This window comes from Hakea prostrata, chromosome 5, assembly GCF_041222555.1.
Source record: "Hakea prostrata isolate BN-2017 chromosome 5, UWA_Hpros_2, whole genome shotgun sequence".
In the NCBI taxonomy this organism is placed as follows: domain Eukaryota; kingdom Viridiplantae; phylum Streptophyta; class Magnoliopsida; order Proteales; family Proteaceae; genus Hakea; species Hakea prostrata.
This window is the reverse complement of record NC_142604.1, coordinates 52,461,774-52,585,158: the sequence shown is the minus strand read 5'-3', so window position 1 is coordinate 52,585,158 and position 123,385 is coordinate 52,461,774. Positions and strand designations below refer to the sequence as shown.

The window sequence follows — 123,385 nt, the reverse complement described above, 5'->3', positions numbered from 1 at the left end:
AGAAATCTGAAAACTCATATAAACCAAATCATCTAAAGTCCAGAAGGATGCTTACTATGCAAAACTTGAGAATTGGGCCTAGACTGCGGCTGACATGAATAACCTTGATTTATAATGATTGCATTGCAGCTGGTTGGATCTGTTGTTGTGGGGAGGCATGCCTACTGTTGAGGCTGCTCAAGTTGTGGATGCCCGTGGAAACCATAATTGGCATCTCAAATAGATTGTATCACATCCACCCAGCCGGTACCCTATCTGGCATATCCGAATGTGTGATCCATAGTCCACAAGATCCAGTAGTTAGTAAAATCAACATCCCACATTCACAACAATATAATCAAGAACAAGACTAAATCAAGGTTAACAATATTATTCAAATGAATCAAAGTAAAGTAACGAGATAATCATCAGAGTGCGGAAATGATACCAATAGATATATAAAATCAAATGTAGAGTGAGGTGGAATTTCACTCCACAAGTACAGCGGAATATAGATCGAAAGTCAAAGGAGATTACAACTGATTCTAAAGACAAGAAAGAAAGATATAATCTAACTAAGCTAAGTCTATTCTAATTTGTAAAGAACGTCTTCATAAACATAGACTTCATCGATTACGCTCAGACGCTCCCACTCCACAGTAGGGCTAATCTTGGTAACAAGAGAGACCACTCGAGGAATCCTCAATGTAATCTTCATAGTTGCCAACACCTTGCGTATGGTACGCTTCTTCATCTTGCGCTTCTTCATATTGCGCTTCATAGTCATCAAAGCTTGCAGAATAATCTAACAAAAAAATGTTGTACAAAAAGAGTGAGTTCAAAAGAAACTCAAAGGCAAGACCAAGCATAATAACATGATAACATAAACAAAGATAATGTATATGTACAAAAAGACTGTTGCCTGTAGTCCTATAGGTAGACATGCTTTAAGTCATAACACCATACTTCTTTGGGAAGGTCAATCACTCCCCCTCAGCCATCTTACCATCTTGGGTCTGCCGGTGGTAATTGGGTCTTGCATCCTTCTTGGACATTTTTTGGTTAGGGGTTTAGGTCACATCTCTCTCACATCACCATTGGTCTAAGTATTAGCGCATGTCAGGGTAAAGCCTAGCCCAATGCAAGTCTTCTACTTAGTTACATCAACTCAGATCCAGATACGTCCATTCCTCGCCCCTGGCGATCCTTTCCGGTATCCTTCACACTAGAGTCAGCATAGTCCCAGACTACGGACTCATCAACCCTATAGGTCATCCACATATAATAAACGGGAAGCTCTCATGTCTTCTCACGGGTTGGTTACCGATCTTGAAAGCCCATGAGCCCAAGTCTATCCATATGCAACTCTACCCATACATGGCCCCCACAATGTGATTCATGTCCCCTCACAGGTTGGTTACCGGTCTTGAGCGCCCATAAATCCCCATTGCTACAGCGGGTCGTTCGGTCTCAATACCCTTCCGAATTGGGTCTGATATAACAGGGAAAATATCTTAGCCAAACACTGCTAGACAAGTCCTAGGTATGAAAACCAATAATTTGGAAAAGTGTCAAAGGGCAACATTGGAAATATCCCATACTACTCCCAATGAGGTCCAAGGACAGAAACGTCAAAAAGACATTCCCCAATCCCAAATCATACCTAAACAATCACAATCATAATTCAGTCATATCATCCACGACAGATATCTCATCATATGAAAGAGTATATAATAAGACAAGATTAAATGAATAAGCAACATACATGAATAAATATTCATACATGATCCAAGTACATAAAGTAAATAAGGAAATAAGTTCCTACTGTACTTACAGCATTCATATCATAATAGAAACTAACATAACAGTAGCAAATCTAAGTAGTTCCCAAATTAGAAACTAAATCTATGCAATCTATGTTAATATAGTAACAACTTTCCTTACCTTAAATAGATTCGACTATATTCCGGACGGACAAGAGGATGAATCCAAAGTTAGCAAACAAACCCTAGAATAGCATCACACAATCATTAGGAAGTAGTCCTAAAAAAATAAACATCAATCGAATCGAATCGGACGAAGAAATCAGATTCTATTCTTGTGGGTTGATTGGCTGGGTGACTAAGTCAGTCGACCCAGGCAGTTTGCCCAAGAGCAAATCCGAATCCAAGAATAGAATCTTGATCCAAAACCTATGCTACACAATCCGGAATGCGACGAAACTTGGAGAGAATGTCTAACATAGTAGTCTAAGACTAAAAATCATAATTTAGACATCAAACAACCATTAAAACCATTACTTACTAATTTGAAATCATAGTTTCTATTTTGGTAAAAATCATGGTTTTCATTGGAAACATGCTATGAACGAAAGAGATGAACTAGAGATGATAAGATCTCATTCTAGTACAAGAACATAGTAAATCAGAGGTATGAATAATCATAGAGAAGCATCTATAATGCTAGAATAAATCAAAATAGGAATATGATCATAGTTTAAGAAGAAATCATAAAAATCATATAAAGAATGAATGAGATGATCATGGCACAAGAGAATGAAAAGAGATTGTAATGATATGACTACAAGGTTGCAGCATCTTCATCATAATCTTAGTTCAAAGATGAGAGTGATCATGGAAAGAATGAATTAAGAACACAAAAGATTGAATAGTAACCTTTGATTGAAGAATAAGAGAGAGAATTAGCAAGGTTGTAAGATTAGATCTTTTTCTACACTTTTGGAGGCTTGGAGATGGTTTCCCTTCGTTCTCTAAGTGCTTTGGAGGCTAGGGATACTAAAATCACGAAGTCATGGGGTATATATAGCAACATAACCTAAACAGAAGATTCTGCTCGAGTTCAGCATCTCTGGGTCGATTGGCTAGGTAGCTCTGCCCATCGACCCAAGCGATTGACCAGCAGAATGAAAGAAATCCAAAGACAGGGATTTGAGGGTCTTCCACTACTCGGAATCAAACGAAACTTTAAACACATATTCTATAACTTACCTAGCATGAAAAAATGGCTTTAAATCATATCCCACCAAGCTCTATGGTCATCAACTAATCTTCTCTTCATCAAGGCGTAGTCTCTTCTCTATATCCAACAATGTCTTCAAGTATGGGGCATCATCTTCAATCTCCATAGGTTCGAGGTCGAACACTATGTCTTCTACCAATATGGCCCATAGTTGACTATCACTTCTACTTCGGGTCTTTGGACCTACAGACAAAGAGTATCTGGGTCAAGGTTAGGGCCGGGTTTCACAGATTGTCTAGCTTTGTTCATACGACACCATTATGGTTTCCACGAGAAAACTACTGTCATTGAAAAGTTTGAAAGGGAAGAAAAAAAAATCTCAAAACCTTAGCTCTAATACCATGAAAGGATGCAAAGAAAACTCTAATTTTGATAAGTAGATTGCTTACCTTGATGGGTAAGTTTTATGTATTTATAAATAAACATGGTTGTTGTACAAGATTCGTTTACAATATTCAAATTTGAATTCAAATTTAAAAACTTGAATTCAAAAATCAAATTCAAACCATAACAGATCCGTTATGGTCTTTTAGTCTAGAATTCATTGCACAAATACATAGAGTCATCCAATCATATAAAATCTCCAACTCTCAATTCCATGGACAGTGCCTAGGTGGATCGAATTCCATTTGACTGTGTTGTGCCTGTCTCCAATGATCTGCCAACAAACTCACATACTGATCCAATCTCATACGATACTGATAGTTCTCCAGATAATCATCAAATGTAGATCTATAACGGTCATCTTCCGCCTCCAACAGAACTCCCATTTGAGGGAAGTGAGAATAGGGCCAAGGAAGGTGTTGTATGCATGATGATGCTGATCGTGCCAATGACTGTGAAGTTATGGACCCCTCAATAGACATTGGCCTCCTAGTAAGTATTGCCCTGGCAATTGCCCGAATAAGAAGTACTAGAGAGGATACTCATATCCATATTCTTACCATACTGTCCATGTGAAGGAGGGATACCATAAATACCGATAGGCCAATAACCTAATGTAGAGCCTACAAACTCATCCAAGCTCAGGGACCCCATCGCTCCTATTAAGTTGCCTGCCGGATCTAAAAGATTAACATAAGAACCATAGGTGTCACATCCACCCAGTTGGTACCCTACCTCGCATACTCGAGTGTGTGATCCACAGCCCCGAAGATTAGTATCGAGGAAATCAACCTCTCACATTCACAATAATATAATAAAAAACAGGACTAAATCAAGGTTATCAATAATAATTAATAAATCAAAGTAAAGTAACAAAATAACATCAGAGTGTGGAAATGATACCAATATATATATATATATATATAATCAAAATGTAGAGTGAGGCGGAATCTCACTCCACGAATACAACGGAATGTAGTTCAAAAGTCAAAAGAAGATTACAACCGGTTCCAAAAGAAAAGAAGGAAAGAAGTAATCAAACTAAGGTAGAGTCTATTCTACTTTATAAAGAACGTCTTCATAAACATAGACTTTAGAAATTAAGTTCGGACACTCCCACTGTCACATCTATCCAGCCGGTACCCTACCTGACATACCCGGGTATGTGATCCACAGCCCCAAAGATCAAGTATTGAGCAACCATGCCTCCCACATATGCGATAACACAATCATGAATAATAATTTAATCAAGGTCAAAGCATATAAACAATGAAATCATGATAGGATAGGAAATAATATAATCAGAGTGCAGAATTAAATGATACCAAAGTATAATCCAAAAGAAGAGGGTGAGCGGAAATCACTCCCTCAGTAACAGCGGAAAGTATATCAAAATCAAAGTTAAGGTTTACAGATCCAAGTCTTCAAAAGAGACAAAACAATATAAAAGTCTACATAATCGTTTCCTCAGTCTTATACAAAATATCTTCATAGGGATAAACGTATGAGACCAAGCACGACCGCTCCCACACCATAGTCGAAGTAATCCTGGTACAAAGTGAAATCACCCTCAGAATCCTCACTGTAATCTTCATGGTAGCTAGTACCTTGAGGGTAGTGTGCCTCATCTGGGTTCGTCTCTGGGTAGGCGCCATCGTATCCTTCTGTACCTGTAGAGTAGTCTAACAAAACAATTGCATAGAAATGAATGAGTTCGAAAGAACTCAGCAAGACAGTTATTCCATAATACATAAGTCACATGATACAAGGCATATCATAATGCAAGATGATATGAAACAAATGATGCAAATATAATTATAACTCTACATATGCTAGTCTCTATGGTAGACATGCTTTAAGTCTTAGCACCATACTTCTCTGGGTGTGTCTCAAATCACTCTTCCCTCAACCATCTCGGTATCTTGGGTTCTCCGATGGTAATTGGGTCCTGCATCTCTCAAGACAATCCATGGTTGGGTTTAAGTCACCGCTCTCTCACATCACCATTGGTATAAGTATTGGCGCGTGTCATGGTAAAGCCTAGCTCAATGCAAGTCATCTACTTAGTCGTATCATGTCAGATCCGGATACTTCCCCTATGGCTACAACCAACTCAGTTCGGTATCCTTCACACTAGAGTCTCGTATCCTATGGCTACAACCAATGAACCAACTTGGACTACGGACTCATCAACCCTATTGATCATCCACAAATAGTAAATGGGAAGCTCTCACGTCCTCTCACGGGTTGCTTACCGGTCTTGAGCGCCCGTGAGCCCAAGTCTAGCTATTTGTAACCCTACCAATAAATGGCCTCAATGAGTATCCGTAATGTGATTTATGTCCTCTCACGGGTTGATTACCGGTCTTGAGCACCCATCAAACCACACTACTACCAAGGGTCGTTCGGTCTCAATACCCTTCCGATTCAGGTTTGATACAACAAGGACATCCTAGCCAACACCTCTATACCAGTCCTATATATGACATCCAATAATCTGGGAAAGCGTCGATGGGCATCTTTGGAAACATCCCATACTATTCCCTCCGATGTCCAAGGACATAAATGTCAAAAGGACATTCCCCAATCCTGAATTATACTTATTCGATCACATTCTCAATTTCACCATATCATACATACATGATACTTCATCATATTGAAAGATAAGTCATAACATCACATGATCAATCATATATGACATTGACAAGAAATAATAATCATCATAAGCAAGAGTATGTAAACATATTACTACTGTTATAAAGTATGTACAACAGTCATATGATGTCCAAATACAACAAAGAAGCTAAGCCTACTAAGTTGTCAACATCAATGTAATAACCAGATAGTCTATGTGTCACATCCACCCAGCCGGTATCCTATCTGGCATACCCGGGATGTGATCCACAGCCCGAAGATCCAGATCGAGCGGCCATGCCTCCCACATACACGATAACATAATCATGAACAATATAATCAATGTATAAAGAAATAATAGATAGATCAAATGAATAAGACAAGATAGATAATCAGAGTGCGGAAACATTTAAGTATCAACTTCAAAGTGATAACATCTCAAAGAGAAGGAATGATCAGAAGTCACTCCTTCACAAATAGCGGAAGCAGTAGTAAATCAAGTTTAGTTACAAACAGTATCATAATCAAATCCATAAAAACTGGAGAGAGAAGATTCCAATGATTAAAGTCATCCAGAGAAATGGGGCCTACACATAGGTTTCCTCTATCCTAATGATGTCCTCTTCAAAAGTATGGATAAAGTAAACCCAACGTGGCCGCTCCCTCACTAATGTGGGGCTAACCCTGGTACGCACTATAATCCTCCTCGGTATAGCAATCCTGACTCTCCGCGTAGCCATCACCCGAAGGGTAGTATGCGGGATCATAGCTCGGGTCATAGGACGTGCCATCCAGTTCGTCAGTACTGCAGGGAAAATCTAACAAATTGCACAAAAAGGAATGAGTTCAAAAGAACTCAGGAAGGCAAGTCGTTTCATAATACACAGTCCATTCGATACAATTCACCATACGATGCGATGTGATATGAGGCAAAATGAAATATGATTCTATATTAAGTATGCTGGTCTCTAAGGTAGACATGCTTTAAGCCGTAGCACCATACTCCTTTGGGTCATCATTCACACCCCCTCAATCATAAGATATCTTGGGTCTGCCCGGGGAAGTTCGGTAAAGTCATCTCATAAACCATGGTTGGGGAATCAGTCACCGCTCTCTCACATCACCGTTTGGTATAAGTACAGGCGCATGTCACAGTAAAGCCTAGCCCAATGCAAGTCATCTACTCAGTCATATCATGTCAGATCCAGATACGTCCATTCCTCGCCCCCGGCGATCCTTTTCGGTATCCTTCACACTAGAGTCAGCGTAATCCTGGATCACGGACTCATCAACCCTATTGGTCATCCACATATAGTAAACGGGAAGCTCTCACGTCCTCTCACGGGTTGGTTACCGGTCTTGAGTGCCCGTGAGCCCAGGTCTATCCATATGTAACCCTACCAATAAATGGCCCCTTTTGGGTATCCGCAATATAGTTCAAGCCCTCTCACGGAGTGGATACCAGTCTTGAGTACTCTCGCTCATATTCTACCACGGGTCGTTCGGTCTCAATACCCTTCCGAATCGGGTCTGATACGACAAGGAAAATATCCTAACCATACACCTAGACAACCCTATATATGTCATCCAATGACCCGGGAAAGTGTCGATAGGCACCATCGGAGAACATCCCATACTATTCCTTCCGATGCCCAAGGACAGAAGTGTCGAAAGGACACCTCTCAATCCCAAGTCATACGTAGTCAATCACAATCTCAATCTCATCATATTATAGTAAATCAATGATTCGTCATATTAACAATTACATATCATAACATGATTGATCATACATGAATCATAAAGTAAGACTGAACATGATATTCTAAATGATACATACATTCTATTACTGATAAGGAAATACATAACAATCATGTATAGTAAAGGATTTCTCATATGATCATAACCAATAAGTTCTCATAATGTAAGCATGTTGGTATAATTAACATACTTAAGTTAACGACTGTCCTTACCTTAATCAAGTTGTAATTAAATTCAAGGATCACCAAGAATGGTTCCAAAGTCAGTGTTGTTACCCTAGATAACACACAAGCAACATCAGAGAAGAAACCATTCAAATCGGGGTTCAAACGGATCAATTCGGCTGAGTACAGGGCATTAACAACTCTTGGTTGACTGGCTTGGTCGACTGTCACTCGACCAAGAAGTCGACCAAGACTTGTTAACTTCTGGGCAGTAATGGAAACGTGCTCAGAAGCTGCCCTTCCACTGCTCCGATTGACATGAAATTTGGAGGGCATGCTTATAACAGTAAGAGGATATTACACACCAATTTTCATGATGATCCAACGGTTCAATCAAAAATGCCCAATTCGAAATATTAGGTTCTATATGGTAATCCTCAAGAATCAAAATGGAATTTATAGAAATTGTAAAGGATGGTAGGAATCAATCAAATAAAGGATAAAAATTGAGTTAGAGTCTTAATTTCAATATAGTCTAAGCTTAACATGCATCTACATATCAGATTGAATCAAAATAGATTAATATTGAAGAGGATCAAAGTGATGAAGTGAAATTAATCTTAATTGAATCATAGCATATCATGAGTGAAGATGATTAAGGAATTGAAGAGGGGAAACTCATGGTTGAGTGTTTGCAAGATTGCAGCACTTCAGCCATGGTCTCAAGATTATCAAATGATAGGAAAATGAATAGATTAGAAGAGGATAGAAAGAATCATACCTTGGATTGATGATTAACACATACACCAATGATTAGAGTCAAAGATCTTCCCAAACTTCAAAGAATAGCCCAAGAGAGTGTCCAACCTCGAGCTCTGAAGTGCCAATGATTAGGTTAGGTCCTCATTCACGAGTTCCAAAAAGGTAGGGGCAAAATGGGAAGAGATTTCATGAATATTCGAATTTCATGACTCTTGGTCTACTGTCAGTCGACTGGCTGGTCGACTGTCAGTCGACAAAGCACTCGACCAAGCTATGACAGCAACTTCAGGAGTGGATTTGGAAGGCTATACAGGGTCAAATTGAGCGGGGTTTTCTCCTACAAGTCAATCAACAAGTCTAGTTTTAGAAAATACATTCGGAATGATCACGGGGTTCCGGGAAGTGATTCAACTAATTCAATCTTCATCGATGCGTAGATTTTTACTCATCACTGATAAGGTGCACAATAGAGGGGCATCGTTGTCAATGTCCATAGGCTCAGCATCAAGCATCAAATCATCCACTAAGAGGGCCCACAGGTCTCTTCTACCACCACTTCGGGTCTTCGGACCTGCAACAGTATAAAATCCGGGCAGGGTCAAGGTAAGGATAAGGCCGGATTTTACACTATGTTATATGGTGATAACCGTCCTTACCTTTAGTCGCGATGATGATAATCCAATAGTCACAAGAGGATGATCCAAAGATGGTATCCCTAGACAAACATAGATGAAATATTAGAGAAGAAATTGGGAAAATCGTAGGTCGAACGAATCAAATCGGCGAAGTACACGGTTCAGCAACCAATTGGTGGACTGACCCAGTTGACCAAGCAGTCGACCAAGTGAACAGTGCGGGGCTGAATAGTGAATTTTGATCCGAAACTTAGCTTCCGGGGCTCGGATCGATCCGAAACTTGGAGGGATTGATAGTAACAGTATAAGAACACTATTTAGCAAGTAATTAGCATAATCTAATGGTCTAATTAGGAATCCCCAAATTGAAACCCTAAATTCTATATACAAGTATCATAGCTTTCAATTGAAATCAAATGAAATTGCAAGGGGAATTGAGGAATCAGCTAGGGAAAGTGTTAAGCAATGGATTACAATCAAATACTAGCCTAAGATCTGACCTAGCATGCTTCATACTTCAGTTTAGGACAAGAATACAAGATGTTAAGAAGAGAATCATGGAAATGCATATACAAGAATCAAAATGAGAGCATATCATAGGTTGAAAAGAATGAACAATTGAAGTGTTGCATTAGAGAGAGCATAGCATATACAAGAATCAAAATGAGCTTATGCATTAGCAAAGAATGAACACTTGATGTCACATCCCGCCCAAATACACCCAGCCTATACCCTATCTGGGTTACCCGGGGGAGTGATCCACAGCCCAAAAGATCAAGTTTAGGAACGATCATATCCATTTAGCACAATAACATAATCAAAAGCAAAAACAAATCATTGTATTCTAATAAGTTAATAGTAAAAGTCAAGAAAGGATCACAGAAGGATCACTAAAGAATATCAGAGTGCGGAATAACAAGATACCAAATCAAAAGACAGCTGTAGAGTATAGCGGAAATATACCCCACAACATATGCGGAAGGTAGATCGAAATCTAAAGCAAGCTCTAAGCTAATACAAGTAAAATAAAAGTCTAGAAGAAACAAAGAATCTAATCCACATCTTCAGTCGGCTCTTCTTCTTCTTCAGTCTTCATCTTCTTCACTTTAGGGTCATGCTCTTGAAGCTTCAGATCAGCATCTAGCACACGATCCCATTGACGAATAAGATGATGCCGGCTGCCATCAATAGGAGCCATCAATGCAGCCCAAATCTTGGCTGCCTTGCTGTTCATTACCTTGTCCAAGGACATCCGGAGCTGTACCATGTAAGGAAAGGTTCTCTGTGCTGGTGCATGGGTTCTCTTTCGTACCTGCAATGTCATCTAAAAACAAGTCCCCCGAAGGGTAAGCTCAAAAGAACTTAGCAAGTAATCCAAACACAATAAGCATCTTCACATGCATTCACAAACAAACATATATGAAATGATATGAAACAATATATAAGCATCTTCACATGCATTCACAAACAAACATATATGAAATGATATGAAACAATATATGCAAATATGCTTCTAACTCTATATATGTATGCTGGTCTCTATTGGCAGACATGCTTTAAGTCATAGCACCATACTTCTTTGGGTAGGTCTCATCTCACAACGCCGGTTGGCAAAGGGTGGTCCTTCATCCATCTTGGACAATCCATGGCTGGGGGTTAAGTCACCGCTCTCTCACATAACCGTTTGGTCTAAGTATTGGCGCATGTCAAGGTAAAGCCTAGCCCAATGCAAGTCTTCTACTTAGTCATATCAACTCAGATCCAGATACGTCCATTCCTCGCCCCTGGCGATCCTTTCCGGTATCCTTCACACTAGAGTCAGCATAGTCCCAGACTACGGACTCATCAACCCTATAGGTCATCCACATATAGTAAACGGGAAGCTCTCATGTCCTCTCACGGGTTGGTTACCTGTCTTAAGCGCCCATGAGCCCAAGTCTATCCATATGCAACCCTACCCATAAATTGCCCCCACAATGTGATTCATGTCCCCTCACGGGTTGGTTACCGGTCTTGAGCGCCCATGAATCCCCATTGCTACCACGGGTCGTTCGGTCTCAATACCCTTCCGAATCGGGTTTGATATAACAGGGAATATCCTAGCCAAACACTGCTAGACAAGTCCTAGGTATGACAACCAATAATCCAGGAAAGTGTCAAAGGGCAATATTGGAAATATCCCATACTATTCCCAATGATGTCCAAGGACAGAAATGTCAAAAGGACATTCCCCAATCCCAAATCATACCTAAATAATCACAATCATAATTCAGTCATATCATCCAGGACAGATATCTCATCAAATAGAAGAGTATAATAAGACAAGATTAAATGAATAAGAAACATACATGAATAAGTATTCATTCATGATCAAGTACATAAAGTAAATAAGGAAATAAGATCCTACTGTACTTACAACATTCATATCATAATGGGAACTAACAGAACAGTAGCTAAATCATGCATTCATGTCATAATACATAAAGACATGTAAATAGGCATATTGTGAGTTGGAATACTCACCTCGTAATCTGAACTTATAGTCTTCAAATAAGAGATTAGAGAACAGATCCAAAATCACCTAAACAAGCTTGACAAAACATGTATAGGTCATAAGAAATGATTCCAAAAGATTGGAGTCGAAACGGATGAAAAACAGAGTTGCTGTTCTTGCGGGTTGATTGGCTGGGTTGAGTGCTCCAGTCGACCCAGGCAATCTGCCCAAGAGCAAATCTGGAAATAAAAAGAGAATCTTGATCCGAAACCTATGCTACACAAACCGGAATGCAACGAAACTTGGAGGGAATGTCTAACACAGTAGTCTAAGACTAAAAAGCATAATTTAGACATCAAACCACCATCAAAACCATTACTTACTAATTTAGAATCATAGTTTCTATTTTGGAAAACAAGACTTTCTAATTTGGAAAACGACATGGTTTTCATTGAAAACAAGCTATGAATGAAAGAGATGAACTAGAGATGATGAGACCTCATTCTAGTATATGAACACAGTAAATCAAGAGTAAGAATGATCATAGAGATGCATCTAATATGCTAGAAGAAATCAAAATAAGAACATGATCATAGTTTAAGAAGAAATCATGAAAATCATGTAGAGAATGAATATGAAATCATAGCATATAGAATGAGAAGAGATTGTAGAAGATATGATTGCAGAGATGCTATATCTTCCTCGTAATCTCAGATCAGAGAAGAGAATGATCATAGTAAGAATGAATCAATAGCATAATAGATTGAATACTAACCTTTGATTGAAGAACAAGAGAGAGAAAGCTTGAGAGTTGAATGTAGATCTTCTTCTACACCAAAGGAGGCTTGGAGATGAGTTTCCTTCGTTCTCTAGGTGTTTTGGAGGCTAGGGATACTAAAAACACGAAGTTATGAGGTATATATAGCAATAAGGACCTAAACAGAAGATTCTGCTCGAATTCTGTTTACTTGGGTCGAGTGGGTGGGTAGCATGGCCCAGTCGACCCAGGCACTCGACCCAGGCTGACAGCATAGCCAAAAACAGGGATTTGAGGGCTTTTCTATTATCGGAATCAAACGAAACTTTCTACACAACAACTATAACTTACCTAGCATAGGAAAATGGCTTTAAATCATATCTAACCATGCTCTAAGGTCATCAACCAATCTTCTCTTCATCAAGGTGCATTCTCTTTTCTAAATCAACCAAGCTCTTCAGGTAGGGAATTCCATCATCAATTTCCTATGTGTTTTCGAATCTACACTAAGGGAGAGGTCCGACTTGACTTCCTAGGACCTTCTAAACATATTAACACCATACTCAATGTAAAATCCAGCTTTTACCTAACCTTGACCCGACCTGGTCATTGTTATGTTGTAGGTCCAAAGACCCGAAGTGGTGGTAGGAGGGACTTATGGGCCCTACTGGTTGATGACGTAATGTCGGGATTCCAGTTTATGGACATTGATGATGCTGCTCCTTCCTTGAGCACATTACCAGTGCTAAGTTAGAATCTGCGCACTGATGAAGAGCGAGACAGTTGAAATAGCAAACGGACTCCTGTGCATAATCCGAAGGTACTCCCTGAAACTAGACCTCTTGAGTGAACTGTAGGAGAAAACCCCATGCAATTTGACCTTGTATAGCCCTCCAAGTCCGCACCTAAAGTTGCTGAACTATTCTGTAAAATTTCTGCAGAGATTGTTTTGGTCAATACTATTGGTCAATACCATCGACCAAAGGTATCGACCAACAAGTCTGCTGAGCCCAGATTTAAAGATTCTTGGAATATTCTTTTCTATTTATTTATTCCTCGAGACTGGAGCCCTATTCTCGCGTTTTTAACATCTGGGAACGTGAGAGAGCCTCCCAAGAACTCCTCCTTGGTAGTGGTGAAGCATCTTCTTCATCAATCATTGCCAACCACTCATTCCTACTTTCTTGTTCCACTTTAAAGGTATGACTCTCTCTCCTAATCACTTTCTCACTCATCTTTTCTCTATTTTACTGTTGGGACCATGGCCAAGGTGCTGCAACCTTGCATACACCTTGCCATGAACCTTCTAAACCCCATACAATGATGTTTTCACCGATATGACTATGATTGATTCACCTCATGATCATTGACTACACATTTCCATGATTTATTGCTTACCAACTTGCTTTATTTACCAAAACTGAGATGAAGCTCATGATTAACCTAATCTATACCTTGCATATGTGCTCCATGTTACTTCTAAACGATTCCCTACCTAATCCCCCATGTTTTCCCCTAATTTGCATTGAGATATAGCCAATGCCATGATCTACAACTCTTAACCTTAATATGTCAATTTGGGGATTTCCAAATGGACCATTGGATTATGAAAGTTTCTTGATAATTAGTGTTCCCATGTTGTGCTTAGACTATCCTCCAAGTTTCATGTCAATCCGAGACCCGGAAGACCAAATCGGGCAAGAATCCGAAAAGCCACTTGCTTGTCCTGGAATTGATTTGGTCGATACTATTGGTCGATACTATCGACCAAATGTATCGACCAATAGAGTTGCTTTTCGGCAACTTTTGCCCGATTCCGATTCGTTTGATCTCCGATTGTTCCGATTTCTTCTCTAACCTTTCATATATGCTTGTTTAGGACTTTAAGACTATTTGGGCCACTGCTTGTGATCTTGGACCATTCTCTTCTCCGATTCAAGGTAAGGATAGTTATCGATGTAATTACCTAGGATATGGAAATCTTGACTTGGTATTCCTAACCTAGTAAATATAGCTTCTATTTCATATTCTTATCGTGTTAGACTTGCTACATATGTCTTTTAACAGTAGCTTTGTGTTTACATTATATTACTCCAATGTTTTATCATGTTTATCAATTTCAATATATGATGACTTATGTCAATGTCATGAATTGAATGTTTATTATGACGTTGTATCTTGTGAACTGATATGATGAACTTGGGCATGTGATTGCTTAAGTATAACTTGGGATTGAGGGGTACCCTATCGGGTGCTTCTGTCCTTGGACATCGGAGGGAATAGTATGGGATGTTCTCCGAAGGTGTCCATTGACGCTTTCCGGGTTATTGAATGACATGCATAGGATTTGTCTAGATGTATGGCTAGGATGTCCCTATCATATCAGACCCGATTCGGAAGGGCATTGAGACCGAATAACCCGTGGTAGTAGTGTGGATTTGTGGGCGCTCAAGACCGGTATCCACTCCGTGAGAGGACATAAATTGCATTACGGTTACCCGAAAGGGGCCATTTATTGGTAGGGTTACAAATGGCTAGACTTGGGCTCACGGGCACTCAAGACCGGTGAAATGATCCGTGAGAGGGACGTGAGAGCTTCCCATTTACCATTTGTGGATGACCAATAGGGTTGATGAGTCCGGTGAGTAATATCCGTGACTCTAGTGTGAAGGATACCGGAAAGGATCCCGAGAGGGGAGGAATGGAAGTATCCGGAACTGGCATGATATGATTAAGTAGATGACTTGCATTGGGCTAGGCTATACCCTGACATGCGCCAATACTTAGACCAAACGGTGATGTGAGAGAGCGGTGACCGAAACCCCAACCATGGATTTGTCCGAGAGGGATGCAGGACCCAATTCCCCCGGTGATGAGTGACTCGAGACTACCTAAAGAAGTATGGTGCTATGACTTAAAGCATGTCTACCATAGATGACCAGCATACTTAGAATAAAGTCATATTGCATTATATGCCTCATATCATCTCGCATCATTTTATGATTATCTTGTGGTTTATGTGTGGTGGGATAACTTCCTTGCTGAGTTCTTTTGAACTCATTCCTTTTCTCATTGCAATATTTTGTTAGGCTATTCTACGTGTGATTACTCGATGGCACCCTCCCGAGGCGGACCCAGATACCTCATACTACCATCCGGAGGCTGGCTACGTTGAAGACTTCGGTGACCATAGCGAAGAAGATTACCAGGCGTACCAGGGTTAGCCCCGGAGTTGTATGGGAGCAGTCATGTTGGGTCTCCATGGTCCTCAACTTTGAAGAAGATATATTTATTATGGAGGAGACTTATGAGTAGTTACCCCTTCTTTTGTGACAGTATACTTAGAAGAATTGTAATAACTTTAACTTACCTTTATAACTTGAGACTTGTACTTAACTAAATTTTGACCTCACTTCCGTTTGGTGAAGGAGTGGATTCCGCCCACTGCCTTCTTAATTTATCTGATTTGATATTTATTTCCGCACTCTGATTATGTCTGACACCTTATTTCTGAATTCCATGATCATTCATTGTTAGTTTATGATTATTATCTATTCATGATTGTATTATCGTCGATGTGGATTATGTGGTCCCTGAACTATGGATCTTCGGGGCTGTGGATCACATCCCGGGTATGCCAGATAGGGTACTGGCTGGGTGGATGTGACACTCAAGGTCCAACTTCAAGGTCAAACATCAAACAACTTTTTGTTCATCCAAAACAAATAGGGTGTCTAATTTAGGTTTTGGGCTGGATTTCACATTCTCCCCCCCTTATAATAATTTCGTCCTCGAAATTGGGAGAGTACTAGGCTTCTAAAGAGATGGTGGTACTTCGCTTCTAACTGGACTTCCTTCTCTTAAAATCTACGGGAAAACAAATAACGATAAGACTTTTGTAAGAAAACAGGGGAGTAAATCTAACATGCTTTGAAATCAAATCGAAAGTATGATCATGGCTTCATGAAGATTTAACAAGGATCATGGCGAAGATCAATATGAAGATAATAAAACCTTAAGAATGAAAGGAGATTGCAGAAGAGATGGTTGCAAGGATGCAGCATCTTCTTCGTAATCTCAATCACAAAGAATAAATCATAGCAAGAGTAGATCAATGCAACACAAGAGAAATTACTAATCTTTGATTGAAGAATAGGAGATGAAATGTTTGAAGTCTTGAAACAATTAGAAGGAATAACAATTCATGGAGATCACATTTGGTTTCTCTTTGAAATCATCATGTGGAGAATTCACAAGTTTATAGAGTGTATGGAGATCCACTCTAGAATAGCAGGGATAGAAGGATCAGTCATGGGAATGATTTAAGATCACCCTCCTATCAAAGGGAATGGGAGGCACAAGGAGAAATCGTAGAGGAAATAGATTAGCTTTGGGGTAAACCTCTACTAAACAAAACTAGGCAACTCATACGACAAAGAATAAATCGAACAATGTATATGGTATGTATACATTTGGCACAACTGCAAGGTTAGGATTAGGTGGGATTTCACACTTGAAGTGGTGGTTGCAAGGTTGCAACACCAACTCCAAGGTTACAACAGCAAGAAGAAGAAGAGAATAGAGTAGAATAGAGAGCAAGAGAGAGAAATCATACCTTGTAGATGATAATGGAGACAAGAGGCAATGATTAAATGCAATATTCCTTCACCACTACCAAGAGAGTGCCTTGGGAAGCTCTCCCCTCGTTTTCAGCAAGCTAAATGAGTAAAATTTGGTTCTAGACACAAGGCTCACTTAAGTAGGGAAGAAAAATATCCAAAAAGCATCAAATTCTTGGATTTGGGAATCCTTTGGTCGACTGGCTTGGTCAACTGGCCCAGTCAACCAAGCAATGACAGTAGCTTGGTTCAGGGAATTGAAGTGGGTTTTCTTCTACAAGTCAATCAACAAGTCTAGATTTGAGAAATACCTTCGAAACAAGATCGGAAGCGCATCAGTACTTCAACTAAGCTTCCCCTCTTCTAGGTGCAGTTTCTCACCGAACACTGACAATGCATCCAAGTAAGGGGCATCACTGTCAATATCCATGGGTTCGAAATCATACACCAAGTCTTCAACTAAGAGGGCCCACAAATCTCTCCTTCCTCCACTCCGGGTCTTCAGACCTACAAACATCAAGGTTTTCGGGTCAGGGTTAGGGTTAGGATAGGGCTGGGTTTCACATTCTCCCCCCCTTAAAAGAAATTTCGTCCTTGAAATTGAAAGCATACCTATGCTTCCAAAAAGATGAGGAAACTTCTCCTTTATGTCTTCTTCTTTCTCCCATGAAGCTTCTTCAGGGGTATGATTCTTTCACCAAATCTTTACCAAAGGAATGTTACGATTCCGCAACTATTTGTCCTTTTTGTCTAGGATTTCGGTTGGCTCTTCATCATAAGAAAGATCAGCACTAAGTCCTTCAGGTGCTTGCTGTAGTATGTGTTCCGGGTTCTCTATGTACTTCCGAAGCATCAAAACATGAAATACATTATGAACTCTAGCAAGAGATGGGGGCAAGGCCAAACGGTATGCGATAGGTCCAACCTTCTCCAGAATCTTGAAAGGTCCAATGAAACGAGGGCTAAGCTTTCCTTTCACATTGAGTCTCATCACACCCTTCATAGGTGATACCTTGAGGAAAACTTTCTCTTCAATCTGAAATTGTAAATCGGTCCTTCTCTTATCTGCATAGGATTTCTGTCTAGACTGAGCAGACTTGATCCTTTCTCTAATCATATCAACCATCGCACTTGTAGCTTCAATCATTTCTGGACCCAAGACTCTTCTTTCACCGATCTAAGTCCAATACAAAGGTGTCCTACAAGTGTTACCATACAAAGCCTTGAATGGAGCCATGCCTATTGCCGCTTGATAATTGTTGTTATAGGCAAACTCAACCAAAGCTAAGTGTTCATCCCAATTTGCCACCCATATCCACAACACAAGATCTAAGCATATCTTCCAAGATTTGAATTGTCCACTCAGATTGTCCATCAGACTGTGGATGATGAGCTGTGCTCAGATTCAATTGGGTTCCCAAGGCTTTCTGCAAACTATTCCAAAACCTTGAGGTGAACCTAGGATCACGATCAGAAACAATACTCACCGGCACTCCGTGCATACGAACTACATTGTCCACATAAAGCCTAGCTAGGTTATCCAAAGTATGAGTGATCTTCATAGGAATGAAATTGGCTGATTTGGTCAACCAATCAACGATTACCCATATAGTGTCATTACCTTTACTTGTCCGAGGCAAGCTAGTCACGAAGTTCATAGAAATATCTTTTCACCTCCAACTAGGAACAAGAAGGGGCTGAAGTTGTAACAACCCCCGTTTTTCTAACCTGGAATCCGTATTGCAGGTCTGAGAACCCGAAGGTCTAATCGGATCAAATTGTGGAGTGTCCGAATGGAAGTCCATGATCCATATCTAGAACCCATGGATCTGGATTCTCTTGTTGAAGAACCTGCCTTACTGGGAAGTTGGATCTCTGGTAGAAGGCAAGTGGTGTTTAGAGATGTCCGGAATGAAGGTAAGACCTCTTCCATGTGTTGGTTAGGGCTAGGTTGTGTTTGGATTTCAATCCCCCTGAGCAAAGCACCCTTGTATAGCAATATACTTGAGGGCGGTTGCTAGTGGCGGTTGATTAAACCAAGCGACCGCTCGGTTCTGCTTGCGGGAAAATGCCCTATTTTGCCCCCTGTTCCTTATAAATAGCATCCCTCACCCTATTAACGCATTATTATGTTCGGGATTGCTATTTTGGGCGATTAGGCGGCAGTGGAAACGTGCTAGAAGGTGGGCAAAGTGCTGTTAATGATCTGGAACCTTTTTCCTTCTATTCTTGGTGATTCTGATTAAGGTAATGAATCTCCATATGCAATTCTCTTCTTTTTAACCTCTAATTGATATGAACCCATCCCCATTTTGTTAGTGGTTAACCAATTGATTAGTTGTAGCTCTCTTTCCAATGTTCTTGATGAGATCCTATCCAGAAACGAATCCCTGCATTTGTTAATGGATGGATCTAATCAAGGGGGAATGATTTGGGTAATAAATCTTTGTTAATTTTAGGGTTTCTTGTTACCCCTTTGTTCTAGACCTATTAAGATTGAAATTCGGACTAAGATCATCCCAAAACGGATTGAAATCGGATGATCAAAAGTCTAATTTTCGGAGTTGGAAACTGTCTGAAACAGGGGCGGTCTCTTGTGGAGGTCGCTTAACCTAAGCGTCCGGCACTAGCAACCGGCTGGTTTCCAGGGACTATGTAGGTTTGATTTTGGATTTGTTTTGACTCTTGACTCTTATACATTCTTGTAACCCTGCATATAGGTGTCCTCTGTTTCTTCTTAAAGTTTTATAATTGTGTTTGGATTGCAATTTAAAGGACTTCTACTAAATTACAGGTAAGGACATGCATTCTTATTTATATGCAATTACATATACATGATGATTCAGCTGTTTTATTTACTATTCTTTGATCATGTAACTTGCTATAATTGTATAAAGCATGTGAATTTTATTGTATACTTGTTGTTTGTGGTGTTCCTTGATGTACTTCATCTTTTATGATATTGCACAACTATTCATGGTATGATAAAGAGTGATGTAGTGTAGTTGTGATGGAAAGGGTATTCCATTGGGATATCTTGGCTAGAGATATCAGAGGGCTGTGGTATGGGACACATGCTCATTGATGCCTCTAGCACTATCATGATTACTGGATGACATACCTAGGAGAGTCTAGAATTGCATGGCTAGGTACCCCACATTCTATTACCCTTTCGGCAGGGGAATTGAAGCCGGGTGACCTGTGACAATGGTGACATGACTCTGTTTCATCCTACAGTGGTAACTAGTCCCGTGCGAAGACTCAGTGGTCCACTGTTGGTCATGCAATGGTAGGGTTGCATATGTTAGGGTTGGGCTCATGGACGTCCAAGGAGCGGACTGGGTGTCGTGAGGAGTCATGAGAGCATCCGCCCCAATAATATGTGGATGACCATAGGGTTAAGGAGTGGAGTTCAACAACGGTAGCCAGTCCGTGAGGGTTCTCATTCCTAGGTTGCGAAGGATACTGAACCAAGTTGGTTGGTGCCATACGGGAACTATCTGGACTTCATATAGTATGTTAACATTATGACTTGCATTGGATTAGAAACCCCGACATGCGCCAATACTCATTGCCAATGGTCGTGGTGAGAGAGTGTTGACTTATCCCCAGCCATGGTTTGAGAGCCAGGTGTGGACTTACCCCTTTGCTCAGGATCCCTACAGAGGTAACCAATCCTTGCCGGATCAGAGTGACTAGACCTACCTAGAGGAGGGCTGGTGTATATCTTAAAGCATGTCAGCTATTAGAGACTTGCATAGTTAGATCTTATAAGCATTCATATTCTGCATATCATCCATATCATTTCATGTATGCATTCGTGGATTGTATTGACATATATATGAGAATTGTCTGTTCCTTACTGAGTTCGTCAGAACTCATTCCTTTCATTGTATATATTATATGAGTTGTACAGATGATGGCACAACGTTGGAAGTTGGAGATGATTCGTATGAAAGAGCCTTCTCGTATGAAGCTGATGTGGCACAGACAGTGGTTCATGAACTTGCATAGCACGAAGCCTCCTGAAGATGCTTGGTGTGCGCTTATAGCACCCATTGATGGCTGACGGAGGCAGATTGCCAGGATTTTGATGATCGTATGGAGAAAGATTGGAGGACCCCCTTTGTCACACCCCGCCCGCCAGGCCCGGTTACCCGCCCGACGACCCGTGGGTGCGATCCGTCACAGGATCCATGGTTTTAGTCTATCAATAATAATAAATACAAATACCTGTAATCAAGAGCAAGAATAGTGCAATAATTAATAAACAGGTTCGAGTCCAAATACTCCGATAAATATCCAGAAATAATCAAAGGAAGAATCAAGAATCAATTGTAATATGGTTCGCGGAGCAAAATAAATACTAGATAATCTTCATCTTCAAGAGGCTTCATGCTCTGCAGTCCATGTACCCTGTCTGTCTCATCGCTTCAAGCGAAGGCTCTTTCATACGAATCATCTCCAACTTCCGACATTGTGCAACCATCCGTACGGTTTATATAATACATACATGAAAGGAATGAGTTCCACGAACTCTAAGGATAAGCAATTCTCATATATTGTCAATACAATCCACGAATGCCGGATGAAATGATATGGATGGTATGCGAAATATGAATGCTACTAAGATCTAACTATGCAAGTCTCTAATGGCTGACATGCTTTAAGATATACACCAGCCCTCCTTTGGGTAAGTCTCATCACTCGATCCGGCAAGGACCGGTTACCTCCGTAGGGATCCCGGGCAGGGGTAAGTCCACACCGGCTCTCAAACCATGGGGGGGTTAAGTCAACACTCTCTCACCACGACCATTGGCAATGAGTGCTGGCGCATGTCGGGGTTTCTAATCCAATGCAGGTCATAATGGTAACATACTATATGAAGTCCGGATACTTCCCCTATGGCACCAACCAACTCGGTTCGGATCCTTCGCAACCTAGGAGTGTGAATCCTCACGGACTGGCTACCTCTGTTGGACTCCACTCCTTAACCCTATGGTCATCCACATATTATTGGGGCGGATGCTCTCATGACTCCTCGCGACACCCGGTCCGCTCCTTGGACGTCCATGAGCCCAACCCTAACATATGCAACCCTACCATTACATGACCAATAGTGGACCACGAGTCTCCGCACGGACTGGTTACCGCTGTTGGATGAAACATAGTCACGTCACCATTGTCACGGGTCACCCGCTTCAATTCCCCTGCCGAAAGGGTAATAGCTGTGGGGTACCTAGCCATGCAATTCTAGACTCCCTAAGTATGTCATCAAGTAATCATGATAGTCTGAGGCATCGCGCATGTGTCCCATTCCCACCTTCGATATCCCAAGCCAAGATATCCCAATGGAATACCCCTTCCATCACAATCACACTACAATCACTCTTTATCATACCATGAACGTTGTGCAATATCATGAAAGATGAAGTACATCAGAATACCACAAACAGCAAGTGTACAATAAGATTCACATACTTTATACAATTCACAAGTTACATGATCAAAGAATAGTAAATAGAACAACAGAATCATCATGTATATGTAATTGCATATAAATAAGAATGCATGTCCTTACCTGTAATTTAGTAGAGTCCTCCAACTTGCAATCCAAAAACTATTATAAGACTTTTATTTGAAACAGAGAACACCTAGGCATAGGGTTACAAGAATGTATAAGAGTCGAGTCAAAACAATTCAAAAATCAAACCTACCGTTCTTGAAACCCCGTTGCTTGTGCGTTGCTTGTTCACCTCCCCACCCCTGTTCCAGTTTCCAACTCCGGAATCGCTTTTTATCATCCGTTTCAATCCGTTTTGGGATGATCTTAGTCCAATTTCAAGCTTAATAGGTCTAGAACAAGGGGGTAACAAGAAACCCTAAAATTAACAAGATTTATTACCCAAATCATTCCCCTTGATGGGATCCATCCATTAAACAAATGCGGGATTCGTTTCGATCTCATCAAGGCATTGAGGGATACACAAATCAATTGGGTAACCACCAACAAAAAGGATGGGTTCAATCATTGGGTTAAGTAGTGAATTCATTACCTTAATGAATCACCAGATAGAAATGTTTCATATCATTACCTTCACCATCCCCTTCCCTCCGCCTTCCCCATAGCATCCCCTTTCGTTATGCGGTGCTTTTTCCCTCTTTTCCCCCCCTCCCTCCTTTTTATCCCCCACTAGTACCCCCCCAGTATATTCTTACTCTTTGCTCTGGGGTTGGACCGTACAACCTAACCCATGAGCTGGGGAGATCATAGTCCATCAATCTATGGTTTTACGTTGGTTTCTCTCTTGCTCTGAGGTTTGATCCGAGAGAGGATTTTTATCGATCATCTGGAATCTGTTTATGTTAACACATTACCCATTTTCCCCCTGGTTCGTTTCTCATTCTTGGTTGGTTTCTCTTTAGCTGTTAGATCTGTGATATCTAGATCTCATATAGTCTGTGATTTCGGATGCATCATCTTTTCCTAATCTCACAGACACAGATATTGATCCTATTGTTAACTGGATCTAACATTGTGTCGTTTGGTTAACACAAATATCACCCGGGAGACATCACATCTTTGGTTTCCACTACATGGGTTTCTTTTTACCTCTCATGGTTTTCCTCTCTGGGTTACCCTATTAATTCTCCACCCCAGTGATGGATCTCTTTATTTCTGATGGATTGGGTCTACTATGAATTTCTCATTGTAACTTCATCTACATTGATTTACTCATCCTTTCCCCCTGGAGATTTCCCCTTGCATTTACATCTTTGGGGTCCTTTAGGGGTTCCTTTTCCGAAACGGATCAACTCCTCATCAGGGACACGGGAGGTCTGGTTTTGGCCTTCCCCACTTTGGTGGATTGGGAGTATCATTAGCTTTGTGGATCTATTCGATCTCCCATTCTTTCAGATCATGTGTTGGGGATTCCTCTGGGTTGTTGAGGGCATTGATCCAACATTTTGGAACCTGTCGTGCTTGATCTTTCTTGGCCGGGGTTTGGATCTTCCCACGTTCTCCCAGCTTGAACTTGAGGTGAAACACATGTTCCCCCTTTTATGCACAAGGTTCGGTTACTGGTTTCCCCCCCCCCCCCGGTTGTTGTTCCAGGAAGTTCAAGGTCGATCCCACACTATCAAGGGTTTAGAAACTAATGGGAATAGTTTACCACGAAATTAAAAGAAATAAAGCTTTTGAAAACCTTCAAACAGATATTTACCAATGCCACTGCTTGGACAACTTGTTCAAATAGGATTTAATGGGCCTAACTTCAATATTTTTGGATGGGCTTCTTTCAATACATCGTACTACTTACCTAGTATGGAGGGTGTCTTCAAACCAGGTCCAACTAAGCTTTGGTCCATCAACCAAGTTCTTCTTCACAAATAAATAGTTCAACACCAAATCGTAAGGTTTCCATAAGAAACCCATCATCAATATCCATGGGTTTTGGGTCAAACACCATATCTTTTACGAGATGGCCCACAAGACATCTTCCTAAGATTTTCAAAGATAGAAAACTGAATCACGGTCAAACTTCAAAGTCAACATTAAACAAAACCCGACTTCCCCAAAACATTCGGGTTTCCGCTGTTGGCGGTGTCCCCCTTTACTTGCTAATTTAGAAAACCAATTTTTAGATTTAGGAAAGAAAACCGGAAAGAGGATTATTTATTTTATTTGTTTTGCTTCCACTGAACTCAATATTACATTTGATTCTTGATTCTTGATTCTTTCTTGGATATTTATTGGAGTATTTGGACTCCTGTAACCTTTTTATTAATTATTACACTTATTCTTGCTCTTGATTGTCTATACTTGTGTTTATTATTATTGATGGGTAAGACGGTGGATCCTGTGATGGTTCACTCCCACGGGTTGTCGGGCGGATAACCGAGACCGGCGGGTGGGGTGTGACAGAAGTAATTCAGACGGGGGTTGACGAACGGCTTTCACACACTGGCAAGTCTCACACTTGGCAACAAAATCTTCCACATCAGCTTTCAAACCAATCCACCAAAAATGTTCCCTTAAGTCCTTGTACATCTTGGTACTTCCAGGGTGTACTGTAAAGATTGACTGGTGTGCTTCCTTCAATATTTCCTTCTTAATATCTTCAATAGCTGGCACACAAAGTCTACCTCTAAACAATAAAGCACCATCCATAGACATACTAAAATCAGGGTCCAATTCGAGATTCGAAGAAATCTTCTCTTTCAACTCTTGATCGGAACCTTGCAGCGCAACAATTCTATCTCTAAGGGTGGATCTCGCTGTCATGGCAGAAAGAACAAAATCCAAACCTTCAGAAACAACTTCCAAACCAAAACCCGCAATCGAAGACAACAAAGGTTGACTCAAAGCATTCAAGTCCAATAGTTCTTTTGATTTTTCCTGCTAAGCGCATCAGCAACAACATTAGCCTTACCAGGGTGATACTAGATGTCACAGTCATAATCAGAGACCAATTCTAACCATCTTCTTTGTCTCATATTCAATTCCTTCTAGGTAAAGAAGTACTTCAAACTCTTATGATCTGTGAAAATAACGATTTTCTCACCATACAGGTAATGTCTCCAAATCTTCAAAGCAAAGACAACAGCCTCAATCTCTAAATCATGAGTGGGGTAGTTCCGCTCATAATTCTTCAATTTTCGAGAGGCATAGGCCACTACTTTACCATGTTGCATCAACATGCAACCCAAATTAATCTTAGAAGCATCAATGTAGACTGTCAAACCACCGGAACTATCAGGTATAGTCAAAACCGGAACACTTGTCAATCTAACTTTCAACTCTTCGAAATTCTTCTCACAAGCTTCGGTCCACACAAAATTCTCTTCCTTTCTAGTTAGTTTAGTCATAGGAGCAGCCAACCTAGAAAAGTTCTCAATAAACCTTCTGTAGTATCCCGCCAATCCAGGAAAACTTCTTATCTTAGTCACAGTCTTCGGTCTTTCCCAATCGGCAACAGCTTACACCTTTTCAGGATCAACACGAATACCTTCGGCTGAAACCACATGGCCGAGAAATACTACCCTTGAGAGCCAAAAGTCACACTTGCTAAACTTAGCATAGAGCTTCTTTTCTCTCAACCTTTGCAACGTAACATTTTGGTGTTTCACATGCTCTTCTTCATTCTTCGAATAGATCAAGATGTCATCAATGAAGAGGATCACAAACTTATCAACCACATCATGAAATACTCGGTTCAGATCCATGAACACAGCCGGAGTATTAGTTAAACCAAAAGGCATAACTCTAAACTCATAATGTTCATATCTTGTTCTAAACGCTGTCTTGAAGATATCACTTGACTTCACTTCAACTGATGATATCCAGACCTCAAATCAATCTTCGAGAACACGGCTGCACCTTTCAACTGATCGAAGAGATCATCAATCCGCAGCAGCGGATATCTATTCTTGACGGTCAACTTATTCGACTCCCGGTAATCAATGCATAGACGCATGCTACCGTCCTTCTTCTTCACAAACAAGCTTGGAGCTCCCCAAGGTGATACACTAGGCTGTACAAAACCTCTCACTAAGAGCTCATTCAGTTGTGTTTGCAACTCTTCTAACTCAGTAAGTGCCATTCTATACGGAGCTTTAGATACCGGAGCAGCTCCAGGAGTTAAGTCAATTTAAAAAACAACTTCTCTATCAGGGGGCAGTCCTGACAGATCATCTGGAAACACATCCGCAAAGCCACACACAACCTTGACTTCTTCAAGCTTCTTCCCTTCCTTGACCTTGCTTCCAGGTGAAGCACTTTCCACTAATGCATAGACCTACATCAATGCGGTCAAAGTCTCCTTACTAATCCTTCCCTTCTCACCTTGGCACTCAAAAACTGAATTCCCATTCATTTGGAACTGAACTCTCTTCGAAGAACACAAGATTACAGCATTGTGGGATGTCAGCCAATCAATTCCCAAAATTACATCAAAATCCTTCATATCGAACATGTGAAACCCAGCCCTGACCCTAATCCGGAAACTTTGTTATTTGTAGGTCCAGTGACCCGAAGTAAGGCAAGAAGTCATCTTTGGGTCATTTCTGTTGAAGACTTGATGGCTGGATTGGAATCCATGAGTGTTGATGCCAGTGTTCCAATGGTGGAAACTGCACCCTGATGAAGATTGGATTAGTTGATGGTCTTGGAGTGGTTTGTGTATTGATTCAAAGGCATTTCTAACTCCTAGGTATGTCACTCTAACCATACTTGCATCATATGACTTATGTTTTATGGAATGACTGCCTTGCTGAGTTCTTTTGAACTCACTCCTTTTTGCAACATATTTTGTTAAACTTTTCTGCAGGTACTACTATTGTTGACTGTGACAGTCAACTCTCTGAAGACCAAGTTGGTGACTCATACCACACTTGTTGCGGTGAACACGTTGATAAAGACTAGCAGTCCGAGACTGATATTTGTCAGGAGCAGATTCAGCCTGGCTTAGTTTCTTATGATTTTGTTATTTAGGAAACATTGTATAAGCTAGAAGAAACTGTAAATTAGTTGCTTACCTTTTCTTTCCCTTCTTTTGAGAACCGGTTGTAACCTTTACTTTTATTCGATCTACCTTCAGTTATTGTTGTAGAGTGGGTTTCCGCCTCCTTCCACATTTCAATATTTTATTTTATTGGTATCTTTTCCGCACTCTGATGTTCTTGTGATTCTTCTAATATTCCTTCCTTGACTTTTATTATTAAATTACTTGAAAACTATGAATTGTTCTTGCTTTGATTAAGTTATTGTGCTAAGTGGTTATGATCGTTCCTAAACTTGATCTTTTGGGCTGTGGATCACTCCACCGGGTATTCCAAATAGGGTATCCCCTGGGTGGATGTGACAGTTCAAGACCGGTAACCAACCCGTGAGTGCGTCCCGTTTACCATATGTGGATAACCAATAGTGTGAAACCCAGCCCTAACCTTGACCCGGAAACCTTGTTATTTGTAGGTCCAGTGACCCGAAGTAAAGTAAGAAGTCAGCTTTGGGCCATCCCAGTGGAGGACTTGGTGTCTGGCTTTGAATCCATGAGAGTTGATGATGAGGTTCTATTTATGGAAACTGAATCTTGATGAAGATCGGATTAGATGGACTTGGAGTGCTCTCTATCATGGTTTGAAGGCATTTCTACCTATTAGGTAAGTCACTTGATATGTGTGCAAAACCCCTTTAGGATTGGATTTGATCTGGGTCTTCAATTCCCTGTTTAGGAGTTGCTGAACTGATTGGTCGACTGGACCAATCGACCAATCCACTCGACCAATGGGTTCTGTCTTTGGCAATTAGGTCTTGCTTGCTCTATTTAAGTCCAATCTCGAGTCTACTTCGTATTTTTTGCCTCCAAACTCTTTGGAACGAACCAAAGACCTCTGCAAGTCATCTCCCTTGCATCCTTGGTGTTTATCTTGACGGATCTTCGTCAAAACTCTTCCTCTTGCATCAAAGGTATGTCTACACTCTCTTCTTCTCCTCCATCTCTGTTTCTCTTTCCTTTTTGAGTTGAGACAGTAGAGGAGATGTTGCATTCTCTGTTGCAAACATCTCTGGACTTGTCTCTCATGATCTTCCTAAGGATTAATGGCTAATGCAATGATCTTAACCATGATCATTGCAAGCTTTTGAAGGAATCATGATCAAATCATGATCTTGTCTTTGTTCATCTTTTGATTTAAATTCTGATCTTCTTAGATCTACTATATTGATCATGTTAGTAGTCAATTGCTGTGTTTTCTTTACATGATCCATGATCTATCAATCTCTAGTTGTTTCTCTTCTACCATACCATGCTTTCTTCATGAATCATGATAGTTACATCTATGGTAGGTTTTGTTTCCTTATTTAGATTTATGCTCTTAGGTCTATTTTCTTGAAGATCTAAGTATGCCTTCCATGATATCTTTATCTGAATCAATGATTCATTCTCCTATTGTTCTTGTCTATGATTTCTATCTTGAATTCTTCAAGAACCATGATTGATCTAATTATGGTAACTTTTTGTTTCCTAATTTGTATCTTGAAGACTTGATTCGATTAGTGCTTTGAGGTCCCCTGTATGTTAGGATACTACTAATGTAGTTTACCCCTTGTTTAGTACCCTTTTGAACCACCAAATTCGGATCTTATATCTTAAAACTCTGATTTTGTAGGCTACTGTCTTCATTGGTCGACTGATTGGTCGACTGGGGCAGTAGACCAATCCAATCGACCAATGAGTACAACAACTCCAGATTTGGTCTGTTTTGGATGTTTTGATATCTTTTCTGTTAGGGATCTTTCCTAATATGTTGTATACACTTGTTTAGGACCTTCTTCTCAAGTTTGTCAAGATCTTACTTGATTTCTTAGGATTCCTTTGCAAGTTATAAAAGGTAAGGATGGTTACTTCTTTAACAACATAAATTGCATATCTTAGTTTCTATATTTGAATCTTGTTAATTTATTTCTTTAATTAGATTCTTATAATGTTATACTACTGTGGTACTGTCTTGATATCAGTAGCATTACTTATTTATATTGAATTGACTCATGTATGATTTACTTACCAGTTATATACAAGTTGATTGTAATTATTGATTTCTTTCCATATATGAAGTTACCATATATGTGATGTTATGAATTGGTGCTTGTGTATGCTTAAGTATGGTTTGGAAAGGAGAGGTGTCCTTTTGACACTTCTGTCCTTGGACTACTACGGGAATATTATGGGATGTTTCCGGAGATGCCCTCTGGACACCTTCCTAAACTGTTGGATGACATATTTAGGACTGTCTAGTAGTGTTTGGCTAGGATGTCCCGTTATGTCAGACCCTAATCGGAGGGGTATTGAGACCGAACAACCCGTGGTAGCAATGGGGATTCATGGGCGCTCAAGACCGGTAACCAACCCGTGAGAGGATAGGAATCACATTGTGGGGTCATTTATTGGTAGGGTTGCATATGGATAGACTTGGGCTCACGGGAGCTCAAGACCGGTAACCAACCCGTGAGAGGACGTGAGAGCTTCCTTTTTACCATATGTGGATGACCAATAGGGTTGATGAGTCCGTAGTCAGGGACTATGAGGACTCTAGTGTGAAGGATACCGGAAAGGATCGTCAGGGACGAGGAATGGACGTATCTGGATCTGACTTGATGTAACTAAGTAGAAGACTTGCATTTGGCTAGGCTTTACCCTGACATGCGCCGGTACTTAGACCAATGGTTATGTGAGAGAGTGGTGACCTATACCCCAGCCATGGAATGTCCCGAGGGATGCCAGACCCATTACCAACTGATGATGAGTGAATGAGACTTTCCTAAAGAAGTACGATGCTATGACTTAAAGCATGTCTGCCAATAGAGACCAACATATATAGAGTTAGATTCATACATTCATTGTTTGTCTCATACCATATTGCATTTATGTTTGTTTTGTAATCCTGCCATTTATGTTATTATGGATTTAACTGCCTTACTGAGTTTCTTTGAAACTCATTCCTTTATTGTACAATGTTTGTTAGACTATTCTACAGGCTCTGAATATCATGACTGCTCGTATGAAGAAGCGCAAGGAGAACAGGCAAATCTCCAGGAAGGTGATTGCGGTTACGACAATTACACTGAAGATCCCGCGAGTGGTTATGCTCCGTACGATGCTTAGTCCGATCATAGAGTGGAAGCGCCCTTGTGCCATTTATGAGATTTATACTTATAGAGATATTGTCTATAAGATTGAGAACAACTTAGTTACCTATTGTACCTGCTATTGGGATTAGATTCTATCCTGTTTATTCTCTTTTAGAACTACTTTTCCGCTGGTTGTAGAGTGGGATTTCGCCTCACTTTACTTATCTGATTTAGACAATACGATTATATTTAGTACTCTGATTTATATATGATTCATTCTTTCCTTATTTGGATCTATGGTTTATCTTTCGCACATCGATTATTATTGTTCATGATTATGTTATTGTTTATGTGGGAGGTTGATTACTCGATACCTGATCTTCGGGCTGTGGATCACACTCTCGGGTATGCCAGTTAGGGTACCGGCTGGGAGGATGTGACAAATAGAGTTAAGGAGTCCGTAGTCCGGGACTATGAGGACTCTAGTGTGAAGGATACCGGAAAGGATCCTGAGAGGGGAGGAATGGACGTATCTGGAGCTGAGTTGATATGACTGAGTAGATGACTTGCATTGGGCTAGGCTTAACCCTGACATGCGCCAGTACTTAGACCAATGGTGATGTGAGAGAGCGGTGACTTAACCCCCAACCGTGGAATGTCCTAAGGGATGACGGACCCACTACCAATCGGAGCCGAGTGACTGAGACTTACCCAGAGAAGTATGGTGCTATGACTTAAAGCATGTCTGCCAATAGAGACCAACATACGTAGAGTTTAGATGCATACATATATTATATGTTTCATATTACATTGCATCTTGTTATGTTCTACTGCATGATATTTATGTTGTTATGAGTTAACTTGCCTAGTTGAGTTCATCCGAACTCACTCCTTTTTGTGCAATCTTTTTGTTAGATCATTCTATAGGTATTGACTATTATGAAGGACAATACGATGAAGCACAAGCCGATGAAGCGTACTACACGCAAGGTACTAGCAACAATGAAGATCACACTGATGATCCCTCGAGCGATCAAGTTGCGTACTACGATTAAACATAACCTAGAATGGGAACATCTGTGTTGGATTGATGAAGTCCATTACTTTGAAGATGTTATCTATATAATAGAAAACTCATAGTTCTGTTTGATTTTCTTTCCTTACTTTTCTTTAGAAACAGTTGTAATTCTTTTTAGACTTACGTGCTACATTTCGTTGTAACTGTGGAGTGAGATTCCACCTCACTCCACTTCTTTTTGATGTGCTTACATCTGGTATCATTTCCGCACTCTGATTATACTGATATTCATTTCCTGATTTGATCTTTTGTTTATAATATTATACTTGAGTTTATTTGTTCATGATTATGTTATTGCATATGTGGGAGGATGGTTTCCTCGATACTTGATCTTTGGGGCTGTGGATCACACACCCGGGTATGCCAGTTAGGGTACCGATTGGGGGGATGTGACATTGATGCTTGGAGAGGAGGAGTGATGCATCCAAAATCTGCTCAGCCCTTAGATCTCCTTGGAGTGACCTGCAAAACGAAAGCGTCAGATGTGGCCCGACCTCTGGGGTCGGGAGTCCACCTCCGAAAGCTAAGTCAGTCGATGAACTTAATCACAAAAGGCTCTACTAGACGCACAGAGCTAAGGAATGAATAACTAAAATATGATCTAGATCGTAAGCATATGAGTGTTTACGTCCAAAGGTGTGTGTATGGATCTGGTGTCCCCCCTTACCTCGTAGGTAAGTAAGGTTTATATAGAGTGTACCTTCAATCTTCTTCGTTGGATACATTTGAGCCTTCTTCGGATAGTCGTTGGATTCTAACAGTTAGATTCGTTGAGCGATAGGCTTCTACTAGTTTGAACTAGTAGAGGACTCCTGAGATAACCTCACGATTATCTGATGGTTATCCCTTCAATAGCGATAAGTGACAGCCGCCAAGTTGAGTCTGCCATCATTAGGGTAATTAACCTAATCCATTAGTCGGATTAGGGCGTGCCTGTGGCTGATTTAGTTTTCTTCCTCAGCAAGCTATCTCCTGGACCCGGCTCGCTTGGAAGTGAGTCGATTCCCTCCGTCTCGACCGGGGTCGAGGGTCAAACCGAGTATGAACCTGGTTTGATCATATTTCCTCCATATCATGAGCCCCCCAGACCAAGCGTTCGGTCGACCTCGAGGGCTTGATTTTTAACTGGGTTCTTCGTCAGGCAATAGTCTCTGCGTATCCCACTAAATGTCATATCACATTTAATGCGGTGGTTACTTTTCCTCGAGTGTTGTGAGGGCAATGCCACACGTCTTATTGCAGTCGACTAATCGTGGCTCACGTAACCCAAGTGACGGTTTCCAACGCCTGTTTTGGATTCGTGAGTTCAAACTTTCAAACCGACTCTAAACCTCGATCGTTGATGCTGAATCAATCTCGATCGTTCACGTCTTCGAACACTCATGCGGGTGCTTAAAAGCGGTTCGCTGTCTTCGTAGGTTTCATTCTTCTTGTCTGGAATTTTGAAACTTCGTCGTTTGCTTCGCGCCTTCTCGTTCTCAAGCTCTTGCCTCACTGAATCAGTAAGTTTACTAATCCCTTTGCAAAGTTAAACTCCCTGTCTCCAGTTTTTTTTGTACCTTACTGAAGCTTTAGTAATGGAGGATAATAGGGTTTCTTCTTCCCGGTGCCCAAGCATCAGTAATAGTAGTGGTAACAAGGCCTTTGCTTCCCTTCCTTTTGAGCAGTCGGATAGTGATAATAAAACCCTAACTGCTCTCTGGCGTGAAATCGCTGAAGTTACCCATAAAAGATTAGAAAGAAAGGCTGAGACTTCTTCTGCCTTTCCTGAGTCTGGACCATCCAAGACTCCTAGGGTGACCGCAGAGTCTTCTGGGTAGTCAAAACAAACTTCCAGGTCTAATGGTGGACCTGGTTCTGTTCCCTCCTCTTACAAGGAGAAAACCCTTCTTTCGGCCATCCAGGGTTTTGATTTTCCTCCTTCTTATCATCTTAGGGTTCCTAACCCTGATGAGAGGGTTGATTCGACCCTTTCGGGCTAATTTTCCCTATACATAGATGCACTGGAAAGCGGAGTTCGCTTTCCCTTTTTCAATCCTTTGTTTGCAGCCATCCTGAATCACTGGGACATTTGCCCTGGAATGCTCCTTCCCAATAGCTGGCGTCTTATCGTCGGCTTCTTGGGTTTATGCTTTGAACTTGGCCTTACGCCTTCTCTTGCTCTTTTTGTGCACTTTCATCTTCTTTCTATTTCCCATCCTCCTGGTTGGGTTGTGCTCTCCAAGCGTAATAAGACTGAGCTTGACTGGAGGGGCAGCATTCTCGCCAAAGGAACTTGCCCTTCCAATCACAAAGGATGGCGCAAATGATACTTTTTCTGTCGAGCGCCTTAGTCAGATCTCAACTTCCTGATCTTCTGGAAATAGTATACTTCATACTCTGAAAGTAACCGGGTCCTTCCCTTATCCAAAGAAGACGAGATGGCCGTCAAGAAGATCAAATCAATTCCATGGTATCAGGAGATACATGGACTTGAGGTGGAGTACAACTCCATCCTTCAGTATTGGGGATTGGCTCATTGTGAGCTTCTTAACCATCATCCTTCAATTTTCTAAGAGTGATATGTCTTTTTGCAATTCTGATTATTGTTTTTCTTTGCAGTGCCACCAAGAATGAACCCTGAGCATCTTCGAGCAAAGGCTTCCAGGGCCGTTGTAACAGCTGAGCAACGGTCGCCCCGAGCCTTAACTGCCGAACAAGAGGTTTCTGTTCCCTCTCCCGACCCTTCTTACAAGGGTATCAGGAACTTAAAGCCCGTGGTTGACGCTTCGGGAAAAGGGAAAAAACCAATGGTGGAGAGGCCAAATATCTCCTCCGCCGCTCGAACCAAAAGGAAGCACGATACAGTTGATGTTTCCTCCCATAAAAAATCCAAAAATACTGAAGATGATGAGGAGGTCTTCATGCCTCAGTGGACACTGAAGCAGACAGATAGGGTGACACAGGACCCTGAGAAAGCCGCAGAATGGAGTTCCCTCAGTCTTCTGCTTGCTGACCATCAGGACTTTGAAGCCCTAAACGATGATACTCTTGTTAGTCAGTCCACCAGGGTACCGGCCTTCCGATCTTTCATTGATTGTTTTTCATAATCTCTTATGATTTCTTTTGATAATCTCCTCATCCCCAGGAATGCTGTGTTGAGCTCTTATTAACACATGGAAGCATTGAGCCTGGTTGATTGTAATGGCTCCTTGCTGCAGACCTGTGAAGAGATTTTGGCGAAGGCCAATTTTGAAATAGACCGGATGACGGCAGTAGCCAAGGAGCTGCAGATGAAGCATGATGAGGAGATGAGCTCCTTAAAAAAGGCCCTCAACTCTTCAAAGGCTCGCACTGTTGTTGCCGAGCGCGAGGCTAAGAAGCAGAAAGCAGCTACCACGTTGTTCGGTGATAGACTTGAGCTTAAGTCCATAGAGAACGAAAGTATACTGAAGATGCCAGTCCCTAGCAAACCCGAGCATATCAAGCCGAAGCTTCGAAAGGATTGTGTTCGGAAGTACCTGAACAACGTTCCTTTCGCTAACCTGCTGGGCGCCTTCAACATTCAAGCTTACCGCTTGGGGTAGAATGACGTTTGGGAAAAGATCCTCGGATCTATCCCTTCCTTTGATACAACTCCCTTTCGTGAGGTGTGTCACAGAGAGGTCTTCGGGAAGCTTAAGTTGGACTTCCCTAACTGGGCTTTGGAAGAGGATGATCCTTTTCCATCTGACCCGAAATATGAGGAATATGTTGTTGACGAACCACCCCTCCAAGAAGAAAAATCACAGGCTGCCGCTGAAAAGGACCCTGATAATGACAATCCTGAGGAAGGCTCTCCAAAGGACCCCGATAATGACGATCCTGAGATAGGCTCTCCTGTGCAGGACTCTTTGGGCGATAATGAGGGAGAAGCATAGGGAGTTATTCTTTCTCTCTCTTTTTTTGTAAAGATTGATCCTCCTCATTAATGAAAAAAGACTTTTTCAATGATTGCCTCAATATTTCCTCATCTTCTATCCGAAAGCTTGTCTTGGAAATCAAATATAAATGATAAAACTTATCACTTAACTTCGTATACCTTTAACATATCATGAAGAGACGTTCGGGAAAAATGCTTTAGCCTCTATTCCCCATTGCTCCTTCATTTATTGCAAAGTCCACACGTTTCCCTTCATTTATTGCGAAGTCCAAATGTTTCCCTGCCTTTGTATACCATTCACTTCTTTCAATGAATTGGTAATACAACCATTATTTAAATGGTGGCGCGACGGTTGGAGGTATTCTCGTATCAGGTGCATATTTCCACATGGCTTCCTTATGACCGTTGATCTTGCTTGTTGAGGAATTCGAAGCGTTTATTTGATCTGGACCTTTGGTTGCCTTTGGCTCTCAACCGTCGCCTCACTACCTGAGGCTATTTAAGTCCTTCAAGGGTACTTTCCATCTATCCTACTATCTACCATAGAACAAAATTCCATCGAAACTTGCAAAATTTCCACCGAAATTTCCCATTTTGAAAAATGCAAAACGAAACTCATGAGGACCGAAAAAAAGTCCTCAGTTTCGATCGAAACTGTTGAAATTTTGTCGAAACTTGTCGAAACTTGTCGAAACCTTGAAACCTGTCGAAACTTGGTTCAACCCAATTGGACCAGCTGGTTCATGAGGAAAAAAAAATTCCCAAATTTCGTGGAAACTTGGGAAATTTCATGGAAACCTAGGGAATTTCGGGGAAACTTGGGACTTTTTCCTGTAAATTTTGTAGTTTTCCCAAATTTTCAATTTTTTTGTTTATTTCATGTTTCCCCAAATACCCACGACAAATACCCCCTCCATTAGGACTTCCCTATCCAAAGTGTGTATTCCCTCAAGTTGGTTATCTTAAGCATATTGATAACCAGACTCATAAATTTACAGTTGTTGATTAACTTGACAACCATAGGCATAAAATGTAATGGGATGTCTATGTTCGTTGGTTGGAGGAGAGGATGTTACAGGCATAGTACTACTTAGCTCACAGGATGAATCCACTCTTGGCACTCCTCTTAACACTAAGTTGTATTTTCCTTTTATTGTCAACTATTTTGAGGTTAGAATTATATATTGAATGTTATGTGCTTAAGTAGTTAAGTTTATAATGTACTTTTTGGACAACTCTACATTGATGTGAATGACATATCTACATTGATTTTTTTAGCAAAATACAACAAATGTATTCTTTATACTCTAATTAGCTTAAATACAGGATCCCACCCCAAAATACTCTCTAAAACCTGTCGAAACTTGATGTCGAACTTGTACGGAAAAGTCCTCGGTTTCCTCGAAATTTCCCAAGTTTCCACCTAAGTTTCCCATTTTCACCCGGTCGAAACTTGAGTTTCCCTCGAATTTTTTACCATGCTATCTACAAGTTAGATTTGCAAAACGACATTCCGTCTTCTTGCTCTGCATCCGTATTCCTCGTACTCCAACAATATTTTCTATCAGCTTCTGAACAAGTGAGTTATTTTTGCTTTGTCTATCACAAATCTCCTCTCCTTCCCCCTGAGTGAACTCCATAATAGTAATATTTGGGGTTTACTTGATGGGTATTTTGAGTAGTTCATATCGACCAGAGAACTAGGGTTTTCCCTTTTTCCTTATGTTGTTGGATTTTTGTACTGATACGGCTTTTCCTGTGATTGCAGTGCCTCCCAAAATCGATCCGAACTTTATTAGGGCAAAGTCCTGCAAGAAAACTGTTCCAGCATCGACGGAGGTTTTGGCCAATGAAGTGATTTCATCCAGTGAATCCTCTAAGCGTAAGGAGACTGCTGTTGGTGAATCTTCAAGTCAGATTCCCACAGTTTCTATTGATGCCTCTCCTATGCTCCCTCCGCCTGAAGAGATCGCTCGGTCTTCCCAGGAAGATCTTGATCACTCCGTTGCTGATGGTGTTGCTGATGCCCCTGTCGAAGAGATCATTCGGGCCTCTCCGAAGGAGACTCTTCGGACATCGAGGGCAACTATGTTGGCATCTGATGAATGCGCGGCCCCAGCAGGTGCTGATCTATTTCCAACTCTAGAGCTTGTTTGGCATCCTCTTCCTCTCCTTCTTTGGAGCCGGAGGATTTTGCCACTAGGAAGCGTCGTCGGTTGGTGGAGGATGCAACTCACCCTTCTCTTGATGTAGCTCATCCTTCTCCTCCTTCGAGGAGGTTTGAATTAGTGTCAAACGAGTTTGACAAAGCGTTGAAGTGGTGCACTGCTACTCAAATGTCTAGCCAGAGCAGAGTTCTTTCCAAACTTCCAGACGACGACTTTATGAAGTCACTGGTGATGTAAGTTTTTCTTCATTTTCCTTTTGGTGCTGAAGATTATTCTTTTGCTCCTGACTAACTCGGAAGTCGTTTGCAGGAGTCTCAATGGGAACTTCCACAACCAAGTGGAAGCAGCCTCTAGACTCGATGGCCGAGTAATGAAGTTTCCAGGCTTCGGGAAGACTCTGAAGCCAAAGACGCTGAGATTGCTCGCCTTAGGAAATTAGCTTGGGAGGTTGCAGGAGAAAAGAACTCTGTGATTGAGCATCTCCGTTTAGACTTGGATGATGCCAGGGAGAAGATCCGGCGACTGAGCGAGAAGCGGGAAAGTCAGGGGCTAAAGGATCTGAAGCGTTACCTCAAAGGCAAGCTGTCATTCCTTTGCCCGAATCCCTTCCAACTGACGTTCGCAGAGCCTGCATCTTCAAATATTTACACAGTAAGCCCTTTGTTGACATGCTGAATGCTTATAACTTGTAGGCGTACTGGGATGGCGAGAACGAAGTATGGGAATCAATACTAAGGAAAGATCCTCATTTTGATACGACTCCCTACAGCACTGTTTGTCATCCTGAAGTGTTTGCCAATCTGGGTCTTCCTTTCCCTGACTGGACCAAGGATAAGATCGACCCTCCGCCTTCGGATCCGGATATTATGCATTATCTCAAGGATTCTCCTGTTTATTCTCCCCTGGAAGGATTCAGTTATGAAGAACTCACCCTAAATGCCAGTTTGATCGAGTACCATACTTCTTCTGGTCAAGCTGGACAAAGAGTATGAAATTGCGGAGGATTTTGTACATACTGAAATGCTTTTGTAATCCCCGTTCCTCCTCTACTTCTTCTTGAATCCGTGTTGCTGCTTGACTCTTGTGTTTGTTCTGGCAAAGCTGTTCTGATCTTGTTTGATTTCTTATTGATCACCGATGATGACTTTCTTTTTTGACCGAACGAAGATTGCAACCCAACTCTTGTAATCTCATGTGTATGTTTGATGTAAAGGTTGGCCCCTTCCGGTCTTTTGAAGAAATAAGAAATTAACTTCATCCTAAACTTTGCCAGTCACTTGAGTCGTTGTTGCACTAGGTCTTAGTTGTTCAGAACAATGCCTTTACTTAAAGATTTCCGGAGAAATACAATAAGTCTGAGAAGGAACTCACTCGGGTTTTAAACCGATGCCTTTACTTAAGGATTTCCGGAGAAATACAATAAGTCTGAGAAGGAACTCACTCGGGTTTTAAACCGATGCCTTTACTTAAGGATTTTCGGTATTTAGAGAAGGAACTCACTCAGGTTTTAAACCGATGCCTTTACTTAAGGATTTCCGGAGAAATACAATAAGTCTGAGAAGGAACTCACTCGGGTTTTAAACCGATGCCTTTACTTAAGGATTTCCGGAAAAATACAATAAGTCTGAGAAGGAACTCACTCGGGTTTTAAACTGATGCCTTTACTTAAGGATATTTCGAAAATTCAATAAGTCTGAGAAGGAACTCACTCGGGTTTTAAACCGATGCCTTGTGGAAGGAACTCACTCGGATTTTCATCCGATGCCTTGACTTAAGAAATTCCGAAAAAATTCAATAAGTGTTGAAGGACCCACACGGATTTTCATCCGATGCCTTGTAGTTGGATCTGTTCTTGAGTGTGGTGTATGATGCCCCCCAATCAAAAGATAATTGTTGAAAGCCAATAATTGCATTGATTGAGATGAAATTGGTTACATCACGAACAAAATTGAAATCATCAAGGATAAAATTTCTTGAGATGCCTGGCATTCCACTATCGATCCAACTCTTTCTGGGTGGTGATGTTCTTCAGCTTGTAAGCGCTCCTGAACCGACTGGTTTTACAACCATATAAGGTCCTTCCCAGGAAGGGTCCAATTTTCTTTGATGGCATGGATCTGAAGCTAAGGTATTTCTCAACACCAAATCTCTTGCTAAATACCGACGATTCTTTACTCGGGTATTGTAGTGTGACGCTATCCTCCGTTGATAATGTTGAGTTCATGCTATTGCCTTTGCCCAAACTTCGTCCAACAAATCAAGACTATCAAGCAGTCCTTGCTCGTTCGCTTTTTCTTCGAACTCTTTGTCCCGCAATGTTCCCGCCATTATCTCCACAGGTGCCAATGCTTAGGACCCATAGGCTAACCCAAATGGAGTTTCTCCTATGGGTGTTCAAACCATAGTTCGGTAGGCCCACAGTACATTATGCAGCTCTTCGACCCATAGGGCTTTATCAGCCTCAAGTCTTCTCTTTATCCCCTCAAGCAGCGTTCGGTTAGTAACCTCTACCTGTTCATTGCTCTGGGGGTATGCCACTGATGACATACGATGCTCGATCATGTAAGTTCCACAAAATTGCTCAAATTGTGGACAATCAAATTGAGTGCCGTGATCAGTGATGATTATCTTTGGAATCCCAAAGCGATATATGATCGATTCAAGCACAAATTTCTCCACTTTTTTCTCAGTGATTGTTGCCAGGGCATTGGCCTCAACCCATTTTATGAAGTAATCAATTGCTACTATCAGATATTCCCGTCCGCCTGACGCCTTGGTGAATTTGCCCATGATATCAATTCCCCACATCGCAAAAGGAATGGGATCTAGAATTGAAGTCATGGCTTCCGCTGGGCACTTTGATATTGTAGCATGAATCTGACAATTACTACACCGACTAACATACTCCATAGCAGCCTGTTGGATATTAGGCCAATATAACCCAAGTCTTAGAATCTTGTGTGCTAGGGCTCGCCCGCCCATATGAGCCCCACAAATTCCTTCATGTACTTCGGCTAGAGCCGACTCCGCTCCTTCGGGACCCAAACACCTTAGAAGGGGTCCAGAATAAGATCTCCTGTACAACCTTCCATTTTGCATAATGAATCTCGCTGATCGTATCTTGACCAATCTGGCCTCTTTCGGATCTTCTAGTAGTTTATCATCTCTCAGATATTCAACTATTGGATCCATCCAGCAACGCTCTGCTTCAATATAAGAAATTTCTTTCTCATAATAACTTGGAAATGTTATCTCTTCAATGTAGACCGACGGGTCTAAATTTTTTTCTTTGGCATTGGCTAATTGAAATAGCTCATCTGCCACTGTGTTTACTATCCTTGGAATCTGACATACCTTCAAATTCCTGAATTCTTTTTGAAATGCCTGCACAATCTCTTGGTACTTCTGCAAGCGAGGTTCTTTTATACCATATTCCCCCTGAACTTGGTTGACAATAAGTTGAGAGTCACTATAAATAGTTACATCTGCAATTGCCAATGCTTTTGACAACCTAAGTCCAGCTATCAGGGCTTCATATTCTGCCTCATTATTGCTTGCTTCGAACGCAAATCTCAGTGCATACCGAATGACAAATCCCGCTGGACTTTTCAAAAGAATTCCAGCTCCTGCTCCGTCCTTATTGCTCGAACCGTCCACATATACTTCCCAAATGGTTGGTATAATGGGATCTTCAACAATGTTTTCCATTGGTGCAGTAGTCTCTACTACAAAATCGGGTAACGCCTGAGCTTTGATTGCCGTTCTGGGCTTAAAGCTTACTTGGAGCTCACTAAGTTCAACCGACCAGACCACCATTCTTCCAGATAAATTAGGTTTATGAAGAACTTTACTAAGAGGGAAAGTTGTAAATACCTCTACTGAGTGAGTCTGAAAGTAGGGACGTAGCTTCCTGGCTGCTGTCATGAGAGCTAAAGCATGCCTCTCAATCTGCGAATATCGTGTCTCCGCATCAAGTAACACGTGGCTAACATAATAAATCGGCCACTGCTTCTATCCTTCTCCTGAACAAGTACTGCACTGACCGCTGAAAGGGATGCTGCTAAATATAGCTGTAAGATTTCTCCCTTCTCTGGTCGGGACAAAAGCGGTGGCTTTCCCAGTGTTTCCTTCAATTCCTCGAAAGCCTTCTGGCACTCTTCAATCCAATTCGCTTCCTTGCTGCCCCTCAGATCTTTGAGTGCTTTGAAAAATGGTAGACACTTTTCTCCAGATTTTGAGATGAAACGATTTAGAACAGCAATTCTCCCTGTTAAGCACTGTACATCCCGAATAGTTTTTGGAGCCTCCATGTCAATTAGAGCCTTTATTTTTGCTAGATTAGCCTCAATACCCGTCTGTGATACCATGAAGCCTAAAATTTGCCTGAAGACACTCCAAAGGCGCACTTTTCTGGATTCAGCTTCATTTGATACTTTCGCAGTACTGAGAATACTTCTATTAAATTTGCGATATGATTTGCTCTTGTAATGCTCTTTACCAACATGTCGTCAACATAAGCCTCAACATTCTTTCCGATTAGGTCTTTGAATATCTTGTTGACGACCCTCTGATATGTAGCTCTTGCATTCTTCAGGCCAAACGGCATGACTTTGTAAAAGAAACTTTCACAATCAGTCATGAAAGCCATATACTTTTCATCCTCCTTATTCATGAGGATCTGGTTATACCCCGAGTATGCATCCATGAAACTCAAAGTTTCATATCCTGCAGTCGCATCTATCAAGAGGTCAATCCGTGGCAACGGATAGCAATCTTTAGGGCAAGCCTTGTTGAGGTCAGTGTAGTCTGTACACATCCTCCACTTCCCATTCGACTTTTTGACCAGATTGGGCATTCAATTGGTTCTATGAAACCAGAACTCTTCAGTTTTTCGACTTCACCCCGAACGGCTTCGTACTTTTCAATGGAGAAATTTCTCCTTTTCTGGATAACTGGTTTCACCTTTGGATCTATCCAGAGTTTATGCTCTGCGACAGTCCGATCGATTCCTAGCATGTCTTCGGCAGACCATGCGAATACGTCACTATTTTGTTGAAGAGAAAACTTTAACTCTTCTTTGAACTCCTCCAGCTGCTTAGATCCGATATAGGTAATCCTTTCTGTATTATCTGTGAACAACTGGATTTGCTCCATCTTTTCTACCGGTTCGGACCTTTGCATTTCTGCTTCTTCCCGATCATCTCGAACTTCTATCGGTAGGGCAGTCACTTTCCTCGGGCCCTCCTTGTCCTTCAAATAGGCAACATAACATTGCCGAGAGATCCTCTGGTCAGATGAAACTTGACCAATTCCCATCTCAGTCGGGAATTTTATCTTCAGGTGCTTCGTTGAAACAATAACACCTAACTTGGACAAAGATGGCCGTCCGAGGATAACATTGTAAGCTGGAAGTTCCCGAACCACCAAAAAATTGATTCGGACGGTAGTCTCCTTGGGAAAACTCCCAATAGATAAGTCCAATTGGACAGATCCCTCTACTATTGCAGACGATCCTGCAAAGCCATATAAATGTGTGGATGATGGCTCCATCAAGTCTTCATCCACCTTAAGCTTTTGATACACTTCATAAGATATTAGGTCAGCTACAGACCCTGTATCAACTAAAACTCTATGTACTTCCCGGCGCGCAACCTCTACCTTGATGACTATGGCATCATCATGAGGTAAACAAACGCCTCTTTCATCTTCTTCGCCAAAGGTGATGGAATCTTCACCATTTGGCCTCTTATGCTTCTGCGTCTCTCCGGTCCCAACAAATTTAGATTTTGCCTTCAACCTCCAAAGTGATTCGGGTTCTGGGCCTCCGAAAATTGTAAGGATCGGTGACCGAGTAGCATCAATCACCTCCTTACCTTTTTTAGACTTCGGAGCCTCCCTCGGTCGTTCTGAACTAACCGAACGATCCCTTTTGGGGCTAGCTTCACGCGGCTCCTCTCTTCTCTTATTAACAAAATTGGACAAATGTCCCTGAGATATCAATCTCTCAATTATGCCTTTAAATGACGACAGTCATTAGTATAATGACCGTAATCCTTGTGGAAACGACAATATTTTTCTCGATCCTGCTGCTCTCCAGGCTTTAAAGGAATTTTTGGTGGCCACTTCAAAATATTTCGCTTCTTAATGATATTCAAAATATCAGCCCGAGGAGTATTTAATGGAGTATACTCACTTTTACTAGGAGATCTCTGCCGCCATGCCTGAGGCTTTCCAACTCGATCTCGAACATTCTGCTTGGTCTCAGGAGCCTTTTGTTCTTTGGTGGAGGCTTTATTGTCTCCCTGGCGCACATCTAAGATCTCCATGACTTCAGCCTGCTTTTGGCATCTCTGTACCAACTTAGCATAAGTTGTAGGCATATCCTGTAGTAATAACTCCAGGAGTCTTCGGTTAGTGAGTCTAGTGAATAGAGCAGTTTTAGCTACTTGCTCATCCAGATTCTCTATCTCCATTGTAACTCTATTGAATCTTTTCATATATTCTCTAATTGATTCGCTCTTTCCTTGTCTGATGGTAAACAAGGTTTCCTCCGTCTTCTTGACCTGGATTCCACTCTGGAATCGCCTTATGAATTTGCGTGCCAACTCATCAAAATTTACGATCCTTCCGGATGGGAGGTTCGAAAACCACTTTTGCGCTGCTCCGGTTAAAGATGAACCAAAAACCTGCAGAGAATTTCATCAGAATTACCTGCAACTGCCATAGTCTGCTGATAATAGCCGATGTGGGCCGTAGGATCTCTGGAGCCATCGAATGTAGAAAAAGTTGGCAAGCGAAAATTGTGAGGAAACTGATATCCCGCAATTGGCTCGGCAAAAGGGGTCTTTCGAATAACTGAATAAATATCATTAGTTATCCTTCCTTTAGCCAATTGTCCTAGTTTCTGATTAATATTGGCCAGTTCCTGACCAATATGAGTCGAATGATCTTCTGCAACACGATCACGACCTCGAACAACACGATCGTCACGAGCTACTCGATCATCACGAACGGCCCGCTCGTAACGAACATTCCGCTCATCGCGAATTGCTCGATCATCACAAACGGCTCGTCTAACAGTTGGTGAGTGAGTCTTCACTCCTGTATCCAACCTTGTATTTGAATCGGTTGTACTTTCCTGTGGTCTGTCAAACCGATCGTCCCGCCTAGGTAGATCGTCGACTCTCCTAGGCCCTCGGTCACCTTCGCGAAAGTTCTGACCGATATTCCGATCTTCAGTCAATCTTTGATCCCGGGCTAATACACACCTCCCTGTATCGCGATGATCAGGTTCTTGTGGTAATACCACTCGTCTGGTTAGCACGCGGAGTGCTTGACTTACCACCAAAAGTTGGATCTTTACTTGATTCAATTGATCCTGGAATGTCTCTGGAGGATCGTGTCCTCCTTGACCACCATCTACTTCAAGAGGTGGTAAACTTCCCTGGGGAATATCTAGATTATTTTCTCCAAGAATTTGGACACCAGTATCGCGTTGTGCAGCGGCTGCTGCTGATCTAGTCACCATAGCTTTCCAAATCATTCCCACAGACGGCGCCAAATGATGCGTCCAAAATCTGCTCAGCCCTTAGATCTCCTTGAAGTGACCTGCAAAACGAAAGCGTCAGATGTGGCCCGACCGCTGGGGTCGGGAGTCCACCTCCGAAGGCTAAGTCAATCGATGAACTTAATCACAAATGGCTCTGCTAGACGCACAGAGCTAAGGAATGAATAACTGGAATATGATCTAGATCGTAAGCATATGAGTGTTTACATCCAAAGGTGTGTGTATGGATCTGGTGTCCCCCCTTACCTCGTAGGTAAGTAAGGTTTATATAGAGTGTACCTTCCAATCTTCTTCGTTGGATGCATTTGAGCCTTCTTCGGATAGTCGTTGGATTCTAACAGTTAGATCCGTTGAGCGATAGACTTCTACTAGTTTGAACTAGTAGAGGACTCCTGAGATAACCTCACGGTTATCCGATGGTTATCCCTTCAATAGCGATAAGTGACAGCCGCCAAGTTGAGTCTGCCATCATTAGGGTAATTAACCTAATCCATTAGTCGGATTAGGGCGTGCCTGTGGCTGATTTAGTTTTCTTCCTCAGCAAGCTATCTCCTGGACCCGGCTCGCTCGGAAGCGAGTCGATTCCCTCCGTCTCGACCGGGGTCGAGGGTCAACCGAGTATGAACCTGGTTCGATCATATTTCCTCCATATCAAGGAGAAACCAAGAAGAATCTTGGATTCCATCCACACAAACACACATCAAACTCGGATCATCGCGGAATCATTGAGAAAGGTGAGTGTTTTTCAACCTCTCTTCTCTAAACCTAGGTTTATGATGTTTTATTCATAATAAATGATAGATTTCGGTAGTTGGGTATAATGAATGCTTGCAATTATTTCTATTCAAGTTTCCCTTTAGTTTGGAAGTTGTTTATGCTATTCGCTACAAATGATTTCGCATTTTGCCTCTCAAAGACGCCCGTAGGCACTCGCGAGAGACAAATTTGGGGCTTTTTTATTGAGACCAAATCGGGGCGAATTGCTAATATTTTTACCCTATTACTGTTAATTAGAATTTCGCAAAGTCTCGTTTCGATTCGAAGTATTCAACTTCGAATCGGAGGTGAAATATGGATTTTTGCTGAAATGAGGTTGTGAATGCCGGGTTTGAGACTATTTAACAAATTGGGTTCAGGAATCATGATTATGGACCTCTTTTGAGACCCAATTGGTTCCAAAATTAATATCTACTTCTCTTATGTGATTAGGACTATTCTGAGTATAATCATCAACTCTTGAGTGTGAAATTTGGGACTTTGGAGAACGAAACCCAAATCTAAAGGTGTGGAATAAACTAACATGTCGAGGCAGAACGTAACCCTTCTTCTTCTCAGATGGCTTATCAAAAGTTCCATAAATCGAATCCAACTTCTCAAAAGCTGATTTCGTCAAAACAATGAATCGGCCAAGATGACCACTAGGAGCGAGCTTGAGCAGATTAAGCCTCTCAATGTTAGCAACCTCAACTCCAGGAATATTCTGGAAAGCCTTAACAATCTTGGAACCTTTAATCCCATAAACAATCAAAGGACCTTTCCAAGAAATCTACTATGGTTCCTCATCTTACCCTTTCCAGGACGAATGGCATGGCTGTCCTTAGTTTTCTGAGCATCAGGGAAAGCACCCACCTGCTCGAGGATCTTGATAGCATTGGATGTCTTCTCGATGGCCTCAGCAGAGTCACCAACGACAAGAGGAATCTCAGGAACATTTTTGATACGGTGACCACGGGCGAGAACAATAGAAGGAACAGCAGAAGCGGCTAGGGCAGAAGCGATTGCGAAACACTTCTAGTTGACATTGATTTTCCGGTGCAACGGTGCCAGATCGTGGTGGGAGCAAACATGCAACCACCATGACACATGTTACCGAAAGCACCCTGACCTGCACGGTGAGTACCATGATGAGCACATTTATGTGTGAAATCTTAGGGCATAAAGCATGCATTTTACACACTTAGAGTGGAGCTACCTTGGGTTTTATGTTGTTTTTGCTGATTTTAGGACTTTTCAATATTTAAGCAAATATTTGGAGTTTTTGGTATGAATCATGCAATTTTACATGTCAAGAGGTCCATTCAAATTCTCAAATGCGAAAATGGGCCTGATCTGGAGCATGATGGGCTAGAGATTGATTATGGGCCCACTCCGAAATATTTAAGAGATAAAGAAGGCAAATTTGATCTACGGCTGAGATTATAAATTATCAATCAAATCTACAGAGATATTATTGAGAGAGTCCAAATGGAGAAAAGAGTCCTTGCATATTTCAATATCTTATTTCCTATTTGTGATTTGGTCAAAGAAAGAAAAAGAATTATATTTAGAGAAGGAAGAGGCAAAAATCTCGTTTTTGAATGTCTTTGTCCAGTTTCGATCAAGCCCTTCATCGAACAATCATCAGTGTCCAATCGTGCTGATTTTTGGAGGAGAGCTTCATGACTTCTTAAACCTCAAATCCAACGGTGGAATTGTGCATCTGATCTCTCTAAGTTGGTCCGATTAGTACGTCAAAACCCTAATTAGCTAAGTCAGATAAGAACCCTGAGTTTGATTCAAATTCTGTCAAGATTCATATCCCATGTAAACTCTATAAAAGGAGAGCATACTCCATCAAAGGAATGTGTTTTAGAGCTTAGTAGAAGCACTCTTTCTTCTCTATTCAGTTTATTTAGGCTTTCTCTAGTTTTCTTTGCTTGCATTTGTGAGATTTAAATTTCTAGATTGAATGTTTAAGTTTAATTTTTCTATGTAATGCAATTCAAGTTCAAGTTTCAAGTTTTAAGATTCGTTTATCTCTGGGTCTAGCAATTGCAGATCTAGATCATTCTAGATCTAGATCTGGTTGTTAGGGTTGGTTGAGATTCAAATTGTTTGTTCAATTCGCAAGTAATTAACATTCTTCAATAATCTTCTCTCCTCCCTCCATTCCCGCTTCTATCTACCCCTCCATATTCTTAATTTAGGATTTTTTTTCAGCATTTATTTATTGTTCTCCCTTCCCCTGGGTCCTTGATCAGAGATGCCTACAGTCGTGCCTCTCTTTGATTAAGGTTTCCCTTTCCTTTTATTACTCTGTTATTTACTTTCTGCAATTTATTTATTGTTCTCCCTTCCCCTAGGTCCTTGATCAGAGATGCCTACAGTCGTGCCTCTCTTTGGTTAAGGTTTCCCTTTCCTTTTATTACTTTGATTATTTATTTACTGCAATTTCTTTTTCTCTAATATCTGTTCCCCCGATCGGTGGACTGTAAGCCACGGCAAAGGGTCTACGGTCAAAGTCATTATTATTATATTTCTCTTCCCTAGATCCAGAGCTGACACTCGGATCACTTCCCTTTTATTTTTATTTATTTTTCGCATTTTTTTCTGCCTTTATTAATTATGCGTTGATTATGTTTGCTTTAATTTTCATTTCAATTCGATCGCATTAGATGTATGGATTAGGACCGTTCGTTTAGTTTAATTAAGTAATTAGCAAATTTTAATCATTGCACTCTCGCATTATCATTAAGAAGTTAATTCTAAAGTGGCATATCTCCTTGAGATCGACCAATTAGCTACACGATACCGTGCGCCTTGCGGTTACTTTTAATTTCACAAACAAGTACCACCGCTGGGAACACGAGGAATACGTGAAACAGCACGACCGGTACCCCAGGACTCGGCAGAGGTTTGATGGTCGGCCTTCTTGCTGATGGCGTAAGGTTGGTGGCTATTCTTGGAGATATTGGCGTGGACGAAGTTGACAATGTCAGGACGGATTGAAGCTTTCATGACATCAAGGAGAGGAAGGTTGTTGCCACCGTCGGTGGCCATGTCGCCTTCTAATGGCTGGACGTTGACGAGAGGTCTAGCGGCGGCGACCATTGGTGGTGAACGGAGGTTGAGGAACACAGAGGATGGAAAGGAGAAGGCAAAAGAGGGTAAGAGTGATCTACGGTGTATTATGAAATATATATGGAACGCACAAACCCTCCTAGGGTTTTCAGGTTTATATTTTATCATTTGGCATTGAAGAGAGAGAAAAAAATCAACATGACCAATGTGTCCCTGAGATACTGTAATGGCTAATATACCCCTAATTTTATATCTTATTTTCAAATTTTGACCAAACTCATAAACCATCAATAAGAAAAATCTTCGGGGCCCACCCTTAAGTTACCTAAACCCTCGTAGGGGGGAAATATATTAATGACATCACCCTGGTTAGGAAATCAAAGTTAAAGTGCTCCGCAAGGAAGTTCAATTTTTTATAAAAATAAAAATACCCTTGAATGAAAAACCATGTACTCAACTTGTCTTCCTCTAGGGGTGTAAGTTTGGCCTTGACTTGCCCTAAGCCCAAATAGGGCTTGGGCTCAAGATTTTGGATTTAAGGATGGTTTAAGGTTAAAATATTAAAGGCCAAGGGCGGCCATGAAATTACTCTTTGGCCAGTCGAACTTATCCAGAACTGTTCCTGATTTTTTGCCCTAATTTTGACATTGATTCTGGCCTTAATCCTAGTCCTAATTTTGTCCATGATGCTTGATCTCAATGAATTAAGAACAAAAATAAAGAAAGGGCCAATCAAAGCCAAGGTCAGGGCCAGGGCCTATAGAGTCAATCAGGAGTAGGCACACGCAGCCAATCAGGGCCAAGAACAATACCAAGTATAGGGCCAATTAGAGTTAGGGCTAGGGACAGGATCAAGTAAGGCCAATAAAGAGGGGAATAGACTTATATTAAAATATATATGGCTAGGCTTGGGATTGCAAAAGCTCGGCCTGTTGTAGCGCTATCTTCATCTTCCTCCCCTTTGCCATCTTCTTTCCTTAGAATTAGGAAGTAATATTGAAAATGGATAAATAAAAATTAACTGAGATTAATGATGGTAGTAATGGGAAGTCTAATTGACAAATTGAATAACTCAAGGAATGTCATTAGTGTTAGGGGGACTCAAGGGGTTGTGTTGACAGTTCCTTTTAATTTTTGAGACGACACAATCCAAGCAAGTGACCATGGGCATATGAGAGGTTGTTTGGCAATGATTCTTAGTGTTTATTGTCATAATGAACGAGAAACAATTTTTGGTGTGTGTGTGCCTAATTCTCATTTTTTTTGTCTGAGGTTCATCCGGGCGCGCACCTTGATTACATCCTCAGAGGGAGTTTTGTTGTCCGCAAGGATCGAACCCATGATCTCTCCACTGAGAAGTATAGATCTTACCACTCTACCAACCCTGCATTAGGGGTGCAAGTTTGGCCCTGACCAGCCTTAAGCCCGCCCTAAGCCCAAATAGGGCTTGGGCTAAAGATTTTGGCCCTAAGGGCGGGTTAGGGCCAAAATATTCTGGCCTTGAACTAGGGCCAAGGGCGGGCCTGGGATTACTCTTTGGCCAGCCCAGCCCATCCCGACCTTGATCTTGGCCCTGATTCTAGCCCTGATTCTGGCTCTAATTTTGACCCTGATTTTGGCCCTAATTTTAACCCTGATCTTGGCCCTGATTCTGACCCTGATTCTGACCCTAATCTTGGCCCTGATTTTGGCTATGATTTTGACCCTGATCTTGGCCCTGATCTTGGCCTTGATCTGGGCCCATGATTTTGGCCCTGATTTGAGTCTGGACCCTCCACCCATATGGAGAGGAATTAATTATAATCCACATGGGTAAATATTTGACACCTGTCAAATTTGAAAAACATGATCATGTTTTGTAAAAAAATTAATAAAAATAAATTATATTTTCATTACTAATGTAGTAAGCATCTACCTGATTTTGGCCCGATTCTGACCCTAATTTTGGCTCTAGTCTTAATGTTAATTTGACCCTAATCATGTATTGGATTTTTACCCTAATCTTCACATTAGCATTGATATAACTATAAGTCTCGACTTTGACCTTCAGTCATTTTGATAATATTAGACTATGAGTTCACTTTTTATATTATTTTTAAGATAATTTTTATTTTTCAAATTAAGTCATTTTTAGTTCCAAAAGATCATTGATTTGTTTTTTTTTGGACTAAGGTGAGATAATATATTATAAATAATAAAAGCTAGTATATAGAGAATTAATATCTAACAAATCTACACCCCAACTTCTTATCATGAATATTGACATCTTTCTTTTGCCTCCAATGTGATATTTCAGAGAAGAAAAAAAAACTTATTAAGGACAAATAGCTATGTTTGTAACTAAATATAATTTTCTTTAACTACGAAAAAAATATCAATACTAAATTATCGTTGATTTACTTGTTAACAAAGTTTTGATTTTTTTATTATTATTATTATTATTTTTTTTGTTTAAGGATATCAATGTGAGGGGTTTTCAATTTCTATCACCAAAGTAATGGGAGAGGTTTTCAATTTCCATCATCAAAGCAATGAGAGACTTTCAAAGATCAATATAGAATTATGTAGTATGAATTTATTTATACTTTATCATTTTGTATGAGCTTGAATCATCTTATATTTCTATGAATTTTATTTTCAGTTTACTTATGAAGTTATGATACTTTTATTTTTATTATTATTATTATTTTTTATGAATTTACATTTGTTATTTTAGGTCCAAGAATATGACCAATTAAGGCTAGGGCCAAGATAGGGTCAATCGGGCTAGGGACAAGGCTAATTAGGGTCAGGGCTAATTAGGGCCAGGGACAAGGTCAATCAGGACTAATCAGGGCCAATCAAGGCTAAGGACAGGGCCAATTAGGGCTAATCAGAGTTAGGGCCAGGGCCAAGGCCAATTAAGGCCAACCCATCCCGACCCAGCCCAATTAGGGCCAATTAGGACGGGAATGGGCTTGGCTTGACCCTGTAGGGCTTAGGGCCAGGGAGAATAATCATTGGCCCTGAACTAGGGTCAGAGCGAGAATGGGCTTAGATTAGAACATATAGGACTAGGCTTGGGATTGCAAAAGCCCAGCCCAGCCCAGCCCAGTTGCAGCCCTACCCTGCATTGACCTAATTCTCATTTTTTGCTATTGAAATAAGAACAGAATGAACGCTTGCCTTTCGCAAAATGGGCAGGCTTCTTTTCAAAATATTTGGAAATAATACAAAACAATTGAAGAACGAGTACATTGCCAAATAAACAAATCCAACATTACCAATATTGAGAATATAGAAGCCCTTTGTTTGGCCTACTTATACTTTCGAAATCAAATAGCAAAAGTGGAACGATTTAAAGTATTGCACCTTCATGGGCAATGTAAAATTCATGTAATCCATATCTGCAGGCTGGATAATAGTAATTAAACAATCAAATAAATCCATCAAAGCAAACCCAGAATGTTGACAAGTCATCTTTCCTGTCAACAATGCAAGCAAAATCATGAATTATTCATGATCCTGCATGTAGTGAAGAAAACAAAGTACCTTGGAAACAATGATAGGGCGTTGTCTATATTTTCAAATCTTGTAGGTAACCAACACTGTTGAAGTAGGTAGGTTCGATTCAGCTTATCATTCATGAAGTTAACATTGAGAGCAAGAAGAACGTTTCTTTTGATACAATTTTAAAATTTCAGATTGTAGATCTCAAGTACCAGTTGTGTAAGACATGGTTGTCACAGGCAGGGGGGGTTGTGCTCTAGGGTTTCGTATATATGTTTGTATGTATATGAACTAGTAAAAATTCACCTGCATATGCACAAGGCACAAGGTTTATGTCGCTATTGACCCTAATAATGTCAAACTTTATGATAACTCTTGTGTTATGCTCTTTAGATCTTATGTTAATAAAAAGAACTGTACAAAATGATCTTCATTGAATTATTAACGTCTTTTATTATTAGTTGTTTTATTCTTAAATACATATGCAGTTGATGAAAGCATGCTCACAAGTTTCTTCACAATCAAGCACGTTTTTCAAGTGATTTATTATTTTTAACTCAAATTTTTGTTGCCAAATTCCGGTTTTGGAGGTAGAGTTGGGTGTCAGATTTTGATTTGATTGATCACCTAGATTGCATGTTATTGCAATTTGCAACACAGCTTATCTACAATATGTTTTGTGATAGGAGAATGGAAATGCGGTTGCTTTCGCAATAATTCGTGTACCTTCTATTTTGTGGTTAATTAGATAACTAATGTTTTTCATTAAAAAAGGAAAGAAAAAAAAATTACTAACTGTCGATCCTAACTATGATTTTGGCAATTTGCAAATGGGCAGTAAAGAAGCGGTAGAATGGTTGAGTTGACTTTAGATTTATTCTGTCAACTGGATTTTTGTTCGAGTACATGTCATACATGGGTAAATAAATTCTGAATTATGGGAGAAATGAATATAATATAAATCTGGCTAGATCACAATTTTAATTAAAAAAATTTTATGATAATTCTTTATTTTTTATTGCAATAAGAAAGAGACTATCAAGTTGATGTTTGTACATTTACACACAACTATTTATCTGTCTTAATGAAAAATGGTTGTATCTCTGCAAAGAATAAAAAACAAATTAAAAGATCTTACTTCTACACACCTAAAATAAATAACTCTTACTACCGTAAATGATGTATCATCCATAATGATGATGATCATCATCATCATCATCATCAGATGGTAAGGACTCAAGGACTTGGAAACTCTTCAATTTTATCGCCGACGCTAAACCAGTAACAAATATTATGGCCATTCTTTCAGAACGGAAGTTGAACCTTAAATGTAAGTTGCAATTGCTGATTCCAACATAACCTGATATCAACCTCCCACAGTTTCTAGGGACTAGCAGAAATATCAAAAAGGTAAAACATATGTAGTCAAATGAAAAAGGGCTCTTGATATTGATATGACCTGTAGCTAAAACAGAAACTACTTAAATGATAAAATAGAAAAAACAACGTTGACAGTCATGAAAAATTTAGGGCTTCAGGATGAACTTTAAATTAAGTCATCTTCAAAATTGCTCAGTACCAAGAAGAATTTTGATGGTCAAGTAATTACTTCAATTCTCCATCGCAATTCCACGTTCGAAATTTCGGCTTGCTTCTTCAACTATCTCCAGTTCTTGCAACAACTTGTTTAGCTTAGCCATGTTATCTTCACGTATGCGTACAGGGACTTTCTCATAACCAGAAGCATTCATTTGTTGTGCCAAATTTTCCTTTTGCCTGAATGTACAAATTTGACAAATCAGAGGTCAAAAAGATGAAATTTGGCAAGAAATATATATGAAAGAACTTAAAGATTCAGTTCATTTTTTTCATCTCAATTATTCCATAACGTATGAGTGAAATGTTTAATATATTGAATACCAAATATGTGTGCTCTCTGTGTTGTGTAGTGTCATTGCAACACTACAGAAAAGCAATAACAAGACATTTAGCAAAACAGTTCAAAAGGAAGACAAACCATAAAATTGTGATCAAGGCAATTATTTCCAAGATGAGTTCAACATGTACAATAATTATATGTTGGGATCAGCAATGTAACAAAGACTACCTTAGGATCTACAATTCAACATATGGCGAAGTTCTGCAACAGATATATCTATATGCCATGTAATAACTTTGTTTCATCAATACATGCATTAACTCCTCAAGCATCTCGAAATCAATTGCTATAACCAAGGACCAGATACATCGAAGAATACTTGGCATCCGAACCTAAAAATATAAATGGAGATTGAAATTTTAATGCACAAGATGGGATTCTCATTGGGATAAAGTTGGCTGGGCAGTGAAATTATCATGCTAAGAGTTTCCTAATTCACATAAAACTGACAGAGTGGATCATATGAAAAAGTTAGTGACTCCTTTTGTGAGAGTTTGTTTTTGGTCTTTGAAGTCCAGATTACTGATTTGTGGGTGTTTCATGTCCAAGAGCTGTTTTCCTGTTGGTTATAGTGGAGCAGGAGTTCTAGTGTTGGGTGCTTAAAGTCCCCACTGTAATTATTGGTTATGGAATCAGCCTTCGGAACCAGATGTGCCCAACAGGACTGCTGCCTTCAGAAGACCACTATCAGGTAAGGAGAAGATCTAGCACTCAATCCCCCCATTTTTTTCCCTCTAATTTTTTGTTTTCTTAGTCCAGGAAATTCCACTGAGCTGACCTAACATTTAAATTAAAACCTAAATTCCTGTAATTTTAACCATCAGTTTATGTTCAAACTTCATTCCCATCTTTCTTGCAAACACCCCCCCCCCCCCCCCTTAAATAAATAAATAAATAAATAAACCCTCTTCTTTATTTCTCTTCCGTTAAATCTGATCCTGGCAGCAACCCATTCCCTCCAGCAAAACCCAAGTTACAGGCTTCCTTAACTGTAAAGACAGCAACTCCATAATCAAGAAAGTGGATCAAAATCCATCCACACGTTGAATCCTCCAAATGTCAGAACATCCCCATATACCCTACTCTAGTTGATATGCAAGTTTCATCCAAATTCAGTCAGTCGATTCTTGGAAATCTACAGCTAGTTTTTCTGTCCCTACACCCTAAAACTCTACATGTTTCTATCATGGTTTGAGGTATCATGAAATTTCAGTTGAAAATTGAAGTCTCGAGACAAGCTAGGCTGCAAAATCTGAAGAATTTAAAATCTCGGTTCGAGTTCCTCTATAAATGCACTCTCTCATCAAGTAGAGACAAGATCTCGCAGTCTCGATTCAACTCCTCTCGGTTCGTCTCGACCCCAACTCTTCCCCTACTTGCTGCTGCTTGCTTTTTCACCGAATTTTTTTGTCAGAAAACTACCAGCTCTTCACCTATATTGCATCAACATCCTAGTTGGCTCATCAACAAAAATTAATCAACAATATTCAAAGGATTTTCAAGCCATTCTTTAAGGAAAATGAGTTTTCTTCCCCAATTTCATTTGTTTTCAGATAATATGTTAGACTCGGCGTTTGAGTGTGGATTAAATGTATGCTGAATGTCTTTGCTTGATCTACAATTTCATGGGAAAATATTATTCTCTAGTATTAATTTGATTTTTTAATTTTATAAATTAAAGAAATATATTGTGTAAGAAATTAAAATTAAAAGAAAATGAAAAATATTTATATTTTGAAAATGATTGTAATACCATTGGAAGAGGCTACAATCTCATGTAGTCAGCCATTTTTTTTCTTCATGATTGTTGCTATTTATTTTTTTATTTCAGAGTTAATAAATTCAATTAAAATATTAAACAAAAACTATTTTCATATGGAAAATTATCTGTTTTTTAAATGACTCTTGGATACTATGCTGCCACTCCTCATGTGGAGGATGCTATTCTTGACAACTTGGAGTCAACTAAATGACGTAGAGGATCTAGGGCCAAGATGCGAAATTTCTCCAAAACTAGGGGTTCTGATACCCAGAAAAACTACCAAAACCCTGAAATTTCAGCAATATTTCATGGAAATTTTGCCGAAATGTTGGAATCTTTTATTCAGATTCGACCTTTATATAACAAGGGTAAAGACTACTGCGAAATTTTAGTGAGATTTCGGAAAATTTCGGAGAAACTTTCAACCTTTCAATTTCGCTTGTGGTTTCGTTTCACCATATGTCGAGAACCAGAAATTTCAGCAAGTTTTGCTGAAATTTCATACTATGCCTACAGCAAACCCTATACCCTCTAAACTCCCAACTTCCCATCCCCAATCCACCCCTCCCCTTCCCAATAGCATTGCACCTACCCCTACCCACTAGTCCTACTTTTAGTTTCATCAAAAGACCTTCATCCATTAGGTTTTAAAATTTTCTGCATTTCATCTTTAAACTCTAGAGCCCTTTAACTCCCAAATTTCTCAACCTAACTTCAAACCCTTTTAGGATTATCATCTCCCATCCCTATTCTACCTTCCCCTAACCCTAGTCAACTTCTGATAAGCCCCTTGTATCTAGGGAAGGAAACGATTGAAAGATTTGAAGAGTCCTATTGCATTCAGATAACTTTTTAGGATTAGATTTGAAGAGTCATATTACATTCAGGTTACTTTTTAGGATTAGATTTGAAGAGTCCTATTCGAATTGGGATGATTCTTTTGATTAATATTGTAGGAACGTAATTGATATAAATAGGGGGAAGGAAGAGTAGAAGAAAAGGTTTTTGAATTATTGGGGAAGTGTAGGTGAGAGCTATTGCTCTTGGGTAGCCGTAGGATTCACCTACTGCTAGTAGTGTGTATTGTTTCTTATTCAACTTTTATTCAAAGATTATTATCATCTTCTTGAGTTATTCCATCTTTGTTAAGTTGCCTCATTCGGGTACTTAACAAATTGGCATCAGGGCCAAACGACTCCATGGTAATGGTAAAAAGCAGAATGGAACAGAGGGTAGAGGAATTAGAAACCATGGTTAACGAGATTCAAGGTCAGGTAGGGGCCTTAGCATATCAGATTGAAAAAGGGGAAAAAGCCAATGATGAGTTCTAGAGAGGAACTGCGATTTCTGTTCTCAAAAGGGAAATCAGCCGATACCCTAACAGCAACGACGCCTGAGGAAACGCCAGATGAGAGAATGGGTGAAACAGAAAAATCGAGGGAATTCTTTCCTAGGCATCTTGATATGCCAATTTTTTTTGGAGACGACCCTATGGGATGGATCGCACACGCCGAAAGATATTTCGATTTGAACAAATTAAGTGATGGAGCGAAACTTCGAACCGCAACTTTGTGTTTTGAGGGAGTTGCGTCAGGGTGGATACGTTTTCGCGAGTTGCACCAACCATTACTATCATGGAAGAATTTGAAAGAGGAGTTGATCCAGCGTTTTAGTTCCGCACAGATGAAGACTCCACAAGAAGCATTGATCACCCATAAGCAGGTTGGGTCGTTCACTACTTACCGCGATGGATTTGAGGCGCTTACGGCAGCTGCCGACGCTGTAGAAGAAGAGTGGTTGAAGGGTGTGTTTTTGGCAGGGTTGAATGAGGACGTTAGGGCAGAGGTAAGGGTATTTGGACCCACTAAATTGGGCCAAATAATGGATCTGGCCCAGGCAGTAGAAGCAAAAAACATGGCTGGAAAATTCAAACAGAAACCTGATTGGGCCAGCCCACTCCACTGACCCAAAATTCAGCCCAGCGATATGTTCAATTGGGCCAAACTAGCATTAACTCAAAAGGTCCAACACTAAACCCAGGAACCGGAACCAACCAGGCGTTCAATACCCCGGTTCGACCAACCCAAAAAGACCCAACGTCTTCTTCCTCTTCCCATCGTTCTGCAACACCGGCAACGACAGGTTCTTACGGACGATCGAGGTGGCTTTCTAAGGAGGAAATCAAGGAAAAAATGGACAAGGGTGTTTGCTTCCAGGTGCGATGCTCCTTATACCAAAGGTCATTGTTGCCCTTTGAAGCAACTGAGGGTGCTGCTACTCCACAATGCCAATGAACAGGATGTTGCAACCACGACAGAAATGACCGGCGATAGCCCTGGACTTGACGAAATCGACCCTCTGGTCGAAACGGAACTTTCCATATTTTCACCTTGAGGACAAGGTGAAACTGTTGGAGGGGAGTATTGATAAGCCCCTTGTATCTAGGGAAGGAAACGATTGGAACAAATCCCTAAAATCTAGGGAAGGAAACGATTGGAAGATTTGAAGAGTCCTATTGCATTCAGATTACTTTTTAGGATTAGATTTGAAGAGTCATATTTCAGATTACTTTTTAGGATTAGATTTGAAGAGCCTTTTTCGAATTGGGATGATTCTGTTGATTAATACTGTAGGAACGTAATTGATATAAATAGGGGAAGAAAGAGTAGAAGAAACGGTTTTTGAATTATTGGGGAAGTTTAGGTGAGAGCTATTGCTCTTGGGTAGCCGTAGGATTCACCTACTGCTAGTAGTGTGTATTGTTTCTTATTCAACTTTTATTCAAAGGCCATTATTATTATCATCTTCTTGAGTTATTCCATCTTTGTTAAATGTTGCCTCATTCGGGTACTTAACAACTTCACTAAGAGTCCTAACCCAAGTAGGATACTTCAGACCAATCCCAAAGCCCCTAGGACTACCCTGAAATTATAAAAACAATAACCACAGCCCCTTCTCTAGCCTAAGTGAAACCCTAAACCCAATTCTTTAAACCCCAACTTCAATTTTCAGTTCTGAAATAGCATAACAGCAGCAGCCGAAATCTAAACCTCTTTAACTCAACCATAAAACCCATCCTAACCCTAAACCTAAATTCCAGATCTGAAACTCAAAATGCAGCACTGCTTTGAATCTAAACTTTAGGGTTTTGAAACCCTAAGCCTGGGCAAAACCTTCTAGGCATAACAAACTAACTTGAAACCTTCAAGGCACTTAAAGAAGACTGCTGGATCCGAAGAGAGAGGATACTGGAATAAGCCCAATTCTAAGGTACTATCCCAATAACTAAACCCTAGAATTTGGTTCACATCAAACCTGGGCCCTAAAACCCACCAAGATAGGCCCTCAAGTTCACTCAAGTTGAGCAGGAATATTGTACCAGATCTCAGTTTTTTGGCTTGGCTGAGATCTGGCTCCAGAGCAAGATCTCAAATGTATGGTCTCAAGAAACCCATTTCCTAATACTAAATTGGCCCCAAATTCTGACACACCTCTCTTTAAAACACCCGATTCCTCCAAAATGGCCACACCCGTCACACCCTGGGAGGGGGGGCCCCCCCCCCTTTTTTTTTCCTTTTATGTTTGACCTAATTCCTCTCTCTTTAAATGTGAAATACCACTCTTTGGCCCCCTCCAAAAATTAAAAATAAAAATTTAAGATAAAGATGATGGGTATAAATGTCATCCTAAGACAACATCCTGTAAGGAATAAAAGGTTAAATATAATTAAAAACTAACTCACGATCCATGAATTCCTATGAGATTTCCCAAGTAATGCCATTTTTTTTTTTTTTTTTATTTCTTTTTTTTTTTTTTTTTTTTTTTTTTTTTTTTTCCCACGTCTCACAAAATATTGGAGTAGTTAGAAACTTTGGAATCTAAATTTCTCCACATCGTATTTTTTTTTTTTTTTCTTTTTTTTTTTTTTTTTTTTTTTTTTTTTTTGCCCCTATTAATAATATATTCTAAGATGGGACCTAAGGGTCCCACAACATTGGCCCCGGGATCGTGGGCCCACAGGCGCACAACATCGGCCCCCCCAAGTTCAACCCGCTCCGCCCCGGTCACACCCGGGGCGCCGGCCGACCAATGTATCTGTCACATTTTGCATTCTTATAAACAAGATCTTCCATCCCTACCTTGACAAATTTGTGGTGTACTTGATGTAACCAGGGTCAGCAAGCATAGAAAACTTCAACTTTTGAACCTAAAACAGCCCCCAGAACATGCAGCATTAAGGGCTGGCAGAATCTGACTAGGGATATTTGGGTCAATTTAGCACCTCTATTGGAGCTCCAATAGGGCTAGAATGCTGTTAGGAGTCTATCTATATCTATCTTTATTTTTAAATTTGGTTGTGTTTTGGTCGAGTTACTGAAGAGTACTTTTCCAAATTTTCAAGTAGGATTCTTCTAGAAGTTGGTTGCATATTTTGCAAGTTATCTTTGTTTAGGAGTTCTCTAGAAGACTCCTTTTCTAGTTTTGTTGAGAGCCTTTTTTAGGTAGTTGAGTTGTAATTGGTTCCCTAAGTTGAGTCCAAGTAGGTTTTGTGAAATCCCCTATGATCCTAACCCTGTAGGTCGAAGAACCCATAACGCGAGTAAAAGACAGCTGTGGCCCAGAGACCGTTGGATTAGAATTTGAACCGATGGAAGTGGATGGTGAGGATGATGAATCTGGAACTTTACTAAGTTTTGGAAGAATAACTGAATCGAACACTAACGGACAGGGAAAATGGATTAAGAGTTCATTGCTGGCACTTTTAGAAGGTTCCAAAGATCAAGTAAGTACCCCCTAACATGTGGGTTTAGTGTTGATGAAGAACTTGGGGTAAATTGCCCTTGAAGCTCACTCATGGAGGCTGGAGTAACTTCCAAGGGTAGGGTCTACTAGGTATGAGTCTCTCAAGCAACCCTACCCAAGCAACCCATCTAGGTGCCCGCGAGTAAAAAAAGGGTAATTTTGGGATTCAGTGTCTCAGACCTCTATTTAATGAGATTTTTTACCTAAAACACATTATTATGATGCTCGGCCGTCAGAGAATGTCAGATCACGTCAAGAAGGAGAACATTGCAAAGATCATCTAGAGAGTTATCCATATTCCAACCACAAATTCTAAGGTTAGTTAACTCCTTCATTAGTGTAGCTCATCTTTGTTTGATTCTTCGCCGAAAGTAGAACCTTGTGGAAAGATCCATAATTATGGGTACCTGAACCCTTTCTTTATTTCTTTTTTTGGCTTTGAAGTGATTCTACAATCACTCTAATTAACCAATGTCTTCACGAATAGATTTTGGAGAAACCTAAATTGTGGTTCGATCGATTATTGTTTAGATTTGAGTTTTTGAATGTTTGTTGTGATTAGATCTTGTCTTTAGGAGTTTTTAGAAAATCCTTTTCATTATAAAAGTTGTTTGGAACAGAAAATTCGAACCTATCTCAGTACTTTATCGGTTGTTGTCCGCAATCATACATGGGTCTCCCGAGCAACCCACCCTTGCACTGCCTAAGTGACCCTACCCTAGGGTCAATTGGCAAGGGTCTCTCGAGCAACCCCCTTTCAAGCAACCCATCCCCCTGTTGTTTTGGTTTTCGATTCTACTTTCGATGTTTGACTTCTAGGGTTATTTTAACATTGAACCAGTGTGTAAACAGGACTACTGGGGAAGTGTTAAGCCATCCTTCATTTCACTTTGAAAAGGTTATAAACTACTTAAAAGGGGAGGACGTTCATTTATATATGTTTATCTATAAATTCTAAAATGATGTCAGACTTGCATATTGATTTGTATGCTGCTGTTTAATAGCTTTTGCATTTGTTTAATATTCTGAAATTGCTAGAATCATGTTCGACTATTGCTTTGCTGATTTGTAAATTGGTGTTGTTAGAAAACAAGCTTTAAACAATCAAAATAGCAATTGAACTTGAACAAAGAAAAGAGAGAAGAAGAAAAAGAGAAGAGAGATGAAGAACTAGTAGAAAAGACCTGTGATTATTAGCTAAAGAGTCTAGAATCACAGAGCACTTTTATTTATAGCTTCTAATGAATCTAATACAACTTGAGAGACAAGTAATTGTCCTCTAGAAGAAGGAAACAAAATATTACAGCTTTAGTAACTTCCTAACTCCTAAAATAGAAAGTTCTGAAAATAGAAACTACCACCAAAATAGAAACTATGCTTTCTAAAAAACTCCCAAAACTTATGTAGCAAGATTCCCACATTAGAAATAGAAAATATAATCAAAACAACATCAAAATACTGTTCACGTGAAGCTGTTTTTACTGTTCACGTGAACAGTTAAAACACTGTTCACGTGAACAGTAACGTGAACAGTAAACTCCAAATTTACGTATACTTCAACACTCCCCCTCAAGCTGGAGCATACAAATCTCCCATGCCCAGTTTGCAACAGATAGACTGAAAACTTGGTCTGAACAGAGCTTTGGTGAACAATCAGCTAGTTGGTCAGTAGAGCTCGCAAAAGGAGTTTCTATAAGCTTCTTCTTCATTGCATCACGCACAAAGTGACAATCTACCTCTATATGCTTCGTTCTCTCATGGAACACTGGATTACTAGCAATGTAAGTGGCTGCCTGATTATCACAAAATATTTTCATACGGGCAGAAACTGGAAATCCTATTTCCTCTAACAATGAACGAAGCCACATCAATTCAGCAGCAGTGTGGGCCATAGCCCTATACTCAGCTTCAGCACTAGATCGAGCAATGGTGGACTATTTCTTACTCTTCCAAGTCACAAGATTTCCACCAAGAAAAGTACAATAACCTGTGGTTGACCGGCGATCAATGACGGATCCAGCCCAATCTGCATCAGAAAAGGCAACCAAGTCCATACTCCGATTTAGTCGATAGATGAGCCCTTTTCCGGGCGCACTCTTGAGGTACCGAAGTACTCTCATCGTTGCATCCCAATGAGCCTTCCTAGGAGACTGCATAAACTGACTCAACACACCAACAGAATAAGAAATATCAGGACGAGTAACAGTAAGATAAATAAGTTTCCCAATAAGACTCCTGTAACGATGGACATCATCTAACAAGTCACCATCATCACGTCCTAACTTTAACTGAGGATCCATGGGAATGTCACTAGGTTTAGAAGCAAGCATGCCAGTCTTAATCAAAAGATCTAACACATACTTTCTTTGTGACAAACTTACTCCTTTTTTACTGCGGATCACTTCAATCCCCAAGAAATATTGTAGATCACCTAAATCTTTGGTTTGGAAAAATTTTTGTAAGTGTGCCTAAACTAAATGGATTGCATCAACATCATTGCCTGAAAGGACAATATCATCAACATAAACTGCCATAATGACAATACAATGTTTGATTTCTTTTTAGTTTTACTTTCCATTTTTGGACCAATGTAATATCAGTTTTGATTTCGTTTCACCGTTATTTTGAGATCCATCTAAGATCCTTAATCATTCTTGATTCTTAAAACAGTTAAAACACTTGATTCTTTTATTGATTTTTATTTTTGCTCATTATTATGCTATTATGTGGTGTGGTGTGGTGTGTGAAAATAATAAAACATAAATCTGATCTTGTGACTGTGGATCACTCCCTTACGTATTCGGGTAGCTCTAATACCGGTTGGGTGGATGTGACAGGTTTCCTAAGTTGAGTCAAGCTGGTTTCTTATAGAGAGCCCTACGTATATTCCTTTAATGTAATAAGATTAAATTATGGTCGTATATTCCTTCAATGTAATATGATTAAATTATGGTTCAAGATCTCGTGAGATCTTGCTCAGATCTCACTTTTGTGAGGTCCCTAGACGAGATCTTAGGCGAGTCTCACTAAATGCAAAATTTCAATCGAGATCTCGGTCCACCAATTCTTTTAAAACCCATGTTTCGTGCGAGACAAGTCAAGACAGCTTTTCAAGTTCATTTTTTGCCAGGTTGTCACCTCCTCTCATCAACAGCTTTCCTCAGCAAGAATAGCTATTTATGGGCCCAAGTCCAAAGGGCAAAGAGAATCCTAAGGCCCAAAGTGATATACGGTCTCTATAGGAAAATTTGGGAGCAGTCAAGTACTTCTATATAAGATTTCATCTGAAGTACAGAAACAAATCTCTGAATGTCTTCTCTTAGGCCTTGCTTAAACTGTTAAGCTTTCATCTCTTCTATACTCACCATGTATCATGCATACCTTAAGAAGTTTCTCTCATGCTCAACTGCAAACATAGATCCTTGCTTTAAATTCATATACTCCGCAGTCTTTTGTCTCTTTACACATGGAGGAAGTATTTTCGATCGAATTCCACCTTAAACATCTTCCATGTAACCTCTTTGTTTGCTGCCCAAAAAATTTGAGCAAGACCCCATGTGTGTCGAGCAGAAGGTTGTCAACAACAGAATGTGAAACATAAGCCTTACAAAACATTTTTGTTATGAACTTATGATGGTTCTGTTATTGTATTTCCAAAGTCAAGAACGTGATGTTGTACTGAATTCATATGGATGGAGTTATGTTGGTATTTAGGTTATTTGATGTATCTTCTCACTTGCTTTTCATTTATAAGTCATAATGCTTCTATATTCATGTTTTATAACTTGTATGTTCACTCCAGCAACTTTTGGGTTTCAAACTTAGGGTCAAGTTAGAACTCATACTAAGGGTTGTAATCTTACAAATATAAGGCAACCAATGTGTTCAGAAGGCCTAAAATAGGCTAAATACCAATTTGAGCCCACCTGACCCTTAAAACCCCCCGAGATGGGCCCTCCGAGTTCATTTTAGTTGGCCATAGAAAAAATACTAGATCTCAAGTGAGATCTTGCTTTTTCTCAAGGGGAAGATTGCCCTCGAGAGTGAGATCTTGAACCTACCATAAGAAAAAGGCCCTCACAGCTTCCAAACAATGCAAACTAGATTAATAAAATTTGAAGAGTGATTCTAAGGATATTTGGAGTTGTGGGTTCCAAGGAGGAACTCAACGATTTGGGTGATTGAAGCTTATGGAACTTCCTTCTTCTTCTTCTTCGAGTCTCGTGACCTCTCCTACAATAGCCTCTAGACTGGACCAATCCACTCCTCAGCAAGTACAATGTTGAACACTTTATGCCTTGTTTTGACTGTATGAAGATAACTGAGTGAATGGGATGTGTGTATATGCTTCAAAAAAGGCCAACGCACAAGTAAACCAATTCCTAGGGGTCGGGACTTCCTCAAACGCCATAGCGTCCCTTGCTGACACCCCTATGGGCTTAGGGTCTTTAGTGCAACCAATACTTTTCCTAAGAGTTGTCCCAAGCTAAAGACAACCAAGGACTTGGACCTGGAGGTATAAAGGAGGTCCGAAAGACAGAGGTGAACCGAGACTAGCTTCCATGACACCGGCAGAAGGTTCACCCATCAATTGCACAGTGTCTTCAAAAGGATAAGCCGACCACTGCTCACTAGAAACTTATGAAGCCCTTGGGACTACAATCAACAAATAAGGGGAAATCTAGTTGACTAGGCTGGTTCCCTGTCCCCGATATATAACTAATATTTTTTTTGTTTACCACATTCGTTCATCAAAGCACCTACCTCTCTCTGGTGGGCCTTGACCTTTAAAATAGATGAGAGGTAGTCGCAGCAGGAGAAGCGAAGAAGCACCCCTAATCCACTAAGGAGCCCCTACCTCTTTCCCAAGTCAATTCCCCCTAGCTACCCTAATTGCAGGCCTCCGCCTTTCATCTTCCCTAAGGCAGCCGCCCACCCCCCCCCCCCCCCAAAAAAAAAAAAACAACTCAAACTCAAACTCTAGATAAATCCATCCCCTCCCCCCCCCCCTAGGATCGCACCTCTCTCATCTCTCTTCTCCTACTAATACCTAACACAACTCCATCCCCAATAGTTGCAGAATTTTCCTGCATTTCATCTTCTTCCTCTAGAAACCCTAAACCCAACTTCACTAAAACCCCTATATCTCTCTAACCCTTAACCCAATTCTAAACCCTTTTAGGACTAGCACCTCCCAAACCCCCTCTACTGTCGAACCCCACCCCTACCCTAACCTAGTTCAGAACCCCAACAAATTCTAAACCCTAGCTTGTAAAAGTTCCACAGTTGAGTCCCATTGAAAACAGGATATTTCCTCTTAATTACCGACTTAATTCTAATCAGACCTTGCCGCAGGTTTCCTTGGGTGTTTTAAGTACAATATAGCTGCTGTCCTTGAATCCCGGACTTGAACAGCAACATGTCAAGCCCTAAACTGCTGTCATCCTTTGAGAAGGAATTGAACCCTAGACTGCCTGTTGTTTTCTTAGAAAAGATCCTCCTATTGGCCCTGTAAACCAGGGCTGCATCAGTACCTGAATGATATTCTCATCTGCAGCAACAATTTGGTGAGCATGCACCACACCTACGAACTGTCCTCAAGGAAGTAGGGACCATCAACTATATCAACGGACCTTCCAGACCCCTACTCAAGATCATGTTTTCAGCCCTAAATGCCCTAACCAAAATTTCAAGAATTCCCTGTTTCTACCCAATTCCAGTTGGTTCTGATTAGAGATCCAGCCACTGGCACTCAATCCTATTTTACTATTTAGGTTACATCAATAAGAAAATAAGGTGAAAGTAGAATTTAGTGCGTGGAAACCAAACCAGCAAGCAGGAGGCAACCAATCCTAGATCAAATGGGCATGGTGATGAAAAAAAAACGTGTGCCAAAAATTCAGCCAATTCTGATTGCTAATGGGTGCAACATGAAGTGGGTACCAAATAGTGGGTCTGAGCGTGTCTAGCAATCCAGCAGTAATCTGGACTCCAAGAATGGATCAACTGTAAGCTCCTTAAAAACAGTTCAGCCCTCCAATCGTCTGCTGAAATCTGATTTCAGGTTCCAAACTCCAGAGAATTTGAAGCTTATAGTTGCAAGAGAAAACAAGGGAGGGAAGCAGGAGGCTACCAATCTTTAGGTCAAATGGGCATGGTGATGAAAAAAATACGTACCCAAAATTCAGCCAATTCTGACTGCTAATGGTGCAATATGAAGTGGATTCCAAAATAGGGGGTCCGAGTGTATCTAGCAATCCAGCAGTGATCTGGATTCCAAAAATGGATCTAGTGTAGCTCTCCTTAAAAGAGTTCAGCCCTCTCATCCTTTGCTGAAATCTGAGTTCAGGTTCCAAAGAACTTGAGGCTTGAAGTTGCAAGAGAAAACAAGCCAGGGAAGCAGGGTGCTCAGACGTCCTCTAGATTGTAAGAATTAGCCAGTCCTTGAATTAGATGGAGAAATGAAACACATCTCCCAAGAGTTCTCTGGCAGCAGCATATTGCATCAATAGACAACAGAACAGGTGGCGCTCGATGGAAGAAGAGGAGACAATCAAGAAAGAAGAATATAAGAGATAGGAGAAAAGGTTCTAGTGTTTCAAGTCTCTCCGCCATTCATACAAGAACACAGGGCAACAAATCTTTGCACAAAACAATAATCTCAATCTTCATTAAATTGTGAATGGCTTCTAAGAGCCTGACATATAAATGGGAGCAACATCTTGTGCCACAAGGTGCAAGAAATTAGAAGTTTAGCTTGAAAATGTTCTAGAATTAGAAATTCTGAAATAGAAATTAGAAGCTAGAATTCATAAAATTAGGAAAGAAAATGCAGTCTCCAGATAAGAAGCAGCTGTCTCTTCCCATGTGGATCCACTGAAGATTCTTCTTGTCAAGTGTTGCAGTCATGTGGTCCTACTTCGTAAGTAAACATTGGCCAGCTCTGCACTTAGAGAATGACAATGGGGTAAAATAACTAACCGCCATGATTTGGGTTTGAGAGACCCAACAAGCTCCCAGCCCAACTGGGCTGGCCCTTCTTATGGCCCTTTGGGTCCACCAATTGATTCAGTAAAAAGCCTACTTATGCTCGCCAAACAGCTCGTCTACATCAACATGTTTCCTGGATTTATCCCATAGAACACTCTATTTTTGGTCACAGAGCAGCTAAATATTGCATTAAGTCATGCTTCACCATGATAGGACTCTTGGAATGGTGAATATCATCATCAATTCCCACCACTGAAGCATTGAGACCCTAAAAGGAGAATTTCAGACCATGCACATAATAACACTGTCTCTTTGAAAAAACTCAAAAGATTGTGAATCAGACGAAATGATCACTAACAGAAAGAGCAAGGAACCACTGAGAAAGTTTCTTAATCTCACCATTATCATTTAAGGCAATTACATATCAGGGCACAAACGGGGGCATCGTTCCTGTAGCAGCATTATTTACACCTCCCTCCCCCACCCCCAACCCCTTTTTTTCCAAAAGCACAACAAAAAATAATACAGGGTGCATCACACAGGGTGCAATGCTACTCTGTAAAAATGAATGGAATTGCATTCAACAACCTCAACCTATTAATTAAGATTATACTAGTGAGTTAGTATGTATCAAACTTGGCCTTCTCCAACAGTTCAACAGGTTGAACAGTTACACCAAAAGTGTTTACTTTAACAGACCTATATCTCCAGCAAAAACTTTCTGGCTGTGAAGCAGGTAGTGGATTATATTATCTATTAGTATTCTACAACAGATTTCACATCAACTTTCATTAAACAAGATAAACAAGACCATCCATTTTAGGGCAGCCACAACAACCATATAAAATATACCCTGTTCAGAGAGGAAGCCTTACTTTTGTATTTCCTCTCTTTTTCTATTGAGCTTTTCAAGTTCGGCTTCTGCATTGACAGCACCTTGTAGCTGGAGATACACAGACAAATTTTCATTTACAATGGAAACAGCACATCCAGCAGGCACAGCATCATTCTCACCAAGGACCTGTGAAAAGTGTATTTGCACTAGTATAAATAATATGAACCAGATGGAAAAATTACAAAAACAACAATGATACTTCCATTCAATTTTCAGACGGATTCAATTTTCACTCATCTACCGTATGAAGAGAAATCTAGTCCTGCTGTATAAGCTTGCTGGACAAAAAAGTGAATAGTTTGTTTCAAGATTCAACAAGTAAACAATAAGAACATTGGCCACCAATAAAAAAACAAAAGCCTCCTCCTAATGGTTTGTTGTTTATATGCTGCCTAGCGTTTCATTTTCTTAACATAAATCATAATGTTTAAAATCTTTCAATCTTCACTTTATCAAATCTCAAGGAAGAAATTTTAAGAATAGGGGGTCATCACGACAGTCAACAGCCTTAACCAAGGGCACTGGGCTAAGGCAAGTAGTGGAGTGGAATGCCCCAAACTTCAGTTTGAATTTGTTTTCTCTTCTTCATTTTTCCTGTTCTCCTAAATTAAGAAGAAAAAAAATGCATTGATACAAAGACTCCTTCCCAGGCGCACCACATAACATCTAATGAACATTCAAAAGCAAGGAAATAAAGAATAGCTCAAGGGACACAACTACTGGAGGACATCAAACTGTAAAGATCAATGGAACATGCCTTCATAGATGATAATGAAGCAAGAGTTGATATTTCCAAGTCATGGCTTTGTATAATCTCCAGAACTGCATCAGTCCGACAAACCACAAAAGCTGGTCGCCTAAAAGAGAAGAAACATTACACAATTTGAGCCTTTGCCTAAATATAAACAACAGTGGCACTGAGCAATAAAAATGTAATACATACAATCAGGATAACTGCAACACCATAGAGATAAAAATTACCTTGCATGCCTCTCATTGGGGGGCAACTCCGAGCGGAGTGATCGAAGTGATCTCACAGCTTGCTCAACAAGATCCATTTCATCTTCGATTCTTTCATTTGACCATTCCTATAAAACCAACCAATCAGAAAAAAGAAAACAAAAAATATAAACTGACACCCCATGAAACCAACCAATTGGAAAAAGAAAACAACAAATATAAACCAACATTAGGAAACTGTTTCAAGTGTCCATACACAGTCAATGTGATCCCTATAAACCCAGTGAAGGCTGGGCAGGTGCACTGTTCAAGAACTAGGTTTTGGGGCCCAGCATGGTCAGCCATGAAAAAAGTAAAAAGAGAAAGAAGAAAGTTGAACTCAGTTCTTGCCGCATTGGTGCACCTTTTTTTTTTTAAAATTTTATTGAAATCATAGTGACAATTTAGGTGGGAGCATACAACCATCAAGATATTGCCAATATCTTACTGAGATCTTACCAAGGTATTTGAGATATTTACAAGTATCTCATCCTGTCTCCGAACTCCCCTCAACCAAGGTTATCCCATTTCACCTCCTTAGTGCTATGATTAAGATAATTGGCTTTTTCCAAAACCTCTAATGCTGATAACCCTTTTTTCGCACCAGATGACTCACTCCTTTGGTTATAACTGTTTAGCTATCTGTCTATTAGTGGCGCTTTCTAAGGGTAGTCGGATGCAATCACTTGGACTGAGGAGGTTCAGCTGACCACCTATTTTCCTTTCATATTTTAAGGATGGCTTCCTAAATCAGAAGGTGGATCCCCAGAAAACAAGATCTTGGTGACCTCTCAGTCTACAGACAATTGTTTCTCTGGATACCGAACTGTTCGGATGCATGAATCAAAAAGAGCCCTTCAATTAAGCAATCAAATGCACTTCCCACTGCCATTTACTTCCCCCCACCTTTACTAGTCTCAACTATACTATAACTACCTAGTACAGAATAAGAATGATGTTTGTTGAATTAAGCATATGAAAACACGCTAGCAGACCGGCACAGATCTTTCATTATAGGGAATATTACATATGGACCCCCTGTGTTTGTAATCACTGACATCTATTACCCTTGAAAAAAAATCAATTACAGATGCCCCCCTACTGTTAAGAATTGAAAGCTATAAATGGGCAGCTCTGCTGAAAGCCTGAAAAAGGGGCCATCTGTAATTGATTTTTTTTCAAGGGTAATAGATGTAATTAGATTGCAAATACAGGGAGTCCATATTTAACTTGCCTTCATTATATAACTTTGAGAACAAGATACCACTGAACTTTTTCCTTCTCAAAACTGGATGACTAACCTTGTTTACATGGATCACAAGGTAGGTCACTAACCTAAGAGTGTCCTCCAATAACAAACTTAACTGTGGGTTCCATCCCCAGATGGATCATCATCATAGGAATTTCATGGTAACATTTATTTTGTTTATCAAGTATAGAGCTTGATCAAACCTTTACAACTGAAGGGTATTCGCATATCATGATTGATTCTCTCCTAGTACTCTCCACTGGTTGAGGGAGACGCTGCCAAAGTTCTTCTGTGACGTATGGCATAAATGGATGGAGCAACCGCAACCCATTGTCCAAGCAAACCCATAAAACAACTTGTGCAGCACTTCTTGCAGACTCAAACCTTGAATCGGCACCAGAAAAATAAGGTTTTATCACCTCAATAAATACATCACACAATTGAAACTGCCACCACGAATATACTGCACTAGCAGCATCTGAGAACTCGTAGGATTCAAGAGATGCCACAGTTTTTGATATGGCTTTATTTAAAACTGAGAGTACCCATTTGCAGCAGAATGGCATGGATTGAAGATTGAAACTTGTGGGAGGGACATAACCATCTCCAAGTTTGGTCATGGCAAAGCGGATGGCATTCCAAAGTTTATTACACCACTGCCGGTACCCTATGACTCTTTGGATATCCAAATTTATTTTGTCCGACTGGAAGAAGAAAAAGAAAAAACATATAAGCAGTATTCAATCAGCTCAAAGGTGAATGTTAAATCACTCCAAAAGACAAAATAAAAATAGAAGTGAATGATAAATCTAGATATTGATAGGGATAGATCAGCAACCTGTGCAGTGTATGAGATGAGAGCAAAGCGCAGAGCATCTGCCCCACATTCTGGAATACCATTTGGGAAGTCTTTCTTCTGCCCCTCTTTAGCAATTATCAGCTCACTTTGGTCCAGGTTACCCTCCTCTAGCCTCTTATGGAGGCCTTCCAATGATATTCCATTAATTACTTCAAGCGGATCAATAACATTTCCAAGGGACTTGGACATTTTACGGCCATGTGCATCACGAATCATTGGATGCAAGTAAACCTGCAAATCATTAAAAGTGAAACCGTGGATACAATTTGTGATGCAAGTAAAACCTGCATCACGAATCATTGGATGCAAGTAAACCTGCAAATCATTAAGTTGTGATGGCACTAACCATGTAATACAATTTGTACTAATGGCACTAACCATGTAATACAATTTGTACTTCTCCTTCTCGGAACCAGTCATTTGTTAGTATACTAGCTTTTGAATGGTATCTTTTCAATGACTTTTTTGGCAAAATATTAATTCCATAATGTTTATTATGCATTAAATAGGTCATAGGCAAGAAACCAGATCAAATGGAGGTCATATAATGATCGAAACTTCATGTCGAAATTTCAAAAAAAAAAAAAAGAGTACCAGGTTTTGACCAAAATTTCAGTCAAAACATGGAGATTTCGGTTTTTGGCCAGGTTGAGACCAGCTTCAAAATTGAAACCTCGATCCTTGGTGTCATCAAGAGAAACCTACGGTAATTTAAAGAGAAATCAAACTCCCCTTCATCAAATTCCTTTGTGAAGGGCTTGCAACGAGCAATAATTCAAAGAATGACAATGTAAGTAGGAAATTTCAGCTCTAATACCACTTGATGTAGCCCTAGATTGAAGAGATCCAACTAAGGGCCAATCTTCAAGGATCTCAATTCAAAAGGTTGGATTTAAAGGTTTTAGGGATTTGGGGACACACAAATATGGGTATTATTGGTTGGACGGGGATGAAACCTACGGAGAAGTTAAGGAATGACATACGGGGATGATCCCTAAAGTTTGAAACAGTTTGAATGGTTTGATTGGTGTAGAACTAAATTTGAGATATGGAATTTTTAGGGAAAACAAAAATAGAGAGAAAAAAGGAAAAACGGGGGAGGGGCAGATGGTCACACACCCATCCTATGTCATTATGCCTCATCGGTAGCAATAAAAAAGAATCAAAATTCAATTCATCAAGTCACAGCTCAATTGAGCAATTACATTTTAATTTATAGCCAGTAGCCACATAGGCCAATGTAGTTTCAAACTCAAATTAGGACTCAAAATAGAAACCAACTCCAAAACATACACCTATACTGAAAAAGGAAAGGCCTTAAGGTAATATAATTGACTAGGAATTGAGATACTAAAGGAATTAAACTTAAAACAGGACACCGACCAAGCTAATGAAATAAATCCCATTTTCATACTTTCTACCCATATTTTTAGGGCCTTCAAATTAGCCAATCACAAAGTAAATCCATAAATACATATTTGATCCAATCCTAAACTACTCCTAAGGAAGGAAGCCCTATCTGGTGATAAATCTGCATCCCCCCACCTAGAATCTACACAAACATTCAGAGTAACCAATGGATTAGCTAGTGCTAATAAAGATTTCAGCACATTAAAAGTATCATCACTTGGGTCCTACAGACCCTCTTTGCAATGGCTGCAAAGTTATGACCCTCCCGAGACTCCACAGTGCCAGAAGCCTGGTAACTTGTGTACACTTTTACAGCTACTCCATGCAAAATATACGCATTCAATCGCAAGTGTCATTTATTTTTGTCAGGTTGAAGTGGAGGTCTTTTTAAGTATTGACTGGCTTCTAACACAAATAAAAAGGATCCACGAATACATAAAGAATAGACTCACTCACCTTTTTGAAAGGTACATCACCTCCCAGTGTCATTCCCAGCATTACCATCCGCGCAACCCAGAAAAAGAGAATGTCATGTCCAGTTTCAAGAACTGAAGTTGGATAAAATGCCCTAAAGTCTTCCGTATCATCTGGCCAGCCCAGCACTGTTAGTGGAAAAAGACCGGAAGAAAACCAAGTGTCCAACACATCTGGGTCTTGACCCATATGGAACTTCTTCCCAGGAAACAGTCTCTTTGCTTCCAACATGGCTTCTTCCTCATTTCTGCCAACCACCCAGTGGTCATTGTATGCACCAAATTCCTTTAGCTGGTCATCCTCCAGTGACACATACCATGCTGGAATACGGTGGCCCCACCAAAGTTGCCTAGAAATGCACCAATCACGAATGTTTTCCAGCCACCTGAAAAAAAATTGATAGATTGTTTAGCCCCTTCTTTAAGGATCCTCACATAGCCTCATTAGCTTCTCATAATTGTAAAGCAATGGTCCCATGTCATATTTTTTTTGTAATAAAAGTTTTATCTGTTTTAACAACCCCACCACCACCCCCCCCCCCACTAAAAAAAAAAAAAAAAAAAGAGGGGGGGGGGGTCAGTATCAAGGTAAGAGCAATGCCAGCTATCCAGGCAATATCAAGGACAGATAATTATGAAGAAACATAATTCATAGCGGTAGAACAACCATGGCTTTGGAGGGCTCGCCAAAGTACCCCAGCGATTAGGTGACCAGATGGGGTCACCTGAACAAAGTGTTCTCATGTACATTTTTTTATACAACCATTTTATGTGGCAAAAATAGCATTATAAAACTTTAGAATTCAACTTATAAGCTAAATAAATATTACATAGTCATAATAATGCAAGATTATAATCGAGAAAAACAAATGTAAGTTGACCTCACTATAATACTATAGTAATATAGCATCATAACATATGATTATGATTTATATAAATATGAAAACAACAACCGTACTTACCTCTGAGATGTCAAATAAGTGCTTTCAGCCTAGGCCCTACAGTCATTCTACAGATGACCTAAGCCCTCATTTGACCCTATTTTGTTAATCTTAAAATGAATGCTTCTCACTTCAAGGTAATAAAATGGTCGACTAATAATACGTAGTCTTGTGGAATAAATTTTGATCATCTAAAGACCCAAAAAAATGAAATCTGAATACAAAATGTCAAAAGAAAAGGATTGCTCAGCCCATCAGGTGACGTATGGCACAAGAAGCAATGTAAAGAGACAGAAAGGGTTCATTTTTTCTAAATACATAAAAAGCGAGTGATCATCTTAGGGCTCCTAAAATGCCTAGGTGGTGCTTTGATAACTATGATAGAATCATCATAATTTTTCCATTAAACAAGAGAACAAGTTCATCATTCATCATCAACAGCAACAGCAATGATGATTGTAATAGCAAACACTTGAGAGTACCTCTTCCATTCAGCAGCATATTGTTTTGGAATTATCTCTATCTTTCTATTCTCATCATTCAGGACAGCATCAAGAGCCTCCTTTGCCATGCAATTGCAGTTGACAAACCATTGTGGCTTGATCATTGGTTCCACGACATCATTGCTTCTTGAGCAAAAGCCAAGGCGCATCTCATTATTTTGAGCCTCTCTGTAGAGCATCTAATCCAAGGAGGAGAACATTAACAATTAAAAAACTAAAATACTACAAACAGCTATGAAAATATTACTAGATCCTATATCAGAAAACAAGATAGAAGCAGCAAGCTGTCAAACTGTAACATTAACGTGGCAAGAAGATAATGGTCGGCAGACTAGGATACAATCAACTACACCAACAAATTAAGCACACATCAATGCCAACATTAAGCAATGCTTGAGATGAAGAATGTCTAATCTTGGCCAAAAAAAAAAAGAATACTTATGGTCCCAATCTAGGAAAAGAAAAGCTGCTATATACAGTATCAAGAACCCAAAATAATAATAATAATAATAATAATAAGGCAATAAATAGAACAGCAAAAATAAGAAGTCAGACGCTAACATTAGTCTCTCCAAACTTCAAGATGAAGCATAGAAAAATAACATACAACCAGTCGAAGTTAGAGAGAAGGCTCTGTTTCTGGTATGTTAGATCATTCCTGCCTTGCTTGGACTGCCAATGCCAAGGCTGCAATATTAATGGGTCGGGTTATAGTTGATTGTCAATGAGCTAGTCAGCAAGTCCTACATCATCTGCACACATACACAAATCCCATACATACAGAGGGACCACAACTTTGTAAATTGACTCACTTCAGTAGAGAATGTACATTGTCATCAGCCTAACACAATCACTTAATGCTAATATGAAAGAGTCACAGCAACAGAATTCACTGCCTTAATCTAAAAATCCTAATGGTTGAAGCATACCTTATCCTTCAGTGCCTTGACCACAGCTTCACGAGCTCCAAACCGGTGCATCCCTTCAAATTGATGGCCATTGCTGTTTATCAGCCCATCATCTGTGAAAATGTTGATGAATTCCAGATTATGACGCTTTCCAACTTCAAAATCATTTGGATCATGGGCCGGAGTAATCTGTTATAAACCAAGAACAATTATTTGCAATTGAAGCAGAGCATACAAAGAGGCCTTTTATTTTTGAAATTTTCTCTGTGAGACAAATATCAAATGCCAAAACTTCTTTCAAGCAATGATTATATGTTCTTCATGGCACATGTCCACATATCTGCACAAGTATGTGAATCAAAGAAAGAATTTGTTAAAGGAAAACAAAGCAAAATATTTACCTTAACAGCACCAGTTCCAAATGTAGGATCAACAAGTATTGCATCACAAATAATAGGGAGTTTTCTTCCACTGAATGGATGAATCGCAAATTTTCCATGCAGACCTTTGTACCTCTCATCATCCGGGTGTATAGCAATTGCAGTATCACCAAGCATTGTTTCCACTCTAGTTGTGGCAACAACAATCTCACCCAACCCTCCCTCAAGAGGGTAAGCAAAAGAAGTCAATACACCAAACTCCACAGGGTTTTCATACCCAGGAAGCTTCAATAAAGTTCTTTCTTTGATGTCCTTATAATCAACCTAATGAGTACAAAACATTTAACATCAATCACCTCCGAACTTGCAATAATCAACCAATTAAAAACAACATTTAGAAATTGTGGTAGAGAACCTCAATATCAGATATGGCTGTCCGCAAGACGCAGTCCCAATTCACTAGCCGAAGATCCCTGAGAAGACAAGAGATAGCCTTTAGAGACAAATGTCAGGGGAAAGGTAAACCTTATACATTGATTGGTAGCTTCAAAACAAATGAAATAGGAAGAATGACACAGAACAAAGAAGTAAAGATGGACAGAATATACTCTCTAGTTGATGTACAGTACTATATCAATTTACTCCATATGGCAAACCTAAAACAACCGAGCAAACAATATTATCTTACTAACGTTTAGAGTCCTAAACACCCTATGCATATGTTGGTTTCCACAACACCCTCTGCTGATGTTGATTTTTCACAAGAGGAGTTAGCTACTATGCGACATATTCTGCACTTTTTTACTGCCGGTACAGCCTCTACTCCTACTTCCTCCACTACCCATACCAACTCCTACCTTGCTACTTCAGGTAAAACTTTTACAGGCTTCCATGTTCCTTGCAAGGGGCTGTTTTGAGGCCCATTTTTGAGCTCTCTGGCCTGCTTACCCTGGTCACATCATGCCCCAACAGAGAAAATATAACAAACATATATATGAATCATCTGATTGGAGTAACCAGTGCAAATTTCCTGCCACTGTGGGGTCTAAAGAGTCACAATGTGCGTAGTCTTAACCCTCAATTCATGAAAAGGTGGTTTCCGAACTTGAAACTACAACCACTAGAACACAATAAAAAATTCTGTCATTCTCGAATCATTTTAAATTTCTGACAAACAACTTTTAGTAACACATTTGTCCATATGACTAAATTTAGTTGGTTGTACTGTGACTACTGTTCACCAAGCCACCCCAGACTTCCTGACTTCATTGCTATATTAGAAGGATCAATTGATCAGAGAACATTATTAGAATCTCATCTGAATTGTATGGATGGATCATAAACTTACAAAATTAAATATTCAGGGAAGATACCAGAGATGTCCAATACCTATAGATAAGACCTTCCTTGTAAAGCTTAACAAAAGCCTCTGTCACAGCCATTGACCGTTTCTCATCCATTGTGAAACACTGAAGATAAGCATGACAAAGGAGCAAAGTTCTTACTAAGAGACCAAATGATCAACTCAACCAAAAAGCATTCTTACATTTAGTATTAAAAAGCATTGTTTTAAGACTAAAAAGCATTGTTATATCTAGTAATCTTAAATGGAATCACATTTTAAGAGAAATTGTCTTGAAGCCTAACCTCACGGGACCAATCAAGAGAAGCACCTAGCCGACGTAGCTGATTTAATATGGTGCCACCATATTGATTTTTCCATTTCCATACCTTCTCAGAGCAAACATTTACCAGAACCACAAAGTTACAAAGGCATAAGGATGCATAACAACATTACATCATATATGTCACATCACAACATTATTTCACATAAGTAACATCAAAACATTAGTCCAAACTCACTTCGGATACAAAACCCTCACGACCTAGGTCATGTCTGGTTAATTTTCTTTCTCGCATTATCTTCTTCTCCACAACAACCTGCAGAACAGCATCCAGATACTGATATCAGCTACAAGATAACATATCAATGGAACCACTTTCTTCTGCACAAAGAAGCATAAACCAATTAAAGAGATAGATCCAAGTAATGTGTGGATGTGACAACTGACAAGAAAAAACAGAGACAGACTGACAGACAGAGAAGAAGATTTAGCGAGAACTAGTTACAGGCTTACAGCATAGATCTCACAACTTGCAAGACTGAAACAACTTCAGATTGAAATAGAAGACCAGAAAGCAACAATGTCTTGATGAGCCAAAAAGACAAATATGAAATATCCATGGACTTCCCTCCATTACTGATATAAGTTACAATTTCAAAATACATAAACTCCTCAACCCACAGACGTTAGAGTGCAACTTCAACAAAAAATCCATCAGTGCATTGATTGACTATGTAAGTGTTGTTTGTGTACATATTTCTGTAACATATATAACATGCTATCATCATATATGAATATAAGTATGTATCTTTTCACTTGATAGAAGTACATCTATGGTCTCTCACAGGTTACTTCAAACAGAAAAGCAAAGCTCCAGGTATATGATCCATGGAGGGACCTCCAGCAACCCTTGACATCTGATGTTGCATATTGATCTGATCTAACGACTGGGAAACATCACAAAATTGTAGAACCAAGAATATAATGGGACATTGGAGTTTGAGAACTCATACCCATGACTACAACCTTGCCCGGCTGATATCCTTAATTCATCTCTCTCTTGATAGGTCACCCACCTCCCATGACTCACTGTGGAACATCGCCTCCTCCTTCCACTTTAAATCTGTCCCTCACCCATACGTCGCTTTTAACATCCCTTCTTGAAGTAAACTGCTTCCAGGGGTTGCAAAGGGCCTAGGGTTACTGTGCAAACCCTACAGCCCCTAATTGAACCAGAGGTATTTTGGTCATTTCAGTAGAATTTGTGGAGTCCTAAGTAAGGGTCCCATTTCCAGGTTGTTATTAGAGATCCACTTTTATTTTCTTATTTGAGTCAAAATTTTGTAATTTATTGCAGAGTCCTTGGTATGATTCCTGGGTTGTGTTGGAATCTCCTAGTTTCAATCTCTTCCTTGTTTGGATTCCATATCTACTATTAGGTTCCAAACTGGATCTTCCAAGAGTAAGATATGATAAAATAGTGTCTTTAGTCCAGTCAACGTCATACTAAGGAGTAAAGTGTTGGTCTGAAACCAAATTGGTTTCCTAGTTTTGAGTCCTAGTTTGTTTTCTTTTTAGAGGCTATAAATAAAGCCTCCATTCTCAACAAGTTGATTTGATGAATAAAATTGAGATTGAGTTTTTGGAGGCAAGAGAGTGATGAATTTCCTTTGGGGAGGGCCTGACAAAGCCATCAGAGTGTGTTTTCAGCAAGCTTTCTTCAAGTACAGCAGCAGTCCTTCAACTCCAGCAACCTTCTCTCATTCCCAAGTAAGTACAGCCACCCCACCCCCATTCCAGCCCCCTTCTCCCTCTCCCCTAGCCCATGTAAGCATCCCCACCCTCCCCTGTTCCTTGTGGCAGCAGCTATCCTCCTCCCATCTAAACTCTTAGATCCCCAACCCCAATCCACCCACTCTCCCTCTTAGATGGATCACACCCTTCCCTAAACTCTAATTTTACTGCAAATTCTATAACTCCCAAAATCCTCAATCAACTTCAAACCCTTTTCGGATTATCATCTACCACCTCTACTCTACCTTCCCCCTAACCCTAGTTGACTTTCCTAAGAGTCCCTACCCAAGTAGGAAGCTTCGAACCAACCAAACCTATTAAGACTAACCTGAAATTATAAAACATCAAATTTTCTAAACCCCAAGTTCAATTTCAGTTCTGAAATTTCATGACAGCAGCCGAAAACTAATCCTCTTCCACTCAACCCTAAAAACCCATAAACCTAACCCTAAATCTAAACTCCAGACCCAAAACTTCGACTACAGCATTGCATTGAGTCTAAAACCTGAAGTTCCATAACCCTAAGCCTGGCCGAATTCTACCCTAGAATTTGGTTCAAATCACTTCTATTATCTATCTCCCTTATGCATTGCCTTTTCATTCTCCCATCCAATATGCTTATTCAACATTCGTCAACTTATCCCCAAAACAAACACTTCCATCTTTTCCCCGTCGTCTCTTCTTCATGTTTTCACTTTAACAGTGTGATGCAGATCAAGCTCCAGTTTACGCTTATTTTTCTTGTAAAGGCCTAAGGTGCACATATATAGGTTAAAGGCCTTTAATCCCATGGATCTAAGCATTGTCCAAGTGTCGGTGAAAGCCACCAAAACTTCGACCGAAATTCTGGAATTTCAGTTAACCGAGAGGATAAGGAGGGAGGTCGACCTAGTAGACACATTGCAGAGCAAATGGGTGCAGATGTGTGGATGAGTTGTTGGCCACAAATGAGGGAACACATACACAGAACCCCCATCCATTCGAGCCACACCCTACTGCATCCCAAGCTAGTGAAGGTGACTCATAGTGGTCTAACATGAATGATGATGCGACTCGTGCACCTAGTCAAGCTACTGATGATGGCGGTGGCGGTGGCGGTGGCGGTGGTGGTGGTGGTGGAGCACCAGCTGAGCCTAGTCTAGATTGAGTTCTCTACATGAGGAAGAGGACTAGATGATATAATTAACTGGTTCTAGGAGTCGGGCAGGGTCAATTAAGTTCACAGGAGAATCTCAGTTCATGCATGCAACACCAGATCAAGACAATGGTGCACCGTCACCGGCATCACGTCCCTACAACTGATGCAAGCTTCAATGGGATCCATCAGCTTGGAGGAGCCTAAAGGTGGAGGATCCAAATACTGATGACCATTATCATTTGTTGATTCCTAGTCCATAGATAGTGCCATGGAGAGCATTGGATCTAAACCCTATTGGGTTGTAGTTATGGTCCTTAGGAAGCATATGGTGGAGTTTATGGATATGGAGGGTCACATGCTAGTTATATGTCTGCACACAGGTATGGGATGGATCGGGATCAGGTGCATCAATTTGTGGACTCCATCTTTGGATTTCCATCATACCCAACCCAGCTAACCCAGTTCATCATCATCCTCTTACAGTGGTTACACTGTTGCTGATACATTCCCTATGTTGGGATATCTAGCTTGTGTTGATGATGACACCTATAAATTCACAATAAAGGACTACCTGAATAAATATTCCAACTCCATGACATGGGAGACTTTGTCTAGTATACAGAGCAGTGGATCAAAACTTACCAATACTACTTGTCTCGTGGGATGGATCCACCGAGGAACTCATCTTGGAATTGAGTGAAGATGCAAGCATAAGTTTTCTTTTTAGTTATTTACTTTGTGGCTATTGTATTTGTACAAAACATTTAAAGTACTTGTGTAATTTGTTCAATTTTAATAGTGTCATTTGTCTTATCAAAACCTCTCAATTATACTACACTTGAATGATAACTCTTCATTGGTAATTTTAGCAAAATACATGTGCCACAGTGTTGTTTAAGCTTTAAATAGGTTGTACACAAAGCAAAATCCATGAAAACAGGGCCAAACACAATCCATTGAGTTGCCCTTGGAAAATTCCCAAGTTACGACCAAGTTGATCAAAATTTTGACCTCAACTTGGTTTCGAGGCTGGTCAAAACTGGTCACCAAACTGAAGTTTCATTCCTAGGGTCTTAAGTCACGACAAACCTCATCTAGAAATCCAAAATAAGGTCCATACCATGAGTAGGAAAGCATCTTAGTACTTAGTTTGAGTTTTTCTCAAGCGATACTTTAGTGTAACTATGTCCAACTAAAATTATAAGGGGATGACAGCCTTTTCTTATGTTTACATTTCTCCCTTTTTATGTGCCCAAGTCATATGTTTATTAGGTTTTAAGTCCTTCGTTTAGGATTTGTTTCCCCACTTCTTTATGAGTATTGAGCTATAAAGCTGATTAACCATCTATACATACCAACATACTAAGTTTCAGGAAATTTCAATCATCTTGAGCCTACCAAGACAAAACATGGTCCGAAATGAAATTGAGTCAGTTGACTGAATTTCAATTAAAATTTCAATATTTTGGTGAAATTTCAACGAGTTGTAACTGTAAATTGTACTTGAGATTACCACTTCTTGATATTTGTCGCAAGACCTCAAACCAGGCTTGGAACCTTGCCATCGCTGAGAGGAAAGCCATGTACAACACCATATCCACCTGACTAAAAGAATCAACATGGCCCCCATCCAGGCACCTTGGTGCAGCTACCCCATCCCCTCTTCAATACCTGTCACTTTTTGTTTGGAAATCCCTTATGGTTGGTTCAATCCCTTCTTTTTCACCCCATTCCAAGAATCATCAAATCTCAATACCCTACATCAGTTTCCAACCCAAATTACAGAAATCATACAACCACTACAGCCCCTAACTTTGATCCCCATCACAGCACAAAACACCCAGCAAAACCCCCAAATATGCCCCTTGATGTAGCCTCAAATGAATGAGGGCCAATCTTCCAAGATCTTTTAACAGAGCCAACTCAAATGGGCCTAAGAAACATCACAGAGATACGGGGTGAATATTTTAGATATGAAGATTCACAGTCTACAAGTGTCAAATGGACTGGAACTTGGATGGACAGAAGGTAATAGTAAAGATTACATGATTCATCAAGTTTGGTTGAATTTGGATGGGCTAAATTGGAAGATACGTGGGTCTCTTGACTCAGGGGATTTAAGGAGTATGAAAATTCAAGCAAATATCTATATCTTGAAGTTGGTAGGTCAGAATGCAGTCAGCCAATATAGATATTTATGATTAATCAAAAATAGAATAAAAAAAGAAACATAAAACTCAAATATAACTCGTACCCAATCAAGCCTAAAGCTTAATAGCATACTCAATCAGACTAGGACAATAATAAGTAAAGACCTAAAGTAACAAGTAAACCACAATAGGGAGACTCCCCCCTATTGTGTTCCATCACAATATCTCTTATCCCTGGCACCAGCTGCACCAGCCATCAAATATTTCAAGGAGAATTAAAACCTGAGTTGCAATTCCAGCATGATCCATTCCTGGCACCCACAAAGCATTATAACCAGACATTCTGCGCCAACGGATAATTGTATCCTGCAAGGATTATCAACAAATTAAGTACTTGCAAAATCATCAAACACCAACAAAAAAAAGAACACTCTATTAGGTAACAATTTTTTTCCTTCCACCACTAAGAAGGAGGTGTAATTAGGTTACCTCTATGGCTGAAGTAAGGCCATGGCCTATGTGTAATGCCCCAGTCACATTAGGTGGTGGCAAGACCTGCAGAAGCAAGAAAGGCAAACGCAGGTCACAAGAAGATAACTGTCCAACACTGGTTGATGCTTCACTTAAGAGAAGAAGAAGAAGAAGCGAGAGGGAGTGGAAAGAAAGAAAGAAAAAGCTTTCAGTTAAAATAGTTTTGCAAAATGTTCACCAATCAAACATGGTGAAAACATCCTCCACCAGTCCAAGTACCAAGTATCAAGTGGCAAAAACTACAGCAAAAACATAGAGAATTTTGTTGATGCCAGCTTGAACAATAACTCAATAAACCTTACTAAGGCACCAAATATTGGATCATTTTTCATCATAGAAGTGTGTAGCCTAGAGAAAAGAAAGACAAAAAAATGATGATTCAATAAAATGTTAAAAGATTTGCATCAAATATCCCAATCTTTTTATAGCCAACTCCTGCATGAGGCTGTTAACCTGTGTAGTCATATATCTATGGAGGGTTTACTCACAAAAAAAGTATATAATCCATCTAGAAAAAGCACATTATGCAAAAAGAAACAAGCAATGCAGGATATATTTTAGCGTGAGGAGAAGCGGCATACTTTTTGTCCTCCTGAAGCTACCTGCTGAAAATACGGCATACTTTTTGTGGGGATATATTTACTTTTTGTTTTGATTGAGTTAGTGGTTTGTCACCTTGTCTTAATATGTTTAAGAGTCCTGGTTGGAATTCTATTCCTAATGGGATTCCTTGTTAAAGTAAGAAGTTTACTTGTGCAAGTCTCTGGTTAGGAGTTCTAATTAGAATTCCTCTTCTAGTTGCTAAGTAAGTTTTAGATTAAGAAGGAACTCAATTCCAAATTGAATTCCCAAGTAGTCTGTCATTTGTTCATTGAGTCCTATTTTTGTAATGCTATAAATAAGCCATCTCAGTTGTAACAATTCAGATTTGATGAGATTAATAAACAAAACAAAGACCGAGCTAGGAGACAGAGTCGTGGGATCCAAGAAGGGTCTCTATGATTTGAAGTTTGCTAGTCTCTGCGATTTCGGCTTTGTTCTCTCCCTTCTTCAAGCCTGTGGCAGGCCAACAGCATTAGTTCAAGTTTTCTGCAGTTCAAGCCTCCTACAAGAAGTGAGGGCAACCCTACCCCTGCTCCTGCCCTTCTTCCTTGCTCATCCACAGCCTTCCCTTATCCTTCAAAACCCTAAATCTAAAACCATAACCCTAATGCCCAAATCACCCTCTTTTCTATTTTTCTAGGATTTCTGGACTTTTTACCTAAAATTCAAGGTCAGACCTACAACAATCTAACCATTAGATCTGTCCCAAACTTTAGAAGCATCATTCCCCCTAACCCTAGTGACCTTCCCTCCTAATGTCAGCCCAATCGGACCAAACCGTAACCCTAACCAAGAGTCTTGAACCAATTTGGAAGCCTAGTTTCTGAACCCTAACCTTAAGAAATTAATTTTGAAATTACAAAACAATAAAACAGAACTGATTCTCTCAATTTCCAGCCCTAAGTCAACCTGGCCGAACCCTAGTTTCATACCCCTGAACCCAAGAAGACCCTCTGCTTATCTTATCCAATAAACCCAGACCCTAGGACTGCAACTGAAACTAAAATTAAAATGATCGAAAAACAGATTCTGTTTTCAGTCTAGAACCAATACAGAACCCCTTCGCTGAACCTAATAACCCTCCCCATCATCCCTAAGTCAACACCCAACCCTAGCCGTAGGAGTTGGAAGCCAAAAACCCTTACCGCAGGATTTAGTCGGTCATATACAGCTGCTGTTCATTAAGAATTGACTGAGAATTGACCTCGGACAGCAAGATTAAACCCTAATTTACTGCTAAGATTTTCTCGACTGTCCCCTGATCTAGGATTACATCATTATCTGGTATGAACTATGAAATATGGTTTCAACTCAAGGCTTGTCAAAACCACGAAAATCAATGCGATCACAGGAGTTCTCAAACCATGGCTACAGAAATGTCTTTGCAAAAACTAACATTCAAAGCTTCCACATACATCCAAAATCATTAGGAAAAGAATGACCAATTAAAGATGTTGCAACAAAAAACTCAATGATGCAAACTGATAAGCCCCTTATAACTCACCTCTACAATAGGAAGCATAAGGAAGAAAGCAGGGGATCAGCACCAACAGAGAGCAGGGGGGGAACCAACCAGCAGGGAACAAATGGCATAGTACTATTAGGAGCCTCCACGTGGCAGTAAAGGATAGGTGAGCAGTGAGAGTCTGTTAGGAAGGTAGAAAATAAGAGAGGGCAGGGGAGGAGGGGAAAAGGGAGGAGGAAAATAGGAGAAACAAGCTGTGCTGTGGGAGAGGGAAGACCTCTCGGGGAAGCTCTGGATGTGCAGAGGTTCTGGTTATCAGGGGAGTGGAGCTGTTCTTGTCATCTAGTCTTTTCTTTATTTCACAAGTTCTTATCAGTTAGTAGTATCAGTCAGTATTAGTATTAGTCTGGATTCAGCAAGCTATATCTTCACTATTATATTGCTGTTTTGCTGGTCTGAATTCATAGCTCTCTGGTGCTGTTTGTTACCGTCGTTGAAGTTTAACAGAGTTGTTGTTCTGCAAGTTTACAATCGAAGGAAGAAGACGGACAGTGTGCTTCTTCAAATCCATCACTTGGGTTATTCCTCTTTGTTCGTATCTCAACCCTCAATATAGGTTTTGATTTTTTTTATTCTTATTTTATTCTGCCGATTGGTTATTTCTCACTGTTCGTATCTCCTTCTCCAATTTCTGCTTGAAATTGAATTATAGTTGTGGTAGAGTTGGTTAGTAGGAAATTACCATAGTCACATTTTATCAAAGTGCAATCTGTATGGACCTTAGTCATGCTGTTTGCAGCGACAAAATAATTACTTGCTCCTCTTGATCTATTTCTTACAATTAATGGCGAGTTATAGAGAACAAAAAGTAGTGCCTCCTCTAAGTTACTCGATTAGGCTTGTCCTATCGTGTTTCATGTCCTGATTTTAATGTGACGCTCCACAAAGCACAATTAGGAGCAGGAATTATGTGTTGTTGCCATACCCCACTTGAGCAGTGACTTCTTGGCGTTATATGCTTATTCTACTCAGTTTTACATTAAGCGGTATGCATTGCTACTTAGACAAAAGTTAAACAATGAATAGGTGGTGTATATGTAAGTCTATATCTTCTTGTTGTTCTTTTGTTATTGTTTAATCAAGGTTATTGTAATTGTATTTGAACTTTATAAAGACAAGCGTTCCTGTGTAGATAAAAGTCAAATTTGAGACCCACAAATTCAAGCATTATATTATGTTGTACAATAAATGAGCCTATGGTACCCTTTTTAGAACAGGCTTCTTGACTATGTTGTTAAGTATCTCATCTTTTTTAGAATAGCTAGGCTTCTTGGTCGTGCAACATAATGTAATACTCTTGGTACTGGCCATTTATTATTGAAACTAACCTTCCACTCTCATTGTTTATATTGTCTTGTAGGAGGTTCACATATCATCATGGATCTTAATGTTTGCAAACTGGTCTACCACTATGTCAGCAACAGTGAAGAGAGATTAGTTGATGTGGACTTGTTTAGTTATCTAGAGATGCTTGGTGACATTTACAATTCAGTTTTGAGTTACATACCTGTTAGAAGATCTGTGACATTTTGTGTAAAGTATGTAACACCAGGTAAAACTGAAGACATAGATGTGAAGTCAGATGAGGATCTCCTAAAGATGTTTGATGTGATGAAGGATCAGGTGTACATCAACATGTATATTTACAATGTGCAAATGACTGATCTAGTTGATGTAACTTATGTGAACGGACACGCTCTATCAGTGCTTGGTGGTGATACTGTTTCAAATAGACCAGTTGTTGAAAAGCCTTTAATATCTCTTGGTAGTGCGTCTATTATAGTTGCTTCTGAAATTGCATCCCGATCAAGCGAAGAGCCTACCAAGATGATTACCACCACAGAATGGTTGGAACTGCAAGATCCAAGTGATTCATCAGATGATTGGCAAGCTGGAGACAGTGATGAATTAATTGAGGAGGATGACATTAATGATGAAGATGTTGATGATGAAGTCGAGAAGGCTGCAGAAAATGAGGATAACATAGAGGATGAATATTCTGAATGTGAACCTGATGGGCCAGATGACATGATAGCCAAGGGAATGAATAGTAACCCAAAAATTGAATTAGCAGTTGGGCAATATTTTGATAATGTAAATCATTTCAGACAAGTGTTGAAAGACTATCAAGTCCAAGAAGGCTTTATTGCAATGATGAAGAAGAATGAAAAAAATAGAGTTACTGCAATATGTGAGGAGCCTGGATGTGCATGGAGGATCCATGCTTCTCCATTGGCCAGAGATGGAATTACTTATGAGATAAAGACAATCAATGACAATCACACATGCCAAAGAGGAGATGCTGGAAAAACTATCACTGCAAGTTGGATAGTGAGTAAGATTGGGTCCAAGATCAAGGCAGACCCAAAAATGAGTGTAGAGACAATGAGACAGATATTAAAAGAACAATATAATGTTGAGACAAGTGATATGAGACTTTATAGGGCAAGGAGAAAAGCAATAAGTGAAGTTGATGGCACCCATTTAAAGTCATATTATAAGTTGGCGATTATGGAAATTGATAAAAAGAAGAACAAGGGTAATGCATTTTTGATTCAGTACCAGACGGGATACATCAGACAAGAGGTGAATGGAGTGGTGGTCTAAATCCACAATTTAAAAGACTCTTCATGTGTTTTGATGCTTGCAGGAATGGTTTTGAGGGGTTGCAGGCCATTTATTGGCCTAGATGGTTGTCATTTGAAGGGATATTATGGTGGTGTTTTAGTTTCTGCATGTCGTGGATGGAAATAATGGGATGTTTCCAATTGCCTATGGTGTTGTCAATCTAGGCAGGATAGTTGGTTGTTCTTCCTTTATCACTTAAAGCAATCAATTGGACATGCATGAGACAACTAAAGCCCCTTATGTTCCAATAACCTTTATGACAGACAAGCAAAAGGTATGTCAGTAATCCCATTATTTTGGTTTTGTTTTAATCAACTATATAATGTTGTCATCTAAAGATTATGTTTACTTTATTTGTAGGGTCTTATTGAAGCAATCTCAACCATTTTCCCTGAGGCAAATCACAGACATTGTTCAGGCACCTATACAATAATTTCAAGAAATTATTTGGCAATGGGCCTGCATTGAGGAAGTCGTTTTGGGCTGCCACTAGAGCTTATAATGTGCTTGACTTTGAGAAGCTATGGAAGGAATGAAAAGGAAAAGAAGGTTGCATATGATTGGTTAATGAAGACCCCTGTTTCAATGTGGAGCAAACATGCATTTGATCATAGGTCCAAGAGTGATCACATCACTAACAATGTAAGTGAATCATTCAACCACTGGGTAGGAAGTTGTAGAGAAAAGCCAATCCTAACATTAGTTGATCAAATTAGAATCAAGATAATGGGAGGTTGCAAAAAGGTTGACAAAGGGGTGTAACTTTATTGAATCAATCACTCCAAGGATCGGAGAAGACTTGATGAGCAACAAGGGGCTGGTATTGTAGCCCAATTTCGCCGAACATATGTTGAGGTCAGATAGCTTTAGGCGTATGTGGTGGCATGGTAATTTGTCTGTCTTTGTTATGTTCTCTTCCATCCTTGCATGCCTTGGTATCAGATACCTATGCCTGTAGGAGTATGTTGATCATTACTTTAGTAGAGAGAATACATTCTAACATATCATGAATGATTGATCCTATGCCTGATCCTAGCTCCATAGAAGATGTGGAACTCCTTCCTCCATTTATCAAAGGCCATTGGTAGACCACATAAGTCAGGAAGAAAACCCATGAGCCCCTAAAGGAAAATATTAGGAAGGGTCTCACCATTAGATGCCAATGCAGGCATTTAATCATAATAGGGATCCTCAAGGTGGTTCAATTAAAGAAAGCTCATCTTCTACCAAATCTACTAGCAGCGGATGTGTGAGGTAATGTTCCAACATCTTTATTTCTTCAAATATCTAAATAGACCTAAAACATTTTTAAGCTTATTTTCATGCTACATTATTCAGTTTAAACCATTCAATGCCTACAATATCTTTATTCTTTGTTTTTATGGAATTTTAGAGGAGCAAATCACCGATTCCCAAGATAGTCAAGTTCCCAAGGATAACTAGGTTGTCTCAACAATCTTCTACATCTCATTGGCAACGATCAGAAAATTCTCCATAAGATCTATCGATGCTAGAGGGCGGTGCTTCGCTAGCAAGCTATCCAATAAGAGGTCTTCCCAACTTTTTAGTTATATATTACATTCTATCAATGAGCAATCAACTAATGTTATTTCTCACTACTATGCATTTGTAGGTCAAAGTTGCTTTGGAGCTGAGGACTGATCTAGAGGGTTGTCCATCTACAAGTGGTTGGAGTGAAGATGATTTTGCATATGGAGTTGCCTGGATTTAGGAATGTTGTAGTTGGTGAATTTAAATGTTTCAAACTTTTTTGTCTTTTTGTTCTTTTTTGTGCTTTTCCAAAGTGTCTTTGTTTTTAGTGTTGGCACAATGTGGTTGGTTTGTAATATCATGGATTGCATTAGGCATTAGTTGGTAAACCAATGAGTTTGCTGATAGAGAATCATACATTAAACCAATGTTGATGGACTTCTTCCTTTAGTTTGTTCATTCCCATGAATTTAGAGCCTTTTCAATTTGGTTCCTTTATTATTCCGTTTCCTGATTAGTTTAACATAGCTTATCAATTCAATGTTGGTTTATCCTTAATTACTTTTTCATCTTAGTTAGTTTTTGTGAACTTGTATGGGGTTAGTTGAGTTAATATTATGATTTGTCAGTCCTTTTATGAAGACGAGAAGGGTAGTAAAGATTATCCACCTTCCTTGGTTTCGTTTTATCTGTTTCTATTCTGTTTGTTGGTTTTTCACCTCATCTTGTGTTAGGATATTAAGCTTCTATCAATTAGTGTTCAACTGCTGCAAATCAGATTTAAGAAAGAATTGAATTAGATCTCGTTTTACACGCAACAGGATGTATTTAGTTCATTTCCTTTCTCCATCTCTTAAACAGTTAAATGGAGTTAGAATGCATTAGCTTGGTGATTAGCTAGTCAGGTTACTTTACTTATTTCGCTTTTACCTTACTTTCAAATTCTGCATGGTCATATCTGCCCCATGTATGGCCTCTTATAGTCTCCTTTAAATTCAGAGGATTAAAAGTAGAGAGTGATTTCCCAACCATCCCGGGTACTGACATCATTAACAACAACAAATATAATACATGTCCCACAATAGTAAGAGGTTTCTTGGATGCGCCTATCCTACCATTTATAAGCTCAATAAGGAGATTGTTTGATAGTTCTTCTCCGTTATGTAGACCCTAGTGAGTACATAACCACATTTGTATTATTTCCACATCCAATTTTCCGCTTTCTTTTGTATTACTTCTGAGCGTATAAATCAGCTATGACTACTTGCTTTGGGTAATGCGCAATTCATAGTTCATTTCCATGTCAAGTGTGGATCTATTGTACCTTTTTAATGCAATAGATTGTACATTTGATTAGATATTATAACCTAATTGCTTGCCGAAATTTCTCCATGTTCCTCTTGATCTCTCCTTGGTTTCGACAAAACGCATATTTTAGCTCACAATTTTAAAACATTCTTATGTTTTCTTGACAACTTTGATACTAGATTCATGAGGCTCATTTCTTCTCTACTCTTTACTCTCTTTATCTTTTCTCTCATTTTCTCTCATTTCTTCTTTATCAAAACATGATTATATCTTCTCATACATTAAGGATCTAGCCTCTTTCATAATCATCTTCCTCTTCTGTTCCCGTCTCGGGGACTAGATTCATGTGCTTCGTTCGTGAGCTCAACTTCATTACGAACTCTCATCCCCTTAATATTTCTATGTTTTCTTCCCTCCTCATTCCCTCTATACACAACTCCCGTCCACCTTTCCCAATCAATTCTTCTCTAATAATTAGTTGCCTTCTCAAGATCAGCAACGCAATCTCGGTTTCGCTCCCAACTTCTCCACATCACACCCAACAGGCTTACCTTTCCTAAAGCAATGCCACCAAACATATAAATCAGAATAGCCAAACCAGCACCAGTCAAAGCAGGCACGAGAGCTGAGTTGCTGCTGCTGCTTCCATCCATTTTAGAATCGATTGGGAGCCCAAAAATGCGGGAAGTCTGTCTGACGATCTCCGGCCCAAATTGATTGACAATTCCACCGGCTTAGAGGATTGTGGAGTACAAGCAATTAGTGGCATGAGATATATTGTCGTCGAGAGCAATTAAATTGGTTTGAACCTTTTGACCTGCGGCAATGCGGGGATCACGGGTAGTACCAGAGAAATCGGAAGAACACCCGAGTTTAAAGGGTAGTATGACCTCACTTGTCAATCCAGTTTGCTTGGTTTGAATTCCTACACACATAGTAGAACCGATAACAAAGCGGCTAGGGTTAGTGAAGCGAGGATGAAACAAGGTTCGAAGGGAGAGAAAGGGAATCGAGTCTAGATTGGAAGGCATCCAAACAAGCTGTGGAGGTGTTGACATCCGGGAGCTGGAAGAGGGAGGTGTCTTTGAGACGCCGAGAAAAAGCAATTCCATAGAGGTTGAGATGGGTTTGCCAGCAATCGCTTGTTGTTCCATTTGGCTCATCTTTTGCTGGTAATTACTCCCCGCAAGAAGAATCATCCCAAGAGATCGTCTACACATAGCTAAGATCAAGCGGGCATGTAGAGGTATTGGAATCGATCTGCAGCTGCAGCTGAGAGAAACAAAACGAGAACTCTAAGAGCAAGAACCCAGATTGAAGCTTCATCTCTCTATGTGACTGCAAACCTCTCGTGTTGGAGATTTACAAGGTTATCTATTTTCTTCTTCATCGGCTTCAGGTGGATCTGTGGAAGAGAATCATAGTTTGTTAATGTCAAGAGGAAGCTTGGGCTGATCCTTCCTTCATCGGCTGAAATCGAGTGATGGTGACGTGAACCTTAAAGCCCTAACAGAACCAAGAAGCTCGGTGCTAGTCATTGTTTAAACCTTGCTTGCGTCGCCGTCTATAAATTCTTAGTTGGAAGACCAAAACAGGGTGCAAAAAATCGAAATTGGAGAAGGAGATACAGAGAGGAAGAACCGGCTCAAGTGATGGATTTGAAGAAGCGGACTGTTCGTCTTCTTCCTTCAGTTGTGAACTTGCAGAGCAACCATCCCCTTTTTGTTTTCAAACTCCTTTGTTTTTGCCTTTGTATAGTTTCGTAAGATTTTAATATATTTATTTATTATTATTTATTTTAGCATCTATTTAGTAGATTAAAATAAAAAATAACTAAATAAAATTCAAAAGGATACAAGGGTATTTTCGTCACAAAATTTATGAAACTAACGGTTTCTGTTATGCTTGTCCTTATTTAATCATTTTTTAAAACCACAGGGGAGCCATATGCAAAAGGAAACTTAAACTGGACTAAAAGTGACATGGACCAAACCTCAGGGGGTCCAAATGAAAATTACCCATATTATTCTGTTGCTGTTCTTCATATTTGAAATCTGTAGATATCGATAGAATGCTGTATTGATTGTTGAGTTGGGAAAGTTAAGACTGCGGTCCCGGGGGTCCTACCACAAACCAAGGAGGGGAAAGACTTGTCTTACCGCTCTGGATGATTAGCAGCGCCTTTTTAAGTTTTTTTAAGGCTTGCAGCGAAGGGAATCTAGGGATTTAGGCTTGTGGCTAGGGTTTAGGGTGTGTATAAGGGTCTAGGGTTGATGGGAATGAAAGAAGGCTGCCATCCAGGTGTTTTCTAATTGAATTTTCCTTTCTTTCATCTCTGATATTTCAATCTTTTGCTGTTCTTGAATTTCCAGGTTAGATTTAGTGTTGTGCAAGGTTTAGTATATAATTATAGGTTTCCAAAGGTACAGGTGGCGCTTCAGTTCACAACCGAAGAGTTTTGGAGTGTAGCAAAGGCTATTCCTGTAGGGAATTAATGAATTAGGTCTTACAGGGGAGGGATTGGGATTTCTGGAATTACAACAATAAAGGGTTCCAGAAAAGTGTCACAGTGTTAAGGGAAGAAGTGAGTTAGCAAAAGGCATAGAGCTGGGTTTGGGGCCGGGATGGGGCACTTGCTGTTCTTTATGAAGACTGTGAAAAAGGATCGCTGCTGCAGTTGCTGAAGACGAAGATTACTTAAAGCTGCCGCAGGGTTTCCCTCCTTGGAAACCCTACACCCACCCTATTCAAATCTCCTTGGCTAGAAATTCTCATTTATTTTATTGATTCAAAAACTGACCTATTACATCCCTGGACTTTGAATTTATAGCCAAAGAATAAAGACTTCAAGTAGAAGTTCATGCTATGGAGTTCTATCTAGAAAGACCTAGAACTTGGACTTGAACTCAAACTCCTATCTGCAAATTACAATCTGAAATTAAATAATAAAAGACCAGAACTCTTCTAATTAGAAAGAGTCCAGCTTAAATAAGAATATAAGAGGATAAAATTTAAGAAAATGATGAAATACGCCTAGGGGTGCGCAAGAACATAGCGCTTTATGGTTTCTTGCTGCTTCTGTTGAGGAGGCTGTTTGGAGTTTCCATCACTCAACCTTGCACCAACTAAATGAGTTCAGCTACACGGATCCTTGCCCTTCAGTCAGCTTTATTCAAAAACCATAATTAAACATAATGGATTATTCAGGTACAGCTGTAACCTTTCAGTGGCTTTTGATCATATGCAAGCTGTTCCTTCTTATATGAAAGAAAAAACCTAACAACTTAGACCATAGACTTGTCATAACTATGTGAAATATTCTTGCTTTCAAAATGCCAGTAAAAATAAATATAAATAAATGAAAGGACTGCCGCAATGCTTCCAGCCATCCAGGAAAATGGCCTTAATTAATTCCATGCGAATCATGCAATTCAGAAGATCCAAAAAAGTCTCAGAAACTTACAATCACAAATGAGGGTTTAGAGCTTTTTGAATCTGCCACAAAAAAGTCTGATTTCTCCCACCATGCATACCATCTAGATCAAGTGTAAGATACAAAGAAAATAAAGATTAGAGACACGTAGTAGTTTCTTTTTACCCCTTTTCCTTTTCTAATAAGTTTCAGATACGGATTGAATTTGCCCTTTAAAGCTTAACAGCAAATGGAGATTTACGATTTCTCGACTTCACTCGGGTTGTATTGCTTTGCCATTTGACGAGAAAGCTGCTTCTTCTCACCAGGCAGAGTCAATGGATCAACATAATCCTCAAGATTGTCTTCCTCAGCGTATCTTTTTGAATTTTTACGTTCACTCTTTTTCGGCACATTGGATGCTTTTTGTGCCTGAGGACAAAAAGATTAAAGAAAATTCAGGAGAAACGATTATTTTAAACATTAAACGAGACTGATCCTTGTCAGTACATTCTTTCAATAACAGAAACTTCAGATAACTAAGGTAATTCTCCAGACCATAAAAAAAAATTATGGTATTTCTCCATTCAAATCACTAAATAACCAAACTAACAACAAAAAGATCTTAACAAATATACCTGAAGTTTGGCTGCTTCTGCTTTTTGTAAAGCCTTCAGCTTCTTCATCTCTTTCTCTTTAGCCTGTGATGTTAACATTAAATGGTCACTCAACAAGAGCACTAAAAAGGTAAAACAAAAGAAAATCTAGCACGATATCACAGGCTTCAGATAGCAAAACAAGTGAATAAAGCACTCCCATGAAATGTCATTCTGAATTACAGCAAGTGATCCCAAGCAAGAAAACACAATGCAGTTTGTTTAAATCAGAGCAAACTGTGAGAGCTGCCTTGCTATGATATACAACCATTCGGCAGAACTACTTTAAATCTTTTAAAACATAGGCATGAAGAAATCAACCAACCAATTACTTCACTAAGGGAAACATGTATAACATGGCCACGAAAATTAAACTGGGAGGAAGAAGCAAGTTCAAGTTTTCACTTGAATTGAGTTGTACAGTTGGAGTTCGAATTTTTTTAACCAAAAGATGAAATTGATGGCCAAATACCCCCTTACAGAAAATAGGCTAAGAAAAAACATTAAAGACATAAAGCCCAATCAATCTTATTAAACACTCAAGTTCATGTGTTACGAGAACACTGGAAGCTCCTCCAAATATCAAATAGCATATGTTCGTCGTCATGTGTTCACTAAGAAATATCTACTCAGATAAGCAATCCATCAATGACGTCTTTTTATTTGTACCTAAAAAACGGCATCATTTAACTAAACTTCAATTGAAAAACAAAACGATGATCACATCATAGACTACCAAAAAAAAACACATCAAAAGACGCTAATCGAACAGAATATATCATCCGAACAAAAATTATAATTCTAACCTTTTCTTCCTTCTTTTTCTTTCGTTCGAGATCTTCGGCCTCCGGCTGCTCCTATAGTTCAATTCATTTCAAGTGTAAGAACACTAGAAACCATTTTTCACCTATTTATTGTTTGTATTGATATTTAAATACCAATTATATACAAAGAGAGCAAGGATGAAGTGCAAACCATTTTTCTGTCAGATAAGTTGCAGAAAGATTCAAAACTTCAAATCAAAGCAACTATGGACAGATTCACTTCTTGCAGTCTCTCAACACCAAGGATCTCTGTAACTTGACAATGCAACATTAAGATATTAGAACACACGACCATACAAACAGCTACCATTGGTTCAACCATTATCAAGAAATTTCTCTCTAAACATGCATCCCATAACAAAACTTTTGCAAGGTCGAGCTTTTTTCAATGGCGCTATATGGAAAGTGTTGTAGGGTTGAACCTGGTCCGACACTATTGCTATTGGTTAAACCATCGTCCATATGCCACCCAAGACACATTACCAAAGAGTCAATAAAATTGGCTACTAAGCGCAGGAACAACAAAATATAGATTCAGATATCCATGGAATTAAATGGCTAGACGGCAATAATACTTCTACAGAACTCCAGGAAAATAAAATCCGTATGGCAATGATACTGATGCATTTAACATGAGTTCAATAAGGTTGCTTTATAAGAAAGAATAGGGACCTCAAATACAGATATTCACAACTTAATGAACAAAAAATAGCATTTTCTGGCCCTTTTTCTCAATCCAAGAAATGTCTACACAACATCCATCGTATAGTTCATGAAATGAACAAAATAAAGTTCATGCCGTAATCTTTAAACCATAAAAATCCAAGACATAAAGTTCATCATAGGAACGAAACTATCATCCATCATAGAATCCATAAAACCCATAAAAATAAGGTTCATCACAAAAAGGAAGTTATTAAAAATGACAATTATGATTCAAGAAAACCATCTAAAGGGGCCACAATAGTGCTGCATTGTAATGCAGGCCTTATCACCTTCAGTTAAAAAATGAGCTGCCAATGCAATATGTCGTTGGATTTCTAAAAGACAGATGGGATATGCCAATGTGCTGCAATATGTCAATATTTTTCTAAAACACAAATATGAAATTATCATTTGTTAGAGTTAAAAAATAAACACTGGGATATGATAAAATATTTACCACCTATCATTATACTAAACAAGACAAAATGCACATCATCAACGATGGGTTGATTGGAAAGGTCAACCAAGATGACAATCAAGCACAATTTCCTGCAGAATAAAACCACATAAGTTCCTATAACAGACATGGATCTGAAATGCATAACCAGTTGGTTGTTTTTACTAGCAGAGGTTATGCGCATTTAACCTCCTAGGTGGCCAGCCAATTTGCTCGGACCATCAAGCAATGAAGCCCCAGTCTAAACAAGGCCATTTGTTTGTTACAAACTAGCTTCCAAGGGAATTGGCTTTGCTGAAATCCATCGTTCAACCAAGGCATCTAGTAGATGTCAGAAATTGAACCAGCACCATTCCATCTAAGCAAGGAAGATTTCAGAAAACAGGGAAGACTCTAAAACAAAATAAGTACATACTCAATTGAGAACGCAAAGACTAAAAATTGAAGCTATCAGACAAACCAACGGTTGCATAATGCATACTCACACTATATACAAGCAGAGTCCTTTGCTCGAATTTTTGTTCTTACATTGTACCCAAAGACAAGATTGATTATTTTCAATTAGTTCAATTCAAATAAAAAATAAATATGAATGTACAAGAATACCTATGATGAAGGAAGAAAAAAAATATATGAACACAGAAGAATCTATATGAACACAGAAGAATCCTAAGGAGAAAAACCGATTGCTTCATTGACAGGCTGACCTTGATGCCTCTGGTGCTCTAGCGATCCCACCACCACGAAACGCCAAGACGAAGAAGGTGGAGAGACGAAATGCTGCAATATAAAAATTTGTAGGACTGCCTATAGAAGATGAAGAAGGGACAGCGGCTAGGTTCGTCTGAGATGAGAAGAGGTTTAAAAGCAGTCTAGGGGTTGTATGGCAACCATTCTGTGCCAAAATTCTCAATTCAGCACAGAATCCACTTTTTATCCTTCTGTGCTGAAGTGGGCAAATTTGGCACAGAAATCTATAGTGAAATCTTGTATGGTTGGACAAAGATGGGCACGTTTCTCTGGCCCATCTTGGCACAAAATCTTGTATGGTATGTACGACTTCTGTGCCAAAATGGACACATTTTTTTAATAAAATATTTAAAAGATAAATATAAAATAATTAAAAATACATAAATATACTGGTTCAATTCATACACAGGTGATCACATACAATCAAGTATATTGAAGAAAATAAGTGACACTAGGCAAACCATCAAGAACATCCCCACCCATTTAATAAAAATCCAGAAAAATGCAGCATTAGAAATTCCATGACTGTCAAAAAAACAATAGTTCTTACTGACTGTCATATTCTCACTTTTAAAAAAGAAATTCTAGAAAATACAACCAGAGTTAAAATATGTTAAAAGGAGATTTTGTTGACAGCAACAGTTGAACTCCAGTTCAGTATTATAAAGATTTTGCTACAATAAAAAGACCACTAACCATTAATGCCTTTGGCTTTGGAACATTTATACATGTTAATGGTTTCGATCTAACTAAAGGGTGTACTTTAGAATCCCACCCACAACTAGATCTTGAAGTGCATAATCAGGCAACCAGCAAGATCAAGCTCTGTGATAATCCCTCCCAATCCAGACATCCAATAGGCATCAAATTTATATGATTAAGAGGTGTCCTCAATTCCTTAAACTTTTTAAAGTGTGGGTTCAATCCAATCGACAGACTTGGAGATACTATAGAACAATTGAAACTAGTAACTATAAGATTAGTTAGAAACTAACAGTATCCATCATCAACACAGCAGTTCAAAATCCAAATGAGCAACATATCCTCTACTCATTAGATGTAATACATGAAACCCATCCTAATCAGTGGCCATAACTCATAATTCAACACCCACAAGTAAATAGCAGCCAACACAAAAGGGATAGTAATGGAGACACAGAAATAACAAGAAAACGATCAAAAGTGCAAAGTAACAAGCAACATCAACTTAATTAAGTTAATCAAAGAACATGGAAAATTTCTAGCTTTCTACAGTCCAAATCACACCATTAAAGAGCCGTAGCAGCAGTTTGTACAAAAGCTTAACTCAGAAACAGGTGATAGAAAGGAAATTGCATTTCAACCTCTCGATCGTAGTCTAAGCACAGAAGTCGTAACAGGATTAGCATACAATTCAAAAACAGGAACTGTAGATGGCCTTATCTGGACAAAATTGGAGGTTACACTAGCTCAATAGTTGGGCTGGCACAGCAGAGTCATACACACCTTTGAGCGAGATGATAGAGACGAGGTGAGAGACCTTGAGAGCAGAATCCACAACTTCGGTAACCTTGCTCGAACTACAGCGCAGAATCCATAACCAGTGGGTAAGCCCTAATTTCACTCCAATCCGAACAAGGAAAAAAGGAGTAAACAAAAACATACCACGGGCGATATTGCTGAGAGACAAAGGAGGAGGGCAGTCACAGATGCAAGGGCTCCTCTTCTCGCGAAATGGGTTTGCCCGACTTGATGCTCTTCTTCAACCTCCAATACAAAGCAGGCAGACAAATTCGAGAGAGTCCAGCAACCCAGATCCTTGAGCGAGACGAGACAGAGCCAAAGAGAGACGATAGAGGGGCAGAGAGACGAGAGAGACGACAGAGTCAAGAGATGGACAGAGAGTTGAGAGAGAACAGAGAGACAGACGAGAGAGACGAGAGGTATTATCTAGGGCTGCGAGAGATGACCGTTGAGAGAGACGATAACCAGGGCGTCGACAGAGTTGAGAGATACCAGAGTGATGATGAATTTTAGGGTTAGCGTGAAAATTACATCGATAATCCTAAATATCGTTGCGAGCCTCACTTGTGCCCCGCGTTTCCAAACAGAATTGTTTGTGTCAGAACTTCACTCGTAGCATGGGGAAAAACTGTGTCAAATGCCTGGTTTAACACAGTTTTATTAAACCAACAAATAAAAGTTGAACCGGTTTACCATGCTGACTTCTGTGCCAAAGTGGACAAATGGCACAGAATAAGTGTACCAGAATCGTTACCATACAACTCCTAAATCTTTCAATCTATTTTTCCCTAGATGGATTTTTTTTTTTTTTTTTTTGCCTCTTTCTACAAAATGCTCTCCGTAAAAATGGTAATACCCTTTGGGTATGCTGATGTCTTAAAAAAAAAAGTAAATTTATTACATTACACACATAAATATTAGCTTCAGACGCCAATGAGAGCTTGGTATTGATTCTCTACTGTATATAGGTTCTATGAAGCTATCTGAGTTACTTTTTTTCAACCAAAATCTCACAACATAGCTACCTTTATTGCTTGTATAATGTTTTTCTTTTTTCACCTTTTACAATTGTATAGTTAGACCTGTAAATGGATAGCCGAAATTTACCTCCGAATTCGCATTCGTATTCGTTTAAGGGTATCCGTATCTGGAATTTTTCTTACCGGAAAATATTTGTATCCGTCCGCTAAGCAACCGGATTCATATTCGAATAATTGTTTATCGGATCAGATAATATCCGGATAAAAATTTATCCTGATAGAGTAAAGTATTTACATTTTTCTTTAAAAATGGATGATAATCGGATTCGAATACCAACAATCGGATTCGGAAATAGTATTCGGTAATCGGAATTAGAAATTTATAATAAAAAATATAAAAAAGTGACAATTATTAATCAATAATCGGATAGTTTATCAGATCGGATTATTATTGGATATCCGATAAAGTTTCAAATTCGAATTCGGATGCATTTTCTAAATTTTTGCCGAAATTCGGATACTGGTGTATCCGAGCCGAATCCGATCCGTTTACAGGTCTATGTATAGTCCTTTTCTAATTAGCAACCAATGTATGGTGTTACAATGTGATGCAACTAAGACGAATGAATTCCCCAACAGAGAGAACAAAGAGGTAATTTTCCGCTTTAATAGAGAAAAGGATTTGTTTGATACTGTGAATAATCTCAATTGCATTAGCTTGTGTTAAGTTGAAGGATTTCAAGACTGGGAAGATAGCACATCATTATGTGAAAAACCAAGGTTTTAACTTCAATCTAACATTAGAAAATGTTTTGATTTACATGAATGCAAAATGTGGGGAAATGGATATTGCACTTGAGCTTTCCCTATGCATGCTTATCTGGAAACAATCAAATGGGCTAGAAATAATCCAAAAAAAAAAAAATCAGCTGGAGACCACTCCCACCCTCAGTCCATTAATATCTAACTAGAGCTAAATGAAACAACTCATGACTTGAAGTTATATGGGTATGTGCCCAACATAGAGGTGTCAATTTGTAGCTCGAACTGTTAAAATCAAACTGCACCGGCCCATTATAACCCGAATTGGACCGAACCAAACCTTAATGGGTTGTGTTTGGGCTGAGGATGGCAAAGCCCGCACCAACCCAAACCCAAACCGCAACCCGTTTTATAGTTTTACATTAAATATTATTTGAATCATCATATTACCATTAGGTAGTTGATATAGACTATCAGAAAAATGGAACATAAAATCAAAGATCTAAAAGTCATTCTACCACTTGTAAGGAACAATTAGAAGGATTAAGTATAAATGCCCAATTGAATGTACCGAGTTTGTTTAAATTAAGTAAATATTTATCCAACCCATGGGTATTCCTTTTGCATATCAACTAAATACCTATTAAAAAAATAGACGGATTTCATATAAGAGAAAAAAATAAATAAACATTCTCACAAAACAATAACCCAATTTCAAGACAATCTATCATATCACAAATTGGAATTTAAAAGGATTTTTTGGTTTGAAGATTTGTTTCAGGACTATCCAGTGGAGCCTAGGGAATGAGCTTATAGTTTCTATGCTATTACTTACTATTTGAGTTATTGATTTCTATAAGGTGGGTGGGATTTGTACAATGATGAATAACTTTTCATTTTATAATGGAAATTGATCAATAGCAATTTTGTTTTCCATTGAATTTTGACTCTTATTGCAGGATACTCAACTATTTATTTTTGTTATTTTTCTTGTATACCATAAATTATAAGCACAGATCGTTAATCAACCCGAGTATAAACCGTTAGTCCAAACCATTAGTTAATCCGAATCCAAATCGCACCAAATCAAACCAGCCCGAAACTGTTCTTTTGTTAACTGGCCGTGTTTGGGCTCAATGTTTTTGAGCCCGAAACTGCCTCAAACTGCACCGTTGACATCCCTAGCCCAACACATTAGAGATTTTCCTTCAAATTGGCGAGTAGGAGAAAGCAATTGAACTTCAAAAGCACAATAAAAAACTAGCAATTTCAGTTTAGCAAAATTGACAGCATGTCAAGAACACTATAATATGTCTTGACTATCACTATATGACAAAATTGATATCTATATTAGGTTTATCCTAGACAGCATACGGGTTAAGATTAATTACTAGGATCAATAATTGAAGGGGGTCTCAACACATTAGGCCTATGTACCATTATTAGGTTTGAGATGAATCAAATCGGTCCATTATAAAAATGACTAGGGTTTCGGATGTTATTATAAATAACTATAAGGGCTCCTTCCAATCATTTAAGTCTTTTGTTATATTTTATTTCCACAAGAAAGAGGTACGAAAAGGAAGATGAATAGATTGGAGAAGACTTAATTACTTTGCAAGCTTTAACATTCAAGGTTTGGATTAATCTTTTTCAGCATACGTCAATGTAAAGTACATAAAACTATCTCTATAAACAATATTTTGTTTATTAATTATTGTAATATTCAGCCCTATTCTAACCCTGACCCTAACCCTAACCCGGATCCACTGTTGTATTTAGGTCCGAAGACCCGAAGTAGTGGTAGAAGAGACTTATGGACCATTCTGATTGATGATCATGATTCGGAGGCTGAGCCTATGGACATCGATGATGATACCCCTTGCTTAAATGCATTGTCAGTGTTTAAGGAAAGTCCGCACATCGGAGAAGATTAATCTAGTTGATGTACCTAATGACCTCCTGTGCACAATCCGAAGGTATTCCCCGAAACTAGACTTCCTGATTGAATTGTGGAAGAAAACCTCACTCAAATTAACCTTGTATAGCCTTTCAAATCCCTACTTGAAGTTGCTGAACTAAACCTGTTTTTCTGCTGAGAAACATTTTGGTCGATCCTTTTGGTCGATGCCATCGACCAAAACCATCGACCAAAGTTTCCCAGTCTGCCAAGTTAATGATTCCATGGAATATTCACATTCTATTTATTATAACATCGAGCCTTGAGCCCTATTGCAATCATTTTCTCACTTGAAATCGTGGGGAGTGCTTCCCAAAGCAACTCCTTGGCTAATGTGAAGGGCACCTCATCAAAAACTCATTGTTTACTATTGATTCTTGTCTACATCTTCCACACCAAGGTATGAATCACCATTCCACTCTCTATCCTACCATTTTTTATTCTTTTCTATTCCTATCTTGCTGGTGAGACATTGGAAATGGTGCTGCAACCTTGCAACCACCACTCCAAGTGTCTACACATGATTAACCTATGATCTTCTTAGCCATCCATTGATGCTATGCCTCCATCTCATGCCTAGCATATGTATTCCTTAATTTTTCTATTAACATCATGCCATTTTGCACCAAACTGAATTGTAGGGTATGCTATGTTCATGTCTATCACTACTATATGATTCCAATCGAAATTCTATTAGTTCCCCTAGCTACTACATGCCATTTCCATGTCAATGCAATCAATCCCAACTCATGCCATGATGTTTGTCACTTGAACTTGTTAGCTCAATTTGGGGCTTTTTGTTTGAACCATTGGATTGGGTAAATTTATTGGCTTATAGTGTCCTACTACTGTTGTTAAGTATTCCTCCAAGTTTCAGATTGATCCGAACACCGGAAAACCAATTTCGGATGAAAACCCCCAAAATCCACTATTCTGTCCAGAAGGAAATTTTGGTCGATCCTTTTGGTCGATACCATTGACCAAAAACATCGACCAAAGTTGTTGCTGACAACAACCTTGGCCAATTTTGTTCCAATTAATATCCAATCTTCCCAATTTCTTCTCTAACTTATTATTGATGTTTGTTTAGGGCCTTAACAATTATTTTGGACTATTTCTTGGTATTCTCAATTCATCATCAATTCAACCCAAGGTAAGGATGGTTATCTCCATAAACATATAGACCACCAACTTATGATTTATGTTCTTGTTTATGAATAGAATCTCTTGATTACTTTTAAATCTTTATAAGATTGTTATATATGTGCTAGAACAGTAGTGTTGAAATCTTCATACTCTTGTCATGTTACATTACTATTCTTGTTTACTTATGTCTAGGATGATTCATTTCAATATCATGATTTAACTTTTATGATAAGATGTATTGGATGCATGAAAGATGATGAACTTGAATATGTGACTGTTTACGTACAACTTGGGATTGGGGAGTGTTCTATTGACACTTCTGTCCTTAGGCATCGGAGGGAATAGTATGGGATGTTCTCCGATGGTGCCTATCGACACTCTCACGGGTTATTGGATGACATACATAGGACTGTCTAGTTGGTTGGCTAGGTTTATCCTTGTCATGTCAGACCCGAATCGGAAGGGCATAGAGACCGAACAACCCGTGGTAGTGTATGGTTGGATGGGCGCTCTAGGCCGGTAACCAATCCAGTAGGGGACATAAACCATACTACGGATACCCGAAAGGGGCCATTTATTGGTAGGGTTGCAAATGGCTAGACTTGGGCTCACGGGCGCTCAAGACCGGTAACCAATCCGTGAGAGGACGTGAGAGCTTCCCATTTACTATTTGTGGATGACCAATAGGGTTGATGAGTCCGAAATTCAGGATTTCATTGACTCTAGTGTGAAGGATACCGGAAAGGATCGCCGGGGGCGAGGAATGGACGTATCTGGATCTGACTTGACCGACTGAGTAGATGACTTGCATTGGGCTAGGCTTTACTGTGACATGCGCCAGTACTTATACCAAACTGTGATGTGAGAGAGCGGTGACCTATTCCCTTACCATGGTTTTTTAGATGACTTTATCAAACTTCCTTGGCAGACCCAAGATATCTTGTATGATTGAGGGGGAGTGACTAACCACCCAAAGAAGTATGGTGCTATGACTTAAAGCATGTCTACCCTAGAGACTAGCATTCATAGAGTTAGAATCATACTGCATCATATGTTCCATATCACATTGAATTATGTATGTTCTGTATGTGTATGATTTCTAATTATGGAATAACTACCTTGCTGAGTTTTTCGAACTCATTCCTTTTGTACAAATGTTTTTAGATTATCCTACAAGTACCGAAGACTATGATGGCACCCCCTTCGAGACGGACTATGATTCCGCATACTTCCCTTCGGGTAGTGGCGTCTGTGAAGATCCAAGTGTTGGTGCCGAGGAGGATTACTATTCGCACCAGGGTTAGTCCCACGGTTGTGCGGGAGCGGCAAAGCTGGATTTACTTCATCCGTACCATTGAGGAGATTATTATTAGAGTAGATGTGAAATCCCCCGGATTTCTACCCCTTTAACCCATGGTTTTAAGACCGAGAATCTGGGCCTTGTTTCGACGATAATTGTGGACCATTCAAATCAAGCCCGAAGGATTGGAAATTGAACAAATGTTGGTAGATGACCCTTATAATGACTCAAAAACTCTCCTAGAGTTTAAGTGAAGAGAGAAGATTAGTCTCGATAGTGTAAAAAGGGTAATTTTGGAATATCTGTAGATCAGTGATGGAGAATCTGATTGACGCAAATAATATATCAAATCGAAGATCGTTGAAAGACCTTTCCAACGAGCCAAAAATCATCAAAATCAGAGTTTGTTTGGGGGTCCAACCATGAGCCAGAAGTTTGGGCCATTTAGGTGAACCAACCCCTCACCCTATTTTCTATTTAGGGGCAAAACGGAATTTCGGATTTTTAAACCCTATTTATGTTTTATCTCATCCGTAAACGCATTTTTGGAGGCTAGAAAGAGGCGGAGGCTTTGGAGAAAAGGAGAAACGAAAGAGAGGAGCGACTTCCATCCTTCCGAAGGATTTTAGGATCCGAATCTTCGCAAAATTATTAGGAAAGGTTAGTTTTCTTTAACCCTTCTCTTTAATCATTGTTGGTGAGAGTTTTTCTTCTCTTCTTTCGGGGAATCTATGAAAGGGAATAATGATAGGTATCATACAAGCTTGTCTTTTCTTATATTAATGTTTCCCTTGAGTTTGGGAGTAATGGTTTATCCCCTTGCAAAAGCTTTTAGAATTTTGACTCTCTAGGTCACCAACGGGTGATTTATGAGAGCCAATTTGGGGCATTTTGATTTTGGTCAAATTAGATAAAATTGAAGGTACCCGTAGGATCCTTTTGTTGTCAATTAGCTTTTCCCAAAATTTCGTTTCGTTTAGACTTCGAATTGGTGACGAATTAAAGACCATTCACTAGTGAGGTTGAGAACTACCCTTTTTAACCTAATTTTTCAGATTGGGTTTTCGTGGGAAGATTTTAGGATATCCTTTGAAACCCAAATTTGCTATAATTTGTGATAATTATTTCTTTTGCATAAATAGGTTAATATATCTTTAATCACTAATTTGTGGGAGTGGATTCTTGGATTTGGAGGAAGAACAAAGTAAAAGGTGAGGAATATACTTACTTTATATTACATGTGTAATGATGTTAGTTACTCTTCATTATTGATATCTTGTATTGCTTTTTATTATCTTGTGGTTATTTTATGTCTTGTGTTAAACATGAATTGCTATAATTTATGTTTATTATTACTTCTGATGTTGCTCCTTGCTTTGAAATCTATTATTGTTGTTATGAAATGGAATGTGATTGTATGAGAGGAGAAATATTATTATTTCTTCTACCTTGTATTTTCTACTAGGGTTGTGGGATCACCCATTGCCCTAGTGACATTATATGATTGCTTATATTGTGGTTGGGAATGGAGAATGCCCTTTTGGCATTTTTGCCATAGGATACCAGAGGAGGCGGTATGGGACGCATTCCTATGGTGTCCTTGGCTCTTTCCCGATTACTGATTTACATATTTAGAGCATGTCTAGAAGTGTTTGGTTAGGTCACCTCATGAGTACTACTACCCTTTCAGCAGGGGTATTGAAGCCGGTTAACCCGTGATGTTAGTGGCTGGGTCCTGTGTGTCAAGCAGGCCCACTGTCATCATGAGATGGTAGGGTTGCATATAATAGACAAGGGCTCATGGGCGCTCAAGACCGGTGAAATGATCCGTGAGAGGACATGGAGATCATCCTGTCCATTATATGTGGATGACCATAGGGTTAGGGGTCAACGTAGTTCGAGTTGGTTGGTGCCATAGGATACGTTGACTCTAGGTGGGAAAGTATCGAACCAACAGGGCACTAGGCATGAGGGGAGATATTGGATACTGAACCGAGTTGGTTGGTGCCATAGGGGAAGTATCTATACCACATGTAGTACGAGACCGTATGACTTTGCATTGGCCTAGGATTATCCTTGACACGCACCAGATCTTATACCAATGGTGATGTGAGAGAGTGGTGACCTAATCCCCAACCATGGCTTGACAGGACTTTACACAACAACCGCAAAGAACCCAATAGACGTGCATCAGAGCCGTGAGGGAAGAGTGATGAGACCGCCCAAAGAAGACTGGTGTATGACTTAATGCGTGTCTACCATAGAGACTTCATGATAGAGTTAGGAGCATAATCATTCACATATCATATCATTGTCATTAATTACATTATTGATATTCATGTTATATGTGTGGTGTGGAATCTTGAGAATGAATGTGTGATATGATGTTGAGTTGACCTCACTGAGTTCTGTTGAACTCATTCCTTTTATATGTCTTTTTTTCTATTAGATTATGCTGCAGGTTATGAGGACTTCTTCCAAATGGAGGATGCGTTACCAATATGTCTTCTTGAAGGAGTGATCGAAGAAGAAGTGGACGCACATGGAGCTTCATGCCAGTATCAAGACTGTTCTTTTGGATTGGATTCCATTAGAGAACAAGTTTAGTTTATTTTTCCGCTGCGAATAAAACTACTATCTTTTCTTTTCAAAACTCTGATGTTATACCTTTTATTTTGAAGTAATGGATGACTGTAACCATTATTTCGATTTTGATAATTTATTACTTGAACTTGATTTATTCTTGTCCGTTTAATTATGCTATATCATGTTGTATGGATTTGTCACTGAACCTAGATCTTGCGGTGTATCACCCCCACGGGTATTCGGGTATGACCGGATCCGGCTGGGTGGGGTGTGACAGTAGAGGAAACCCTAGCTTAGTGCCCCATTTCCCTGGTGTATTTTTGGAGTACTTGGACCTGTAATTAACTTACTTTTGGATTATCTTTAAATACTTGGACATGTAATTAATTTTATCACACTTCTTTTCCGCTGCTCTGAGAGGGTGGTTATCATACCTTCTCTCACCTTTATGACTATGTTCACACTTTGATATTATCTGTCTTCCGCACTCTGATTTATTTAATCTTACCTTATTCATGATACTTAGTATTAGTTGTTTTTACCTTGATTATCATTGTTCATGATTATGTCATTGTGTATGTGGGAGGCATGAACCTACGAATCTTGATCCTTGGACTGTGGATCACATTCCTGGGTATTCCAAATGGGGTACCGGCTGGGTGGATGTGACAATTATTGTATGGATTTTAATTAGGGTTTTGAAAAAATTTCATAAATAGTCAACCATTAGTTTGCAAAAGAAGCAAACATTATCCTTCGGTCCAACAGAGGTAGCTGCCACTGGAGGTCTCTGAAATGCAGGCCTGGGGTGTTCCATTCCAGGTTGAGAAGGCTAAACAATTCCTGTAGGTCGGGTCCCACTAGTCTGGCCATACTGGCCTACATGAACAGCACTGGGACTCGGCCCAACGCTCCGGGGCTGATAGGTGGAAGTGGGATACGGTGTAGGCCTCACAAAGCGACGGTCGGTACGATCAACAAATCCAGAAGGTCTGGATTGCCAAGGTTTCTGTGCTCGCACATTCTCCTTCTCAGTTTCCTCAATTTTCTTCGCATTCTCCATGGCCTGAGCATAGTCTCCAAGAGGTAAGGTAGTGAGGTGGACTTTGATCGAAGGTCGCAGCCCTTTGAAGAATTTCTTCGCCTTGGCAACATCGGAACTCAAGGAATCAGGAGTGAAGAAAAAGAGTTCTTCAAACTTCTGCTAGTATTCCAGCACAGAAAGGGTGCCTTGCACCAATGCCATAAATTCTACCTCCTTGGCATCTTTCACCGACTCAGGGAAATAGTTTCTATAGAATGCTTCCTTAAACAACTCCCAAGTAACCACACCAGCATGAAGGTTCTTGAGAATAGGCCTGGTAGAGGTCCACCATGCATCAGCTTCATGTTGAAGCTTTTGCTCTGCAAACAACACCTTCTGATTATCTGAACACTGCAGGTGTCTAAATGCCTTTTCCAATCCTCTCAACCATCTATTAGGAAAGAGGGTGTCCTTGGTCATTCCGGTAAAAGATGGTACTTGAAGTTTAAGAAAACTTTCCATCAGCTTGGTATGCGGGATCTCAGTGGACCTCTCCACATACGGAGCTGCATGGCCAGGGTTTCTTGAACCATTTGCTCGATTCTCTTCTCGCATAGCCAAAAATCCGGTCATCATTTGATTGAACTGTGCTGCCTGTTGCTGCATCATGTTGGTCATAATGCTAGCAATGTCTCTGAAGCTTCCGATTTCAGGAGCATCGGGAACTCCATTAGGGGCGGGGTGCTCTCCTTGTCTTTGCTGGTCCGGGGTCCCAGCAGGCACATCTTCAACTTCGGAATTATCAGAACCAATCAAACGATTCCTCAGAAGCACCATTCTGCAAACATCGGAATTTACAACATCGAAATTTAACTTATAAAAATCACTTGATCAATAGAATAGAATGCCCAAATCATGCTTAAAATCATCAACATAGCAAGATTATAATCCAACATTGACAAGAAACAAATCACAAATCAGATTTCCACAAAAAGCTCAAAAGCAGAAAATTTTCCCTATTGGTCGATACATTTGGTCGATGGCATCGACCAATAGTATCGACCAAAAAACATTCTGCGCGAAAACAGAATATATGGCCCACTCGTTTCATTTCAAAACATTTTCATTTCAAACTTGGCTCTGGGGAAAACTTCTTCTTAAGGTCTCTAAGGGTTTTAGGGGTGATTTGAGGCTTCCACTACTCTTGCAAGCTTGCATTGATCAACAACACAAGTAAGTCTCATTCTCTTCTTCTCTCTTCTTGCGTTTTCATTTACCAAGATATGGTTTTTTCTTCAAAACTGCAAAATGGTTGATGCTAATGGTTAGAATCATGCCTAGGGATGTTTAGAAACATGCTCCCACCATTTTACAAGCCAAACTAAGCATGAAACACAAGATTTCACATTTTTAGGTTCCAAGAATCACTATTCATCTCAATATTCTCAACTTTGCAATTATTTGCCTCATTTTAAAACCAAAATGAATTTTGACATGAAACCAAGTCCCACATGACTAATTTACCATGGGAAAGGTGTTCCCACATTCGGTTTGCCGAAATTCCAACTTTTGAAAAATCACAAACATAGCCCAAAGAGGGATTTTCCTTCACTTTTCTTGCTGAATTTTCGCTTCTACATGGCCAAGATGTTAGATTTTTACCAAACGAAATATCCCAGCATGTTTACCCATGTCTTATACACATGCTAGTATGTTCGAATCGCATTTTCGCAACAATTTCAAAATTTTAAAAAATTACAAAAATACCCTTCATCTAACAAATGACCAAGGGAACTAATCAAAATGAAATTTCTTTCTTGTCTCTACAGGTTCACCATGCCCAGAGGAGGACGGAGGGCTGATAGAGGTATATGACATGCTCCACGACAGGAGGTTACCGAGGAGGACCTCTTTATTTCACCTCAGGCAGAATTCCTGTTCGAGCGCTACTTCTATGACATACCGATCGAGTACGGGCGGTTGGTAGTCTTAGATGAGCTAGAGACCTTCCGCATACGGGAGAGGTTAGAGGCGATGGGATGGTTACCCTTGTACACCACGCCATATCCAGTCTACCCAGAGCTTGTTAGGTACTTTTATAGTAACCTGACCTACTGATTCGAGGATGACCCGCGAGATGGTCCTTGGATTGTCATCAGCTCCGTGGTCAGAGGCATTGAGATCATATTCACTACCAGCGAGTTGGCTGAGATCTTGGGGGTGCCGTCCGTACCAGACTCTCGTTGGTGGATTCCTCCTCGCACTGACATTCTGGAGGGTCTCATTCCATACGAGACACACGAGATATGCATGACTCTATGGGATGATGAGAACTGCTTCATGCCCAGGAGTGGCACTTCTATGCTACCATCTGCCCGAGTCATCGCTCGCTTTGTCGGGCGAAACATTATTCCAAAGGCAGGGCATCACAGTAGGGTGACGATCATGGAGGCACTAGTCATCTATTGCATTTACACTGGCGTGCAAATAGACTTGGCTCACATCATGCAGCATATCATGATAGACCGAGTTGAGTTTCCCGGGGTCAGGAACTTAGCTTTCGGCCGAGTCTTGACACGCATCTTCCAGTACTTCCAGGTGGATTTAGAGGACACACTGATGATTCCTGATATAGAGACAGGTGAGGACCTCTGTGCATGGTCGATCAGAAAGATGGGGCTTGGTAATGCGGTTAGATCGGACGATGAGGCCAACATCGATGGGGATGCCGAGGATGACGATGTAGATGAGCATGGAGATGATGATGATCAGGGTGATGCTCCAGCTCAGGATGATGATCAGGGGCATGAGGAGATTCCCGCTCCACGATTCTCCGAGGATGGAGGTCCATCTCACCGGACTTCGAGGCTCCGGTGTGGCTTCTCATCAGTCTTCGATTTATTCCATACTCGAGAGGATCGAGGCTCGACAGATGAGGATGGAGACATACATGCACACTTTAGGTGAGAGGTTTACACGGCTCGAGGATGAGTTCAGATCGAGGAGGGATCAGACAAATCGTCGGAGTAGATCACCTAGATAGATAGCATTAGGATTTTTTTTTTATATGTTTCCCAGATGTACTTTCTTTCAGACTTGTAAAAATTTTCTTATGTGATTAATGAGATCAAGTTGTTTTGCTTATATTATTGTGTCTTATTCCATAATCAGTTAAGTTTCATTTGTTTAGTTACTAATCTCGGTTATCTATTATTCAGCTCTAAGAATAGTTGAGTTACCCTTTTGATCGGTAACTCGGAATGTTCCGTCATCGCTTCCGTGGTTAGGGTCTTACTGAACCTAGGGCTCTGATACCACTCTGTCACATCCATCCAGCCGGTACCCTATCTGGCATACCCGGGATGTGATCCACAGCCCTGAAGATCCATAGTTCAGAGACCACATCAGCCACATCGACAATAACACAATCATGAACAATCAATATTAAGCTACAATCAATAAAATAGAATTCAGGAATAAGATATCATGGATAATCAGAGTGCGGAAATAAATATCAAATCAGATAATTTAAGAAGGCAGGGGCGGGAATCCACTCCTTAACCATGCGGAAGTGAGGTCAAAATCTAGTTAAGTACAAGTCTCAAGTTATGAAGATAAGTTAAAGTTATTACAATTCTTCTAAGTTTAATTGTCACAAAAAGAAGGGGTAACTACTCATAAGTCTCCTCCAAAATGGATATGTCCTCTTCAAAGGTGAGGACCATGGAGATCCAACATGACTGCTCCCATACAACTCCAGGGCCAACCCTGGTACGCCGGGTGATCTTCTTCGGTATGGTCACCGAAGTCTTCAATGTAGCTAGCCTCCGGATAGTAGTATGAGGTATCCGGGTCCGCCTCAGGGAGGGTGCCATCAGAGTAATCACCTGAAGAATAGCCTAACAAAATATTGCAACAGAAAAGGAATGAGTTCAAAAGAACTCAGCAAGGAAGTTATTCCATCACACATAAACCACAAGATAATCATAACATGATGCAGATGATATGAAGCATATAATGCAATATGATTTTATTCTAAGTATGCTGGTCATCTATGGTAGACATGCTTTAAGTCATAGCACCATACTTCTTTAGGTAGTCTCGATCACTCATCACCGGGGGAAATTGGGTCCTGCATCCCTCTCGGACAAATCCATGGTTGGGGGTTTCGGTCACCACTCTCTCACATTACCGTTTGGTCTAAGTATTGGCGCATGTCAAGGTATAGCCTAGCCCAATGCAAGTCATCTACTTAATCATATCATGTCAGTTCCGGATACGTCCATTCCTCCCCTCTTGGGATCCTTTCCGGTATCCTTCACACTAGAGTCACGGATATTACTCACCGGACTCATCAACCCTATTGGTCATCCACAAATGGTAAACGGGAAACTCTCACGGATCATTTCACCGGTCTTGAGTGCCCGTGAGCCCAAGTCTAGCCATTTGCAACCCTACCAATACATGGCCCCTTTCGGGTAACCGTAATGCAATTTATGTCCTTTCACGGAGTGGGTACCGGTCTTGAGCGCCCACAATCCACACTACTACCACGGGTTGTTCGGTCTCAATGCCCTTCCGAATCGGGTCTGATATGATAGGGACATCCTAGCCATACATCTAGACAAGTCCTATGTATGTCATTCAATAACCCGGGAAGTGTCGATGGACACCTTCGGAGAACATCCCATACTATTCCCTCCGATGTCCAAGGACAGAAGCACCAGTAGGGTACCCCTCAATCCCAAGTTATACTTAAGCAATCACATGCTCAAGTTCATCATATCAGTTCACAAGATACAACATCGTAATAAACATTCAATTCATGACATTGACATAAGTCATCATATATTGAAATTGATAAACATGATAAGACATTGAAATAATATAATGTAAACACAAAGCTACTGTTGAAAGACATATGTAGCAAGTCTAACATGATAAGAATATGAAATAGAAACTACATTTACTAAGTTAGGGATACCAAGTCAAAATTCCATATCTTAGGTAATTATATCGATAACTATCCTTACCTTGAATTGGAGAAGAGAATGGTCCAAGATCACAAGCAAGTGGCCCAAAAAGCCTTAAAGTCCTAAACAAGCATATATGAAAGGTTAGAGAAGAGTTCAGAATAATTGGAGATCAAACGAATCAGAACAAGGCAAAAGTTGCTGACAGCAACTCTATTGGTTGATACATTTGGTCGATAGTATCGACCAGTAGTATCGACCAAATCAATTCCAGGACAGCAAGCTGGCTTTTTGGATTCTTGCCCAGATTTGGTCTTCCGGGTCTCGGATTGACACGAAACTTGGAGGATAGCCTAAGCACAACATGGGGACACTAATTATCAAGAAACTTTCATAATCCAATGGTCCATTTGGAAATCCCCAAATCGACATATTAAGGTTGAGAGTTGTAGGTCATGGCATTGGCTACATCTCAATGCAAATTAGGGGAAAACATGGGGGATTAGGTAGGGAATCGTTTAGAAGTAACATGGAACACATATGCAAGGTATAGATTAGGTTACTCATGAGCTTCATCTCAGTTTTGGTAAATAAAGCAAGTTGGTAAGCAATAAATCATGGAAATGTGTAGTTAATGATCATGAGGTGAATCAATCATAGTCATATCGGTGAAAACATCATTGTATGGGGTTTAGAAGGTTCATGGCAAGGTGTATGCAAGGTTGCAGCACCTTGGCCATGGTCCCAACAGTAAAATAGAGAAAAGATGAGTGAGAAAGTGATTAGGAGAGAGAGAGTCATACCTTTAAAGTGGAACAAGAAAGTAGGAAGGAGTGGTTGGCAATGATTGATGAAGAAGATGCTTCACCACTACCAAGGAGGAGTTCTTGGGAGGCTCTCCCACGTTCCCAGATGTTAAAAACGCGAGAATAGGGCTCCAGTCTCGAGGAATAAATAATTAGAAAAGAATATTCCAAGAATCTTTAAATCTGGGTTCAGCAAACTTGTTGGTCGATACATTTGGTCGATAGTATCGACCAATAGTATCGACCAAAACAATTTCTGCAGAATTTCACAGAATAGTTCAGCAACTTTAGGTGCGGACTTGGAGGGCTATACAAGGTCAATTTGCATGAGGTTTTCTCCTACAGTTCACTCAGGAGGTCTAGTTTTAGGGAGTACCTTCGGATTTTGCACCGGAGTCCGTTTGATATCTCAACTGTCTCACTCTTCATCAGTGCGCAGATTCTAACCTAACACTGGTAATGTACTCAAGGAAGGAGCAGCATCATCAATGTCCATAAACTGGAGTTCTGAAATTACGTCATCAACCAGTAGGGCCCACAAGTCCCTCCTACCACCACTTCGGGTCTTCGGACCTACAAACACAACAATGACCGGGTCGGGTCAAGGTTAGGTAAAAGCTGGATTTTACACCTCCAAATATCAAATAGCATATGTTCGTCATCATGTGTTCACTAAGAAATATCTACTCAGCTAAGCAATCCATCAATGATGTCTTTTTATTTGTACCTAAAAAACGGCATTATTTTACTAAACTTCAATTGAAAAACAAAACGATGATCACATCATAGACTACAAAAAAACACACATCAAAAGACGCTAATCGAACATAATATATCATCCGAACAAAAATTATAATACTAACATTTTCTTCCTTCTTTTTCTTTCGTTCAAGATTGTCACACCCCACCCGCCAGTCTCGGTTACCCACCCGACAACCTATGAGGGAAATCCGTCACAGGATCCACGGTTGTAGTCTATCAGTAATAATAAATGCAAGTAAAGACAATCATGAGCAAGAAAATGTTCAATAATTAAATGAAATAATTATAGGAGTCCAAATACTCCAATAAAATAATAAAGGAAAGAATAAATAATCAAAATGTAAATGAGTTCAGCAGAAGCAATTCAAAAGGTTTAATAAGTTTCTTTCCGGTTTCTTTTTCTAAAGCTAAAAACTTAGACTCAAGTTTATCAAGATGAGGGGTTCTCCAATTCTCCTCCATACGGTGAGCAAACTGCCTGGCAACCTGTCTCCTCCGCCCATCAGTGGGTGCTATAAGAGCATTACATGCACTCGCAGGAGCTCCCGCACAGGCTATCTCCATTTCCCATTGCCGGTGCCACGTCTTCTTCATACGGGAAGGTTCCTTCATAGGAAACCAATCCATCTTCCTGCGCATTTCCTCCATCTGTACAAGATAATGAAACATAGACAAATAAAGGAATGAGTTCTGGAGAACTCAGTAAGAACAAACAATGATTCCCATCCATATGTCAAACCAATAAGAAATGCATATAAGATATGTAAGAATGCAAAGTATGAATACCGTTAAGATCTAACCGTGCAAGTCTCTAACAGTTGACATGCTTTAAGATATACACCAGCCCTCCTCTGGGTAGGTCTAGTCACTCTGATCCGGCAAGGACTGGTTACCTTTGTAGGGATCCTGGGTAAAATGGAAAGTCCACACTTGGCTCTCAAACCATGGCTGGGGTTAAGTCAAAACTCTCTCACCACGACCATTAGCATGAGTACTGGCGCTTGTCGGGGTTTCTAATCCAATGCAGGTCATAAAGGTAACATACTACATGAAGTCCAGATACATCCCCTATGGCACCAAGCAACTCGGTTCAGTATCCTTCGCAACATAGGAATGATGACCCTCACGGACTAGTTACCGCTTTTGGACTCCACTCCATAACCCTATGGTTATCTACATATTGTTGTGGCGGAATGCTCTCATGACTCCTCACGACACCCGGTCCGTTCCTTGGACGTCCATGAGCCCAACCCTAACATATGCAACCCTACCATTTATATGACCAACAGTGGACCATCGTCACATCACTGTCATCACGGATCATCCGGCTTCAATTCCCCTACCTAAAGGGTAGTAGCATGTGGGGTACTTAGCCATGCAACTCTAGACTCTACATAGGTATGTCATTCAGTAGTTATGATAGTGCTAGAGACATCAGCGAGCATGTGTCATACCACAACCCTCTGATATCCCAAGCTAGGATATTCAAATGGAATACCCCTTCCATCAAAACCACAAACCAACCAACATTAGCATATCACATTCATAATCCACAAAGTATAAGTAAAAACAGTACAAACAACAAGCATATCATAATAGCAGCATGCTAAACAAGGTTACAGCAGTATATGAAATGAAAGAACAGTAATAATAAACACTGGACTAGCATGTTTAAGTCATTTCATAAAGATAGGATTGTATGTCCTTACCTTAATTATGCAGAATCCCTCTAACTTGCAATCCAGAAACTATTATAAGACTTTTATTTGAAACAGAGAACACCTATATATAGGGTTACAATAAGGTATAAGTCGAATGAATCAAATCGGATCAAAACCAAAAGTCATTTGGTCACTAGAAACCAGCCGGTCGCTTAAGTTGAGCGACCGCCACTAGTGACCGCCCCAAAAACAAAGAGTTTCAATCTAAAACTCAGGCTTCTGATCATCCGATTTCAATCCGAATTTTGAATGATCATAGTCCGAATTTCAATTCTATCACTCTTATAACCACGGGTGATACTAAACCTAACCAAAGACATCAAATTGGTTATCCAAAATCCTCCCTCTTGATTAGATCAGCCATTTTCACGAAAGCAAGGTTTCATTTTCGGATCTGATCTCACCAAGATCATCAAAAAGGTAGACAGTGCAATAGAAGGATTGAGAACAATCAAAGGGAAACACTAATCTACTTTTATCATAGCAAGTGGTGAAGTATGAGAGAATAGGGAATCACTTACCTCAACCAGATCAACTATGAAGGACAGTAGAACCTTCTGGGACTCTAACAACACTTCAGATCAAATTCCAGCACGTCTCCACAGCCGTCTAACCTCCGAAAAATAGTAAACCCGGATATAATATTCGTAAAATAGGCGAGGGTTACTATTTATAGGAGTTTGGGGGCATAATAGGGCAAAACCCCACAATCAGGACCAGGTGGTCGCTTAAGGCGGTTGCTTGGTTTAATTAACTGCCACTAGCAACTGCCCCCAAGTATATTGCTATACAAGGGTGTTTTGCTCAGGGGGTTGATGTCCAAGTACAACCTAACCCTAATGAAGATATGGGGGAGGTCTTACCTTCATTCCGGACATCTCCAGACATCACTTGCCTTCCAGAAGTCCAACTACCAAGCAAGACATGCTCTTCATCAAGAGAATCCAGATCCATGGGTTCAGGGTATGGATCATGGACTTCTACCTGGACACTCCACAGATTTACCCGGCTAGACCTTCGGGTTCTCGGACCTGTAATACGGATCCCGGGTTAGAAATACAGGGGTTGTTATAGAGATCTTTGGTCTCCGGCTGCTCCTATAGTTCAATTCATTTCAAGTGTAAGAACACTAGAAACCATTTTCACCTATTTATTGTTTGTATTTGTCACATCCACCCAGTCTAGCTATTTGCAACCCTACCAATAAATGGCCCTTTTGGGTATCCGTAGCATGGTTTATGTCCCCTACCAGATTGGTTACCGGCCTAGAGCGCCCATCAAACCATACACTACCACAGGTCATTCGGTCTCAATGCCCTTCCGATTTGGGTCTAACACGACAAGGACAATCCTAGCCACACAACTAGACAATTCTATGTATGTCATCCAATAACCCGGGAAAGTGTCAATAGACACCTTCGGAGAACATCCCATACTATTCCCTCCGATGCCCAAGAATAGAAGTGTCAATAGGACACTCCCCAATCCCAAGTTATATGTAGGCAATCACATATTCAAGTTCATCATTTCTCATGCATCCAATAAATCTTCACGATAAAAGTTAAATCATAATATTGAAATGATTCATCATAGACACAAGTAATCAAGAATAATAAATTAATATGACAAGAGTATATGAATCACAATACTACTGTCCTAACACATGTATAACAGTCTTATAATAATTGAAAGGAATCAAGAGACTATGTTCTTTAAGTATAAGCACAAATCATAAGTTTATGGCCTATATGTTTATGGAGATAACCATCCTTACCTTAGGTTGAGTTGATGATGAATTGAGAATTACCAAGAAATGGTCCAAAAGAAATGTTAAGACCTTAAACAAACATCAATAATAAGTTAGAAAAGAAATTGGGAAGATCGGATGTTAAACGGGTCAAAATTGGCTAAGATTGCTATCAGCTACAACTTTGGTCGATGGTCTTTGGTCGATGGCATCGACCAAAGAGGATCGACCAAAACTTCTTTGGGACAGAATAGTGGATTTTGATCCGAAATTGGTTTTCCGGGGTTCGGATCGATCCGGAACTTAGAGGAATGCTTAATAATAGTATGAGGACACTACAAATCAAGAAATTAACATAATCCAATGGTCTAAATAGAAAGCCCCAAATTGAGCTATCAAGTTCAAGAGACAAGCATCATAGCATGAATTGGAATTGATTGCATTGGCATTGAAAAGGCATGCACTAGCTAGGGGAACTTATAGAAATTCGATTAGAATCATATGCTAGTGATAAACATGTACATAGCATATCATACAACTCAGTTTTGTACAACGTGGCATGATGTTAAGAGGAAAATCAAAGAATACATATGCTAGGCTTGAGATGGGGGCATAGCATCAATAGATAGCTAAGAGGATCATAGGTTGAGCAAGGGTGGACACTTGGAGTGATGGTTGCAAGGTTGCAGCACCATCTCCAAGGTCTCAACAGCAAAAGACGGAAAGAAAAGAATAGAAAAAGGTAGAGTAGAGAGTGGAATGATGAATCATATCTTGTAGTTGTAGATGGAGGCAAGAAACAATGATTAACAATGAGTTTTGGTGGAGTATCCTTCACATATGCCTAGGAGTTGCTTTGGGAAGCTCCCCCCACGTTCTCAGGAGTGAAAATGATTGCAATAGGGCTCAAAACACGAGGCTAGTATAAATAGATTAGGGAATATTCCAAAGAATCATTAACTTGGCTGACTGGGAAACTTTGGTCGATGCCATCGACCAAAGAGGATAGACCAAAATATTTCTCAGCAGAAAAATAGGTATAGTTTAGCAACTTCGGGCAGGGATTTGGAGGGCTATACAAGGTCAAATTGAATGGGGTTTTCTTCTACAATTCAATCAAGAAGTTTAGTTTCGGGGAATACCTTCGGATTGTGCACGGGAGGCCATTAGGTACTTCAACTAAATCAATCTTCTCCGATGCGCAGACGTTCATTAAACACCGACAATGTACTCAAGCAAGGGGTATCATCGTCAATGTCCATGGGCTCGGTCTCTGACTCATAGTTATCAATCAAAAGGGTCCATAAGTCTCTTCTACCACCGCTTTGGGTCTTCGGACCTAAATACAATAGTGGATCCGGGTTAGGGTCAGCGTTAGAATAGGGCTGAATATTACATTCTCCCCCCCTTAAAAGAAATTTCGTCCTCGAAATTGAAAGCGTACCTGTGCTTCCAAAAAGATGAGGAAACTTCTCCTTCATGTCTTCTTCCTTCTCCCATGAAGCTTCTTCTGGGGTATGGTTCTTCCATCGAATCTTCACCAAAGGGATGGTGCGATTCCGCAATTGCTTATCCTTCTGTCTAGGATCTCAGCTGGTCCTTCATCGTAGGAAAGATCGACACTAAGTCCTTCGGGTGCTTGCTATAGTATGTGTTCCGGGTTCTCTATGTACTTTCAAAGCATCGAAACATGGAACACACTGTGAACTCCAGTAAGAGATGGGGGAAGGCCAAGCGGTATGCTACAGGTCCAACCTTCTCCAAAATCTCAAAAGGTCCAATGAAGCGAGGGCTAAGCTTTCCTTTCACATTGAATCTCGTCACCCCTTTCATAGGTGACACTTTCAGGAAAACTTTCTCTCCAACTGGAAATTCTAAGTCGGTTCTTCTCTTGTCGGCATAAGATTTCTGTCTAGATTGGGCAGACTTGATTCTTTCTCTAATCATGTCAACCATATCACTTGTAGCTTCAATCATCTCTGGACCCAAGACTTTCCTTTCGCTAGTCTCAGTCCAATACAAAGGTGTCCTACAAGTGTTACCATACAAAGCTTTAAACGGTGCCATGCCTATTGTCGCTTGATAACTGTTGTTATAGGCAAACTCCACTAAAGCTAAGTGTTCATCCTAATTTCCACCCATGTCTACCACACAAGATCTAAGCATGTCTTCCAATATATGAATTGTCCGCTCAGATTGTCCATCAGACTGTGGATGATGAGATGTACTCAGATTTAATTGGGTTCCCAAGGCTTTCTGCAAACCATTCCAAAACCTTGAGGTGAACCTAGGATCACGGTCAGAAACAATACTCACAGGCACTCCGTGTAGACGAACTACATTGTCCACATAAAGCCTAGCTAGCTTATCCAAGGTGTAAGTGATCTTCATAGGAATAAAATGGGCTGATTTGGTCAACCTATCAACAATCACCCACACAGTGTCATTTCCCTTACTTGTCCGAGGCAAGCTAGTCACGAAGTCCATTGAGATATCTTCCCACTTCCAACTAGGAATAGGAAGGGGCTGAAGTAATCCAGATGGAGGTTGACGAACGGCAACAAAATCTTCAACGTCCGCTTTCAAACCATTCCACCAAAAATGTTCCCTTAAGTCCTTGTACATTTTGGTACTTCCGGGGTGTACTGTAAAGATGGACTGGTGTGCTTCTTTCAATATTTCCCTTTTGATTTCATCAACAGCAGGCACACAGAGTCTTCCTCTAAACAATAAGGTACCATCCATAGATGTACTAAAAGTAGGGTCCATTTCTGAATTCAAGGCAATTTTCTCAATATTCTCTTTCAACTCTAGACCAGAACTTTGCAAAGCAACAATCTTATCTCTAAGGGAGGATCTTGCAGTCATGGCATAAAGAATGCAATCCGAACCCTTAGGGACCACTTCTAAACCAAACCTTTCCATTGAGGACAACAAAGGCCGACTCAAAGCATTTAAATCCAATTCTCTTCTTTGACTTTTCCTACTAAGAGCATCTGCAACTACATTTGCTTTACCTGGGTGATACTGGATGTCACAATCATAGTCAAAGACCAATTCCAACTATCTTCTTTGTCTCATGTTCAGCTCCTTCTGGGTGAAGAAGTATTTCAAACTCTTATGATCTGTAAAGATGGCGATCTTCTCACCGTATAGGTAATGTCTCCAAATCTTCAAAGCAAAGACAACGGTGGCAAGCTCTAAGTCATGAGTGGGGTAGTTCCGCTCATAATCCTTCAATTGCCGAGAGGCATAAGCCACTACCTTACCGTGTTGCATCAACACGCAACCCAAACCGATTTTGGAAGCATCAGTGTAGACTGTCAATCCACTGGAACTATCAGGTATAGTCAAAACCGGGGCGCTTGTCAATCTGACTTTCAGCTCTTCGAAATTCTTCTCGCAAGCATCAGTCCAAACAAACTTCTCTTCTTTTCTAGTTAGCTTAGTCATAGGGGCAGCCAACCTAGAAAAGTTCTCGATAAATCTCCAGTAGTATCCTGCTAATC

At 39.9% G+C, this 123,385-nt stretch overlaps 1 protein-coding gene and 1 pseudogene across 2 annotated transcripts; both read right to left on the bottom strand.

The window, feature by feature from the left end:
- Positions 1 to 46,701: 46,701 nt before the first annotated feature.
- LOC149016478 (large ribosomal subunit protein uL4 pseudogene) lies at positions 46,702 to 49,439 on the bottom strand (annotated as a pseudogene).
- A 4,237-nt stretch (positions 49,440 to 53,676) lies between these two features.
- On the bottom strand, positions 53,677 to 100,632 carry TWN2 (valyl-tRNA synthetase / valine-tRNA ligase (VALRS)). Of its 2 annotated transcripts, none has more exons than XM_089154605.1 (23): positions 100,251 to 100,632; positions 100,092 to 100,165; positions 96,846 to 96,949; positions 96,677 to 96,727; positions 95,853 to 95,915; positions 95,477 to 95,646; positions 95,266 to 95,338; positions 84,206 to 84,271; positions 83,999 to 84,082; positions 78,873 to 78,950; positions 78,657 to 78,740; positions 78,399 to 78,478; positions 77,425 to 77,482; positions 77,031 to 77,333; positions 76,651 to 76,818; positions 75,701 to 75,900; positions 74,261 to 74,663; positions 72,374 to 72,625; positions 71,739 to 72,239; positions 70,269 to 70,375; positions 70,045 to 70,144; positions 69,268 to 69,413; positions 53,677 to 54,674 (listed from the first exon to the last, which is right to left on the bottom strand). In XM_089154605.1, exons 3-23 carry the CDS (start codon positions 96,846 to 96,848, stop codon positions 54,509 to 54,511), a joined length of 3,156 nt encoding a protein of 1,051 aa, XP_089010731.1. In that variant the 5' UTR covers positions 96,849 to 96,949; positions 100,092 to 100,165; positions 100,251 to 100,632; the 3' UTR covers positions 53,677 to 54,508. The 2 variants fall into 2 exon arrangements, with proteins under 2 accessions (XP_089010731.1, XP_089010732.1); XM_089154606.1 differs by having other exon boundaries at positions 96,846 to 96,943.
- Between the last annotated feature and the right edge of the window lie 22,753 nt (positions 100,633 to 123,385).

Coding starts and splice junctions, on each gene's coding strand:
- TWN2 (XM_089154605.1), bottom strand. Junction 95,916..96,676: donor AGAAAAAGAAGGAAGAAAAG/GTTAGAATTATA, acceptor TTAACATCACAG/GCTAAAGAGAAAGAGATGAA. Junction 84,272..95,265: donor CTAAACCCTCATTTGTGATT/GTAAGTTTCTGA, acceptor TTGCTTCTGCAG/GTCTTGCCACCACCTAATGT.